The following is a 111,222-nucleotide window of genomic DNA, read 5'->3' as shown; positions in this document are numbered from 1 at the left end:
AAAAAAGAAAACGATGGATCAATAGCAAAACAGCAAGAAGCATGAAACGTTAGCACAGTGAAGAGGGAAAGTGAATGATCAGACGGATCGTGATTGTTGATGCATTTGATTAGTAGCGGAAAGGGAAAGCAAACGTTGTGCCAGGTTAGGTCAGTGGACGGATACCAGTTTTTGCACAGTCCAAGTCCCCATATCGTCACGAAAATGAAACATAATTCAAGCTTTAACGAGTGTAATTCCAAAACGCCAAATCCATTTTTAAATAGCAACCAACTACTGCAGTGCAATGCCACTGGAAAAAGTGTTTTCCTCTTCCCACTTTTTTAAACAAATGCGACATCCTTGCCCATATATCGATAAGCATGCATAACCAGAAACTACCTTTACCACACACACACACACACACACACACATACACTCACGTAATACTTTTGCAAAACAGTTTGAGCGCTTACAAACCTATCACCCTAGTCACATCGATTTGATCTAATTAACCTCTTTGCCCTATTAGTAATTGCAGTACGTACCTTGGCATATGCAACTCGTATAACGCAATGTCCCATATGTATTCGATCTTTCAACGGTGGATATATGCAAACCCCTCTTTTGCCACTTACTACATCTTCCCACTATTACCAATTCGATATACTCTGATCGCGTTTGCGCACTTACATCCTTGCTCTAATATATCTTCGTAACGTTTTGCCTTTGGAAATGCTATCCCACGGTGAGAGTGTTGTACAGCAAGCCAACTTTATCACACTATCTAAGCGTTCTTTCTTATCGCTCGTACTTGCCAATCTTGTTCCCGTTTTCTCTTTCTACCACTTCACTATCTTTCCTTCTCCTGGCAACGGCGTATGGAAATTTGTCATAAATTCTACAAACTATACATACAGATACATATATATCAAGAGCAAATTTGTGCATTTTTGTAATAGCTAATGAACATTTAGGAAACAGTTACACTGTTGTATGAAAGTGTCGTAAAGCAGATACTAAAATCACGCAAACTAAAAACTAAAGAAATGGGAAGAAAATTACCAAACAAAATAATAAAACAAAACCAGAACAAACACACGTAAACAAGAAAAGAAATCAACTGACAAGGAAAGGAATGGAAGCAAACTAGCGGTGCTGTGAGACAATGTGAGGACAATCTTTTCTGCAGGTGACCAAAAAACACACACACACACAAAACGAACAAAACCTACAAAACAATGCAACGGAATCGGTTTTCTAAGAGGGTAGGGTGGGAGGACTATTAGGAGCATAGCATTGCTTCACCTCCCACCTTCCTCGATCCAGAAGGGAACATTTCCTCAATCAAATCAAATCGAGTAGCGGAATTAGAATGGGTACAGTGGTATAAGCTGTAACTAGCTGCCAACGATGGGACGCTGTATGCAACGCACGTCACACACAAACACACTTTTGCTTGAAAGATTAGGAAACGAAGAAGGGAATACAAACATACACACTCACGAGCTGCAATAGAAACGAGGTGCAATGGAACAATCTGGAAACAATCAGTAAAGCAATTCTCATAATCAACTTCCTGTGTATAAATGCTACCAGTAGATACGCAGCGGATACTCAACCGCTGAAAATATATCCTCCCCTCCCCCACCCCCTCTCACACATACACTCAAACACAAAGAAGAAGAGCTCCCACTGCTGAAATGATTGATTAAATTGCTTCTCCTGATTCCAGTTACTTTATGTTCCACCCGATACCCGTCAGCGTTATTTGACTTTGATGCAATTTGCAGATAGTTTTGATTGTGATATACTATGAAATTTAGTACTATAAGTTTACGCTTAAGTTTGGCCTACTTTCATAATCGTGCTGATGGGCCCATCACCCTTCGTTTTTTTTTTCTGCTCCATTTTTGCGCGTATTTCTCTTTCGATTTTCACGATGCATCGCGTTAAGTTAGTACCATTCTTATTCTACCTTCTTCCATGCGTTAGCAGTAGCATTCTTCTGATTGTGCAGACACAACGCAGATGGAAATATGCATTTCGAACCGAGGACAGCGGTGAGTGTGACAAGTTTAGAAGGTATAGGAAGCTAGAATAGAACTGTGTATATGGTAACGTCTAGATAATGGAAGGTAACTAGTACACTAAATTCAATGTTTGGGACGTAAGTAGGAAATAGGACTTTTTTAAATGTAAAACAGAATATAAAGCAACACACAAACAAAACAAGTGAAAGATCTGTTCCTGAAGGTGTGCGCCGTGCCGGGTGAGCGTACTACACACGAGCCCCAAATGGCGATTAGCACACAAAATGCACGGACGCCTGCGGGCCGTTTGATGCAAGATCAGACACAAACAAACACACACCCATACTGCGTAGATAAGGTGAAGAAATTGTACTAGATTGTAAGCTAAATTATGTCAACTACCTAGGCACCGAATGTATCTCAATCATTCCCAAATTCCTTCGAGGTTCCCTGTTTTAATTCGCTCGCGTGAAAACCGCCATAAAGCACTATAAGTATAGGAGAGCAGGGCGAGATGTGACACGAGCCAAAGTGTGCCAGCAGCAACGAGATGGAGCATGGAACAGCACGCAGGGTAGTTTTTTGACACGCCTGGTACATGGGTACCGAAGGAAGCGTTGGGTATAGAAGGGTTGGGTGAAAGGGGGTATTGAAAAACACCAGTCATTTCCGTTGTACAAAACTACTAAATGATGTGATTTTCTGTTACAACCGTTTCCACACTGGCGGATGGGCCGTTGCAAAGAGTTTGGCAGGACGCGAACTATAAGCTCCACAATGTTTAGAACAGTGATGTAGGTGCCAATCGGTATCGCGCGGGAAGCTGGGGTGTGTATGGGGAGTGCTTGTAGAGGGCGGAAAATTATTTTTATTTTCTGTTTGTCTTGAGCACCGAGTCGGCAGGAGAGGCAATTGATAGATCTTCTACTAAATAAATGAAAGAATCCATTTTTCAATGTAATACTAAACGCTTGGTCGTGTTTTCTTCAAGCTAACTTACGCATTTCTAGATTCCGAAATATTTTGACTATTTTCAATCAGTTGTTAAGACGACGAAGACATATTGGGGTAAGTGTAACTCTAAAGGTGATAATGGAATAAAATGCCTTTCCTACTACCAACTAAACCCAATAAAATTATTTCTAGAAATACGAAATAATGTCTTATTTCCTCCAGTTTGTATAATACCTGTTTGGTGTTGCATTAAATTAATGCATGAGTGAGAAGCGAGTGACAAAGGTAATTTTTATAACAATATTAGTATAACACATTGCACTGATATTCAGTCGTGTTTTGACCGTCAAATAAAGCAGACGTAGCCATTCGCTTCACAGACCAACTGAATACAACAAAATAAAAAAAGATCACAACGTAGGGAAGGATCGCGCTACGAAACAGCATCCATCTTCCTAAATATCCAACTATTTCAAGAAGACTGCTACATTATGCTGAATTTCTTGCGATCCACGTAAAAAAAGTCATCTTTATCGCAACGCCTTAATGTGAACAGTTGTACGGAAATTGTACGAATCATACAGCATGCGATAGGCTGGCTTAGTTTTAAATTCTCTAAAAATTGTCTAAAAATCTCTTAAAATACATGAGTTTAATGCGCTTGGGTTAGTGTGCACGGTGGGATCGCGTACAACGTTTCCCACTCGGAGCTTTCATGCAAAAAGCATAAAAGCAGACTTGCGTGCAACACATCGTCGCAAGCTTGCAATACATGCAGATAGGGTATCAGCGTAAGTTTAGTTGTTTTGCTTCATCTCATTTACACATTGATTTTAAAATCTCTTTTAAGCCTGATCACCAATACTTCCATTAACATTTGTTTGCTTATAACAATCATTGTATTATATCATTGCATTATATAGGACACCAATCTTTTATCTTTCCTTTCGTAACGCGTGGCAATTCTGATTGTGCATTGGTGTTAATAATCGATACGATATCTGCACAAATATTTGTGGCTTGTAATCTTTTTTGTGAACATATTAGAGCGCTTTATGCGGGCTCGCGAATCACATTCAAGTACTCCATGGATCTTTTAGCATTTTGTTTATGGTTTACGGTTACTACGATTGATTAAATTAAATTACGATGATTAAATACGAAAAGCGGAAGTGAGTATTATGCCTAGGGTTTGTCAGCTAAGAATCGTATCGTCTAGTCGTGCCTAATGGGTTGCAATCAAATTAATCCTTTGTACAAAAATATTTTTAAAGTTTACCTCATAATCAAGATACGACCTCCATTAAATAACTAAAACCTCATAATCATTACTGAATATAAATTATATGCAGATTAATTTTAATGAGACATCCACAGTCTGCACATATATGAAAATTCGCCATTTTTAAAATTATTTCCACGAAGCATAAAATCTCACGAATAGTTGGTATACCTATCAAATCAATACCCCGCAAATGACAAATTAAAAAACTCATCCACATAGAATAATGTATGTACTTATTAAATTTTCTAGAACATGTACTTTACAGAATTTCGCACTACACATCGTAAGCTGTATTACTATATTCTATTATTGTATTATGTTTTATAACACTAGACACTAAAAAAGTTTCGGTCAAAAATTTCTTTTTGTAGTTTTGTTCGTCATTTTACAAAAAAATAAAATAAAAAATTGTTTTCATACTACTTTTTGAAATGTCTATTTTCAAGGTACTATCGAATTTGCGCATGCTGCTAAAATATGAAAAAATGTCAGTGGGTTCGATAAATTCTATTTTATACATTACTTCGACGAAATAGGTGAAGAATTGTAGTACACAATTAATGAGAGTGTAACCGTATGCATGTAATTGTATTACAAGAATTTTGCAGAAAAAAAAGAATCATGCCAATCAGAGCTTTAAATAGTTCGGTTAGAATAGAGCTAACGAGGCTACACGTACTTCAAATTTACAAAAAAAGTACTAACTGTCTTCATATAACAAATATTTATAGTTTTATAAAAAAAATTAAACCAAAGCAAATTAACAAATACAATTCTCAACAACGTTTTTTCGAGTTTCCGACTGCAACAAAACATTAACATCGTTGTTATGATCAATGTAAAGCTTAGTTAGTAATAGTTTATAGTCTTCTTTCATATCGGTACCTCAACCTCAAGAGGTCTATTCCTGCCATTTCTGGCTTTCTGTGACTTTATTTACCCATAGTTGGATGGTCAGTCCTCCGTATGGAGGATTGGTCCGGATGGGATTTTGGTTCGGTCCATTCATGCGAAGACCGCCGGCGCTACAATCATGCCACCGGGTAACCCTCAATAATTTATAGAGTTTTCTTTAAAACATACCATGGACTAGGATGTCTGGAATTATTATTTGAAAGTTATGTGATACGATAAATGTACATAAGGTGTAAATGTTTATCCATTATAGTTTTTCAGAACGCTTTGGTTATTGCATTTAAAGACTCATGTGTTGGTGTTCCTTGAGGTAAAATTCCCTGTTTACAGTCCCGGTAGTAACTGGCTAACAAATGCGCACAGCTTTCAGTAGATTTCTGCGTAGATCGCATGAGTAGATCCCATGCGAAACCATGCATTTATGGGCAAATAAGAAAGATTAAACTACCTTACTTTCTTATACATGACGCTTGTATTCGACGGCGAACAACAGTAGCCTCTGATTCATCGTCAGACAATGAAACTTACGTTTTCCCCATGTTTGCACGAAATTATTTCGCGACGTTACTTTTAATACGGTGCCATTTTTTCCAATTTTATAAAAACTGGTTCCAACAATAAAACATTGTAAACAATAAACATTAAACCACTTTTGCTCTAAATTTCAAGCGAAAACCCCTAATGGTTATTTTCTTAACGGCGTGTTATGTGATGCAATTTAAAGTGAGACACCTTCTTTTTTATATTACTATCCCAAAGTAACGTTCAAATTTAAACTACTTCACCAACCGATCAATTTAATACAATTGTTCAAAGTCTCGTGGGAAATTAGACTACAAACAGAAGCACAAAAAATACATTACCAACGTGATGCTTGATCTATTGCCAGACAGATCTTTGATCAATTTCAACGTTTTTAAATTGATTGATGTAAATTTGTATATTTGGCAACTGGCTGATTCAAATTGTAAGTAGTCCCTGAAAAAAATACTCTTCTAACAAATCATTCGATTTGTTTTCTCCAAACTCTCTCTCTAATTATCAATCTCTGGCAAATTTTCTGGCGCAAAACCAAAGAAAACGGACGAAGCTCGTTTTTCATTTCACACATACTCCAAACCAATGCCACTTGCTCCAACATACTCCAGCGGCCACTGGCTTGGTGACATAATCAGCCACAACCAACCAGTGCACACGCTCTCCCGAAACCGCACCGTTGTACTACTAACCTTTCACATGGGCCGACCGTTGGGCTGAATCGAACACCTATCGGCCAACAGGTTCTGCTCCGATCGCGGCCAGTTGCGAACCGAAACCGTCTCGATCAAAGTGTGCCAATAAACTCTCGCAACCTTACGGCCAGCGCACTTGCACGCCACCGGAACGTTGCACCTTTCCGCGGTGCCGAAGCCGAAGCCCGAAAACAAAACCACACAAACCGGCATGGTTGGCTGATAAAAGCGAATTGGTCGGGACGACAACAGCAACAAAAAACTAGAACATCTCACCGACGGCGACTGATGGTAACGGGGAAAATCTCTCAAGGACAATCCGCTAGGACAACGGTATGCATACATACGCACACTAATTCACAACAGCGAAACAACAATCTGCAATATGCAAGTAATTTAAGGCACAAAAAAGACTAACCTACAGCGAACTGTAACGAAGCCCAGTCCGGTTGCTCCTGTGACACAAAACTGAACGAGCTCGGTATAGGAATCGAATTGAATGGAATGGCAGCTGGTTAACATGGTTTCGTTTTCTGGATTTATTTTTTATTCGGGAGATTACTCAACCACCAACGGCAAGATTGAGCTCGTTAGCTGAAAATGGCACAAGCTGTACAAAAAATCACTGCAACAGCTGCTGATTAGCAGCTGGTTAAAGGGGACTTAACGAAAACAGACATTTGGAAGATGTCAATACATAATGAGTCAAGTATTTCTTAAGCTAAATTTTTTAAAACCTTACCTAGGATCGAGGATAAAATCCTTTCCTATAGGATCGTGAAATGAAAATAGCGTTTAGAACAGTAATATTAATATTAACAGTAAATTATTTAAAGGAAGAAATTGAAAGTCTACGATCTGACTTCCTTCACATTATAATAAATCAATCAACTTAAAATGCTTTAAAAGAGCATTAGTCAAATGTTACAAAAAATATTCTCTCTTTAGATTGCAACGACCTAATTCTGTGGAGCTGATTTATTAGACACATGCTAATTCGCGCACACGCTCGAAGGAAACGCCGGTGACATAAACTGCGGAAGATACCAACCGCACACTCTTTAAGCTGCTTTCAAAAACCACGGCACATTGTTCAATTTTCTCCCCCTGGTGCACAATTCGCACACAACATAACACCGACAGACTTTCTTCTAGGTTGGGCCTCTGCTTTCCATTTGCAAATAATATAATTACTCCCACCGATCCACCGAGCTCCCTTACCTCGCCGAGGTGACCAGAGCATTTGTTGTGAAGGTTCGTTACTGCAGACACTCGTTTGTTACGGCGTGCCTTGCGCGGGCGTGTGGGTAGCAAATCCACCTACCGTCAAGCCTGGCTGCTGTAGCCTAACCAACTCGCATAATGTTGCACTTTGCGCAGATGGCAAGAGGCGCGTACCGAGGAAAAGTCAAATAAAACACTAATCATATCGTTAGTATACATTAGCCCCACCGGGTGGGTGACGGTCCGGGGCGATCACAGTTGGCCAGTTACTTTGGCGTTCAAACAACAATGATACATCCTGACGGATGATGTCGTAACCGAAAAATGTGTTGATGCAGGCAAAATTTTTTTGGCAACGGCGAAATTCAACAAAGAGTTTCACACGATCATAGTAAGCAAGGTGACACATTATATTAGGCAGCGTTGGAGATTATTATTAGTAAAGTTTTAGCGAAGTAGTAATTTTATATCAATTTTTAACAATGCATAGTTAAAGATTTCTGCATTTGGCTTCAACTTAGGCTCTTTTTGCTCCTTTTTCAAATGTTGATTGTAAGTGTTTCACTGTTGCTATGGTGAAGAGACCAGATGCTGCCTAGCATTGTATCAGTTGAAATTAAAATATCTACTTGTACTACGTTTTTCTCTTTTTCGTAAATGAATGACGATGTTGTGTTTAACGTAACTATGGAACTTTCATCAATACCATTAACTAGTCTTGTTTCGGAATCGGAATCGGAACCTGACATTGACACCTGAAACATTTATAGCTGTAATGTGACTGCAAACGGTTTTTTATTTATTTCCATGCCTTTGTTATGTATCTTCATCTTATAAGATTAATGCAAACTACTTTCGTCTTCTGTGTGGCGCTACAACCTTGAAAGTTTTGCACTCCCTTTGGTGGCTTGCATCGATTTATATGTAGCTGGATAATCTTTCATGCATACGGAAGAAATCTCAAAAAGAATTTGGTACTGATCCTGTAGTACAAGAGACCGGTCTCGTTACATACAGCCCCCTTATTCATCATGAAGTGTTAACATCATCATCTTTCATTGCTAGACTAGACTTTAGTGTTTTTCAAACTTGCTTCGCTTTCGAAAATGGTCACAAACGCTGTAAATCTGAATGAAAAAAATCTTCTCAATAATCATTATCGTCCATCAATCAAATCATACAATGTTGTTTGACAAATACTTCAATGCGAACCACTGCTCGAATGCGGCTTTCCCATGATGCTCCGCATGCAAACAGGAAACATCTATAACGCATGACTCATGCATGCTCAGAAAGCGATCTAAGCAACAAAACGGGCAGCAACACCAGTATCGATCCATGCAGCAACAGCAAACCTGGTACGGCGAAAGAATATGATTAAACTGTCGAAGTGTTTAAGACCCTCGGTCAGTTCTAAATCAGCGCGTAATGTGTGTTGTATAACTCGCCTAACCCCACCAGCAGAACCAGTTCAGCGCGGCAAGTTCGGCTAGTTTCGGTGTGGTGATCCATTCAGTGATTAATCTCCCGACTACCGTCCGTACCATACTCGTCTACGCGGAGCGAACTGGCCTCCTCCTCGCGCGAAAGAGAAGGGATCCGGCATAATATCGTCTCTGCTGTTGGAACACACGACCTAACGGGGTCGGTACTGTTCTTTTACTACTCGCGACCGTCATGCATTTATTCGACTACGGGCAACTCCTTCGTCTAGCATTAAAACGCACCTTAACCGAAGAAATACTTAAACAGGCACTCGCAACAGACACTATAAACTCGACCATGAAGAAGGGAGCAAAAACTGGTGCGATTTTGGTGCGTTTCAGGCTGAACGACCGCTTGAGTGGATTGAGATTCGATTTTACTTTCGATTCTGGTCACAGATCGTTGAATATGGCGTGTCAAGTCCGTTTCCTCATTTGGTTACTAGGCGGTAAGAAAGAATTGTGGCACGTGGACCCAAAACGGGGTGCGTTTTTATTGCATAAATATGTGGTCCTAAGGACTTCCCATATAGCTTTATAATTTTAACTGTAACCTTGAAAGCATGTTGAAGATCGATTTAAAAATTTGGTAGTGCTCAACGTGAAGTTATTCAGCTTGAGATAGATCTCGACACTATTTATTAGCGGCATCACATAGGATTAATTATCTAACTCGTCTGGAACGGTCTTGCGAAATTATTCACAATGGAACGACATCTTGAACGATGATTTAATCATACACCTTGCATCCTTTGTAAGTGGGCAACTGTTTGCTCGGGTAAGTCAACAAACACCTCACATCCCAGACAAACATTTTCCCAGCCCCCGTCCGTCTATATAAACCGGAAATTACTACGACAATCACCAGCACCAATGCAATCTGGTCGAAACCATCACTTTGGTCTGGTAATGATTGGTATTAGTTCGCTGTTCACCAGCTGTTTACATTAGAGCGAACAAATTAGAGTCCCACTTTAGGCCAGTTATGCAATCTGCAACGATAAACAACATCGGGAGTTGATGTCGACGATAGTTCCTTCCTTATTTTTTCACCCTGCTTTGTGCAATCGATCGATGTCACTGGGATGATGTCTTGTCCGCATTATAAAGAATTAACTTACGTCTGGAAGGAACCTATTGATTGACCAGTTTATGTGAACCGGTGCCAATTAAGCACCGTTTGTATTCTCCATTTTTTTTTTTCAGATGCACTTCACACTGCGCATCACCTTTGCCGAGGTCCATCTTGGCTTGATGGATGATCCAGTTACTCGTTCCTATTATGTCACGACGCATCATCGACTCGACTGGACGCGTTGCTGAAGATGATGCTGTCTAGATGCACCCGGAGTGTGATTATGTGGCATCATTAAACACACCAGTAGGTGCAATGCTGTAAGAAAGCAAACTAGCACCTCTGTCACCCAATTATCAACAGCATTCCACTTGCAAATGGAGAACGAGTGCTGACCTAAATATGTCCAACAACCAAGAGCTCGCCGGGTTGATAGGCCGTGAGCTGGTTTGGAAAAGAAGTGCTGAAATGGAATGAAGGTTTTCAGATAAAACCAAAAGCCGGCGATACGAGCCTGATCGTGTGGAGAGAAGAGATTGGTTTGGTAAATAAAATGTAGTACAATTGTAGCGTGACATTGCGATTTGTGTGCAGTTGCGATTAATATTGGTGACTTGTAAAGCAACAGGTTGATCTTTGATGAAGCAGATATCAACCGGAGCAACTTGGCAAGTAAACGATAGCAAGAGCAAGTAATGTAATTCGTAAACAGCAAACAAAAACACGATTACAAATATTTAAAATGAAAAAGGAAAAAAAGGAAAGGAAAGGAAAGGAGAAAAAGGAAGCAAAAAGCGTTCGGGAATACAAGAAGTAATAAGAGTTATTTTTTAATGATTGACAAATCCTCTTTGTGGACTTGTAGAAACAAAAGAGTGAGAAAAATGGAGGAAATGGAGGAAACTACAACAGTACTTTGTCTAATTTAATTCAAATATTTCCATAGTGATAATACTGCGTCTTACTGTTATTTTCCATGATCACATCCAACAACGGTGGAATTTATTCCCAGAGTATCAACTTTATCAACCCTTTCAATCTAAATAGGACTGATGTGATCTTCTCTGCGACGTATCCGCCAAAGACAATGCTCATTAATACAAGCTACACCCAACGTAACGTGCACAATCGATCTTGCAGCAATAATAATGTGGCCCCAAAAATCGTACACGTAACGCGCTGGAAATGCAACGGTTAGTGTACGGTTTAGTTTTGTCTCCACCGAAAAAATTGCTCAGATCGGTAGAGAAAAAAAAAACATTAAATATGGCGGGTGTTGGCGGAACAAGCAACCACTTGGACAACTTTTCTCTGCAACCAGCAAGTCGACGGTTTGCAACCGCCTTGCGTAGTGCGTAGCAGTAGATCCAAACGAGGAGTGTTACTGCTTTCGCGTGTGCGGGCCTCTCGAGTGTGGTAAAATCGTTCACCTATATTTGAACAAAGCTTACATAATGCACATGGTTTAGGAGTATATTCTGCTAGAGAATTTTCTGCACCATTGCAGGTGCATTTCTGTACGATGGTTGCCTTCCGTGAATTGGAAGCTATAGGGACAATTTTAATGTCTTTTAAGAAATGAATTAAAACGAAGTATAACGACTCTAATTCTTTAAGCTATGAATTGAAATTTTCCACCCTATTATGGTTCTCCATCAAGTAATGATTTTCCTTTCGCTCACACTCTACATAAGTAGTGCAGCATAAGAAGATGACGAAAAAGGCTCAACCTGTAAACCGTATCACACCACACAACGACACAGCAGAGCTGTTCGGCCAGTCAATATGTTTACAGGCAAATTGGGGTCAGGTGAAGGGTATGCATTATGGTGCTGTTCGTGCACTCATAAACACTTCACTAAATTGAACACCTTTCAATGGCCAACATAACACAAACGGGGTGTTAAATTACTCGAACATCCTTAAAGGTAACAATTTATGTTTTACGAACAGCAGCTTCCATCGATAATCTAATTAATGAAAACAATTTCAATGTGGCCTATTTCCATTCGATGCTGACCAATAAAACCGAACACCCATCACGATCGGTTACATTAATCATGCCAGAATCTTGACATCGAGCTTCCGCACGTATCGTTCGTGTGCTTGGAAGTGAACAAAATACGGGTCACACGACGAGCGGTAGCAGCAGCCGCATCTAATGCATTGAATGGATTGCAACCAGTGCCATAGCATAGGCCCTCCTCGGTGTAACCGGTTCCGATGTGGTGCAGGAAAACTGATAGAATCGCTCTACATTTTCTCTTTCTTCTAGCTGATCATTAGTCGCTTTGGAGGAGAATGGGGACTTGGAAAATCATTTGCCTTGGTGCGACCAAAACATTAAAACACACACACACATAAATGGCAACAGTTTATTCAAGGAAAGAAGCGTCGAGAAATCAAGTATACATATTTATTGGGTCATAAGTCTGGTAGATGGTTCGTTTGACCCATTTGAGAAGACGATTTTTCAAGCTTCTTCGATAGACTTTCCGTTTGAACTGGAAATGACCCACAAAATAAAGTGTATTAAATGATGATTTTATTCTAAAATAAAATCCATTTGCACTATTTGGGCTGTCATTGTTATTTTATATTCGGTCGAGCACACCCGGGATAAGGGTACCATTCACTGTTTGGCGAAGGAAATAACTTCAAACGAATGTGAATTGTATGTTATGTATTAGATTAAGTTACCTTTAGTTATAAGCAGCTAGATCCACAAGACGCGCGTGGCCATTCTTTTTGAATAAAAAAATAATCAAAATTATTAAATAAAAGCCAATATGTTTTAAAAACTTGATACGATTGGTAACTTGTTTTGTACGACTTGATTTTGGTTCATATCAAGGATATAAGGATTGTTTCACAATCCAAGAAACAGCATCTCTTTTTACGTTAGGAAAAATAAAAAAAAATAATATAAACACATAAAATAAAAAAAATATTATTGTTTCTTACAAAAACATAGTTACGCACAATACAAATTTAATGTCGGCAAAACAAACAAGCTACTTTGTAGATTTTATCTAAAATTTATCTTGTTGTTATCTTTTATACACTTCTCTAAATATTTAAAAACTTTGGAACAATAGAACTTTCCATCAAAACAATAAGTTCCCTGCGATTTTTATTTTATTTAACTGCAATCCCACCACTTACAAACAGTTTCCATTTTGGGCAAGGTTCTGGCGTCCTTTCAATGTAAAGTCACCGCACTGGTTGAGGTCTGTTGCAGCGTCTTAGCAAACGAACCGCGTGCCAGAAGACGCTTGACCAAGAAAACAAGCCGTTGCGTTTGTTCGATAGACAGTCTGTCGTATTCCAACAGCGAAGTGAAATATTGTTGCAGCAACAGTCATCGAAACAGCAACCAATGATGGTCAGCGGCATTCGGCCAGCTTAGTTTTACAGTCATTCATTGCTTAGTTGTGCTGATAGTTGTGGCAGCAGTAGACAGAAACCCTGGTAGTAGTTTTAGTAGAAGCCAATTTGCTTTTGCACCAAACGGAGCTACTGTTAGTATTTGCCGCATAAAACATGCTCGTCTGCATTGGAGAACGAATGAGATGGAGCGCGCCGAAGAGTTCCCACAACGAAATCAACATATCGCCACGGGGTTAGGAAACGGCGTTCCCCTGCGTCTTGTGGATCTAGCCGCGGCACTGCCAGCAACAGCATTGGCTTGCCTTAATGAGTGGATCAATCGTGAAACAAACGCTCGAAAGCAGACGAGAGCGAGAAAGGTAGCCCTAGGAATCGAACGGGGCAACATCGGCAAGGGTGGATTGCTGCCACCATAAAATCGAACCACGGCATGATGGCGGTGACTAGCGGTAATGGAGGTGCGGGTTCGAAGAGAAACCGAAACGGAAAACCAACTGCCCCAACGTACCGGTGTGAACGGGAAAAAGAACGCATGTCTTTATTGGTAAGACTTCCACCACCCCAAACGCGACCGTTCGAATGTGGCCCAACGTGACAACGGCTGCAGATCGCTTTGGCTTCGGCTTTTTCGCGAAACCCGAACCCCGGGCGGCACCTTTCCATTTGCGGGCGAAAACCCACCAGCCGTGATCCTCGGGCCGGGGCTTCGACGCTTGCGACAGATCGCGCTGCGAGTCAGTCCCTAGTGCGCATAGTTTGTGTCAGTACGGACAGTTTTCTTCAGTCCTCCTCCACCGAGTGTGCGAGGCGCTTCTTCATCAAAACGAACCGTTTATTTATATCGAAAGTGTGTGATTACAATTGTGTTTTTTTTCTGAGTGGTGAGTTTTAGTGTTGTGATTGATATTGATCTCCTGTTTAACTCTTAAACGAAACGAGATTCGAAACACTAATTGATTCTTGTACAATAATTCACGTGATCGTTATCCACACTAAACTGTTTGTGAACTTCATATAGTTATGCTGCAAGTGACAAGTGACATGGGCAATATAAACACATAAAACCACTTTGTGACCCTGACCAAATGGTCAATTGTGGTTACAAGAAGTAGATCGAACATGTTTTTTTTTCTAAAGTATCAACGACCTAAACAGCGAGTCCTTGATCGAATTTCCTGCTTCCGTACGCGATCTATTGTTAAGTGTTTGATGGCGTTAACAAGTGATTTGTTTAACATTGTAGATCGCTTGAAATATAAAAAAAATCGTACAAAAAATACAACAAAATGTTGAGAGCAACCAAAGCTGTTAAAATTCGACTGAAAAGACTTGAATAAGCGTGTTACACAAAGCTTGAATCCGCCAACGTGGCACATTACTTAAATTGAGTTAAAGGACTGTAAGAAAACCCTGTCTTAGTTAATGTAGATACTAAAATATGCTGCTAAATGGTGACTTTTTTAACCGAGTAATTTATCTATCAAGTTATCTTATTTGCTGCTATTTAGCTCGATTGAGCACTTTAGAGATTTGTCAATATAGTTACACGTCCATACAGAGAGCATTTGCCAAAAGATCCAATTAAAATATGAAGCGGGTCAAAGTAACCCATGCAAACAATTAGCCAACGAAACAAAATCAAAAGACTTCAATGAGCGTATAGGGCAGTTCATAGTACATTACTTCAAGCCAACTGTATGTAAATAAGACTTTCCTTTAGTAACAATCGTATACAATTGTTCACATTTGTATGGCACTAACGATTTGGTTACCATTTTGCAGCGTTTGTTTTCCTGCGAGGTTTGTGCAATAGTGAGTAGTGTGTTTCCTAGAGTGTCTAGAGTGAAGCTGGTTAGCCACTGAGGATTACAAATTATCAAACAAACAATGGTAAGTCATACGTTTGTATGTTTCGTTTGTAGCATTTTAAGCAAACCTATCCTTTAAAACGTTGATCACGCCAACAATGTCTAGTGTACGAACGAAAAACTATTTGATAGTGTATATCAATAAAACACGATTAACCATACAAACCAGCGTTTGATGCTGAGAGCCAAGACAACAACAATAAGTTCTTCCATCAAACGACCAAAGCTAAAGTAAAAAAGATGGACGTTTGCTCGTTGTGCTTAGGAACAAAAAAAAACACACACACACGCACACACTCTCACATAAAGGCCTCAAACCTTGATGACAACATAAAGCCGTCCGTAGAAACCGAAAGCCATCAGCTTCGTCTGAACGTTGACGCTTAAAAGTAATGTTGGATTTGTGTGGCTCTCCCCTACCACGAGCGGGAGAGTGAAACAAAAACCCCTGATAATCAGACACCGGTTTTTGGAACGGTTGTAAATTGTTACCCCGTTTTTTTTTGCGCTGATCCGTCCGTCTTACCGTGTTCGCCTATGTTGGCAGACCACCCGGTTTCACACCGTGTTGGTGAGTAAACCATTAATTAATGCAAACTCTGCTAAAACAAACGGGGAAGTGGAACCGGAGAGTTCGTGGATCTGGTATCTGGTTTTCGAAACTTCGTAATCGAGTGAGAGTTCCTTTTTTGTTGTGCCTTACTAATTATGAGTGATGCAAAAAAAGAGATACAAAAAATACAAAACATTGTTGTATCCGAATATATACGCTATAGAGTATGATAAATTAATAGTATTTGCTTATAGACACTATCAATGGATTGTGGCGTTATCATCATTCTTCAAAATGACCTAAACAAACCGATCGGTAATGAATTCTAAATCGTAAAGCCTAATAAACTTCGAAGCGAAATGGATGACGCACGATCGTGACGATTAACCAGTCGTCCAAAGCTTCTTACCAGGTTATTCGACGCGTTCCTCAAAACTCGGACAATGCCATCCCATACATAGGTATGCAAATTTATGCTACCACTTAAACCAACGTACAGAAAACAAATTACAAACAAGCACACGAAGCTGAGCTTCGGTCAACATTTGCCAATCATCACGGCCGGCCGGGTCGTTTACTGATCGCTTCTCCATTTTTTTTCTGTCTCGTTAGTATCATTGTAATGCTTGGGCCGGTGTAGCATAAGTCAGCACCATCTCACGCCCTGGGTACCGTACCAATTGGTTGCCCTGACAAATAACTGAACGTTTTGCGTAATTATGGATTCCGTTTGTTCTGTCACCCCGTCCAACTCGTTCCAAGCCATGGCCGCAAAGCGCAAATTGTTTGTCCACCCCGGTACGTTCTGCAAGTTCTGGCGCAAACTTGGCAGACGGTGAACGCGGTGAGAAGTTACGCGGTGGTACAAGAAACCGTGCCACCGTCACCGTTATGGCAGGCTGCTCCAGCGCAGGTTGCCAGTCGTCACTGGCACCGTTTCGTGAACGTGAAAACTCTGGCCTTTCTTTGGACGCAATGGTTCTCCGACGCCAGCGAGAGCTGGTAGGGGATGGTTCTATCTCTTTTTTTTCCACTCCGTGTTTCCACTCCATCCAATTAAACCAACGGTGTTGAGTGGTGCCTAGTGAAGGTTACCAAGTATACTCCTTTTAGTTGTGTTGTATTGTTGAGCTGTGCTTTAAGTAAAAGAGACCATACAAACTTGATATCGGTCATTGTAGGCAACAATTGAACTGCAACTACAAAACAAATACAAAATCAAACCATTTCTACCATGCAAGCGAATCATTTGCAGATGACCTGCCACAAAACACACGCTGGAAAGTGGTCACCTTCCGGAGTTACAGTTACCATCGTTTTGCAGATAATTGCAGCTAATATTTTTCACAACAGTAAATACCTTGCAATTGCGTTGCTTTGTACAGCTGTCCGGTGCGCTAATCGTTGATACCGTTTGTTGGATGACTTACCCTGCAACAAGCGGTGTGCAACAGGTGTAAAGGTAACGGAAAACTGAACCTAAATGTCAAGGAAAACACAGTGACAACTTGATCGCTGACTCGGTGAAGTACATGGAGCTGTTAAAATTAACCTCTCTTGGTTGAGAGTATTCCGTCAACTGCATTTCTATGCTTGAAATTTCCATGCAGTGTAGGATTCAAATGCTACCACAATAAAACTGGCATAAACGTACGCTACTGCCTGCTAATCTTTCTTTTTTTTTGTTATTCCAACGTCTTGAAAAAGCCCTGGCAATGAATGCCAAATGAAGACGATTCAAACAAAGGCGCTTTCAAGTGATTTAAACGACCTAAAGGTGAGGAAGCCAAATTAACCAAGCAAAGGGGAACAAAATCCTCGTAAAAACGGCATCCTACCCTTACTTGGTCCCTAATTGAGATCGCCTGCAAAGAATCATTTAGCAGCAAATACAGCCGGATGCAATGGAGGGCAAAGCAATTCCACCGTTGAAGAAAACCACGGCAACTTGCTCGCACTTGGTTTGGTGTGATCCGGATTACCGTTCGTTGTTGAATGCTAATGTGTTTGAACTTTTCCGAGATTAAGCACTAACAAAAATGGTGGCTAGTGCATTTGTAGTAACGTTGGGATTGTTTCTAAGTCAATGCACCTCCCCCGAAACTCACGGCAAGATAATGCTAATGCTCTTTACCTCCTCACTGTTAAACGCTTTACTTTTCGTTTTTTTTTGCTGTTTTCGATTTTTTCAAACGGTTCCCACTGGTTTGGGAATGAATATTAGTGATACCATTTTTCATTCACTCATTCCGTTCACTTGCCATTTTGAAGTTCGTTTGGATATGCCGTTGATTTGCGGAACCCCACACCAGTGCTTCCCCCCTCGCAACTCGTCTAATGATTGTCGACGGTTTTATTTATCGCTTCCGCTGATTTCTTTTCAAGTTTGCAACACTTTATATCTCACGCCGTGGGAGATAGCTTGGTGGAAGAAAATGAGAAGACGTGGAAAAAATACACCCCGAACCACAAAACGGAACGGCCTGTGACCTTGTGGGAGAGAAACAAAATAAAACTCTTCCCATCACCGGTTGGAGGAACTGGTTTTTGGTGTAAACCCTGCAAAGTAACTGATTATCAACCTACCTATCATCTGATCGATGGAAATGGCGCAGAAGAGGTAAGAAAAAAAAATCACCTCATCCGAACCGATTCAGGGGAGTAATGTAAAACGCTTTTCTAAAGGAAGTGGATCGTCTTTTGTGTGTTGGCAAATAAACTTGCAACCCTCTACTAAAGGTCGCGTTTTCCTGTTTTTTAATTTTGGTATTTAAAACGCATACCAAAGAAAATCCTAAGTCATCCTGAAGCCATCGGCAATGGATAGAGTTTCCGACTCTTACCGATCGGAAACTTTGCACCTTGCCTAACCTTACTACCCCGTTCGCACCCGTACCCGTATATATATGTGTGTGTGTATGTGGCCTTTACTTGCGATCTGCAGCCATCCTTCCTTCGATCGGTTTGGTTCAATCGAAAGAGAAAGTAAAAGCAACCCCAAACGACTCCATCGGTACGAGATTTCCAACTCCCGCCTATACAGATTCTCGTTGCTCTACTCGAGACCACTCGAATCTCCGACCAGACCGGCAGCGTATTTATTTATTTACGAGCTTTATTTTCTCTTCCATTGCCACTGGACGTCGGGCTGCCACTTTTGCCGTTTATTTTCATAACTTTTATTTACCGCCTCGCCACGAACGGCTGTTTTCATGTGTCCGTTCCGTTCGTGTGTCTTTGAGTTGCTTTTTCTCCCTTTCCGTTTCTGTCACGTTCTCACTCTCACCCATTGGCATATTTGCAATTGTAGTCGGGGGCTGGTTTGGGTGCCGTCGGTGGTTGCAAATTTCTGTCCGCCTATTTATGCGCTGCACCAAACAGAAAGACTTCAATGCACCGAGATGAAGGAGAAACCAAACACTTCGAGTGGGTGACGTATTCTTCAGGTTGCGGTGTTGTTGGGGGTTTCTTCTGTATCTATTATTCCTTCCCAGTTGGGGCACTGGTTCGTTGGTTCGGAAATCTTTCCTCCACTTTCTTACGAATTCTCTACACATCGAACCAATCCCTATCTCATGCGCATACGTTAATTGTGATGCCTTTCGTGGGAGATAATCATGATTGAATGTTTATTATTCCGCCCGCTCGTGTATGCTGTGTTGATTTTTCCTCGTTAGGTCTGTTGACTTTTCTCTGTCTGATTTTTTGTTGTTGCTTATATTCAGCTTTCACGTGACTCACTGCATCGTTGCAGCATCTAAACATATATCTGTTCGTTGCGCTCTGTTCCGGTGCATCTGCTACGCTTTTCTAATTCCGGGTGCACCACCGAAGATGCTAAGCAAGATGCAACACCGTCGGCAAATGTTGAACGACGGTGGCAGGTTGATGTGCTTAAGAAACTTCAGAGAAACTCCGTCCCACGAGCACTTCCCCCATGCGTGCCCCGCCACGCGGCTGGGAATGGTTTGGACGGAAGTGTCTAATGAATGTTTTCTCCCTGCACGCGGCACGCATGCTTTCGATTCGATACCGGTTTTCAATCAACCTTGGAAAAACAAGATTGATCCACGAACGGCTACCTCAGCTACCGCGCTTGTATACGTGTTTGTGTGAGTGTCAGTTGTCATGGTTATTTGATGGCTCAATAATGCGTAGCAAAGCATTTGATTTTCGTTTCCCGATGGGGTTGACTAAATTCGATCGGTTATAAAAAAAAATGTTTTAATTACTTAATTATTAATTATTGAAAGAATAACATACACTCACTTAATTATTGAAAGAATAACATACACTTCAGAAGTAGTAAGAAGATAGAGAATGCCATTCTTCCACACCACTCACAATAATTAATACTTACTTAATAAACATTTCAGAATTTTTAACTGAAATATAACAAGTGGACTTGATAGGTTTGCTAGATTTAAACAAATAAAAGGGATTTAAGAACTGAAATTAATCAAAACACTACTTGTTAACTTGTTTGCAGAAATTCAGTATCTGGTTATGTTTGAGAAATTTGATAGCTTTAAATTGTTAAATATATTAAAGTACCTTGCATATCGCAACATACATTACTGTACATCTTTTATCGTAATCACTGGTGAATTTGAACTAGCGTTGGGTCTATCTGATTCAGATTCATGTATTTAAATGAATCTTTGAACAGCATGAATAATCTGCATCCTTCCCCTAAGGCCTAAAGCATGATTTTCCACTATTCTGAGTATAAATGAACCATTTGAAAATCGATTCCCGATTTGAAAGATTCTTCATTAAAGATAAATGAATCATTAAGCATAACACTTATCTGAACGGTTAACCAACTAAAGCAGTTTAATGCAGTTGTACACTGCTTATCAACCAATAATTCATGTTTTTACATTAGACGTAATGTTTTTAATTAATTGATACATTTATCTAAAAAAATATTAGAATTTTTAAAAAATGTACTTGGAAATATCAACAAACTTCTTGCTTTTTTTAATCCTCAAACATACATTAATGTCATTCCACGTTCAGTTGCACCGTCTAAATACGCCTGAATCGATAAAGAAACATGCTTTTGCAAACCATTCTTTCCTTAAGCGTAGTTTCAATCGAGCTTATCTACGGCTGGCAACTTGATCGACGTTTGGCAAGTACCATTGCATAATGCTGCTACAAACTGCAATCGTAAACTAATGCACTTTAACCAGAAATGAGTTGAGAAAGGAATCGGCAGGCGAATTTTCAACCCTGCCAAGCCTTTTCAGCCCATACTGACATACGGTCTCGTTAGATTTCAGCATCTATGACCTAATAGAACTGCCAATCGAAAGCACCAGGATGCTATTGCATACCGCTTTGCTGAAGGAAGAGTGTTTACATGTTTGAAGCTTTTAGTGCACTTTTATTCCACTCTCCACAACAGCTCACATGGAATGGGGTTGAAATTATTTTACAAGACTTTGAAAACGATTCACGACTTAGACTCTTATGCTCACTTTATGGAGCTTCAAATGAGCGAAATTATGGAGGCACCCTTTTAATACCTAAGTAATAAAGCCTGTTTTACTTAAGCTAAAAGTTGATAAGCACATGGTTTGTCGGATCTTGCTAAACAGTTCATAGTGGGTACTTTGAGCTTGCAAACGGACGAATACCGCAAAAACATTGGCGAAATAAAACACCTTCTACAGTAAAACCACGCGATCAACGTGCGTCATGAACGATAATAGCTTGGCCGTAGTTTTTACTTCTTCCTCTTCAATGACCTCAGCTTCCCCACCGGTTTTGGTTCACGCTGCCAATCACACTAATCACGTACTAGCTGCCGTGAAAAGTGAAAATGGACCCAGCAAAGATTTTGACTTCATGATCACGCCCGAAAGCTGTTGTGGGTCCGGGGCCGGACCGTTTCGAAAGCGAAACCGAACCCGATCCCCAAAAACCCTTTCCGAAAAGTGGGTTTTGAGTCCGTACGGACTTTGATTGGATAAATAAGATTGACCCCTTCAGTAAGCAATGGGGATTGTGTGTTGCTGTTTGGTCTAACACCAATGTGGCGCCCAAGGAATCGCCCGCGCTAAAGCTCGTGTGGTTCGTCGTGCTGCTCAAGCGCTAATTTAACAATAGACACAACAGACTCACGTTTCGTTGTCCTCAGCACGTTTTGCCTAGCCAACCGCTCGCACAGTGCCCTCGGACCTTACTTCGGGGGTAATAATTCATTTGTTTATTGTACTCAACACCACGTCCGCCCGCTGCGAGACGGACAGCATGAACCATTCCCAGACGCACCGCACCATGGAGTAGGCCACAATAAATGGTTGACCTCGGCAAAAGACTCCCTTCCAAATAGCTTCAACATATCGCACCGAATCGATGGAGTTTTTGTGCATGAGAGGGTGGGTTGCACAAAGTGTTGCTTGAGATTTGGAACATTCCATAGTGGCGAGAAGTTTAAAAAAATGGTCCTCAATACGCTAGCAGCCATGTTAATTACGGTCTCTTAAAACAAGCCGGCGCTGTGGAAAAAGGGTGAGACAATGTTTTGACTCCGACTGGGTGAATTAGACGTCAGTAAGACGATTTGAATACAACGTCAGACGGTAGCGGTAGATTCTCCTCGAAGCTGTATACGCTCACGTTTATCCGATTGACACTATCTACAGCATGTGCAGATTGAAATCATATTGTGTTTGATCCTAACCAAGACATGGTGCGTAAGAAGCACCCTTGTTGTTTTTGTTAAGATTGTTTTGTATTTTAATTAAATTATCTTCTCTCCATTGCATCCTCTGAATGTGAAATCTGTTGCCGCGCAAAGCTCATCTCATGGTGGCACATTTATTTATTTTTATCACACAACCCCTTGATCGTTCGATAGATCAACCGGAGACGTTGCTGAGGTGTGTCTGGTAAATGTGATGCTGTGTTACGAGACGTGAGTGCCTGCGTATGAACGTGACACATGCCGTACAATTGTCGTTCCCCGCCGAAAATGGGCAAACGGTTTGTCTCGTTTGCGTGCGTAAGGCTCATCTTGGCCATCGATGGTCATCACATTGACGTTCGTCGACGGAGGCAAAGCTGCAAATTACATAATTTTCTATGGAGCGCAAAAAACACCTATACCCATCCCATACCTGCTACTTCTTGCGATCGAATGTGCCAAGTGAGACTCGAAATTGGTGATGGAGTTTTGCGTAATTTACTACGAGTGGCTCCTCCATGCCATGCCGTGTTGTTAGGCTGCTGCTACTGCTGCTGCTGCACAAACGATGCATAAATATGGTTTGTACGATACAGTGAACCATATTGTATCTTTGTCACTTTAAAAAAAAAGCGAAACGGTTAATTGTGTGAAATTGGTTTAATTACACCATTAGCATCACATTTGCTTCAAGAACATTCTCTTTCGAGTCTTAAAAATTAAATCACGCAACAGAAAGTAATGCTGCGAAACGTTTAAATAAAGTTAAGTTATAAAGTTTTATTAAATAAACAGATATTGGGTTGGTAAATAAATGATCACTTGACAGACTTTACAAACAAAGCAATAAACTCACAATTCGCCTCACAATATGATGAGGTTCGGAAATAATTCAATTAGTAAGTTCAATTGTAAGCTTCATTTTTTACTCAAGAACAAGTAAGACATCTAAACTCTGCATTTTAAAGTGATTAGTCAAATTCGCTCACTTTCGCTGACTGCATCGCTTTCTGTCGACTCTAAAGCGTTCTTTCACCAAGTTTTCCACAAAGCAACGAGCCTTGCATCTTTTTCACTCCACAACAAAATTACCTCAACCAATTCCAATACCAGGGTGCGTGGTGCCCAGCACCGTAAAATTCGACCCAGTTTTCATCGCATAAAACTCTGTCTGCTTTTCTCACCACGCATCACGCCATGCATTGCGTTTTTATTGGGTTTCGATTTCGATCAAAAGCCCAAAACCCACCGGGCTCGTACCGGGAGCTAACTTTTACTATTTCAACAGTTACGGAATGCACACCGAGTCGAACGCCGTAAGCGCTAATCCGCATGTTTTGGGCACACTTTTCCTGCTACACTTTTTCCCAGCCCCATCGGTCGTTTTTGATGGGGAAAGATAGTGATCTATCATTTGATGGCCAGTGAAGATTCGGCGCGATTCTCGCACGATTCGCATGCCGAAAGGTGTATTAAAAACGATGAATGAGAAATTGCATTCCCGCTGCAGAAGAAATTGTTACGCTTTAACGCAGTGAACGTACTCACTGTGAATGGTTTTGGGAAAGTTTGGAGAGTTACAATTGCTAATAAAGCTCAGATTTGCATAGCTTTCTAGTCGAATCGTAGTGAAAATTGTGTATCACCGTTGCACAAATGATGCTCCAATGCGTTGGTGACTAGGTTATACGATCTGTAATTAATTATGAAAAATTCCAGCAGTGCCACTTCTGTGATCAATTTATTTGTTTCAACTAACGAAGGCCATAGATGTTTTGTCCATATTCAGCTGGTTCTAAACTAAAAACAACAATTGTCCAAATTTGCTCAAAAGCCAAAGACAATAGAGTTGCGTTGCCACTATACCAAATTTGCCAGCTATGCAAATTTACCATGCCAATGTTTGTAAACACACAGCACCAGGCGGTCGATAAATACAGAAAATCCCCCCAAATCTCCCACTCTCACACACGTACACGTATTCACTCAGCCGGAATTGATGCGCAACGCAAAGTGCGCCCGGGAAAATGTCAACCGGTTCGCACTGCTCATCCTCCAAACTCGAGGTGGAAAAACAGGTTTTCGGATTGCTATAGTGCCGGGACTACAAAAAGAAGATGGTTGAAGTTACGGTAGGTGGCTTAGGTGACTGTTTAGTGCGCACATTCAAATATCACCTCCACCGTCAAGCTAGTGAACGATGGTACAGCCGTGCCGAAAACGAAAGACATCAACGAATGTTTGGCAGAATAAGCGACGAACCTTCTTATGTCGCTTCTGTCAAACGTGCTAAACGCTTCCAAAACCGTCCCGTTGTTGTTTGTTATGGAGTTACGGTCTACACATCGTGGCACAGCGGAGTATCATAGCATCTTGTTTCCTGTTCACTAGTGTGGGCTGTTTTATGGTTTGAGATTGCGTCCCCTGTTGACCTTCTCGCGTGCTGCAGAAATGACCCTGTTGACCTGTCCTTGAGTGATACGGTCGTGCGATGGTGATTGAAAGCCATCTCAGAAACAGATTGTTGAGACGAGAAAGGAATTGCAATGTGAATACGTTTGAAATGAATACCGCAATCAGTCCGTTTACACAGTCCGTCAAAATGCTACTTGACATTCCATCCCGCGACGTCTACATAAAGGAATCACTTACATTTCTTAGATATGTAGCGTAAAAAAGCCAGGAAATAAATATTTGTATTCAATTGCAACGATCAAATTGACAGAAATAAGTCAACGGTAATTATCACATGTCCCAACTTCTCCGACAGAAAATAATCATACACTTGGATAAACGAACCTCCGCCACGGATATGGTTGTATTCCTGGGTTCATTTATTTCAAACCGTCGTTCATTAACAGCCACAACCAACCATCCAAATGCTATCATACGCTTCAGTTTCACCATCGTTTGTGCACGCGTTGATACCAATCCTTAGCTTTAATTGATCCAGATCTAATGTGATAATTATTTTGCAATTAAACTCACCATCGTTATGTTACTGTTGGTTTCCTCCCTTCTCAAGAAAGTGCACGATTACAGGCAAGATTGAGACATGTGTAAATGGGCTTGGCTGTGTCTAAAAGCAGCGTACTACCACGAACCGACCCAAGCGACAAGAATGCTGACGCTAACAAGCAGGCAAACTGCTGATCATGTCGATCGTGTCGAATAATTCACGGAAGGTTGAAGAAAAGCATTCAGCGTCACGAAGATTGTGCTGGACTGGGTGAGCCATCATACAACCTGGTCCTGCAGGTTTGTTTTGAATGGAAGATGTTGAAAAAAAGCACTAGTACAAAGGCTTCCGCATTTCGCTTAGCGGTGCAATGAAAGATCTGCCCAGTGAACAATACTTAGATGCTGGAGGGAATTTATCATTGATTATTGAAATGGTTTGTGAAGCATGGACTTGGTGTCAAGCGAGTGTTCAATATTGTTTAATGCGTGCCAAAAAGCTCTTTTAAACTGATCATAAATCAATTCCTTCATCCAATATTTTAATCTAAAACTTGTTTCTATTTTCAGGTAAGACATTACTACAATCGAACTAAATATGACGCAAATGTACTCATCATTTAAATATAGAACGTAAGTATTTATTGAAATAAACCAATTGACTCAATACTACCAAGCCATGTAGTTGTGTACCCTGACCAAGTGCTTTAGACAAAAAAAAACGCTTGTACATTCACACATCCGGAATTCGAATCCGAATATTGAACCGCATGAAACACGATACCATGAAACATATGTTGATATCAATGTTTTTTGCACACCTCATTTCCGTTCTCTTTGTTTTCCGCTCCACGCCCATAATGGACCAGAAGTGAGTGTGTACATGTTTAACATGAAACTATGCAGCGTGCCATCAAGCTGTGCACCGCAGAGTGAGGAATATGTGTAATGTCTGGGGCAAACAATAAAAACTTACCAAAAATAAAAGGTATGAAGGGACAACTTTCAGTAAATATCGACTATAAGCTGCTAACAAACGTTATATATCTGACCAGAAAACTGATCCCAATCTATTCCTCCCGGGTGGCAATCACCTCGAAAGACCGATTCCTGATTATCCATAATTTCATTCCCACGGCGTCGTCCAGGAACCGGAAGCACTGTCGATACCGGTTTGATTTATACCGTCCGATCTGGAGCTGGTACTAAACACCAACAAACGCACAAGGGAAAATAGCAAGAAGAAGCAAACAAAACATACACACCGCACACTGGGAGACTTAAATTGTTGCTCAGTAGTGTGCGATTTGGGTGCGACGAACCCGTCGTCGACGAGCAGTAGGTGTGGCGATAATAGTTGCCAATACCGTGGTGCAGATTATGAGCTGTCGTTCCATTGTTCGTGGCAAATACGTTTCGAAATGAAGCGTTTTTTTTACACTAAATCTGCTTTGAACTGATCGTGGTCTTCGTTTCATTGTCTGGTGCTTAGATCTAAAGCTGAAAACCATTTACAACGCTTAACGATCATTCTCAGGATCAGGAAGACATTATAAATCAAAACGATTGAATAAATCAAATGGTTTCATTTGAAATTAGAAAAACAACACTATTCTCTAACCTGGTTTCTGTAAATTGGTTCGATAATTTTTATAAAATGTATATTCTGACTATTTCATCTAAATGTTGATTTGTGCACCAAAAGCGAACTGATGCCTGTACATTTTACGGTTTAATAACCCAAATCACATTCGTTTTTGAGGTGATTAATAATACTTTCGAAAACAAATCTGCTACCCACAGGTGTCGGTTGCCGGATATTTGTATACGGTTTCATGTCCAAACTGTAAAATTGTCAAACCAATCAAATCGAAGAATGGACAGCATTTTTTGCTACTTTTCCCAACGATTGTCTTGCAAGTCCATCACTGAACCTTTGATCCATTACCGAAAAAAGGAGTGTCCCGAATCATACCCGCTCGTTAATCATTTCCCTGGTTCACTCGGATCGTTTCGCATCATCTAGGAATGATTTCGGAACTGTAACCATATTCCTCCAAACTGCTCCATTATGTTTCGCTCGCTGTCTCGCGACAATTTTTTCGTTACATAAGCCACACAAAAAGGGAGCTCTCGCACAGGCAGGGGTTCGACAGTGAACAGAAAGGGAAAACGGTATGACAAAACGCTTCGCACTGTTCGCGTTGTCGCTTGGACTTTTTCGCATTGCAATTATCGTTCGGTAAGCCAGCGGAAGCCGTGTTTTGTCACTTTCGATTTCCTTTTCCAACGGAACGCACCTACTCCAGGTGCTTCAGGTGACAATTGTTCCCGCAAACAATCAGTGTCCCGTTCACCCACCGTGGTGTGGATCCAGGGTGACGGTGAAAAGTAAAATTCGTGTTAGATGACTACCAGCACATATTCACACTTGTCACTATAATTCTGTTGGAAAATTGCCACACCGAGGCCAGATATGATCGAAGCGTGCAGAGGTCATTACTGCATGTTGCAGTGAGCGTTTCGATCGAAGCAGATCGCGGATTGAAAATGATCGAGAAATCGATGTCATTGAAACTGGGCGGCTCTTCACATTGATATTCACGTGCCAACTTCTAGACATGCGCACCCACAACTCACCTCAACACCGTATTGGCCTTACTTTTCACGAGCAACGCAATTTCACGACGCGTTTGTTGAGACGTGTGAATATTTCGCTACTCGTTAGTCGTACACCGAAATGAAGGAAAACAAGGTATACTAAACAACAGCGACTAAGAAGAGGGGCATAACTGAACCGTAGAAGGTCGGTGTCCCCTTCTGCCTTTGCCAGCATCTGATTGACTTGAACCGAAACGAAAGCCGCAACGTAGCGACATCGACGACGACGATGGAGTGCATAATTAACTTTCCCAAACATAGTCCAACGACCGGCCAGAGTTCGAACGGGTCCGGTTTGGTGTGCAGGTGAATCGGGTGGCCACTTGCGTGGAGACCCGGTTTGGCCACCGACCATCGGACAATTCACAATGACACAACCGGCGGGCGAACCGAAACTTTGCAGCGTTAGCCCGGCGTGTGTGCTGTCGAACGAAATTAAATCAGAATCGTGCCCGCTCAACAAACGCGGGGACGCTTTTCGAAGAAAGTGTTACTATTGGTCGACAATAATTTATTGTTGGTACGTAGGAAAGTAACCGAGTGAAACCACCAAGCTAACAAGCGGTGAGCAGCTCATAAACGTGTAGTGGATGTGAAACTGCTCAAACGACAAAGAAAATTACAAACATTTTGCAACACTTTATTGCGTCAGGCTGGTTGGGTTTATGGTCCCAAAGGAGAGTTCCCTCAAACTCAACGTGTTGTTAGAAAACGGAAGTTGTTTCTGCTTTCGTAACTTTATTATTGTAATGTGTTGATATAAACTTGCTTATCGGAAATTGAGTTGGTGTCATCATCAGGATAGTTTTTTTTTCTTCTTATAAAAATGTGTGAGAAAATGAACGAACCATCTTTTGGAGAATTTTTCACTTTTCGAGAGTTCAAATGTATTTTACATCTCTTACATATTTTGAATGGAAATTAGAATTAATGCATCTTCTCACCTTTATTCTTTAGAGCTTTTATCAGCAAACTAATGCTTCCTCTTCAATAACGTTGAGTAGAGAATAGTTTCTTTAACCTTCCCACTGTAAATGAGGATCACAATAACCTTCATCCCAGGTTAGCCTGACGAGCATGCCCTCCGAAAACCCAAAGCCATCTTTGTATTCTCCTCGGCACGGCAAAGGTCTTCTTCAAGATGAAAGGTAAAAAACAGGTAAATGCACAATGCCCCATCATTAAAGATAAAGATGCCCGCAGATATCGCACTCCCTCAAGCACGGTGCAAAAGGTCAAAAGTCATTGGTGAGTGCATTTTTCACTCTTTTAACATTCTCACGGTGCCACAATTGCCCACCGACTGGATGCCACACTTCCGGTTCATTGTATCTTGGATTCCCTTCAAGTTTGCGCTTGTATGCCCCCCATTCTTCCTGTGAAGGTTGTGCAAATGCTAGCTTTAAAGGAAACGGTCGCAACAACGGCAACAGCAGCATCATCATTTCCATTTCCACATCGTTCCGCCCGATCGAGTTCCGACGAGCGGCCCTTTTCCGAAAACGGTTCGATCGTACCCGTTGCAAAAGGTTGCTCCTCGCATGGGAAGGTGAGTGCAAGACAACCGCAGACAACCGGTCGTCGTAATTCACTTTCGCTTTCTTCTTCCATCAGCGCCAGCGCCAAAGTAGTCGCTTACCTCATTCCCACATCCCGTCGTCACAAAACCGAGCTTCGTCACGCACGGTTAGACGGGAGCGGGCGAGAGTGGAGTGTCTAACCACTTCTCTATCCCCTGTACCAAACCAGCCATCCGCCTTGCTAACCCTTAACGAGCCGCGACAAGTACTGCCCAAACAGGCACACGCTCAACCTCGTAGTTCGATCTGATCGCGTATGCGAGACAAACACGCAGGGTTCGTCACTTGCGAAAAGTTCTTTTGACGGGCGCGTTGAAGTCTTTTGATGCTCTCGCTTTGTTTGCGTTCAGGATGCTGCTCTCCTCGCTCGTAATTCCTGCCGTTCCTTCATCCTTTTAAGAAGGGGCGGATTTAGGAGAGGGACGACTTCAACGGTAACGATGTAATAAGTGACGAACCTGTCAAGCCCGCTTGCCTCCCGGACGGCTTTTGCTGCTTATACGATCGGGTGAAGATCATGTTTGGTGGTGTCGTTGCCGTTGTCTTTTCACTCCCGAGCGGTAATTAATAGCATCGCCCGACAGGAAGAAAGTGGCACCAACATGTGTCTGTGAGGGCGTACCGCGGCACGAGAGGATCGGGCACAACGGGCTGCGTAACGCAACTGGTAACGTAACCGACAACGAAACCGTGGCCATTTTTGGGATGTGTTGCGTTCGAACCGTGTGGCTTCCGAGCGGGAATGCATACCATGATCGCGCGGGGAAGGAGAAATCCATCAGCATTATGGCATCGATATTTTCATTTCTTTTCCTTTTTCCCACACGCACGCCAACCGATGGTCGGGAACGATCGTTTGGAGGGCCGGCTGCAGAGGCTGGACTTCGTGATCGATCATGATGATGGGGTATTAAATGAGAGCGAGTTTTATGCCAATTTTTCATTCTCCTTCACTCGACAATGCGATGAAGTAATAGTACCGTTTTCGGAGGAAATAATGAAGACTTTAAAGAATGAAAGTGAATCATCCAGTTGAGAGGAACAACACTTAACGTCATGGCGTATTTTCTCGTTGCAACATTGTTAAAAACTGCTTACAAGAGTATGTCTTTTGTAAAACTAAAAAACAGCTATTTGTTTACCTACATTTGTCACTACAGGACGTCATTTACTAACTCTTGCTGTACGGTATGTCATACAATGCGGACACACGTCGCAAGATCAATCGAATGCTAATTTGGACACAAATTCCTTAATCGGTGGTCCAAGGTCGTAGTAAAAGTCATCTGAAATCGTTCGAACTTTTCTCTCGTAGCAAGTCGTTTTGGAACTGAGCAGAACCACATTTGAGCATTAACTGAAGTGACGTCCTCATCTGATGTTTAACGGCAGCGAAACGCCACCGCTAGAGGAGGTCAATGAATACTTAATCATATGGCAGAGCGACCGGTATCCACGGCTAGTGGTCGAAACTCAACAGATAAAACGACGCTTTGGACGCACTCACTCGCGACACTTGAGCAACCGTTTCGTAGTCAAAACAGACACACACGTCACAAGCGAGGAATGATTGCGTTACGATTTGGTGAGGAATTTCGAAAATCTAATAACAACCTTTTGAATTGAATCATACAGATTCGCTTAGTTTGACAAAAAATTTATCGTTGCCAACAACTGTATTCATTTTAACACATTTTGTCTTATTTCACACACTCACTCATTGCTGTCGCTGGTTGTTAAATAACCTTGAAGTAATTAAAGCTACAATCAAATAATCAAACGCTTTGACAAACTGTATTTCTCATCCATCACTCACCACCAGCAGTCATGCATTTGTTAACAGAAATTTGAAAAGTACACATTCACCTCAACATTGAAACCACCCTGGTCAACACTGGTTTTTGTGTTGAAATCAAATTTTAGTGATGGTAAACACCATACCGACACGCATTATTCAAAACGACGGTGCATTGAAGTAATGACGAAGGTCAACCGATTTGAGCATTAAAAGACGCGTATCGACACTGTTTTTGTTCATTCCGCTCGCCTCGTAAAGCAAGAAGCTTACGAGATAAACAATGCGCGGTTATTGCCATTTGACGCCTGTGAGGCGTAATTAATGTTTACTAACTGTCATCGTGACAGTATTGACAGTACAGCAATAAGTAACCAGAAACAATTTTCTCAACGAATGCCGGGTTCTTGTTATTTTACGTTTTTGCTCACACACGTAAAAGGTGGTAAGTGCTTTTGAAAGGTCCTCCTGGCAGAGAGAAGAGATACTCTTCAGTTCAGTTGGAAACTGGCAGCCGGGTTCCTAAATCACTGCGTTTTGCGTGACATTCAGCCATAGAGCGGAAGCCCACACACTCGTTAATAACTCGCTCCCAGAACGGTTTGCTCTTTAATTTCCTGCCAACTTTTGGTTCGCTTGTAAGTTCTTGGCTGGTTTTAGCCACCGATCGATCTGCTACCTGGTTTGCCATTTCCGTTCTGTAACGTTCGACGTACAGTGAAATGTCGACCCGATGTGGCTGCCCGCTGCCGTGCATTTCGGTACGCTCCGTGGGGCGGAAGACCTTGTAGTCTTCCGAAAGGTCGTTCTCTGATGGCTGAAATGGGACGAGTGGTGCAAAAATTGTGCGGGACAAAAGAGCGAAACAGAGCCAGTGCACCACACCACGATAAAAGCCGCCGGGTTGCAGCAGCTGAGACTCCGGGGGGAAATCTACGCAATCAAGCCAACGTGTTGCCAAGCTTTATGGGCAATCGGTATAGGCCGGGTCGGGCGAGACCTGTTCGCTCCGACGAACCGGGCTCGTGTTAGCAAGTCCAAAGTGAATGTTTTTTTTTTGCTGCAGCCGCACCAACACTGGAAAGGTGCAGAGGGCGCAGAAACATGGGTGTAATCTGGACAGGAGAACAAAAGCGTAAAAGTTGTCCAGTTAGCAAGTGCGCAATGGTAAGCGTGGCAAATGCAAAAAATCGTGGCAGGGTGGCCTGCACAAAGCACGGAGGGGACACACACTCACAAACACACCCTCCGGGCCGTCCCTTCTCTGTTGAAGGTAAGAATGGACGTGGCTTGGTATGGAAACGCGCACGAATCGATCGCATGAGCGGGAACTGGATCACCTTGGCAGGCCCCGGATCGAAAGCAGAATGACGTGAACCAAACCCACCCTCTCCATGGGCTTTATATGTTGGATTGCTGTGAGATTGTTAAAGAACAAGGCACAAAAAACTGCTCACACAAACACACGCAGGCTAAATCAACTCATATTGTTCTTGTTCTTCGAATGGTAAGAAGTTTCCCAAAAAAAAGAACGCAAATACACAAATACCGTTCACATCGCATTCACCGAGACTGCGTGCAATTAATTTTAAACAGCTCCAGACTGCCAAAAAACGGTCTGTTTCTGTCCACACCCAGCAACGTTCTTGAAAGGTGTGCCTTGCAGAGCACTAACACGAAGTTGGCTTTAAAACATTGTGTCGGATCACGGTCTATTGCTCCGTCGACTCTCTAAATCCGTGTTTTCACAGCCAAATCTGGTACCGTTAAAAAAAAAAACAAACCAAATCACTTTGCCAACAACTAAACACACAAATACTTTGAAATACCTTTCCATGGTGGGTCTGGTCTATAGTCAACCGTAATGACCGGTTGAGCATACTAATGAACCTTCCATCAGCCCGGCACACGCGAACTGGAAGCGATCTATTTCAAGACGATGAATTGTCGATGTCACACCGTCAATGTTCAACCATGTCAAGGATTGGCCAACGACAACCAAATCTCCCGGTGATCTATCGGGGTTTAGGTGATTACAATTTTCCAGCACAGTGCCCACTAGTACCTTCAGCTCGAACAGTGACACACAGTTACACTATTAATTTACAATTATAGACGTGTGTGCACGCAGAAGTTTTGTCATCGACTTGGGCAGAAATTGCAACAAATCCCGCGTACGATGGTAGATGACCACTAGTTTCTTTCCGATCATTGCAATACTGCACAGACCTTCATGCATCGGTTCATCGTCGCTGGTGTATTAGACCTTCATCATTTTGTGTATGATTTCCGTTTCCTGACGCGCGCGTCCATTATCCGGCTTGAGACCCTTCGTATCCTGTCCGGGTGGATTTTTCCCCTCTACCAGCGCCGTCTGATAATAGTCCGCTGCATCCTGAGGCGTTTTTCGGTCATGTTCACTGCCCAACACGTACTGCACCAGATAGTCGATCAGATAGGATAGATGATGGATGAGCGCGATCGCTTTCGATACTGGAGCTGGGTTCGGATCGACTGGAGCACCATTTACCTAAAAGTTTAACCATTATTGTTCTTGTTGTCACACGTGTTGTGGGTTGATTTCGATTTGACGCTATTGCAAGCTCACCACAAGGAACAGGATTGTGAGTGCAACCATAGAGGCTTTTCCTATCATTTTGTGTCACTGTATCTTTAATCGCCCACAACTTCAAAGTCAAGAGTTTTTCTAGCCTCTCCTGAGAAGTGACGATGCCCTCATACAAGCGCCGATAAGCGTTAAATCTACACTTGTACAAACAACGAGAACATTCTTGATTTGTAGAGCAAGCTGCGTTATTTGATCTGTATGCCAGCGAGTAACCCTGAGGCAAAGCGAAAAATGCAATGTCAAGTACATGTTGGTGTGGCCATCGAACGCAATGACACCATTGTAAGGTGAGCAAGAAATGCAATCGGATGGTTAGCCATTTTCCTAGGGTGTGGTTGCTGTGTCGAATCGAAACACAAAGTAATTTATGGCATTTTTCTTTCAATCAAGTGTTCATACAAGTTTCGTTGCCACACTGATATGTAGTGATAAACACATTCACCTGAAGCTAATTACTGCACGCCTCATTACACACCAATTGCAAACTAAACGATGTGAAATGCACCAAACTCAGTGCGTGTTTGCCATTTCTTCCACCTATAAAACCGTTCACAATTTCCTTCTGAATAGTGTTGGAATGAGGAAATACTTCATTCATCAAATTTCAGGAACCCAATACGGGTGTCAAGCAATGCCAGTAATCCTGTAATTAAATAGCCCACGCAACGGTTAGGGGGTGTGTTTAACTGTGGAAAACTAACAACCATTTCCGATGACCAACGGAGAAAAGCTATGCTATTAATGGGGAAGAAAAGAAATCAGTTACCTGAACGATTTAATCCGCTTGTGTGGAAATGTTGCCTTTCTTTCTTTAAATTAAATTCCTCAAAGTAATTGCTATGGATGTGTAGTGTGTGCCAAATACTCCCTTAAATTAACAAAAAAGTTATAAATCACTTACAACGCCCTCTCATAGATGTTTGGATGTTTGTCCCTTTATCGTATGTTTGCCTGGTAAAACGAAATCATAATTCATGCTCCAGTGAACACGAGCGCACAAACACATCCTTATCTTGTTGTTGAACATGCTAGAAAAAAACCGCATTCCAATAAAGCCGAAGATGATAACATTCACAGACATGCATACAGTTTTCCACTATCATTCGTATCTCGTTTTTCCTCGGCATTGGTTTTACATACACTTCCGCGTGCTGGAATGATTTTTTCAACCGGTAGGGTTAAAGGTCCCTTTCACGCATGACTGAACAGAGAAGTCTTTTGACTTCGTCACCGTATCCTGGCCGCCTGGTTAGCCAGGAATCACATTTTTCGCATCACTGAACAGATGATCAAACGATTATCGGATTTCCCTGAGGTTCGTTTGCATTAGTTATACGGGGTAGTTAGAGATGATGGTTGTCTGTGTTGGACTTGGTGGTGTTTTGTTGGAATTTCCATACACCCCCATAGGTCCGTTCCTTTAGAACTGTGGTTTGGATCGTGTTCCAAGTCATACCCATCACCCATCAGTTATCCATGCGACCCTGCTCGAAGCGAATCCCAATGTTCCGCTTCATTAGACAATGCCATGAGAAAATTACCGAACCTTATGGCCCGCGCTAGCGACAGGAAGTGAACCGTACGCATGCGTCCTGGCCAATGGGTGACCGTGCGAGATGCCCTTCTAAAACAAACGTCCGTAAATATTGACACCTTATGGTCGTGTTTATGTGTCCTCCCACTTTTTTCATGCTCCATCTCAAAGTCGATTGTTAACACAAGTCAACAGAGAAGGTACCGTAGGCCTGCGACCTTCACAGCTTTGTTTCGAATAGAAGATCTATTTTACAGCTCCATGATTGCTAACAACTGTGACAAGTTGTGCTAAAGTCTGTAGAGCAACAACATTTCAGGATAGATCACCCAAATAAAAGCGGCTAGTGTGTTAGTTTGGTTCACCAACGACATTGTTTGAATTGCAAAAAAAAATCCTAATTTATGATGGCAAATAATAATTAATAATTATCGGATAGGACTTGGGATAGGCAAATTATAAATACTATGGTTATTTATAAATACTATGGCTGTTATTTAGTTAAAACTAAACCTAATAGGTATAGACTGATTGGAAACCATAAAAATCAATTTTAAATATAGTTCAATCTGATTTTGTACCTTTGAAAACACTAAAAAATCATTTTTTTAACGAAAAACTACAAGCATTATGTGTCTATTCAATTGCTGCTCTCCTTTACAAAACCTTTTCCAATGCATCAGCTGTTTACGGGTTGTTACACGCATGACTGAACAATGAGTCCCTCAATGAATCTTATCACAGATAACAGCGTCCTCCACTCGTACCTGTGCTCCTTGTAAAGGAAAATTCTATTTTTCACGCTTGACTGAACAAATTTCAATGGAAAGTTCCCAAATTACGGCACATCAGTGTGGAAAATAGTTCCCATTCGCGTTGGATTTCCCGCTGAAAGAAGAAAATACCCACAAAACGAGAAATAGTAGCAGCAATTATTTTATTCCATCAAACCGTTTGGGTGGTGTGGGGATTTGTTTTGCATCTTTTACGCATGACCGAACACCGAAGACCCTCGAGCGCAGTCAAGCGAGGGGAATCTGTTTGTTACCTGCACCTCGCGGATGCTTTCCTAGCACCGGAAAATTCTATCTTTCACGCTTGATTGCACCGCACTCGAAGGGAGCATCGAATTAGCGCTCCCGAGGCCATTTCCCAACTGGGAATACTCACTTCCCGGCCGACAAAAGCATCGAAATCTTTGTACTCATTCAGCTGTAGAATGCTGGACCAAATTTCGCTCCATCCCAGTGCACAATCGAATCACGGCCGTGCGAAACGGCTCCACCCGGTCTAACGGTTGACAGTTTGCACCTGCTGGTAAGGGGAAGCACTTGTCATTCGGTTCGCACACGCATGCGCCGCAACCGCACACAAACACACTGCCAGAGAAAGCGCGAGACAGCCGAACGTGATAACAACGCTGATGACGGGGAGAAATTCGTCCGCAGGCTTTGTCTGGGACCGGGAGTTCCGTTACGAATTACCTGCTGGATGGTGCCTATACCCAAACCCGGACATGCCCAACCCGGACATTGCCACGAGGGTCCAGTGCTTCGACTTGAAAGGGCTCCGGCACGATCAGATGCAACGAACCGTGAATAATTTGATTTTCACCGCACCAGGATGTCATACACTGGGGCCACTGTTGGATGGGTTGAAGTGAGACCCGGCGTCATGTACGAGCAATAAAGTATGCTCTGGGTAATGGGAGTTTTTTTTGCAGAGTGGTGGAACCACCTATCATAAGAGCATTCTGGTGTGCGTGATGTCCTTCGTATCTTCCTAAATGGCATGCGTGCCCGGCCATGGTGTCTCCAGTTTTCTGCCTCAGTGAACATTGAAGTCCCAAAATCGCTCCAATTAGTGATTATTTTTTTGTCAGTTCATTCAAGAATACATAACGGAGTACCGCGGGCTAGCTTAAAATCGCTCTAAAGTGCCTATGCTCGGATATTCCAATGCACCGGTACCATACCAGGAGCATCAAGTAGCTGACAGATCGGCACCACGCATGACTGCACAGCGGAGTCCTAGCAACGAGGATAGCAACCAACTGTCAGGCGCAACACATACACCTAAACATCCTTCGCCCTTATCAATCCTGCTGCGACATTCTGCGCTCCCGGTACACAGAAAATCACAATTTTACGCTTGATTGAACAGAAGTCCCTCTGATGGAAAAGTTAATTGAGCTGTCAGTCTCGGCACCATCCGCAACGCCCACGCGAATGGCACATGAGTTCAAAGGGATTTTTATGCTAATGAGGTTTTTCTTTCACACAGTCGCTGGAAAAACCAAAACAAACGCACCCCCGCGTGTTCAAACTGTAGACCACGTGTCGCTTTCTTTCTACGATCACCGCTAGCTCCGCGCAGTGTTGGGCTCCTGGTGAAAGGAAGCGTTTGTTTTCGCTTCACTGCACACGAATGACAGTTGTGACAGTTTTCGGTAATTGAACACGTGGATTTTCCTGCACCCGGCCTCCATTCACTAACATTCTGGTAGCCAGCTGTAACATAATCGTTGCGGTGCGCACGCGCTCCACTGTTGTGGTAGGTCAGTGATAGGCAACCCTCCATTGCCGGGTACGTCTAAAGGGCCAGTTTGCTACAGGTCGGTGTGGAATAACTTTCACCAGCTGTTAAGTCACAGGCGTATAGGGTGTGGGAAGCCCTTTTTCAATCGCGTACCTGTTAGAGGAACTGCTGATGCTGATGAAACATGTTTCTTCTGCTTTGACACCTTTCCAAATGTGGAGATAGCAGCCTTACTACCTTTTAAAGGCACATGCCCAACGGAACACCATCCCATCTTCCCGATGCTGTGTATTTTTCCCTCGAGCAACTAATGGTTAATAAATATTAAAATAGCTTGAAACAATGATTTATTACACAAACGCTCGTTCCTCTAACACCACAAACGGTTAGCTGCTCCTAATGCTACATCCAAAAGGTGTCCAACAACCTGAGCTTCCAGTCGTCACAGTCACGCAAAACCATTAACTGTTGGTGGTCCGTTTCAGATGGAACCCTTGCGGCTGCACGGTGCTTACATTAGGAAAAGCGTGCATCCACTGCAACCCCATACATCAGTAGCAGTTCCATTCCATTAGTGGCACTTCCTTTGTGGCGCCTCCGGTGCTGGCAAGTCTGAATGTTGCGTTGATTCCCTGCTGCAAGCAATCATCCCCCATTTCAGGGGATAAAGCCCTGGATGAAGTGATTTCACTTTTCCATCTCTTCGTCGTGCCACCCCCGAAGATCCAACACCTGAGAATGGTCATTTCGTTGGCGGGAGTTTCTTCACCCTTTTTTGATCGCATGGGCAATGCTGGGAATGTAACGTCATATCGTCGTGCAGCTTCCCATGCTAACGCACCATCGCACCATGCCTGATAACTGCCATCGATAATAATAGTCGAACTCGTGAGTCGTGAGAATGATCCACACGCAATGCTGCCAGCACTATGGAATGGAGTGTCATATGCTAATGAGTGCATGCTGAAATGTCTATTGCGTAAAAGGCAGTTCTCTTTGGAAGATGTTGCTTTGACTGGTTAAGAATTATTAGATGGCAAATTGATGATGTTGATGGTGATTTAAGTATATTAAGGGCCAATCAATTCCAGCAATAATTATAAAGTTTGAGAGCAAAACTTTAGCTTTTCTTAAGGAAAACTCCAAATTTCTTTGTATTTGTTATAAATTCTATACAATCTGATTTATATAATACTGCAATAACCATATCACTTGTCTCCTGTTGTATAAATATTGTTTCCACAATATTTATCCGCAAATGACATAAAATGAACACTTACCTAGTATCTTTTCATAAAGGACTATATTTGAACATACACATTGAGCATAACTTGACATTGTTAAATATTTGGAAAGCTATTACCATGCATTAACTTCAAATATTTGTTTTGTAAAATGGCAAACGCACAACCATCTTAGAATTTTGTTCAAAATTCAACAGATCAAAAAGCTAACAAAAAGGTAGACATGACAGTAATTTACGCGCCTACAGGTGGGAGATAAATGAAAATTATAACCTTGAGCTAATTTACACAGTGTCAGAACAAACCACCCTTGTACACTAACAGCAACTTGTCGACGTACTGATTGAATAAACTCCATTTAGGTAATTACCCAAACGACAGATGCAAAACAATCAAACCGATCCGTTCTCAACTGCTTTTTGCCTGCTGTGGGTGTGCTTTACCTTTCACTGAATAAATTGCACTATTTGTTAGGGTGTGTGTATTAGATTAACAAATCACCAACTGATCTAAAGCTTAGGTTATTGTAAATCTACAAACATTCCCAACCACAAGACGAACCACGAGCATTCCACCAAACGGAGTCTGCATTGTGTGATAATATGGCACACGGTCTGTGATTTGTAGTGAATCGGACAGTTTGGCGATTGCTACGAGCTTGGGCCCGTTTCCCTGCTTCGCAGCCATACCGTAACTTCATGCGAAAAGGGGAAAGGGATAGCGAACGGGGAAGGTGGATGGGGGGAGTTTTGCAGCTAACCTCAAATGGACACGCTACATAACCCTCGGCGGCTGGTCCGCGGTCTCCTGCTTAACGTCAGCGGTGCTGCAGTGTTGCTCTGCCTGCAAGTCTGCGAATGTAACACCGTATCACTTATGTAACCGTTGTCCAAAAAAAAAAAGACTTCTTTTTCGGTTAGCTGTTTTGGGGACAGAGGTTTGCGGATCATCAGATCAGATCCGACCTTTTCTGCTTGCAGCTGCAGTTTTATAATTTATAGCCAATATTTGTGATGACGAAGAAACCACATGCAGATGATGTTATATTCGACCGATCGTACTGTTCTTGTTCTAAATCTACTCGACCAGCGACAGATGTTCCAAACAACAAAACTTCATGCAGCTGCAGATGTTGTCTGGGAAACCGTCTCACACTGAATGCTATGCCATGTTTCCCAGCTGTGGTTAACTGAGTTCCGCTGATGATTCGTAACCAATCGCCAACGGTCGAGTCGCTGATGCTGAATGCCGTTTATGACTCGTCTGGTAGACCCAATTGCGGTCAAGTACATACTGATTGGAGGCTGCTAACTGAAGCTCAATCTTAGATAAATCGTTTGCCTCCAAACTTGAACTTAGCATACAGCCTATAGCAACACACCTTGCCAGAGAAAGTCCTATTTGGGTATGCCGAAAAAAACGGGCGACTATCAAAATCTGGCACCTAATTTATCGCCTCCAACAGAAGCGTTGGGGATAAACACAGTAATGGGGACAAGTTTGCAAGTGCTGATGGTGCTACGCAGCGTCGGCGGCGCGCTAACGTATGTTTATTACCACCTCGACATTTTGCTGTGGCATTTGATGTATGTTTCTAAACATTCTCGACGGTGACGGTGTGACAAAAGGCCAAACGGATTAGGGCGAAGAAGCTGCATCCATATTTTGAAAAGGTTTGTTGCAAAGAGAGCTAATCCCGTAACGTTTGGTAGAAGGATAGGTTCGTCGTCAACCGAAAAGATACCGCTCACAACGTCAGCACATATGCACGGTAGCCTCGACCACGTTCACGGATCATCGCAATCGCTTGCATCGCTCAAAATCTTATCGTGAGCACGATCGCAATCATAATCACCCCTACCACGCGCTTCCCCCGAATCTATTAATCAACTCGACCCAATTATCTGCTGCACCATTAGCGTTTCACTGGTGGCTTCAACGGTGCTGCTGCTCGCCGGCAGATCGCTAAGCGCGCCGATTGTGTATGCTGGCGGCATCATTTGCAACATCAACGTCGTGATGCCTTACCTTCAGCGTGGTGCTTTTGAGAATGGGCGAATCGATTGTGTTTTTTAACCCGGGGTCCGATCGAGACGACTCGATCCTCGGTTGCAGTGTAGCTCTTGAGCAGTTGAAGCAGTTGCGTTTTTTTTTTCATGCGAACGATCGTTCTCTCATTCTCACCAATTTGCAGACCATTTTGCGGTGAACTTGACGGAGTCCACTGATTATCTAACGGACGAAGCAAACCGTAAAGATCCACTAGACCGATTAGATAACCGCTATTAAGTGTGTTTCTGTATCGTTCCCGATACTGAGAATCTAGATTTGATGGCAAACAATAGAAACTAAATGGTTTCAAAGCCATTGGTTAATCAGTTTTATGTTTTTCCCCCTGCTAAGTGTACTCTTCTCTAGTGATACCTCTGTTTCTAAACAGCGTAAATGTCGACATCGAAATATACCAGTTGCGTACGAAGGAGGTGCTGAATGGTTTCACCGTGAACTGTGCGGGTGTGTGAAACATTTCGACAAACTGTTAGTTACCATATTGAACATCACACATTAAACGCGGGTTACCATAGCATGTAGCACTGCGCGACCGACTGCCAACTGATGTATGCTTTTCCTCTCTTGGTCCACTTACAGTTAACACCTCGGATACTAAGAATAGCGATAGTGCTATGCATCCTCATCGCGATCTTCTCCCAAGCGACAGACAGCGCGCAAAGTAAGTACAGCATCTTGACATTTATGTATGTATGCAAGGTGGTATTTATCACACAAAAACTAGGGACAAATAAATCATTGTCATGAATTGCTTCAGACCTCAATACCATCAAATGCCACGAACTTTTTACTTGTTTTATGTAAGCTTTTGCTAATGGTTATTATAAATGTCGCATACTCTTATCTGTCTGTATTATGTGCTCTATTGCTCTATTGTAGCAAAGCGAAGAATACGGCGGCCAACGAACCTTAAGTCATCCGTAGCAAAGCCAGAAGATAATCAAATCCCACCGAAAAAAGCACAAGATCGATCGGATCAAGCGCCCGCCTCAGCAACGAATCGATTCCGTGTGCGCACGAAAACACGTGGCTCCGTGGCGGCCGGTGCTGCTGGTACTGCCGTTGTAGCTGGTGCCGCTACTTCCGCACTGGTTTCAAAGAAAGCCCAGATCGACAGTGATGGCTACAAGGTAAGACCAATTCCACCCTGAGCTGTTTATCATCCCAGCAAGCATTAGACATAACCTCTGCTTTTCCTTCAAATAGATCGTTTGCTACTACACCAACTGGTCGCAGTACCGTACCAAGCTCGGTAAGTTCGTCCCGGAGGACATCCCGGCCGATCTCTGCACCCACATCATTTTCGCCTTCGGTTGGCTGAAAAAGGGCAAGCTGAGCTCGTTCGAAAGCAACGATGAAACGAAGGATGGCAAGACGGGCCTGTACGAGCGCATGATGACACTCAAGAAGGCAAACCCCAAGCTGAAGGTTCTGCTCGCCATCGGTGGCTGGTCGTTCGGTACGCAAAAGTTCAAGGAAATGTCAGCCACACGGTATGCTCGCCAGACCTTCATCTATTCGGCCATTCCCTTCCTGCGCCAGCGTGGCTTCGATGGGCTCGACATGGATTGGGAGTACCCGAAGGGTGGTGACGATAAGAAGAACTTTGTGCTGTTGCTTAAGGAGCTGAAGGAAGCGTTTGATGCTGAGTCGCAAGAAATTCGCCAACCACGATTGCTACTGACGGCGGCCGTCCCAGTGGGTCCGGATAATGTGCGCGGTGGATACGACGTACCGGCTGTGGCCAGCTATCTCGACTTCATTAACCTGATGGCGTACGATTTCCACGGCAAATGGGAACGGGAGACTGGACATAATGCGCCGCTGTACTCGCCCTCGTCCGATAGTGAGTGGCGTAAGCAACTTTCGGTAGACTACGCCGCTAACCTGTGGGTGAAGTTGGGTGCACCGAAGGAGAAGCTCGTCATCGGAATGCCCACTTACGGACGATCGTTCACACTGTCAAACACGGAACGCTACAAGGTGAACTCTCCTGCTAGCGGTGGTGGTAAGGCTGGCGAATACACGAAGGAGTCCGGATTCTTGGCGTACTACGAAATCTGCGAGATGTTGCTGAATGGTGCGGTGTACATTTGGGATGATGAGATGAAGGTACCGTACATGGTGGACGGCGATCAGTGGGTTGGGTTCGACGATGAGCGTGCAATCCGTAACAAGATGACCTGGATCAAGACGAACGGATTCGGTGGTGCTATGGTGTGGACGGTCGATATGGACGATTTCTCCGGCACGGTTTGTGGCGGAAACGTCAAGTACCCTCTGATCGGGGCAATGCGGGAAGAGCTGCGCGGTGTAAGCCGTGGAAAGGACGCGAAGGATGTCGATTGGTCGTCGGTGGCCGCTACCATCGTCGAGAAGGTAAGATATCTGCGCATCACTTTGACAACCTTCATCCCCCCGAGATAACATATGAATTGCCTTGCAGGAAGTGGAAAAGCCGGCTCCAATTAAAATCTCCGTTTCGGAACTACTTGCCAAGGTGCAGAAACCTCAGAAAAAGATCATCAAACAGGGTCTTGCAACGGTGGAAAAGAACTGTGCGTATCTTCTTCATTTTTCCCTAGAATTCCCTGCAATTCAATTTATTTCCCTTTGCAGCACGACCAGCCCAAGTGTTCTGTTACTTGACGAGCTGGTCTGTGAAGCGCCCGGGAGCCGGAAAGTTCGAACCGAAGGACGTTGACGCTAGCCTCTGTACGCACATCGTTTACGCGTTCGCCACACTCAAGGACCACAAGCTGACGGAAGCCAACGAGAACGATCCGGACATGTACGATGAGGTGATTGCACTGCGCGAAAAGAACCCCGACCTACAGATTCTGCTCGCCATCGGTGGATGGGCGTTCGGTTCTACCCCCTTCAAGGAGCTCACTTCCAACGTGTTCCGCATGAACCAGTTCGTGTATGAAGCGATCGAATTCCTGCGCGAGTACCAGTTCAACGGACTCGACGTCGACTGGGAGTATCCCCGTGGTGCTGACGATCGCAAGGCTTACGTTGATCTGCTGCGTGAACTCCGCGTTGCGTTCGAGGGTGAAGCAAAGACGTCTGGACAACCTCGTCTACTGCTGACCGCTGCAGTTCCCGCCTCCTTTGAAGCGATCGCCGCCGGGTATGATGTACCGGAGATTTCGAAGTACCTCGACTTCATCAACGTAATGACGTACGATTTCCATGGACAGTGGGAACGTCAGGTCGGTCACAATTCGCCTCTCTTCCCGCTGGATTCGGCCTCCAACTATCAGAAGAAGCTGACGGTGGATTACAGTGCGCGCGAATGGGTGAAACAGGGTGCACCCAAGGAAAAGCTACTGATCGGTATGCCCACGTACGGTCGATCGTTTACGCTCGTCAACCAGACGCAGTTCGATATTGGTGCTCCCGCTTCCGGCGGTGGTTTACCGGGCAAGTTCACCAATGAGGCCGGTTTTCTGAGCTACTACGAAATCTGTGCCTTCCTCGGAGTGGACAACACGACGCTTGTGTGGGACTCGGAGCAACAGGTGCCATTCGCTTACCGTAAGGATCAGTGGGTCGGTTTTGACGATGAGCGATCTCTCAAGACGAAGGTAATGAAGCGTGGGACGTGAGGTTGAAGATGAATGTATTGGAATGGAATTGATATGACTTTTAACGGTTCCCACGTTTTGCAGATGGAATGGCTCAAGGAGGAAGGTTTCGGCGGTATCATGGTGTGGTCGATCGATATGGATGACTTCTCGGGTCGCTGTGGAAGCGGAAAATACCCACTGTTGAACGTACTCACCAGTGAGCTGAAGGACTACAAGGTGCAGCTGGAATATGATGGCCCGTACGAATCCTACGGTCCACGTGGTGCCTACACGACTAAGGATCGTAAGTATAGCTGCAGCACGGGGAGGAAGTGTTAAAGAATGTCTTTTTCACAAACACTTTAATGCCTCTTTAGCCAACGAAGTGACCTGCGCAGAGGAGGATGGCCACATCAGCTATCACCCGGATAAGGCCGACTGTACGCACTACTTCATGTGTGAGGGAGAACGCAAACACCACATGCCATGCCCGGCCAACTTGGTCTTCAATCCGAACGAGAACGTTTGCGATTGGCCAGAAAATGTCGAAGGTTGTCAGCATCACACGCAGTCGCCGGCGGCTTAAGGAGTCGAGCCACAAGAAGGCGCGGTACCAGTGTTTTCCGCAAGGCGAATATCGTGAGCCATTTTACAATCTGTCTTCTATACGCGTCCTGTTTTCTATTCTTTTCTGCTCTATACTGCCTCAGACCTTACTGCCGTGTTGTTAGTGTTACTATTGATAGATACAACAAAATACTCTGCACTGCCAGTACACAAACGAAAAAGGAATCAGGAAACATCTTTCCCCGTAGTGTACTTCTGGATCGATTTTGACACGACAGTATGGCATTAGAAGCGACTCGCGAAGCCTTGGAGCCACTGTTTGTAAATATATTATATCGTATGCCACATGTCCCCTTTTCTTCACGCTTTCATGCAAAATTGTGCACATGCAAACCGGAGAATTTCCTTCAACATACAACATTGCTCTCGATGTATGCTGAACAGCATCGTCGGGAGGGACCTTACGGTCAACCTTCTTATTCCCTGCCTACAGATCGGACATGCACGGAGGTGCCGAAAAAGAGAAAATATATCATTTATTTATATGAAACCTTCTTCCTTCTTGCAAACAAACAAATCCCGTTGGCGGTTAGTCTTCACGGACAAGACTATGAACCGGTAAGGGGGTTTGATGAATATGTTTGCGGTCTACTCTTTAACTTTGCTCTTGTTCTAAACATTTAAACGATGCTATTTATGAAAAAAGAGATAAAGCTTAACGACGGTGGCTGAAGATGCACTACTAATGCATAAAGGCATAAGCCTCCCTCTGGGCCAACCATGCTCACGCTCACGCCTTTGACAGCGATCACGCTAATAGTTTCGAATGTCGCTTACCGAACTACACAAATCAAACAGAGGAACAGAGGAGATTTATTTTGTACACCTTTTTTCAACCGTGCGCTATAGGAATAGGCACAGCAGCTAAAAACCGATTGACACCTCCGAAGATTGTTTGCTTGTTTTTTTTTTAACACCAGTAATATCTGTAAATGTCGTTTTTGATAGATGTATAAAAACTGTGATAATTAAGTGTATATAAAAAAGGAGCCAGCGAATGCTAAACCAGTGTGAGGAAATTATGAATGGAAAATGGTGAATGGGAGGGAGCGGAAAGTTGGGAAGCCGAATGAAAGGAAAGCACATCGAGCGCCTCAATAACAACAGAAAATGAACACAAGAAAGTAAAAAGAATTTGAGACAACAAGCAAACAGCACAGAACAAATGGAGCATAAAAGAAAGCGAGAAAAAAAGGACAAAGTAACAACAAGCAAGAAAAACGAAACAACTAACAGCACAAGCGAGAGTAGGAGCTTACTTCTAAGCAAAAGAAGTTGAGTGCACGAATGAAGAAAAGCAGGAACTGTTTAAGCTAAACAGATAGCTCATTTTCTGTTTATGAGAAGATGACAAGTAAGCTGGTAAGGAGAACGGAATTTGCACGATCGTATAGCTAAAACAATGCGAAACGGAGACAAAATAGCCTCATCGTTACACTGCAACGGAAAGACGACGTATTAGTATTTTCCTCTCTTTTAACGGTGAGTGGTGAAAATGTGCAATTACATCCAGCCAGTACCAGTACAATGCGATGGATTTAAAAAAAAATGGAACGATTGTTATTTAAAACAAATGAAAAGCCAGAGCTAAACCTGAACATCACCGATAGAGTGGCGTAGTTTCCGTGCCGAGTGTAAGCGATCGAGAAGCGTATAAAAACAGCTGCGACAACAGCTTTATTTTTAATGTAAAGAAAAATATGTTAAATGTACTTTTTTGATGAATAAATCACTTACTAGTATAAACATGGGGACAATTCAGTATTTTACATAACAAAGATACAAGACACGAGACAAGAGTAAATTCTTTTCATATCTATACGATTAATTATATTATGACTCATCTTAAACCTATAACACATTTCATACAGTCCTTTCAGTGATACCTTCTATTACTGTGCGAACTTCTACGACTAGATGCGGACCGGTAGTGACTCGGTCCGACTGCACTACGACCATATCCCCAGGACGTAGGTTCATAGTGAGCTGGACCCGATTCAAACTCCTCGAATCCGAATGAACTCATGCTGCCGGTTTCTTTCGCCAGCAAGTAATGGGGCGGTGGTGTCGGTTGCGGATACAGAGCTTCCTCCGAGTTTAGCGCGAATGTCGGTGGTCTATTCTCAGCCTCGGGGAAATCTACCGGTGGGCTGGCTGGCGGCACGGGTGGAATGAATGCATCCGGTGGTGGCGTTACTGAGGGATACATCTCGTAGTTTTTATCGGGCGGACCGAACGATTCGTACAGCACCGGACCAACTTCTGCCGTCGGTGGTTCGAACTCATCGCGTAGCGGGCGCGGAGTTGGCTGGAACGGTTTAGTCATGTAGAGACGGGCAATTTCCGCCTCTTTGATCTGTCGACTAACGATCTGGTTGAAGGTGAATATGTCGGCTGGGTGGCGAGGTGGATATTCGGGCCAGTCCTCTATTTCGTTGTCAGAGAACGGATGTACACCGTGCCCGCCGTAGTATTCGCTGCTGTCACCGGGGCTGTCATCGTACGTACTATGCTCAACAGGCTCATCGTAAGCGGGGTAATGTTTCGAGTTATCGTATTGGTCATGAGGATGATAGTGGCTGGACGAATAGGATGGATCATACGAGGAGGAATATGATCGATAGGAGGAAACCGTCGGTGCCGGAACTCGGTGATAGGTTGCTGGTGGAGGCGGTGGCGGGGGTGGAGGTTGATGATAGGTTGGTGGAGGATGGTAGAAGTTAAAGTCGTAGCTGTCAAATTCGCAACCGGAGTAGCTCGGTTTGTCGAAGCTTCTCGATGATTCAATGCGCCTCGGTGGAGGATCCACGGTGATCATGGGTGGAGATGGACGAACAAAGTGTGATGGTGGTGGGGGTGGTGGTGGTGGAGGGGGTTGTGATGGTGGAGAAAATGAGTGAATTTTAGGAGGTTCCTGTTTTGGTTGCGGTGGAGGTCTTTTCGGACCGATCGGAGCACCATCGTACAGATTCGGTGGAGGAGTTAATGGATGCTCCGGGAAGGGCGTCACTGGCGGAGATAACGGTTGGGATGGCGGTGGTGGTGGAGGTGCCGAAGGTGTCTGTTGGGGGGATGGTGGTTGAGTATCCTGTGGTGGTTCCATCGGCTCCGGCCTTGGTTCCGAAGCAGGTGGTTGAGCTGATTTCCCCCTTGGTTCTACCGGGTACGATGCTGGATATGCAGGTCCATTATGTTGTGGCGCAGGTTTCTGATGATGGTGCTGGAAAGGCTTTCGGAAAGGATGTTTTTTGGGAAGCTTTTGACGGTTTGTCCACACGGCTACATCCATAGGTACATGTGCTGGGTTTGGACGTTTGTCGGGCATTGCCGCACGGTATCCTTCCTGCTCATCATACCCTCCATAATGTTCTCCACCTTCATGGCCCTCGTGACAGGATGATTCAGGAATTTTTCCCTTCTACAAAAAAAACAAGAAAATTTTTAATAAAATGCAGGGAATGGAAAACATGATATGACAACTCACAATCACCACGTGGAACTTCATGTGCTTGTCATGGAGCTTCTTGTGCTTTTTGTGCTTATGCTTCTTCTCCTTGTGCTTCTTATCTTTGCAGCATATAAACTGTTTTCCTCCATGTCCGTGTCCCTCATCATGTCCGTACCCTTCACCATCATAATGTCCATCATACCCTCCTTCATCGTGTTCGGCATGCTTTTCATAGCACGACATCGAATGACAAAAACGTGGCTCTCGCACATAGCTTTCTTCCGGTCCATTGAAGTCACATTGTACATCCATCTGTTCACATAGCCGCCGCACTTGCATGGTGCAGTTTTGATCTACAGTATCAAAAAGATGAACAGCACGTTAGATACCACTTCTGAACTGCATTACTTACAACAAAGTGTACCTCCTGCACTATCTGGTGGAAAGTCACAGCTGCACTGGCATAAGTTCTCGCTCACCAACAACCCCCGACATTGGCACTCCCCGCAAAGACCCTGGCAAAGATCCTCTGGCGTAAAGGAACCGGGCCCGCTGAGTTCCATGAACTCTTGTCCTACCGTACTCTCATCCGCACCGACGATCTGAAGATGCCCCACAAAAAGGCAACCCACCAAACACCAAAACACAAACGCGCCGGCCATATTTCGGAACTCCATGGCACGGTTCTGATAAGCCCGAATGCCCGTCGGTCCGTATTTAACGAGAATCAAAGCGTTGCTCACCGCGCCGGATCCAATTACTGCACATCTGCAGACCTCATCTTCGGCCTTGTCCCTTTGTTTGGGAAAGGGCTGGAATGTTTCCAAGCATCTGGGATCAGGGCGCCGGGTCATATGGTCAGCTGCGTCAGCGTTAGCCGTCGCAGAAATGATTTCAAGCTGTTCTGGGGCGTGCAATGGCATCACAGCTGACAACTGCATTTTGGTACAATCTTTAACCTTTTGGCGACACCATCCCAAGGTGACTCCCCTTTTGCGTCGACAAACAATGTGGCGCTCTACGGCGTTGGAAGTTTGTCCATACAAGAAAAACAAAAACATGGCAGATAAAAATGAAACTGCACGCAACATTCCAACGGTGGGTGTTTACGTCCAGTAGGAAAGTCACGCATTGAACGCAGAATTATCCGTGGGGCAGATAGCGTTGCAAAATTAGCATGAGAACACGCACAAGAGCTGTTGAAGATTTGATGACAAATTTTATTTCTTTATTCAGCAGTTGTTTTGTTGAAACATCAATTAACTGAGCATACGATGAGCCATAATCAAAAAATAAATAAAATGATAAAAACAAATCTGATTAATTGTTAATTGATCTATAAAGACTAGACGCTGCGACTATAGGTTACGTGATTAAATTAAGTCTAGTAAGGCAGTTATGATCCAGTTGATCTTCCAGCCTAGCAATAGCAGAACCAACTAAAACCATGAAGATAGACAAAAGAAAGCAAGATTTCAAATTATTTTTAGAGTATTTTCTCTTATATTTTTCGTTTTGCAATGAATGTTGTTTCGTTGGACCATGTGAAAAAAACAGAACGTCGAAGCACAAAATAAAATAAAAACAGATAAAGTTAACGGAAACTATGAGAGTCTATCTATAAAACGTAAAATCTTGGGTGTTAAGAAATGTCCTTTTTTTTAAATATCCTATATGTTTGATTATTCTCTGTAACATAACGAGTCACTCAGAATAGTTCCTATCGTTATTTTTATCTCTTAGTCATCTCCTAAACCAAACCTAAACTTTTTCATACCATCCACAAATCAAGCAATTTTTCGATGCACTCATATTACAGGAACTATTAGAGGGCTAGAAGAATGTGGATAATGATAGAATCAGCTCTCATACCCATTTCAAATAGGGTTTTGTCAGTATTGTATAAAAAGCGGAAGCGTTCTCTTGTTGGAGAATCGCCTTGTTATAGCTTTAAGCACAGGTTGATCACTGTGCAACCTCAATTTTGGTCTTATTATTATGCAATGACTGACAGTAACACTGAAATTACCGGATGTCAAATGTTTCGGAAGCTTAAGATTTTGCTATATTACTACACACTAATATCGATAAGATAAAATTGAACGTCATTTGTTTTAATTCATTGTTTAGCAGATGATGTACGGGAAATAAGCAATAACTGGCCTAGAAATGAAAACTACAAAACAACAAATGCATTTACAAGCTACGCTATTATGTTAAATCACTGTTTATTTGTAATAATTTTCCTATTATTTTCAGTACGCATTTGAACAGCATTGCGGTTTGTGTTCCATGCGGCAGATGCACCTCGTCCCATTCGCGCCCTCAGGGAAGCCACTTGCCGTATATCGCGTGCAAATCTAGCTCCCGTGCGAGTCAAAATCAGAATATCGTTGTCTATGCCAGATCTCAGCTCATTCTTCCGAATGGCTGACAAACAGTTCGTCGCTAGAAAATGTCAGATTCACGTTTACTGGAATGATTATTGCTTATCTTTGTATTTTGAGTTACTCGATACTCACTTTCCTTGTTGTCGGCAGTACAAGAACAAATGCACTTCTCCCCAAGATAGATTCCTTTACAGCCACAGTGTTCACAGGCAGTTTCACACGGTACACCGCGGATGAATTGATTACCATGAAGTTGAAGACCATCTAGCGATCGATGAAGCATCGATCGATCAACATCACCAATCGATCGAGCTTCTACGAATCCAGCCAAGATCAGGAGGGTGAGACAGTACAGCAGAATGGTTGACCAACGGAAGGGCCACACGTTGCTAACAATCTTATAGGTGTATCGATTTGATGCCATGGCCGCCATTGCAGAACGTGACTTGTGGTGATAAAAGCAGACCGGCTACGAATGTACATCTTTCTCACAATCTGCGGCGTCTTTATTGAAACTTCACTCGGCGGAGACCTTGACCGGTGACTTCCGGGATGGTACAAATGGCGCACTTTTCCAAGGGAGTTCTCACTTTTGAAAAACACGCCAATAAACGTAACGCGAGCGCCAAGTTGTTTATTTCTCTACTTTGCTGACACTTAACCCACCTCGGTAGCTTTTCCTTTTGCTTGTAACGTCAGCATATATATCCTAAACCAAGAACAAGCGCCACATGGCGCCCTAGGTACCATATAAACGATTCACCAGCACAATATCAACGGAGAACCCATAGTTCATCAAGCACTGACAGAACGACCAAGTCACGCATTCAGAACCTTCAAGATCATGGGTCGACGAGTGGTCACATCGCTGCTCCTGCTTTTGTTGCAGCTGGGGCTTTTTGCTCTTGTACTTCCAACGGCAATCATCGCTTACGAACTCACACTGGAAGGCGAACTGGAAATCGGCATCAAGGATTGGTCGTGCAAATCGTACTGCAATAACTGTAACTGCACAGCCAATTTCGTCCCGGATGAGAACTTATGTCTTTGCTACTGTCAGAATCCGGCAGAAAGTGAGTATTGGGAGTCACTGGCACATTCCCCGCTCAAGTTTTTGATCTAATTGTTTTTTTTTCCACAGAAACACGATGCTTCCAGTTCGTGCGTGAAACGAACAACATTTTGGGCATCGAGTACGACCTGCAGGTGATGGATGCTGACGCCACTCCTAGCGTTATCGCCATGCAGCGCACTAAACGAAACACAGACCGATTGACTCGAATAGCGCAACGGAAGGAGCGTTTTCAAGCTCGCCGAAGTAATAGAATTTCACGTAAAAAATGGGTAAGAATTAGCTCCTAATTTAATGTATAAAAGTGTTCTTCTGCTAAATCAATCAATGTATTACAGCGCACAACAACCGAGGCTGCAAAGGCTTAAACCGCGACTTCATTGAATATGCAGGAAACTTCCTTAATGTAAGCTTAACCATTGACACCTTTACTGTTAAATAAATAAAATCAGACATTGAACAGCGATTTGCAAAACTTAAAGCGCTATGCTCTTGCGAATAAAGCAGTTCAAGTTGACAAAAATGCAATCAGAGGCCTCGACGTCGACGTAGGCGTGGTTCTCTATGATGACCTCGAAAACCAATAATACCTGAAATTAATACCATAACAACCAAGCAATAAGCGCCTCAACGGCTTTTCCGCTTAAGGACTCGAAAATGCTTGATCCGCCACTGGTTGCAAGAATTCAATAGTTTACGCACATTGAGCAATAAGTAGTGGAATATATGAAAATATTCCAGATTAACGATTCCGAACACTTTGTATCGAAATGAGTTTGGAACTCAAGTTTGAAACAAAATATTTGAAACCCTTCAGCTCAGATACACGGTTCCAACACGGAATGGTGCATGGAGTGCAGAGGTCTTGCATCAGGTTTGCGATTCACACATTCCTCGGTAACTCCGTATCGATCGATTGTTATTTTTTACGTGTTTTAATTCCTCAACACACTTTTCTAACTGTCATCACCGAACTTAAGCTTCATTTTCACTTCTGCTTAAGATCTTCACTTCAATATGAATTCAGATCGATTACTTCTTATCCCAATACAAGAGATCTACAGAGCCTTACGAAGCTTAAACTTAGTATTGGTAAGATTTTCAGTATACATAGTACAGAGAGCTTTTAGTAATTATTTATTATATGCCGAGGTACGAGGCACACTCAAATAAAAAATATATACATTATTTCTCATCAAATATTACATCAAATATCAATTCTACAATCAATTCATCAAATATAGCATCACGTCAATTGTTAATAATTGTTCATTGCAATAAATTGGCCTTAGATAAATCGACATTAAATTATTGCTGTAAATGCATGAACGAAACGTCGAATAGATTTATTGTATTAATTTTTTTTTCAAAATTATCATGCAAAATTATAAAACCAAAATAGCTGTAAAATAAGAGAATAAATTTCGAATTTTCATTGCTCACAAACAGAAAAAGCGTGTAGTCCTTGCCCCACGCTTCAAAAGCGAAACATAAACTAACCGCCGAAACAAACATTAAATTTTCGCTTCTTTTAATTTCATTTACGCTATACGTCCACCTGCCGTCAAAATGGGTATGCATATGTGCAAAAACAATCGTGAAAAACGCTAGAGACATGTTGTTTTCTCAAACAACAACGCGTAGTAGGATGTTGCGTTTGTGTCCTGCTCGTAAACATGACAAAGTTAGCCGGTTCTGGCCCACCCGTGAGGACGGTATGGCTACCGTTCACTAGAGGTCAGCCAAACAACCTTCATAGAGCGGTTCGTACTTTCTTTAAAGCCCAGCTAACTAGCGCTGGCGCACCGAGTAAATGTGCCTCGCTCAGCGAAATCGACTCCATTTCACTACCGGAGACGGAACTGAAACAGTCAGCAAAGTGACACCACCAAGTCAGCGGCTTTCACAGCTTAAGGAACGATGTGTTCGCACCTTGGGAGAAAGTGCCTATTGGCTTTCTCCATCGGTAGGTGAAAATCGCCCCGCTCAGCAGTGCTACTAACGAACCGTGATCCTCATATTTTGCCCCTTTTCTTGTCTCCAGCACTGATTATCTGCAGTGCACAAGCTGGTGAAGACGATGAACACCAAAATTGCAACATTAAACCACACGTGATCAGCTGTGATAAGAATAGTGAGTATCAGCTTCCAAAGTGACCTTTTTACTCCGTTCAACAATGTATCTCCTTCCAGAGCTTAAGTACAGCGTAGTGGTGAATGATCCCGATGGTGATAAGCTCGTTTTCAATCATAGCGTCGAACGGATACCGGCCACAAAACCAACCAAGCGATACCGCACCAGAAAACCCGGAATGAAACATGTGGAACGAGTGGGCATTTTCCTCAACCCGGCAGAAAACCGAGCATTGTTGAGGGAGAAACTTGCATTGATGATCGCGAAGAAACGCAACAAGGTGCAACGAGAACGCAATCGTATCGCGAGCAAAGCTGCCGCGCCGTAAATGAATTACACGAAAAAGTTAATCTTATTTATGATAAAGAATGTATCTGTCAACACGCATTTCTATTTTTATTTTTTCAAAGTCAGTGTGTTTTTGATACATTTCAATAAAACTCATTTACCCTATGGTCAGTAATATGCGTTGCAGAAAGATGTTTAAATTCTAGTAGAGTTTCCAGAATGTCTTCAAATAGTATAAAATATAGTGAAGAATCTTTACAAACTGCGATCTAATGAAGATTTCTAACCCACACCGAGAGTGTCATTTAATAGAGTATTCTTGATACATTTCGTAGTTGTGTAACACGTTCATCTATTCTTCATACACATTAGTGTTTTGTGAATCTGATTCTGTAACAAGAAACGGAATGAGTCTTTGAACTGTTTTGTGTTTTTAAAACATCAAGCACTAGTGTGATATTGTATTTTTTACACATGACGATCATTGGAGCATTTCTGCCGTATTCACTGTTAAAGTTTGGCAAGCGATTTGCTCATGTGCTATAAAAATAGCAGAAAATAGTGCGCATTTAGTTAGTTCGTTACTACTGAGACTGTGAACAGCGAGATTTACCTCAAGCAGTGTCTACAGATGTGTCTGACAGAAACAAAACAAGAGCCCTACGATCTTCTGGCCTGATCTAGTTTCCCTGGCTCCTTGGGTCCCTGGCCTGAAACAGCCCAAAGAGGTACAATATTTCAGCATATATAAAGTAAAACAACAGGCAGGCTGTTGAGTGGTGTAAAGCATACGGTGCGAATACACGATGTAGACGATAAATTATATAAATGATTAATGATATGATATAAATGATACCAAATGCTCACTTGATGACTGAATTTTATTGCCTGAAAGTTTCATAGACCTTTAGCTGATATACTACCCTCCACTCGCTGTCTACTTTTACAGCTTCCGTGCCACGAGATCAGACGTCAGGAAGCTCAGGTAAGTTAATGTGTTAGTCTGCTTCTCGATGTGACTGATGCACCTTCCTTGCTCTACACTATGTGCCCTTCCGATCCTTACGATCCCGTGTTCTTCTTCATATTCCTACTCGTCGCACGCGTCATGACTCAAACGATCCCTTAATTTTTGGCCTTCGTCATTTCTATGTCTTTTCTTACCTCTATGGCTGCTCCTTTTCTATGTCTTCCTTTCATTTCCGTCTTTCTTCTTTTAACTCCCTTTCCTAATGTTCAGTTTGGTGTTGCTTTCTTTGTTCCTTTTTCCTGTGAATTGTTCTTAGTTAGGATTAATCTAGTTTGTAAGATGGCATATAATTTTACTTTAAGTCTTGTTGTATAGCCCGTTGAGGCAAACAATAAATAAATGACATTAAATTACATTTCATTGACAGTTTTACAAGAATCAGTTGGCTAACTAATTTACTACAGCGGTTCAACCGTGATGCAACTTGATTTGAAATAACCATTAGTATTTTGACAATAAACACAGCTTATGCTACTTCCCGTTTATGATGGAGCGGTTATAATCCCATTAAGCAGCAGGAGTCATGGCAGCAAGGTAAATTACTTAAATTAAACCATTGAAGATTCTGTATTGCTGGTCGGGTAAATCTTCGTTGGATCAATTCTGTTCTATTGGACCAACCTTCAGTAAATTGCATCCAAGGTACTGAATTGAACTCAAGAATTGAACGAACCACTGAAGAGCAAAACGTATTTAAGCACATTGGTTCTTCAAAATCTTTGTTATTCCTAGTAATAAATACTAACATTGACCTTGTCTATTGACCACTGTTAAATAGTGGTCATGAAACGAAATTTTTTAATCAAGTATTGTTCCAAGGTGTAACTAGTGACATTATTAGCGATGGTCGCCAAGGGTATGTATGTATTGTATTGAACACATTTTACGATTAAAGCTAACCATAGTGTATTTATCGATGCATCGTTTAATAAGATTGAAATGACTTAAAACTAATTTGAATTAATTAGATTATTATTCTTCCATCAATTATATTTTGTATAGCTTCATGATTTTATGTATCAGTATCGGTTATTTATCTTTGATTATTATTAGCAAATATTTAGGATCACTAGCTGGAATTAAAAGAGAAAAAACTTCGAGCAGGAACCAACAATTGTACAGCCTCAACAGACTCCGGTGGACTAGTCATGTCATTATACCGGTTATGACACCGGACGACCCATCCAATAATGTTTTCTTCAGCTGCCTTCATGGACGGATATGGGATAGTAGAATCAAAAATGGGGGGAGAGATTATTTTTATCTCGAAACTTACCATTTATCGGCGTGTTCAAAGCACCCCAAATCCATTTAACCACGTTCAACGTCACCACATGTGAATATAAAACACCGGTACAAAGAAAGCGCTTGTCTCTTGCTAGGCCCTGTCGGGTGCACATCATGTCAGCTTCGGAATGTTGCCACCATGTACGAACGTTTTTACAACGCCCAAATGAGAACGGTTAAAGCTGCTAGTGTGTTGTTCTCCTTTGCAACCTTGACTCTATTCAGCTGTGCATATTTTTAGTAGGTTGCACTTGGTGGAAAAGTTTAAGTTGGTCAAAACAAAAAATAAACCTTCTACCCAGTAAGTACCCTCGGTTTGCAAGTCTAAACATTCCAAGTGTCAACGGTGATAAGTTCCGCGGAAAAACGACACACCGAACGTGAGGAAATGGTACCGGTCGGTCATTTAGTCCACAGCCAACGAACGAACACAATGCAGCCACAGCGACAGCGATTGTTTCTCGTACTAGTCGGAACGACTGTGCTACTTTTAGTGTCAGTACATGTGGACGGTAAGTAATGACCGTGAAAGTTCTTAAATCCTCCATTGAAGGGATATCACTAATCATGCTATTCTGTACTTTGCAGTGGTCACATCGGCATCCATTTATGCGCCCGATTTCAACGACAGCAGTGCACACTTCCTCGATCAACAGCGGTCTTGCCGTGATCTGTGCAGCTTCTGTCCAACGTGCAATGGGTTCTACTGTGGTGAAGAGTGTATCTGTGAATGTAGTCAGGATCCGTCTGAACGTAAGCAATCAGCCATTCGTTCTAGAGTATGGTTTGAACACATATTCTCATTTCTTCCCGTTTAGACGCCAAATGTATTGATCTAATTAAGGCCAACAGTGAACAGCTCGGACTGGTGTACGACCTATTTATCCAGCTGCCACAGAAACGATCCACGCGGGCACGGTTCGGACGGCGAGCAAATCAACCGGTAGCGAAAGACACCCCTGGAAGAGTTGGATTTCATAAGATCTTGTTCTCCAACTTTGCCTCCAAACGTGTCACGACTGAAGATCCGACGCATCTCACCAGCACGATGACGGAAAATGTCACGAGTGAAAGTGTCGTGTCTGTGACACGGCCAACCATGGAAAAGTCTGAAGTTGTAGATCTTTCTTACACGAATAGAACGTAAAACAGTTGGTAAGCGATGTGTTAAGGAAGAACTCATGAAAATGTAAAATATTGTAGGATAAAATGCAGTTGAATATGGACTGCTAACTTTAAGCATGTTATGCTCCCTAGTGTTATGATTAATTTTTATATTTAAGAAATAAAAATCTGCAATTATTAGCACACAAATACAAAAAAGGAATAATGTCTACTATCTCTTCGCGTTCGTTGTGATTTATCCTCGGAATGCTTTATGTAAAATGAAATTATTTTAATATGTTAATGTTAATTTAATACCTTACAACTGTTGTTAAACTTTCATGAACATAATTTTTAATAGTTACTAAAAAGCTACAGTTATATCACTGGCACCCGTAGCGATCAGCACCTGTCCATAAAGAACAAATACTGTGCTGTGCGTATTCTTCTGCTGTAGCTTAATAATATAATAGAATTCATGTAATAGACTCTAATAAAAAAAAGGTCGACAAAGTTAAAATTTTCCCAACGACACGTCCAATTCCGTCCCGATAACATTCTAACAACAAGCCGGAAGAATTGCAACCCTAGTGATACCCAACAGATTAATAACCATACGGCTACTCGGAAGCACGTTTTAGATTACACGTATTAACAGGTATAAAATGAGCCTGATGATACAAGTTCTAGCTCGTTTCTGGTTAACCAACGGGGTACATAGAAAGGAGAGATGGGTTTAAATCGTACATTACTTACCTTTTCGCTTGTAACGGTGCTTTGGTTCAACGCCGGGTGTGGACTACCGACCAAAAGTGCAACGGACGACACAGATACTGCCACTAATGCAGAGGATGATTACAATCCGCAATGTCTACCTTTGGACTACTTCGAAAAAGGTGATTAATTTTGAAATTTTATAAACTCTCCGTTCTATCATGACTTTCCTTTTGCGGTAGGTCAATCCGAGGAAACAAGAGTAAAGCGTGACGGTGATGCAGTTCTAGCGGATGCAACATCGACAAACAACGAAGCAGATGAAGTGGTTGCACAGCCGGGCTTCGTTGTGCCAGCCAGAAGACGGCGGCCCTGTTTGGGCAGACGTAGAAACTTTACGAAAGATTGTGGTCCACTGGCAAGGGTAAGTAACGATTGTGAGCGTAGTATCGCTGTGAATGGTACTAATAAATGCTAATACTACTTTCTAGGCGTACAAAGTAAAGAATTTTGTAATGGCACCTCCACCACCGATGCGGAGGAAGATTAAACCAGGCAAACCGGGCATTTAAAAAAATACCACAATGGAATAAAATTTAATTTTCTCTTTCACTTTCATAGTGTTATAAAATACATGCAATCACAATTTAGGCTAACGAGTTTTTTTTTCATTTATTGCCCTGTTTTTAAACATCCTGCGCTGTTTTTTTTGCGCTAGCTCATATACCTCACTTGCCTGTGTTACTTATCGACGTTTTCCTTTGCCCTTCTTTTGCGAATGTCCTGCACTGGAGGACGCAGCGGCCTGCGATTGTTCGGGTGCTTTCGTTTGTCTACTTTTCAACATCGGAATGGTCTTACCTAGATGCATCAGTAAACTGTCCCTTGAGGCATATTCCGAGTTTAACGGTGTACCATCGTCACTACGTAGCTGTACACGAATTCGGCCTCGACATTGCAGTTCCTAAAAGAAGAATATATTTTTTTATCGGTTCATATCGGCCTTTTTCGTTTACCCGGACATACCCTGCTACGTTCTCGTGGATACTGTTTCAACTCCACCAGCACGTTCATGTTCAATGCCTGCAGTACATCTCGTATTTCCTGCGGTGATGGATCATCCACGCAGCACTGTTTCGGGATTCGGCGACCTTCCTGTCTTGTTTTCTTACGATTGATGTACGCAGGATAGATGCAAACCCATCGCTCGCGGTCACTGTGCTTCTTGTCGGGTGACCAAGGTGCTAGGGGCGGTGGGCCAGCCATCCGCGAACCTCCAGGGTGCCCGGGATGTGCGTGCATCGCTGCCATTGCGATATTTCGTAGGTTGAATGGAACCAATTGGAGAATATTTCGGAAAACCTGGCGCGAATACGATCGTTCTCACGTTTACGTTCAAGAAAAACAACATTCGAAAACACTTCCCCTGACACGTCGTCGTCAATGTGTTTAATTTTGTCAGCGCACGTTACTGAAGGCATGCTCAATGACAACAAACCTCCCTTCAGAAAGGGCTAGCTGAAAGTGAGTTTTTAGAAATTCCCAGTGCATTCGCTGCGTCGATTACATTGTTGTGATAAATCAACGAAATAATAATGATACCGATTTAAACATCACGGTTTTGTACATCAATTCGCCATAAACTTAAAATTAAATTTTTGAAATTCTTCAATTGAGTCTTCAACTGGATGATATAGATACATCAGTGACAGTACTACTGTCAAATCAATATGGCTGTTAATCAAAACAAACATTTGTTCAGGTGTTTCGTACAAGTATTATCTAAACTTTCTGAAAATGCCTATTGTACAAACGAAGTAAAGCTTATCAAACATAATAAACTATTGCTAAGTATGTTTATGCGTAAGTGAAATTAGTATTTTGCATTCAGGATTGCAGCACAATCAGTGAGTAAGTTTGAGTAGAACAAATATCGACCCGATCGGAAGAGAAAAAAAACTAAATTATCTCCATTGCGGACTACTGCAGACCGCTGGGAAGGATTCGCTCGGTATGCGAACGGAGTGCGCAGAGTGTGCAGCAGTTATCGATCGGAGAAACTCTAGTAGCGTGATTTTAAACTGGTACAGCACCTAGTATCGGAAGCAGCACCTTGGCGTGTGGAGGTCGATCGTAAAAAAAGCGTTTGCACGCGTACAATTACAGACCCTTGTTGTGTGTGGTATCCTTGAGATCAACAATGTCGTCGTTCAATATGAATGAATTCAACGAAATTCTGGACAAGTGCCGTGATAAATCATCTCAAAAAGAACAGGATGAGGTGAATGTGACTTTCGATTTGGCTTTTGGCGTTGAATGCCCCTTTCCCGTAAAAACAAACGGCTAATATGTTCTTTGTTTTCTGTGTTTATCATCAGACATTGCTGCAACCGTTCTCATACATCCAACAAATTCCTGGCAAGCAGGTTCGCTCGAAACTAGCGCTAGCAATAAACCATTGGCTATCCATTCCCAACGACAAACTGGCCGCGATAAGTGAGATAGTCCAAATGCTACACAATTCTAGTCTGCTGTAAGTATCGTTCATCATGCTGACTCATATCCATACGTTGCTTGTTCGTGCCTCGGGGGAGAAATGTTTACGCCACTAAAGTGCGGTTGATGAAGACCAGCACCGTCAGCATGTTGTTTGTTTATGTTGAAGCAAATGGCACCCTACCTCACCGCATGCTTCACAGTTACGCTGCACAACCATACTAATATACTGTGTCTTGTATCTGGCCACCCCGTCTAATCCACTCCCCACCCAATCCCAACTGTCTCTCCGTTCGATGTTTTCTCGATGTTCTATTTCCAGCATCGACGATATCGAAGACAATTCTATCCTCCGCAGAGGTATCCCGGTGGCACACAAAATTTACGGCGTTGCGAGCACCATCAATGCGGCCAATTATGTCCTATTTTTGGCACTGGAGAAGGTACAGCAGCTCGGTCATCCGGACGCGACCCTCGTATATACGGAGCAGTTGCTGGAGCTGCACCGGGGCCAGGGTATGGAAATCTATTGGCGCGACAATTTTGCCTGTCCCACCGAGTCCGAATACAAGCAGATGACAATTCGTAAGACGGGCGGACTGTTCATGCTTGCCATCCGGCTGATGCAGCTTTTCAGTGACAATCGGACCGATTTCAACAAACTAACGGCAATCCTAGGGCTGTACTTCCAAATACGGGATGATTATTGCAACCTTAGCATGAAGGAATATTCGGAAAACAAAAGCTACTGTGAGGATTTAACGGAGGGAAAATTCAGCTTCCCGATCATTCACGCGGTACAGACGCAAAAGTACGATAAGCAAGTTCTACGTGAGTATTAGGTGCCGGTGGTGGAAAAGTTTGGAATCTTGCCAAGCACTCTCTGCCGACGGTGGTGGTGATCGTGGCTGTTAATTTCCTGAAACGAATAATTTATTCCGTTCCCTTTCCCTGGGTCTGTCGCATACAGATATTTTACGCCAACGAACGCGCGATGTTGAGGTCAAGAGGTATTGCATTTCGTTGCTGGAAAAGTTGGGCAGTTTTCAGTACACTCGTGACGTACTTGACGCACTCGACAAAGAGGCTCGCAAAGAGGTAAGGGAAGAATGTGGAATGCAATATGTGCCGGGGCACAATTTAAAAAACCAGAGCAAACAAAATGGTAACCCGCATCACTAATATTTCAATATCGATTTGCAGGTGAAAAGTCTTGGACCAAATCCAATTATGGAAGCACTACTAAACGATTTGCTTAGTTGGAAACAACTCGCCGACATTGGGGACGATGAAACGAAGCAATCGTAAGCGTGCAGCGGTGGAACAATTTTCCCACATTTTCGTATCACGATATGCGTTATTACGTTGTTCTAGCGGAAAGGGATAAACATATTCGACTTAAGCAAATCAAAACAGAACCAGATTCGATATTAGCGTACACTACGCTTACGGGTTGAGGATTTCAGTGTGAGCGACAATAATTAGGAGTTGAGGTTATTATTTTTATTTCCATTTGGTGATTATTCATCAACACGTTTGCTTATCGTGCAAATCCGGTGCAACTGATGATGTGCTGTGTCGCAACAATATTAGAAGCACAACGGAAGAGTTTGTTTCTGTTAGCAAATTCGTAAACGCATGTTATTATGTATGTTGGTGTAGCTTTTTCATAATTCAAGAACCTACACTGTGTAGTATATTACGAGCCATGCCTATAGCTTTAGAATGATATTGCTCTAAATCTAACCATAACTTGATATCGAATGAATGCGTTAGGAAGTGTATTGCCAAACAATGTTTCTTTCCTCGCAATGCAATGATCCATGTTTCTTTCTAGACGTGCTGAACATATAAGTTTATTTCGTTTTATAATGGTCAGCTGTCGCAGCAAAGGGGCACCTGTGTACTGTAAACAGACGAGCGGCGACGGCACGGTCAGCACATGGTTTATACTATTAGTTTATTTTGATTATGGCTGGTTTTTGTTTTATTTAAGTTCCATACAAAGATTTCGTTTGTTTGTGTGTGTGTTTTTGCACAACTGTAGAAGAGCCAGAGAGGATATACGAAGAATAGAAGGCTTCTATAGCAAGAATTTAGTAAAGCTTCCGTGTGATTACCTGCTACCTGCAAATCGTTCAGCTGTTACGCTATTACGCTCAATGATGCTAACTACGTGTGTTCCAACGAAATGTATTTAATTGAACGAAACATTGCTGTCAACTTAAGAACAAATGAAGATTAGGTTAACACAAAAGCGCTAAATGGATTGCACTCCTTTAGTTTAAGGCATTTAATTGCAACTGTTCGTAAACGTTCGTAGATTTAAAACAAATCATCCTAAATATCTGCACCGGTGTGTGCAACCAGTAAAGTCTTCCGGAAGAATCGTTACTCTTCGTATACAGTTGAATAGAATTATCTTTTTTTTTAAAGCTCACGCGGTAAAAGATGAGAACAAAACAAAATGACACACAAAAAAGCATTACGCAGCAGAATAGTGGAATCTTTCCTTCGCCTGTACCTTCTATTTGCTAGAAGGAAGAAAAACCCCCTACACATGCTTGGCTTAAAAAAAACTACAGCTCAAACTCCTATGATCCTATGAGCGATACTAGTCGCATGCGTGTCCGTAACAACGAAAGTGATTGACAATAAGTACGCCCGTATGTGCGTGCGTTTTTGTGAAAGAAGAAATTTAAACATTACAAAATCTTTGCTAAACTTTTGCCTCCGCCATGCCATATGAACGAGCCTAGAAGCCCGACGTATTATAACGAGGGCGGGTGTTTTCCAATCCCGTGCTACGAGCATATCTCAATAACCTCTACAATCGTACAATTAAAAATACATATTTAAATAATGCACTCATTCTCCCATAACTGGTTTGCAGTTAAGCTTTTTTGGTATTTTAATTCACATATTCAATCTTTTCCTCTATGTCGTCTTTTTCACTTCTTTCGTCTCCATCAAACTTGTTATATTGTTATATTGCTTTAACGCTTAACTTGTTTCTTTCATTATCTCGGTAATATTTGTCTACAATTGCGGGAGAATTCCGCATTAACCTTTCTCGATGTACTAGCGTAAACTGCTTGTCCCTTAATGTTATTGTTTCATTTTACACCACTTTTACTCTAGTTGCATTCTACGACATTCACATTACTATCACTTTTAACCTTTCCGGAAGCGTTCAATCGTGTTCTTCGAGCTGCTTTTGACTAGGGTTTAATTTTGTATGGTTTGAACCGATTCACACGTGGTCTCCAATTAGTTTCAAATTCACTGTTACACAAATTGACAGTATTCCTATCCTATTATATAGAGTTTCAAAAGTTGCAGAAAATAATTTTTATTTCTTTTGAGGGTGAATAGTGCAAGACAATATTCAAATTCTAGCTAAATCAGACAATTTACTGCCGTAACTTACTCACTACTAGTTCCGGATCGGCTGTAGTGCGTTCAAAACGAGCTCAGAAACTAAAAAAAAAACAATCTCCAAAAAGATAGCCAGAAATGTTTGAAAGTTTCTTTTCGTGGCTGATAGAGCGTTGATGTAGAACGAAACGAATAAATCCAAAAAAACATATCGCTTCATTCGCTTGGTGTGATGTGAGTTAATGCTTGTAGAACCGTACAAGATTGTAGAAAGAAACACCTCCCCGGTTTCTATCACTCGGTAATCATATTCTGAAAGTCGTTCAGCGAACCGTAAGTTTCCGGATCTTCCTGCCGGTGGACGATCTGCGGTGGTCTTGGTAGTGCGAGCGGAACGGGCAACAGCTCCGGCATCACGGAATGATGCGTTATCAGTGCCCTTAGGGAGGTAAACTCTTTCGTAAAGCCCTGTAACGAGGAGATTAAACCAACGCGTTAATTGAGCCAAACCGTCGGATCGGTATGATTGCACATTAGGAAAAACCACCTATACGCACCTTTATTTTGTACCCCCGTATCGTCCTTAGAATTAGATAGTGTGCCACCTTCGGTGCCGGTGGCGGTACACGTAGCGACAGTGCAAAGCATCCTGGTTTGGTGGTGCTTTGGCGCACAAGGAATGCACCGGGGGTTTGGCGCGACAGGACTTCGAGCGAAATTTCGCGTGGTATGCCCGCCTGGAACCAGGGGGCTCCTTTCAGTTCGTGCTGTTCCTTCAGGCTGAGACTATCGTTCCGCAGCGGGACAGCCGGTGGGTAGAGCAGGGTTGTTGCCGTATGATTGTATCGAGGGCCACCAGCATCGAGCAGAACGCTCGTACCAGCTGCTAGGGATGGTCCGGATGAAAGTGGACTTCGAATGGTACTACTTCCAGCGATCATCGTTGTTGCTGTCGTGGCGGTGGCGGTAGATCCGGGCAGCTTGCTGGTAAACACAGTCGTGGAGAGTGTCGTTTCGGCCGTATCCGCACATATACCTTCGTTTACGTACCCATCCGAGATGGTCTGTGACGAGCTGGACGAGCTCGATGGAGACGATGAGCTATGGACGAGCGGTCTGCTATCTTCAGCCGTTCGTAGAATACCCATCGTAAGTCGTTTCACCTAAAATTACAACAATCTCTCTTCACAATCATACGCTAATGGAATTGAACAATTTAAATCCTGCCTTACCAGAGGTGGCTTTTCGGTTAGTTTGCGGCAGGTATTCAATTCCGTCGGTGAGTTTTCCTCCTCGGAACTATTGGTTGTCCGCGGCACATCCAGCAAATTATTGGTGGTACGGTGGAAAAACACGGTCGTCCCTACGCTACCGCCCGTGCCTCCCGTTCCGCTGCAGATGGTGGCCTTGGCCGTGCGGGAGGTGGGAGTGCTGGTCGATAATGGTGTGGCCGTTCCCATGCCCCCCATCAGCCGGGGTAGATTGTTTGGTGTCGTTTCGATCTGGTTACTATTGATGGCGGTACAGTTCATATTGTGGGTTCGCACTCACATCACATCACCTGCAGCATGATAACGATTGATGAGTTGGTACAAACTGTAAGTAATATAAGAAGGGAAAATGCTTCAATATCTTCATTGTAGTTTACACGGGGTAATTGGAGCTCATCTACCAAGAAAGATAAACTTCGTCTCTAAATAAACAAGCATAATGAAAAGTTCTAAAATCGAAAATGAATACTAAAACATTTGGTGCCAGGAAATATACGTAGAGTCCGAACCACAAGACATTCACGACTTGGCGATTTAAACAGGAAGGTCCAGAATTTTTAGCTTTGCTTAAGACGGAAATTCAACCGGTTCTTGGAGACTTAGTAAGACGTCGTAGAAACATCGGACGAAATGAAGTAAGAAATAGTCCCATTTTCACATACATTGCTTAAATAATGCATTTAAAAGTTTATCGAAAAGCATATTCTTTCTATGTTCTATCATATTCCAGACTACTTGAAGAGAAAAATCTTGCAGAAAACCAAACTCCTCTTATCAAACAACCTTACAACCAAGGCACATTTTCACAATTGATTAATTTAGCACGATTGGCTTCTAGTATCGCGATCCGCGTGTCACTGGTCATTTGCTGAAATGTGAACCTTCCTGCCTAATGACCTCCCATGGCAAGAGCCACGCATTAGTGGGTAACGCTTCCGCTTTTTCGCAAAACCGGTAAGCGAAAGGAAGGAACTACTTTGCACCGTCTCGAGACAGGCTTGCGGTAGATCGATTCATCAATCATAATTATCAACGCAAACTGGAAAAACGAAGCCAATGACTCTTGACACTGTGCGCACACAAAACAAAACACACAATCGAATGGACACACTGGGTTGAGATTTGGCAGCAAACGGATGGATATGGTTTTCACGTGCACTCTTACGTACCTTCGTGCCCGATTAGTGATTGTGCCATTTAGTGACAGGCGGAAGACAGGGAATTTTCTTCGTGCACCGGATTCCGGGGGGCGTTTTGGGGTTGAAGGGGGGATAAATAGCCACCCCGTTCCCATTAGTCCGTCATAATGAAAGGGGATAGCAGGTTGGAAATGGATCTTTCAGGAACTAACCGAATGCACGACTGGGAGCTAGCCAGCTAGTTCATTAGCCGCTGACTGAATCACTTAGCTGTGGGCTAATATAAATGACTTCAAACGACCATATCTGTGGTGTGTCAGCTCTTCAAGGGCACTCACGTTAATTGGATTAATGCTTCACTGGTAGATGAAAAGCTTGAGATGATTTACACGTCTAGTTTTTGTATAGTGAAATAGGAAAATTTGTAAACGTATAACCTTATTGAAATATTAATTTCATTTAAGCTTTGTAAGCTTTAAATTAATTAAACTTCACTGCATTGTTATTGTAAATGCAATCGCTTCGATCAATCAACGAAGCATAAACCAATAGAGATTTTTTTCATATATTCGTTATTTATTCGTTTTCCATTTCGATTGCACTTGCTTCGTTGTATACATTGTGCATTTGTCGAATGTTTTAAGACGTTTGTTCAGATCTCCAAGAGGCACCGAAACAATTGTATTTCTCTGGAAGCCATATTGCCAATTAAATACCAATCAGCTATTCGCCACGCTACGAATCAAACTCCAATTGATTTCAAGCATTGTAAGGCTCTCGATACGATGAAAGCCGACGTTTAGTTGCCTTTTTTTTGCATCCCCTTTCTTTTCCCAAAATCAGCGATATCAAACGAAGACGAAAGTCCGTGTCCGACAAACGTGTCAGATTCCCCAAGTGCACGGCTCTTCAATGTGCCCCCGGGCGTTAATGGTATTAATTTATTCGCTTCCCGTTTTGCGAATATCTGGTGCAGAATTCATTACTTAGCGAAAGTGTTTTCCAAGCTGCGACCAGCGCAGAGAAAAGTGCAGCGAGGTGAAACGCCACACGAAGGCGCACAAGTCCTTGATATGCAGAAGATGCCACCATAGCCCGTCTAATGTTGGTAAGCTCTCCTTTTATGTGCAAACCATTGGACACGATGGTGTCATTAATTAAAATGAAACAATGGGGTGAAAATTCGCACACCACAAGCTGGCCAGACAACGTTGCGGTGCGGTGGATTGTTATCCTTGCAAGCCATCTCGCTCGTTAAAGAATGCACTTCGGTTCAAACAGTGTAAACATTGCAACAACTTTAGCAACTGGCAAGTTTTAATTTTAATTCGTTGATTATTTGACTAATTGATGGTGGCGGAGTGTGCGCATTTGGCAAAAAACTACAACGCACCGAAAAGCTGCCACAGGGTGACATCCGAATGCTGCACAATGGAAGGGATGTAAAATAAATCGAGCACCGGACAAATTGAATCATGTAGCTAATTGCGGTATTAGCTAAACTTGTTGGTCCAACCACTTTTGGGACGCTTTTATTCATTTGCCTTTGCTGAAGGATGCTGTAAAGTGGATGGGTGTATTGGTTGCATCCAGTTTCCAGTCAAGACCAACACTGAAAAGAAAAGAAAAGAAAGAAGTCCAACACAATTTTCTGAATCTTCACCTACTTTACCACGAATGGACATGGGTGCTGGGAATGGAAGATGACCCCACTGGGTTGGATGGAAACTAATTTAAAGTTTCTTTAGTTTTGGAGTGGATGTACACTTTCCTCCGTACTCTGTCGTCTTTGCTTTACCTCTCTGTAATAGTCACCTAACCGGGCATCGGTAAACCCGGTAAGCTAGGAATTCTCCCGGGAGCGTTTTGCTTTTGTACCACGCTGGCACCGGTTGTTTTCGGTATCCCTTTAACCGACGACCGGCACACTAGTAGTAGCAGCAACAAAATTGCACTTGCTGCAAAAGTTGGAATGTTCTGATGCACCGATGATTCAATTGGTAATACGTAAAGAGCCCAACTATAAGAGCTTCCTTCCGGAAGCAGTGTACTCGAGCGGTAAGATGCGGAAGACTCTTTAGAGATATCAAATTAATTTGATAATAAATTTCCTCCCAACCAGTACCGGCTCTTCGGTTGCCTTGGAAACGTTTTGTCAACCTTCCCTACCGTCAGACGCTCGTGAAATGTTCAATGCCCAGAGGATGCTTCTGCAGTACACACGTTCAATCACTGGGGAGCTTGTTTTCCGTGCGAAAAGAAAAGCCCAAACGAGAAGAATGCTCCCTGGGAACAGTGTTCCACCGGTGCAAGAAAACATCGTATCCTCGCGCACCTTCCGGTGTCCGGTGGAACATATTTGACACGTCCTGTTTTTACCTTCCGCTTCGGAACAAGCTAAACGACTAACCGTCCGACAAAGTGCTTCAACAACTCGGGCGACTCCATTGTGCTTGTGTCATGGTGGGTGGAAAAGCACCACCAGCGGGAAATGGGAGGGGAGGAGGGAGGGTCGACACTGCTGGTTCAGCATTTGTTCGAGCATTTGTTTCCCTCTGACCTACTGGCCATATTTTCGCAACACCGAATCGGAATCATGTAATGGATGTAACATGCAGACATTCTTCGATTGTCTATTTTTTTCACTTTGCTTTTCGGATCCTAGCTCCTGGTCCAGGTTCCAGCTGACGCTTTAGCGTGACAATGCAACATTCGAACTCATCCGCACCGGATGCAAACACTAGGGGTTGAATAATTTTGCATAATAAATGCATTCTGTTTGCATGTTTTGAACGAGTCTGAGCTGAGCCGAAGAAAGGATACATGATATTGTGAGTCGTCGATGGTAACGCCGTACGGCTGATGGAATTAAAAACGATATTTTTCAGATTTAAAATGTAATTGCTGCTCACTAGGAAACGGTACGGTATGGTACGAAAAGAAAATAATTTAATTTGTTCCGATTATGGAAAGGAACCAGTACAATTAATTAAACCATTCCTCGATGAGATACAAAAATCGTTACCTCAATCGCATTTCTTTGATCATGGTTTCAACTTCAATAGAGCATGGACAACAGAACCAATTCACATTAAATAACCAATCGGGCTTTAGTTTCTGTTGTTAAGCAAGAGAATTTGTTGTTAACAAACGAAAAAGGTAATGATGTTGTTCAACATCAACAGTGTTCGTTCTTGAGTCTTAAAGCGTATCATGAGCGCAGTATTATCATCATCAGTATAACATATTTATGTAATATCCTTTAAAAGGCATTTGATTAGCGTATGTATTAAAAAGTACAAATTTTAGAGGTCATTCCAAAAATTCCCTTGCCAAGAGAAGTCAGTACTGTATCGAGCTTTATTTCTAATCTATTTTGCAGAACTAAAATTTTACAACGTTATCACTTTAAAAAAACAGTAAAGCTACTGCTTTTGAGATTTTTGTTCAAAAGGTAAGCATTACAATGAAGTGGTTTACATGGCTAGTCAATTCTTATGTATACAATATGGACGACTTTTCTTCTTTTATGTCTTCTCCTATTAAGGTTTATAACATCACCGAAGAGTACAGCAGAATCTAAAGATGGAGATCGAAGGCAAACTCCTTGTGCTCTCTCTCTCTGGAGGTAAAAACACTATTAAAATGGTCAATTATAACGTATTATCGAATGCCATCAACCCCCCTAATGGTACTAAGCAGAAGCGATAAACAACATTTTTTTGAGTAAACCTCAATCAAAATGAATTAAATTCAATAACTTCTCAACAAAACGTTTGAGAGCCAATTCTACGAAACTATTTTTTTTTTATCTAAGATGAGTCTGGCTAAGTTGATGAATAACCGCCCGTTACGACTTCGACGCATTTTTCCTGAATGCTTATTAAATATAAGATTCAAGTGAACTTTTTTGCATACAAATATCTTTTTTTATTTAGTTTTTCTTCCATCGTCATTCGAAATATATCCACTTTTAATGCTTTTCAAATGCTTTAATACAAGTTAATTTTACATAGGGTAAAGTAATACAATTCAAGCGCGGCTACAATGACGAACTCTTTGAGCTGCTTACGAGCGAGCTTACTGTCGTACAGCGGATTAGAATCGTCAGGCTCTGGGGGGCTAGCCACGTCTTGAGAATGACACCGCACGACCCAACCCGTAAAGTCCTTTTAAGTCGTCCACATGAACAAAAAGGCGTGGTAGGCGCAAATATAGATGGACTGATGGCAATGATGCGTCCTCCAGAAAGGCCGAGTTAATGGATTGGCAGACAAAGGTGCTCGAAAGTTAGCGGTTTAGAGGACTCCTGCAGCAGGCCAAGACCACGAAGCGGTTATAGCGCCGGATAAGTACGTAAGTAAAGTAATACAATTTTATGCTTCGTTCTCAAGTTGGTAAGGCGCATTGATGATTTCCGTAAACGTCAAAGTTTAGAGCGCTTTCGGTGAGTGCTTGTCTTATTCAGAAAATAAATTGAAAAGTACAACAAAAGGAAAAAAAAGTCTTTGCAGCTGCCAAATATTTATAAAATTAAATTATATTAACTTTAATTTTAGATGTAATGTGATTGTATCCCAATCTTTAGGTAATCAAAACGTAGTTTATTTATTTTGTTTTCATTGTAGCATCCAGGAAATTGTAGTGGAGACATCATGCTTTGGAGTGTTAGGCACACCACAATAAAGGCACTGAACGAACCAACACGTAATAAAACATTGGTATGTCCACTAGAAAGTTCGCGAAACAGAAAGATGGTTTACCGTTTGTATAGTCCTTGATGAGGATATACAAATAGTTTTGTCGGAGTTGCTCACTTTTTTAACAAGTTCAAATTTCTTCAATGTTGAAATTAAACCTTTTGGCAGAAATGTTTGACTGTTATGAACAAAAGTGTACATTCATCTCAATTCTATCATGCAGATTGTTTAACTCTCTTTTCGACAGGGTTCATTATTGTCCATCACGTACTAATTAAGTACATTTACATTCCTGTCATTAATGTCAATAGTACATCACCGAGAATTGATTACAACAGAAATGCATACCAACGCACGTGATATATCTGACACTGCTTATAATATATTCACTGAGCTTGCCATCAAATGTTTTTTTTTATCCACTCAACAGACGAAACAAAGGGCTAACCATTGCTACATTTCCCATTTTTGACGCGGACTCACACACTCTCTCGGCGTATATAGATGCATGAATATACGTATAAACCAAATACAAATATTACTCACAAACCGATTTGATCCAACGAACTACTCGAACCCATACGTAAAAGTAAACATCGACGCAACCGGTTAAGCTATGGCCGCGTGCTCAGCGAAATTGATTGCAATCCTGGTACGTGATTTATCTACCGATAGGCTGGTTTCAATGTTTCAACCATCGTTTGTGTTTCATTTCCGACCGTTGGTTTGTTTCAAATATATCTTTTCCAATTTCTGTGTTTTACTATTTGCAATCCGTGCCCTATACTTGATCACATCAATGAAAACATCACCCTCAGCCCGAGCGCATAACTCATGTTTTACCTCATCACACGGTTCAAGAGCAGCAGAACATGAGGCGTGGTAAACGGAAGCCGCTGGACGTGTGTGTTGGTGGGGTGGTCAATCGGATGGAAAAACCAATTCACCGAAACACATTCCACATTTGCCCGAATATCCATCCAGTTACGCATTATTGATTCAATTCAAATATTTTTATGCGTGCCCTTCCCTTTCCTTCTTTCGTGGTCGATCTGTAACTGCTCAGCCCGGCTGATGATATGTGGTGCACCTGACAATCGTGCGGGATCGCATAAGACTGCGTGCGTGCGTGGTTTGAAATCATTCACCAGATGAACAAACCATTCGTGTTCCCTCTCTGTCTTTCCTCTGTCGAACAACACACATCGTTGTTGGGATGATACTTTGGGAAGTTTCGTAGAGCGCAACACGTGATGGAATCTGGACAACAGGCACGTTCGCCCTGTTTGTTCAACCGGATTCAGCATCGTTTGCTGTGGGTCATTCCGTTTGTTTGTTTTCTCACCTCCTACCAATCGCCGATGGATGGATACTTCCGACCCAGAGATCGATTAGAACACGAGGAATTTTTCGAAACCCGTTGTGTTTCACATTTGATTGAGAAGGTCCTTAATATGTTATTAGCTACAACAGATACGGCGAAGCACTACAGCCTCAATTAAGCTTGGATGTAACTGATGGTTTTTAACTAAACGATTTTAAATTTTCTGTTTAGGTAATATTCTATTAAGTGCCCAAATTTAAGACCACTCCACCTATGAATCTGGCTTAAAGAGCATTTTCCTTTCCTCAAATTAATTTTTGTCTTTCCTCACGGAACCGAATTCGAAACACGCCTTAACATGCTATGTTCACGCTATGCCCTAACAGAACAAGGTCAAAATCTTCTTAGATCAATGACATCCATTGACCAATGATCAACGAGACAACTAATCGTTAATGAACTTGTGACGATGGCCTATAGTTGAGGATCTTGCAAGGGCTTCTAATGGATACTGAAGAGTTTATTAAGTTACTGGTAAAAGGGTTAAATATTTTTTGTGGCAGAAGTTAAAAAAATCCTCTATCAACCGAAGTCATTCTGTAGGTGTTGAGAGCATTTTATGTAGTTTCCTCATATGTTCGTTAACATCACCCCGTGTCTAGTCAACCGACTGACAAAGTTACTATTGAGATGGATGTGATACTAAATATTGTAGACGGAGGCAGACACTATTCCATATTTTTGCTCTTTCTATATTAAAAAATCCATTAAAAAATTACCATTTGGGCATGTTTTGTGGCAACTATTCTCATACGGTTATTCGTTAAAGAAGCATGCCGTGTAGAGCTCACCTATTTAAATTAAAAAATACACATAGTACAAAAGATACTGTTTAAAGTTACCCCGATTTCACTCATTTTTTCGACACTTTATTGAACCATTTCGATTGAATCGGAGCACCAATGAATATGTATCGAGTACCCACCAAAAGACGGACTAAGCTCACTGTATCACACCAGCTGAAGTTTGCATCCATAACCACCAGCGAAACCTGTAGCGCACGTATCGGAATTAAAAGGAGTTACTAGCTACAGAGAGTACACGCCAACACCATCCTTCCCGTTTTGCTTCCCGTACTCCTTCCACGCCAAGACCGCGGCAATGATTTATATCCAAATAAACACGTACCCAAACAGACGGTTTCCTCGATTCCGGGTCGTACGTGCGTGTATATTGCCCGCATGGTATTTCCTTGCTGCTCTCGCACTTTCGCTTGCTTCCCCGCCAGTCAGCAGTTTTCCAAAATCGTTCGGTAGTATATTTCGGTATTTTATTGATCCTCCTCACGCCGAGGTAAGCCGTGCAGTATACCTACGCCAGCAACTCCGGTGGCCTTCTATGGGATCAATCTGTTAGCATATCCACCACCGACCGTATCGTTGCCGCGCTTACTAACGGCCGATGAGTTACGTTCTGGCGAGTCCCGTACGCACTCTTCTCCAGGGAACAGTTCATTACCATCCGCTTGGTCGGTTGTTTTTTTGGGTGGCGGTAGCTGTTTTGTTCGTGTTTAGAATTCAATGCCCTTTGGCCATCGATCTGGCACCGTTCGGTCGGGTGAGATCGTCCCCAGAAGCGGCCCGGACAATACCCAAACGGCATGCGTATCTAATGAAAAACGCACGATGCCCAGATTAGGTGTGAGAGTAGCACATGGTACGGCCATTCCCATGTTTTTTTTTTATGACTATCAGCAAGAACCAAACAGAAGGAAGGCAGTAGCGTATTACTATTGTTAAGGTTCCGGGCCATCTTATTGGCGTGAAGTTCCGGTGAAGTTTTTCACCTGGTCGACGCGTGTGTCGAGACCGAAACGGTTCTTCCCGTTTGCTGTTTGCTGTTTTAATTCGTTTTATAGTTTGTTTGCGACTTCCCGAGCGTTTTTACACGGTTTTGGAAGACGAACTCATTAAACCGTTTGCCTGACACGGTGAAGTTATGAACTATTGTTTCCAGCTCATGGATTTTATTTTTAGCATTTGTCAAAATATATTCGGTTTTCGGCTTGCATCGCATGCCTAGAGAGAATAACAATTCGTGTCACACGTTAAAAAAAACCCGAAAAAAGAACATTTTATCTGTTTTGCGATGTTGTACAGTTAATTGTAATTAGAAATGTAAATTTTTGATACTGTTTTCATTTACGAATAAAGTTTCTTACTCTTCATAGCCACTTCTACTTCCTCTTCTAGTTTGTTTACTACCAAATATGAAATTTATATATTTAGTTAAAAAATAGACTATTTAGTGTTTACTATTTAATTTTTTACTGACATTTACCGTTAACTTATGCCTATGTTAATCAAAATACTCTATGTGTACCTTACATAACGCATAATGTTCTACCCAAAGCAGTACACCAGCAAGAAAAATTTAATTTAAAAATCTTTGATTGTGCAACTGCATCTCTTCTTAGTGCAGCAAAAAACCAATCACCATTTCATTCCGAATTGCTGCACTTGTGCTGACAGTTTAATTTTACACATTCCACGCCACAACTCAACACCGGACCGAATAGCACAGCCACACAAAATCGTTTTCCAACCCGACCAGAGTGGGGCGGGAATTTTAGTACAAGTGCAATAAATGACCTGTCGGGCAAAACCGTGAATGACGATGCCCAAATCACTCAACGGGTGCGTTTCTAATGTTTGCTACTGCTGGTTCCGATGCTGTTGGTGCTGCGCCGGCTGCTCCTGCTAGCCGAGGTTTCAAATCGAAATACGAAAAATCGAGAGCTACAAAACTATTGCCACACGTGAGTACTAACCCTCACCCAGCTTTTGCGGTCCGGGGTGGCATGTGAGTACTTTACGTTCAAGAGGCAGCGAGCTGCTCCACTGCCAACATCAAGCGAGCAAAACAATAACATGGCCTCTGGTAGTCGGGTTTCGGAACAAAGAAACAAAACATGGATAAAAAAAATAGTCCAAAACACCAATCGAAATGGAAACAGATGCCCAAACACGACCACTGTGCCTGAAGTATGCACCATTTATGAGAAATTGTTGAATGCAAGTGTTGCAGCACCAGCCGTCCCGACGTGCGGTTCATATTGATTCCCCAACTTGGCCCCATTGTGGGAAACAACTCCATTCAAAAAGTACAAAATTGCCACCCCAACCGAACAGTATCGGGATGAAAATCAAACTACCTTCGACAACCAAGTCTCGCAATTGACTTCCCGGGTTTAGTTTTTTTTTTTTTGGAGAATCAAGAAACCGTTCGTTATCACACCGTCTGCCAAACTGATGAAATTCTGTTACCATTCAACTACTGCTGTAGTTCATTGAAACCGTGCAGGATAGGGTTGATCCAAATGAAAAGTCGACCAAAAAATGGAGTTTTTCAGATAAAACCGTTATAACTAATGAATTGAGATTGTGAAACTTAAAACAAAACGATCATCAATGGATGTTCCAGCTATCGTACGAATGGCTCGGAACTAAATTGCTTCCGGTGTGAATTGCTGGGACGATCTGTTGCTTTCCGCTTGGTTTTGAGGACATTCGGCTGTTTTTCCACGCTTAGATCGACTTTCTTTCAAAAATCACGATTTGTTTGATTTTATTTGTTTATTATAATGTCTAACTAGTGTCAATACACTAGGTAGAAATGGTACTAATTTCGGTAAAGTTTACATTATTTAATTTCAAACTTTAAACCTTACTTTAATGCACCACTTATTCACATCGAAATCTGTAAAATTTTATATAAACGCTATCCATTACCTTGCTTTAAAAATATTAAAGCTTCAGCACGATAAATTGTTTAACATCATTGCATGCGGTAACCGCAAAACAATCGAAAAAAATGCCACAATCGTTTAGAATCGGTACATGTGTCCTTCCTGCGTCAAATGCTCGATCGCATTAGGTTGCATTCGAGCATTGCGATGGCATACCAGCAATCCAAACAAGATGGGTTGACGGTGTATACATAGATTAGCCTTCAAATGGCCGCAGGTTCCATAAGGCGAGACTAATACTCATATAAGGTGTTTTGCATGCTCCATGCATGCCAGCAACACGCGGCAAGCGTCGAGTTAAGCGCTTTAAACGCTCAACAATCCGGCAACGTTCCGGCCGATACCACGGCTACGTGTGGCTCGAAGGTGAGAAGAACGGTATGAAGCAAAAATAAAACTACCATCTGACACGTTAAAGCCAGTTAGTACAGTTGCCAGAATGTGGACACCTTACTGCCATGCCTTCTGTCGGGTCAGTGCATTGGTTGTTCTATATACAGTTTTCCACCTAGCATTTAGCGTTAGCAGCTAAACAAATGTCTTAAAATAATGTTTTTCGTTTGTCGTGTAGGCGTGTGTTCGCGTTTTCCTCCCGTTTGGAGTTTATTTAAAAGATGGAGACAAATGCTTTTGAAGACTTGCGTTTTACATGTTATGAATAACAAATAAGTCGTCTCAATATAGTCAACGGGTATTTTATTTATGAAATTTAAGTTTTCTATCAAGAATTCAAGAATCCCAGATGCTTTGAGGCAGGGATAAAGACCAATAAGATTCTCCATATGGTAAAAATAAGTCAAATAAGCCAGTACGTTAATTACCTATAAGCTAGAAGTTCTTCGCTTTAAAAACTAAGTTTCATAATAATGTTATGCTATACATATTTTTTGCAAGTTTAGTTTTTGAAACAGACGATGTATTTTAAACTTTTCCAAGATTTGCACACCTTGTGCTCCAGACGTACCCATAACAATTCACCCAATAACCCCACCGTACCCAGCATCCATCCCATGACTATCAGCACCCAAACGCACACAAGATCATCGAAATGAAAAACGACCTCTCCAATAAGATTCCCCATCGGTTCCATTTCACGAACGAGCTTACGATTCATGAGCTCTAGCCGATGCATCCAGATGCCGCTTTGGAAATAACGCTCGTAGAACTCGGCAAACGTTTCATAGAAGGGTGAGTGCGTTGATAGCTGAAGCGTCAATAGCTTTTCCAGCGCCATATCTCGTAGAACGTACTGCTGGTACCCGTGTTGATTCTTTCCAATCACCACGCGCAGGTAAGCCATATAGCAGTATGTCGCCGTGCAGTATTCGTTGAACATTAGTTCGCCACGTTCACGGTAGATTGCATCAGCTTGCCGGACGTTGATCAGTTTCCCTGGCAAAGCTTCAGCAATCAGTGGAGCTCGAACACCAGGAATGGCAACTTTGAAATCTGACTTGATCAGCTCGCTCACTGTTTCCGGTCTATCGAAGTACTTCGAAATGGACATCAGCGAGACGATCTTGGCGTTGTATGCCTCGGAGAGAAAGAATATCAGGACGGCAACCGAAAACGATACCGCACGGGACGGGAAAGGCTGCCGGTGGGGTGTCATGGCGGTGAAGAATATCTGCTCCAGCAGGTTGCGCTGGAACAAGTGAGGGAAAAATCGTCCCAGCAGACGGCAGGCAACGATCACCACTCCCAGTACCAGCCAAATACCGAACGAGAAGGGTTTCAATAGATGGCGTAGAAAATCTCGCTCCGTATGGAAGGGACATAGTAGGCAGTAGCCGCCACGTTCCTTGAACGAAATGTCGTGCATGTAGTGCGGTCTAAAGTCAGAGTAAGCAAAGGTCACATCGAACTCAGAACGACCGTCTAGAGGGGTCCGTAAGCTTCTCACCATGCGCACAGTGCCGTTGAGCTTGCGCACGATCAGATTGTACAGATACTCCATCAGCAGTCCTGCGGTGCGGTTGCCCGTGAGCTCAAAGATGTACGGAAATTCGTACAATCCAAAGGCGAGAAACTCGAAGCCCTGTAGGTTTGCCAGCTTGTACGGATAGTATCGTCCGGGGTTTGAGGAGTTGTGATCGTGTACGTCGAACAGGTGCAATTGCTTGGTGAATGGATTTTCAGTGTACAGCTTGTCCACTTTCAGTTCCCCAGCGGGTGCCGAGTGTTCCATCGGCAGAGCTACGTAGTTCAGCACTCCGAGCTTGAAGAAGAAACTTGCGAGTTCGGTGCGGTTGCAGCCGATGTCTACAATTACGATGAATTTTGCCGATTTTACATAACACTCGTGTGTATCCAAACGATGGAAACCGAGTGCGGATGGGAACTGCAAGAAATTAGTAACTGTAGGAACAAAGTTAGGTGTTATTACAATGACATACCTTCTCTCCGTACCCACTGGCATCCATCAGCACTAGTGATGCTTCCTTTTGCGCGTACATGAACACTGTTCGTTCCTGATGGGCTAATGTGATGGGATAGTTGGATGCTAAACCCTGCACTAACTGACGGATCATATCGTCCAAATTGGTTCGGGTTTGATATTTCCGGAGCTGCACGAAACAAACCTCCAAACCTTCAGCACGGTTAGTATGTTCGAAATGAGCAATATCAGAAACAACGTCCAATATACTAGCACATTGAGAAGATTTCAGTAATGCTAATAGAAAGCTAACGAAACGTATGATCATACTGTGATTCGGGAGCTGTTTATAAGAGATAGAATGGTGGAAAAAGTAAACAGTTTGGTCAGTGTATAACGTTTAAGAGCGCAGCTTGCAGCCCATTTAATCAGTAAAATGTAATTTAAAGTCCAATTTTGGCCTGGCTCACCAGCACACATATCTATCGGTAAGTGAGAACATTGCCTTTCATACCCTAAAAGCATTACAAAATAATCAACAATCTTCAATTGTGTTAATTCTTTTTGTTTTCAGCTTACAAAAAGCGAGACGCTCGGACAGCTTACTATCTAGTCGTAACATGAAACCCATCAGCCAACAATCGCTTTCCGGAGTTTTCCGAAACATTTTTCTGCTGCACGCTTACCTGGGCAGCGCACAATCTACACTGGTAGAAATGGTGGATGCAATAGCTACGTTCGATAACACTAGCGGTACGTATGGAACAAACGTTTGCATATTTACCACCAGCAACTCTTCGCTTCCAACAATTGCTCCTCTCCTAATTCCGACTTTGCTGGCAAAGTATCCAACGACATTTTTGAAGATGAACGATTACGTCTACGTTGAGTCCGCGAACCTGGCGACTTTAGTGCTGCTGGATCTAACGGGCTACCGTTACGAGGTGTGTTTCATGTGTTACATTTATTGCACGGAATAAAACAAAAAGATAATCCCCTTGGGGACCGTTTTCTCTACGAACAGTTTCCTTTTCGCTTCATACAAAAGCGCCTTAGCCAACATCCATGCTACAGGAAATCGGCCAAATTTGTCATTCTGATGGGTGCCACCAGCTTTCAGCGAAAGGAAACGGCGGTAGCGTATATGGAAAAGTTCTCGATCCTGAACTATATACTCATACCGGTGACTAATTCATCGAGTTCGTTGACGGTGTACACTAAGCATCAGTTCACCGATCAGGAGTACTACTTTCGTTCGGACGATCGACCAGTGCAACAATTCTTCCCCGACAAACTACGCAACATTAATGGCTACAAGTTCCAGATGCACGGTATCACCGCCTATCCCTATATGGTGTTCGACGACGAGGGATATGTTTACGGTTTGGTGCCAAATTTTTTGAAGATAGTAATCCGAGAACGATGTAACGGTACGAGTTCCTTGACAGAGAACTCAAAACTACGTGCTGCACTGGACGGATATTTCAACATTGAAGAAGAACGTTTGAGCTATCAACATACGTTATACTTCCGGGAAGAGTCGGGCATTCACATCGTTTGTCCAGTTCGGACGGTGCGCGATTTCCTGCGTCATCTGTTGAAACCGTTTTCGATTGGGATTTGGCTCATTCTCGCCGGCCTGTTCGCTTTCTGCCGTGTCGTACAGATCCTGTTTCCGGACCTGTACCGATACGATTTGATCGCACTCACCTTTTTCGGTGGTGGTGGTATCGAGTATCAGCAACCATTTACGTTCCGTGTTATCACGCTGACACTCGCGGTGCTGGTATTCTTCCTGTCGGAAGCATACAATACCAAAATTATCTCGCTAATGTCGTTGGCAAAATTTTACGAACAACCGCAAACGATCGATGAGCTACGTAATTCAGATTTTCGAATTCTCTCGTCCCGTGCCGGCACCGAATTTTTGGGTCCTATATCGAACAACTTTTTGTCGTACCCTGCAACACTGCGTGCGGAACGGCGGCTTGGGTTTCGGGTGCTCGAACATTACTGCTCAATGATGCACCTGGGAAACGCGTGGATAGCCGTATCGCAGGCGATGAATAATCTTTACGTTGGGCTGTACATCGTGGAAGAACCACTGCTAATCAACAAAAATCTCATCCAGCTCGCCCAGCACTCACCATTTTTCGATCTGTTTGTAAAGATATTCGGATTGTTGAATGATAGCGGTGTGTGGACTTACATGTTAACACAGTCAAAGGCGATGCTGTATGAAAGTATAGAGGAAGCACCATTTCAGGAGGTCATTTTCTTTTTCAATGATTTATACTGTGTGTGGATACTGATCGTTGTTGGATGGTTGATCAGTACCGTGTGTTTTGTGGGCGAAATCGTCATAGCAAAGTTTAGGCAACGGAAATTAAGACGCGCTAAAAGGTTCCTTAATGTAGCTCGAAAATATCGCTTTGTAAAAGCTTGGTATAATCCACACTGAAAGAGTAAATGTGACTACAACACGTTGCTATAAAAATTCAAGCTGGCTTTGTTGCTTTAAACATAACTGCTGACAAATGGAAAAATAAAATATTTAAAACAATTTATAACTTAAGTTTATCGTTTTAAAAGGGTGCAAACCTGGAGCATATCATAAATGACGTGCCATCTTGAATACATCTAATCCTCTATTATGTTAGAGTGAATTTCTTCAATATATTTTAAATGATCTTTTTCTGATCTGAGCGTCAACGCCATCACTCCATCTCAATTTGCGCCTACCACCTCCTCTGTCCATGTGGACTAAAAAACTAAAAAAACTTTACAGGATGAATAGTCCAGTGTCATTTTCAAGACATGACCAGCCAACCGGAACCTGGCTTAATCTGCTGTACGATATTGAGTTCGCCGTACAGCTCGTCATTGTAGCATTTGCTTGATTGACTTTCCACACATACTGGGACAAACATCCTTCTGACCATCATCCTCTCGAACGCTAAGAGGTTTTCGTTACTTTTGGACAAAGTCCATATCTCAAAGGCGTATGTGAGTACTGGAGCTATATAAGTTCTATATAAGCCCAGTTTCGTTCGTCGCGACAGATGTTTTGAGTGGAGAAGTTTCCTCAGACTGCAGCACGTCCGGTTGACTTTTGACCCAAGATAGGTGAAATTTTAGACGACTTCGAAAGTGCGCTCAACCTATCATCATGTCACCTCTGCGTGAATTAGGATTTGTTAGCAGGGCCTCTGGTGGTGCCACCATCAACTTGGTTTTCGCCTCGTTAATCTCCAACCCGAGGTTTTCTGTCGACTGCTCAATCCTTTGATAAGCATCCGCTACGTAGGTGAGTCGTAAACCAATGATGCCTATGTCATCAGCGTATGCCAGGATCTGGATTGACGTATGGCCCTCTGGAAGATGGCCCTCTCTAGTGCTAGGTTGAAGAGTAGACAAGCTAGCCCATCTCATTGGCACTGACCTTTGGTGGTAGCTAAGGGCTCTTAGAGATTTCCATCCACCATCACCTGGTATTTCACATTGGGCGTTGTCATTCGTGTCAATGTCGTAAAGGCTGCCCTGTCGTATGCAAACTTGAAGTCGGTTTAGCAATGGAAGTAGAGAGAGTATTTATCATTTATTGCATAATTTTGTTATGAATCAAATTATTTCTTCACGACATGTTAATATTATTAAACAGATAAATAATTCATGAAGTAACATATGAAGCTTCAATTTAAATGACCTGAAAAGTTTAGCTTTCATTCAATATGATTTTGGTTGCAACTGTTTCAAGAACTTAAAATTGCTAACCAAAATGATTAGAAAGTCAGCGTTAGCATTTGTATTACATTGGTTATATTTCACAACATTGTACATAGATACAAATGGTTACATCTCGAATGAATGTAACCTTTCCCCAGTTATTGCTAAGCTTGTAAAAATACAGCGCCATCGATACTTGCCAAATGTCTATGCTGAAATGTGTATTGTTACTACTAACGTCTCTACAATGAGTAAAAGTCATCCCAACGTGGTGTCTATGCTGATTTCCCAGCATCCTACCATATTTGCAATCGAAAACCATGTCGATAATACGCTGGGAAAGAAATATGCTAATGTAGTTTTGTTGGATGCTACAGGGTGGAATAAGGTGATCACACTTACGAAAAACTTCTTTTTTAAAAAGCGGAATATAACAGAAACCCCTTGCATTTCAGTTTCCAGTTCTTCGGTTCAAGAAACAGTTCAGTGATAACCCATGTCACTACATCGAAGCTCGCTTCATCGTTCTCGTGACACGATCGTGTTTCCTTGAAGATCGTTCCTCAATAGTACAGTTTTTCGATGACCAAGGTATAGTAAACTACGCCATTGTACCAATGCCATCGAGTGCTCTTGAACGAGTGGATAACATCAGCATCTACACTGAAAACCGATTCTCCAAGGAGCAGATCTTCGTGCAGCTGGATGATCTTGACAACATGCATCGCTTGTTCCCGAACAAACTCACTAACCTTCATCGTTATCATATCCACATTGGAGTAATTCCTGATTTCCCGTACATCATAATATCTACTGATGGTCATGTTGGTGGCTTAATTAGCCATTTCTTCTACGACGTAGGAAGGAAAGTACTCAACATGTCGTACACGTTCATTCACCAGCTATCCATTGAGGAAGATCATGAGGCCAATTTTAATATGGCAAGTTTTCGATTACATTTCCAACACGAGGTCGATTTGCGTGAAATGGGAGGAGCGTGTATGCTCTGTCCAGTAAATACCGGAAGGGATTTTCTCACACATTTGCTTAAGCCTTTCTCGTTTGGTATTTGGATCGTGCTAGGTGGTATTTTCATAGTCTGTGTAATTGTTCGTCGCCTCTATCCTAACATTTTCCGCTATGATCTTATTCTTGTCACGTTCTTTGGAGGAGGAGGCACCGAGTATTATCAAACGTTTACGTTCCGAATGGCCCTCCTCACGCTTGCAATGCTGTTGTTTTTCTTTTCGGAGGCATATATCTCCAAGATCATTTCACTGATGTCATTGTCCAAGTTCTACGAAAGACCGGAAACGATGGCCGAGTTTCGCCAGTCGGATTACCGCATCGTGATGTCGAAACAACATAGTGCATTGATGGGAGATCTGAGGTCAAAGGTGCTTAGTTCGCGGGAAACCAATCGAGCCAATCGAATGCTCGGTGTACGAATACATCGCTACTACTGTGTAATTATGACCTGTGGTGACGCCTGGTTGGTTGCATTATCGGAGTTTCAGGCTGAGTCCTTTCCGATGTACGTGCTTCGCGAAAAGGCCGTAGAGGCTACGCAACGGATGCAGTTTGCTACGAATTCACCAATCGTCGGAACGATGCGGCGCTATTTCGGTATGTACTGTGACACCGGATTATGGGCGCGACAGAAAGATCGACATAATCACATTCTTCTAGTACTGGCACAGATCAAGGAAACATTTTCGGAAGTGATATTTTACTACGATGATCTGCTCTGCGTTTGGATCTTGGTGGTGGTCGGATGGTTAATCAGTTTGACTGTATTTATCGGAGAACTAGGTTGGTTCCGAGTAAGTAAAAGAAAATTTAGATAAACAAGCGCTAAATTTAATACGCATTTCAAGTTCAGTACTGTTAAATTTTTTTCAAAGCGTGCTCTTAGTTTCAGCTTCAATTTTATTAAATATATCTCCAGAAATTATTCATCAACTTATGTGCACCTCAATTATCAAGAACAAATAATAAGGTCGTGCAGCCTTGACGTTCTCTAAAAATAAAAAAAATCTACTAGAGAAAGATTAATATATAACAAAACCCCTAATTTATCATGCATGAAATTATTTTAATGGATGTACGGCTCGGTCGTTCGTTAGTGAATTAAATAAGTAATTTGAATTAAGTGTTACATTGGAAATGTATTTCAATATGCGCATTTTTCACATCATTAAAACAAAGAACTATCAACAACGGCTGTATAACATAAAGCTGGAAAATTCATTATTATTCAGTTCAACTTATTCCATTGACACTAACAGCTAGTCAGAACTAAAGGGCTTAGTATATTTACGGTAAAAGAAAATGTTGAGCGTTACTCTGTTTCAAGCAATATACTTGCTAAATTTTACATTTGAAGAACTTTCTCCAGTATCGAATAAATGTAACCTTTCGCCAACAATTGACAAAATCGTACAACTACAACGTCACCGATACCTGCCAAATGCTACCGCAGAAGTTTGCATCGTTACCACAAACATCTCAACATTGAGTGAGAGTCATCCCAGCGTGATGTCTATGCTGATTTCACAGCATCCTGTGAAATTTGCAACTGATCGACCTATTAATAGCAATAGAAAGCTTAAATACGCGAATGTAGTGCTGCTGGATGTCACGGGTTGGCATCAGGTAAGCTTTCTCAATCATCCCATAGCATCCAGAATATACATTATGGACGCATCTTGTATTCCAGTTTCCAGTTCTTCATTTCACGAAACAGTTCAGTAATAACCCATGTCACTCCATCGATGCTCGCTTCATCGTTCTCGTGACACGATCGTGTTTCCTTGAAGATCGTTCCACAATAGTACAGTTTTTCGATGACCAAGGTATAGTAAACTACGCCATTGTACCAATGCCATCGAGTGCTCATGAACGAGTGGATAACATCAGCATCTACACTGAAAACCGATTCTCCAAGGAGCAGATCTTCGTGCAGCTGGATGATCTCGACAACATGCACCGCCTGTTCCCGAACAAACTCATCAACCTGTACGGTTATCCTAACCGTGTAGGGGTCCTTCGCAACGATTTTCCATATATTGTTATACACGACAAAGACAAAAATGAAGTTGGTGAAGAAGAAGGTGATAACGTTATCCTAGGTACCGTAAAAATATTCTTCAGGGATATAGGCAGAATGATGCTGCACTTAAATTACACATTTTTTCAACAAACAACTGACCAGTACAATGCTGACGTTTACTTCGACCTTTCTTCAGAGCGTGAACATTTCCAGCACGTGCTTGCGTTTCGAGAAATGGGTGGTATGTGCTTGATATGTCCGGCGAAAACAAACAGATATTTCATACCATATCTGCTGAAACCATTCTCACTCGGAGTATGGATTTTTTTGGGTGGAGTATTTGTAATTTGTAACCTCTTGCAATGTCTTTTTCCTACCATTTTTCGACACGATCTTATTCTTCAAACAATCTTTGGAGACATAGGCATCAGAAACAGCCACACTTTCTCGACCAGATCAGTTGCTTTCACTCTTATGCTGCTGTCATTCTTCTTTACTAGATCGTACAACAGCAGAATCATATCGTTGATGTCTCTAGGAAAATTCCACCAACAACCAAACACGATTGCCGAGTTCAAGCGGTCCGATTACAAGTTTTTTGTGCTTACAAATGACCAATCCAAACATCTTGATGTTGAACTGAGATCCAAGCTACTGGATGCAGAAGAATGGGAACTGTTGAAGACAAAATACGGCCTGCAAATTTATCATCACTACTGCTCAGTGCAAGTTTGTGGTGATGCTAAGGTGTACTCTTCTGTGTTGTCACAAACGCAGTCTCATCCGGTATTTATGGTAAAAGAAAAGATCATACCAGCACTACACATACTTCAGTTTGCCGAAAAATCTCCACTCTTCGGTACGATGAAGCATTTTTTTGGACTTTACAATGAAAGGGGCTTATGGAAGTACACGATGGACAGGCACGACAAAATGGTTAAAAAGCCATTCGAACCGGAGAACGATATTTTCGAAATTGTGTTCAACTTTGAAGATCTAATGAGCGTGTGGTTGTTGTTAGTTGCAGGATGGTTGGTCAGTATGGTTATATTTTTTTGTGAAGTTTATTTCCAATAGAAATGCAAATGATCTAAAAACACAACATACATCTATTAATCCAACGTGAACATACGTTTAAAACCTACTGCTACATTTTACTCCTTAAAGTTAATGTTGCTTATATATAAAAAATACAAAATTTCTTATAATTGTGTGCTTCACAAATTTGCTTTGATAAACTGTTTTTATTTTTCAACGCAATTTAAACGGCCATTTGAATCTAGTACACTGGTATCAAAAGCGGATTCGGTATAATAGATGAAACGCCACCGTAGAAAATCGCAATCATCAAATTCGTGAACAAACATAATTTTATGTTTAATAACTTTAAAACATCCAAGAATTGATTTAATTTTCAAGTTGAAATATTCAAAAACTTCAAACAAATACCAAAAACCCAATAACCTTAAGGTGACGGTTTTTCCACACATTTTTCATTAAACATTACGTCGTATATTACTTATAGGCACCAACATTTTTTCCCTACGGCATCATTTCTGATACAACAATTGCAGAGAAGAATTCGAAGTTAAATCCCGGGGAGCCAGTACTAAATGAATTTTGTAAAGAATATAGCTTTTCAATCTGTGTGTCATGTGATATAAAAGATAATCGCTCTTACGAACTTTTATTTACTACGCTAAGCACGCTAAGCACAATCCTGGTTCAATCTTTATAGCCGTCTATCATATGACTAATGCATACATCCATAATAAATGCAACTCTAAACGCTTATTTCTTCATCTTTAATTTGATGAAATACCGAAAACTTCTAACTTTCCTCCATAAAATTGTAATTATATAAATCATACCGCAATTATTTTCATCTCGTCAAAATATAAGAAAAATATAACTACATTTAGCTGGCTCTGTAAGAAAAACACGAAAAAAATCATTTTACCGTTTCAGTACTAGTCTATTTTCGAACCAAACAAATGTGCTGAAGCATGGCAAAGTTGTTTATAAACCTATTACTTATCATATATTGGCTATACATGTCAGACTTTGCCATGTGTAGCTTAGCTCCGATTTCTACACAATACAACCTTTCGCCAACCATCGACAAAATCGTACAACTACAACGTCACCGATACCTGCCAAATGCTACCGCAGAAGTTTGCATCGTTACCACAAACATCTCAACATTGAGCGAGAGTCATCCCAGCGTGATGTCTATGCTGATTTCACAGCATCCTGTGAAATTTGCAACCGAGCGACCTATGAATAGCAATAGAAAGCTTAAATACGCGAATGTAGTGCTGCTGGATGTCACGGGTTGGCAACAGGTAAGCTTTCTGAATCATCCCATAGCATCCAGAATATACATTATGGACGCATCTTGTATTCCAGTTTCCAGTTCTTCATTTCACGAAACAGTTCAGTAATAACCCATGTCACTCCATCGATGCTCGCTTCATCGTTCTCGTGACACGATCGTGTTTCCTTGAAGATCGTTCCTCAATAGTACAGTTTTTCGATGACCAAGGTATAGTAAACTACGCCATTGTACCAATGCCATCGAGTGCTCTTGAACGAGTGGATAACATCAGCATCTACACTGAAAACCGATTCTCCAAGGAGCAGATCTTCGTGCAGCTAGATGATCTCGACAACATGCACCGCCTGTTCCCGGACAAACTCATCAACCTGTACGGCTATCACATTCGCATTGGGGTTAAGCGAGATGATTTTCCATATATCATGATGTGGCAGGACCATACATTATTTAATGGAATTTTATGGATTATGTTTCGGGATATCGGTATTACCAGTTTGAATTTAACATTTTCTTTCACTCACCAATCCACTGAACATTACAATGCTGACGTTTATTATGACATTATATTTCAGCGTGAGCATTTTCAGCACGATTTTGCTTTCCCTGACATGGGGGGAATGTGTTTATCGTGTCCAGTAAAACATAGTAAATTTGTCGTGCCACATTTTCTTACACCGTTCTCACTTGGTGCTTGGATTTTTCTGGGAGGAGTTTTGGTAGTTTGCTGCATCTTGCGACTACTCTTTCCCTTCATTTTCCGATACGATCCGATTCTACAGACGCTCTTTGGAGTCATCGGCAACGAATACAACCAAGCATTCCCGGCCCGAGCACTGCTGTTTGGGCTATCTTGGTTATCATTCTTTTTTTCTAAAGTCTACAACAGCAGAATCTTGGCACTCATGTCCCTGGGATCATTCTCTAAACGACCGAACACGATTGCCGAGTTTATGCAGTCAGATTATATGATGGTGATACACAAAGAACACCTTTTGAAGTTCGCTTTGGATGATTTCATTCCCAAAATGCTTGATCTAGAGGAATTTGAACGATTACGGGGAGAAATGGGCGTGAAATACCACTACAATTACTGCTCTCTGCAACTTTGCGGAGAGGCTTTGTTACTAACAACTGTTGCGTTTAGAGGTCTTTACCACGATTTTTTCACCATCAAAGAACGTGTCATTCCTTATCCAAAAACATTACAGTTTGCTGAAAATTCGCCTGTAGTAACAGTGATATCCCGCTACCTCGGATTATTTTATGAAACTGGACTATGGGATTACAATTTTGAAAAACATATGAAATTTCTAGCTACGAAACCAGAGCCGAAGACTGTGCTGTACGGCGTTGTTTTCTCTTTCGATGATCTAATGAGTGTGTGGATCTTGCTTGGAGTTGGTTTGTTGATCAGTACCATTTTGTTTGTTGGAGAACTATTGAGCAAAAAGCGATCGTGATTTCATGAATATTTTTCTTTTCATACAACGTTTTTTATTCGATACATACTAATCTGTATTATTTCAAAATTTATCTTAACAAGATTTTTAGTATTCTGGATTATTCTTATTGATGAGTCTTTGATGATTACTCGGTATAGTTACACGATACAAATCTTTAATTACAAATCCTACCCATTCCATAACATAGAGTATCAATAAAAACAGACTCGCTTGTGTTTCGTGTTCAAACGATACAAAAAATTATGAGTATGTTTACCTTTTTCTGACTATTGAGATCAAACATCCTTCCTTCATTATAGCTGAAATTCTAAGCGGTTGTCAAAAGATTGCAAGCTTAAGATTTGTGTTGTCCACCAAAGTTGGCTAATCTTTTCTGCTCAAAACGAGTTGCCATCTCTGCTCGAATTCACCAACACATGCAAGAAAAGATTTGTAGAGTGTAAAAAAACGAGCAAGATTTGTATCGTGTGAAATTACCTATTGAATAATTGATGGCAAGGTTTATTTTTTGTTCAAGTAGGATGTTCTGGCCGTATTGTTTATAGTTAATGCTATCTTACACTGTGGTATAATTTACATCACTATGTATACATTTTCTTCTCGAATGAGCTAAAAGACACATACAAATATCCGTCTGCGTAACTGCGTAACATTCCGTCATCCAGTAGAGTAGACTTTTATCCAACCAGGGTCTGAAACGTAGTTAGTAATGATGGTGTGTCGTCCCTGTTGCTTGTTTCGTTTTCTTCTTCCATGTTTGCTGTTTCGGCTACATTTTGACGGATCGTTCTGGCAGTACACTTTCGGTCGACCTTGTTTTATCGTAAACAAAATTTACAGGCATCAAACTACTTTAAAAACTGCACTACACGACCTGACGCGCTTATAACGATCGAATAACCAAAACGCGAGATACGTTCGTGTCTGGAAGTTTCCAGATCAGTTTCCACGATCACAAGATACACAAATTATTACACAAATTATTACAATAATTACATTAATACCTGAATAAGCGATTATTATTTGATTAATAATACCATCGTGATACTACTAATCTCCTACCTTGCAATCCAAACGTTGCGTTTTACGAAATCACAGCATTAATTTTTGAACATCTATATTCTACACTGCTCATCGACTCTACAAACAGAAGGTCTAAGTGCCATTGAGCTCAGTTGGTTTACTTCAATCCAGCACTTTACACCGTTGTAACGATGTTCAGGGCACTGTATGTTGTCTTGTTCTGCTTTTGTATTCCTGACTTTGCCATGTGTAGCTTAGCTCCGATTTCTACACAATACAACCTTTCGCCAACCATCGACAAAATCGTACAACTACAACGTCACCGATACCTGCCAAATGCTACCGCAGAGGTTTGCATCGTTACCACAAACATCTCAACATTGAGTGAGAGTCATCCCAGCGTGATGTCTATGCTGATTTCACAGCATCCTGTGAAATTTGCAACCGATCGACCTATCAATAGCAATAGAAAGCTTAAATACGCGAATGTAGTGCTGCTGGATGTCACGGGTTGGCAACAAGTAAGCTTTCTCTATCATCCTATAGCATCCAGAATATACATTATGGACGCATCTTGTATTCCAGTTTCCAGTTCTTCATTTCACGAAACAGTTCAGTAATAATCCATGTCACTTCATCGATGCTCGCTTCATCGTTCTCGTGACACGATCGTGTTTCCTTGAAGATCGTTCCTCAATAGTACAGTTTTTCGATGACCAAGGTATAGTAAACTACGCCATTGTACCAATGCCATCGAGTGCTCATGAACGAGTGGATAACATCAGCATCTACACTGAAAACCGATTTTCCAAGGAGCAGATCTTCGTGCAGCTGGATGATCTCGACAACATGCGTCTCCTTTTCCCGAACAAACTCATCAACCTGTACGGCTATCACATTCGCATTGGAGTTAAGCAAAACGATGTGCCGTACATGGTGATATGGCAAAATCCATCTGAATTTCTCGGCACATTAAATCATATATTCAAAATAATTGATAAAAATGTTCTCAATTTAACGTACACTTTCTTCCAACAAACTTCGGAACATTACGATGGTGACGCTTACTACGGGATTGCCTTCCAGCGAGACCATTTCCAGCACGAGGTAGCTTTCCCTGACATGGATGGGATGTGTCTATTGTGTCCAGAGCATCAGGAGAAATACTTCATTCCACATCTCTTTAAACCGTTTTCACTCGGTGCTTGGATTTTCCTGGGAGGAGTTTTGGTAGTTTGCTGCATCTTGCGACTACTCTTTCCCTTCATTTTCCGATACGATCCGATTCTACAGACGCTCTTTGGAGTCATCGGCAACGAATACAACCAAGCATTCCCGGCCCGAGCACTGCTGTTTGGGCTATCTTGGTTATCATTTTTCTTCTCCAGAACTTACACAAGCAAGATCATGGCACTCATGTCCCTAGGACGATTCTATAAAAGACCAAACACGATTGCCGATTTTATGCAGTCGGATTATATGATGGTGATATACAAAGAACAACGTGCACAGTTCCCTCTGGATGATTTCCTTCCCAAAATACTCGACCAGCATGAGTTCGAACAGTTAAGGGGAAAACTTGGCGTTAATTACCGCCTGGAATACTGCTCTCTAGAGCCTCGTGGACTTGCATATTGGCTAACAGTGCGGTATGTTCACCAGTTCAACAAAGATTTTTTCGTTATCAAAGAAAGCATTGTTCCATATCCACGTACGTTGCAGTTTGCTAAAAATTCACCTATCGTTACAGTGATATCCCGCTACCTCGGATTATTTTATGAAACTGGACTATGGAACTACATTTACGAAAGACATTTGGCTATACTAGAAATGGTACCAGAATCTAAGAATACTCTTTCGCAAGTGGTTTTCTCTTTTGATGATCTAATGATTGTATGGATCTTGCTAGGAGTTGGTTTGTTGATCAGTACCGTTTTGTTTGTTGGAGAACTGTTGAGTAAAAAAAGAAAGTGATTGAAAGTATCTTATACTTTCCGTATCGCATTAGTTATACGCGCCTTGCATCTTTCAATTGGCTTAATTGGCTTTTTTAATATCTTTGATCATTAATTTAGTTTAAAATTATTCCGCTACTATTGATTAAAACCAAAACTATAAGCATAACGCTAAGTAAATTTCTGAATGAACTCGACGTTAGGTAAGATCCAGCAAGTCTGGTATCATTGCATTGCATTTACTTCCTGATACATGATGCCGAAACGTTCCACACCCGCTGTTGATGAACCAACGGTCAATTTAACTGACAGCAGCCCGAGCCAACCCAGACTAAGGATTCGCCGATAGATGGCGCTAAAACATATCGCGATCGGTGAACACGAGAATCCCTGATCGCCAGGGTAATGACCGAGTGGTCTTGGTGGAAAGTACTTGATTGGCAAAAGGTACTCTATCAACAACATCGAGACTACCGACGTGATTTTTTAGCTTCGTTTAATAAAGATAGTTTGTTAAAATACCCGACCGTCTTTTCTTCAACTTAAGATTCGGGTGACAAGAGTCGGTTGCTGCGGTGGCAACACCCGCCTCAAATCAAGTCCTAATAGATCATAATCTCGAATGTAATTAACTAGGCTCAAGAAATGCATAACCGATCATTCAGAAGAAATGTATTTGATATCATCCAACTACAAGTCTAGTCTAGATAGGGTCTATTTTCAAAATTAACTTTCCTAACCATTTGTTTTATCGACACAACAACTTGAAGCGGTCTAGAGGCCTGCCATTTCTGGATTTCTGTGACATTTTATTTACCAGTAGCTGGATAGTCAGTTCTGCGTACGGCACTAACCAAACATACTAAGCATACACCACTAAAATTACATTAGTATTAGTATTTACAACTAAAACTCATAATCCTCGAGCAGTTAAGAATTACCAAAAGCTTAAAGCTAGGGTAGTGTAGTGTAGGGTAGTTATATAGGTCCCTTCGTCTATCCACCCTCTGTTTAAGACATGGGAACGTCCTTTCACTAACTTGGCTGTACAAATAATTGTTTTCCACGTTATTCTTATGAAGTGTACCAACCACAAACAAAAATAGCTTACATTACCTAATTTTGAAGTATTTGTAGTCATATGCATTATGTTCCAGTTGCCAGGAACAAAAACGCGGGTATACGTAGATCAACACACACGACTCAGGCGGGAGGAGAAAAAAGTTCACCGCACCAAGAAACAACTCAGTGAGGAACGGCGAGTGTAGGAACTTCAAGAAATTCGAGTGCATTACGAACCAGAAAGAAAGTTTTACCAAGAGGTAGCAGGTCACCAAAACAACTTCAGACCTAAGGTGATCTAATCTGACAAGGCTACAAGATCGTCTTGTCCCATTCGTAGAAAAAGTAGTTGGAGACTATCAGAGGGGATTCCGAAACGGAAAATCAACCACTGACCAGATCTTCACTATGTGGCAGATCTTGGAAAAGATGACAGAGCAGCAGCTGCACTCCTTCCATCTCTTCTTCGACTTCGAGGCCGCATACGACAGCACCGCCAGGGTAAAATTTAACTACGCAATGAGCTCTTTTGGAATCCCGGCCAAGCTTACCAGACTAGTACGAACGACAAAAACTAACGTCACATGCCAGGTGATGGTGGAAAGAAAACTCTCAGAGCCCTTACCACCAAAGGTCTGCGCCAAAGAGATGGGTAAGGTTGTCTACTCTTCAACCTAGCACTAGAGAGGGCCATCCCCAACTCGGAGGTGAAAACTTCGGCGACTATCTTCTATAATTCAATCCAGACCCTGGCATACGTTGATGACATAGACATCATTGGTTTACGGCTCTCCTACGTAGCGGATGCTTACCAAAGGATTGAGCAGGCGGCAGAAAACCTTGGGTTGGAGATTAACGAGGCAAAAACCAAGCTGATGGTGGCACTGCCATTGGGCCTGCTAACACATCCTATGAGCACATTTATGAGCTGTACGACGAATTTACTGTCGTACAGCGGATCAGATCCGCTAGGTTCCGGTAGGCTGGTTCCGTCATGAGAATGACCGGACGACTCATCCCGTAAAGTACTTTTAGATCATCCAAATGGACAGAGGAAGCGTGGTAGGCCCAAATTCAGATGGAGTGATGGCGTTACGATGGCAGGATATGCCCGACCTAGAAGTAGTTACTATTTATACGAGTCAAGAAACTCGTACGCGATAACAGAATAGTCCTCAACATCGAACCACCGTGGCTTGTGGGTATCTACACCAAGTATCCAGAGGCGGATCATCTATACAGTGGAAAAAGTAACCACGGGATGCCCCGAGCATAGAGGACTAACGGCCCGAAGTAGTGCCGCTGTGAACTCCGTCGTCACGGAGGGCCCAGAAGAATAGAAGTCAGTCGTACCTCCGCCTTACCGTCAGTGGGTCTTTCCGCTTGGGGCTTTCAAGGAACTTAGTACACAACTGCAAGTATTAGCTGATTGTTAATATTTAAAAACAAATGGAGAATACAAAGCTGATAAGCAAACCCAGCATTTTATTAAACTTTTGTTATTGTTACATGATCACAATATGAGCATACGTGAGATAACCATACGGAACAAACGCCACGTGGTTCATACTTTTGTAAGCTAATAGCTACTCTCAGTTATTGCTTTCGCTGACTGTTTAATATTCCATGAATTATGAAAATATACTGAATGCGACTATCATATTATCTCCGATGTAAAATGTTGATTTCTACGAAGTCATGGCATTAATTTTTGAACATTTATATTCTACACTGCTCATCGACTCTACAAACAGAAGGTCTAAGTGCGATTGAGCTCAGTTGGTTTACTTCAATCCAGCACTTTACACCGTTGTAACGATGTTCAGGGCACTGTATGTTGTCTTGTTCTGCTTTTGTATTCCTGACTTTGCCATGTGTAGCTTAGCTCCGATTTCTACACAATACAACCTTTCGCCAACCATCGACAAAATCGTACAACTACAACGTCACCGATACCTGCCAAATGCTACCGCAGAAGTTTGCATCGTTACCACAAACATCTCAACATTGAGCGAGAGTCATCCCAGCGTGATGTCTATGCTGATTTCACAGCATCCTGTGAAATTTGCAACCGATCGACCTATGAATAGCAATAGAAAGCTTAAGTACGCGAATGTAGTGCTGCTGGATGTCACGGGTTGGCAACAGGTAAGCTTTCTGAATCATCCCATAGCATCCAGAATATACATTATGGACGCATCTTGTATTCCAGTTTCCAGTTCTTCATTTCACGAAACAGTTCAGTAATAACCCATGTCACTCCATCGATGCTCGCTTCATCGTTCTCGTGACACGATCGTGTTTCCTTGAAGATCGTTCCACAATAGTACAGTTTTTCGATGACCAAGGTATAGTAAACTACGCCATTGTACCAATGCCATCGAGTGCTCATGAACGAGTGGATAACATCAGCATCTACACTGAAAACCGATTCTCCAAGGAGCAGATCTTCGTGCAGCTGGATGATCTCGACAACATGCACAGCCTGTTCCCGGACAAACTCATCAACCTGTACGGCTATCACATTCGCATTGGAGTTAAGCAAAACGATGTGCCGTACATGGTGATATGGAAAGACACGAATGACTATCTTGGCTTGTTAAATGATATATTCAAAATAATTGGTAAAAATGTTCTCAATTTAACGTACACTTTCTTCCAACAAACTTCGGAACATTACGATGGTGACGCTTACTACGGGATTGCCTTCCAGCGAGACCATTTCCAGCACGAGGTAGCTTTCCGAGACATGGATGGGATGTGTCTTTTGTGTCCAGAGCATCAGGAGAAATACTTCATTCCACATCTCTTTAAACCGTTTTCACTCGGTGCTTGGATTTTCCTGGGAGGAGTTTTGGTAGTTTGCTGCATCTTGCGACTACTCTTTCCCTTTATTTTCCGATACGATCCGATTCTACAGACGCTCTTTGGAGTCATCGGCAACGAATACAACCAAGCATTCCCGGCCCGAGCACTGCTGTTTGGGCTATCTTGGTTATCATTTTTCTTCTCCAGATCTTACACAAGCAAGATCATGGCACTCATGTCCCTAGGACGATTCTATAAAAGACCAAACACGATTGCCGATTTTATGCAGTCGGATTATATGATGGTGATACAAAAAATACAACGTGCACAGTTCCCTCTGGATGATTTCCTTCCCAAAATACTCGACCAGCATGAGTTCGAACAGTTAAGGGGAAAACTTGGCGTTAATTACCGCCTGGAATACTGCTCTCTAGAGCCTCGTGGACTTGCATATTGGCTAACAGTGCGGTATGTTCACCAGTTCAACAAAGATTTTTTCGTTATCAAAGAAAGCATTGTTCCATATCCACGTACGTTGCAGTTTGCTAAAAATTCACCTATCGTTACAGTGATATCCCGCTACCTCGGATTATTTTATGAAACTGGTCTTTGGTACTACATTTACGAACGACAATTGGCAATACTAGAAATGGTACCAGAATCTAAGAATACTCTTTCGCAAGTGGTTTTCTCTTTTGATGATCTAATGATTGTGTGGATCTTGCTAGGAGTTGGTTTGTTGATCAGTACCGTTTTGTTTGTTGGAGAACTGTTGAGTAAAAAAAGAAAGTGATTGAAAGTATCTTATACTTTCCGTATCGCATTAGTTATACGCGCCTTGCATCTTTCAATTGGCTTAATTGGCTTTTTTAATATCTTTGATCATTAATTTAGTTTAAAATTATTCCGCTACTATTGATTAAAACCAAAACTATAAGCATAACGCTAAGTAAATTTCTGAATGAACTCGACGTTAGGTAAGATCCAGCAAGTCTGGTATCATTGCATTGCATTTACTTCCTGATACATGATGCCGAAACGTTCCACACCCGCTGTTGATGAACCAACGGTCAATTTAACTGACAGCAGCCCGAGCCAACCCAGACTAAGGATTCGCCGATAGATGGCGCTAAAACATATCGCGATCGGTGAACACGAGAATCCCTGATCGCCAGGGTAATGACCGAGTGGTCTTGGTGGAAAGTACTTGATTGGCAAAAGGTACTCTATCAACAACATCGAGACTACCGACGTGATTTTTTAGCTTCGTTTAATAAAGATAGTTTGTTAAAATACCCGACCGTCTTTTCTTCAACTTAAGATTCGGGTGACAAGAGTCGGTTGCTGCGGTGGCAACACCCGCCTCAAATCAAGTCCTAATAGATCATAATCTCGAATGTAATTAACTAGGCTCAAGAAATGCATAACCGATCATTCAGAAGAAATGTATTTGATATCATCCAACTACAAGTCTAGTCTAGATAGGGTCTATTTTCAAAATTAACTTTCCTAACCATTTGTTTTATCGACACAACAACTTGAAGCGGTCTAGAGGCCTGCCATTTCTGGATTTCTGTGACATTTTATTTACCAGTAGCTGGATAGTCAGTTCTGCGTACGGCACTAACCAAACATACTAAGCATACACCACTAAAATTACATTAGTATTAGTATTTACAACTAAAACTCATAATCCTCGAGCAGTTAAGAATTACCAAAAGCTTAAAGCTAGGGTAGTGTAGTGTAGGGTAGTTATATAGGTCCCTTCGTCTATCCACCCTCTGTTTAAGACATGGGAACGTCCTTTCACTAACTTGGCTGTACAAATAATTGTTTTCCACGTTATTCTTATGAAGTGTACCAACCACAAACAAAAATAGCTTACATTACCTAATTTTGAAGTATTTGTAGTCATATGCATTATGTTCCAGTTGCCAGGAACAAAAACGCGGGTATACGTAGATCAACACACACGACTCAGGCGGGAGGAGAAAAAAGTTCACCGCACCAAGAAACAACTCAGTGAGGAACGGCGAGTGTAGGAACTTCAAGAAATTCGAGTGCATTACGAACCAGAAAGAAAGTTTTACCAAGAGGTAGCAGGTCACCAAAACAACTTCAGACCTAAGGTGATCTAATCTGACAAGGCTACAAGATCGTCTTGTCCCATTCGTAGAAAAAGTAGTTGGAGACTATCAGAGGGGATTCCGAAACGGAAAATCAACCACTGACCAGATCTTCACTATGTGGCAGATCTTGGAAAAGATGACAGAGCAGCAGCTGCACTCCTTCCATCTCTTCTTCGACTTCGAGGCCGCATACGACAGCACCGCCAGGGTAAAATTTAACTACGCAATGAGCTCTTTTGGAATCCCGGCCAAGCTTACCAGACTAGTACGAACGACAAAAACCAACGTCACATGCCAGGTGATGGAGGAAAGAAAACTCTCAGAGCCCTTACCACCAAAGGTCTGCGCCAAGGAGATGGGTTAGGTTGTCTACTCTTCAACCTAGCACTAGAGAGGGCCATCCCCAACTCGGAGGTGAAAACTTCGGCGACTATCTTCTATAATTCAATCCAGACCCTGGCATACGTTGATGACATAGACATCATTGGTTTACGGCTCTCCTACGTAGCGGATGCTTACCAAAGGATTGAGCAGGCGGCAGAAAACCTTGGGTTGGAGATTAACGAGGCAAAAACCAAGCTGATGGTGGCACTGCCATCGGGCCTGCTAACACATCCTATGAGCACATTTATGAGCTGTACGACGAATTTACTGTCGTACAGCGGATCAGATCCGCTAGGTTCCGGTAGGCTGGTTCCGTCATGAGAATGACCGGACGACTCATCCCGTAAAGTACTTTTAGATCATCCAAATGGACAGAGGAAGCGTGGTAGGCCCAAATTCAGATGGAGTGATGGCGTTACGATGGCAGGATATGCCCGACCTAGAAGTAGTTACTATTTATACGAGTCAAGAAACTCGTACGCGATAACAGAATAGTCCTCAACATCGAACCACCGTGGCTTGTGGGTATCTACACCAAGTATCCAGAGGCGGATCATCTATACAGTGGAAAAAGTAACTACGGGATGCCCCGAGCATAGAGGACTAACGGCCCGAAGTAGTGCCGCTGTGAACTCCGTCGTCACGGAGGGCCCAGAAGAATAGAAGTCAGTCGTACCTCCGCCTTACCGTCAGTGGGTCTTTCCGCTTGGGGCTTTCAAGGAACTTAGTACACAACTGCAAGTATTAGCTGATTGTTAATATTTAAAAACAAATGGAGAATACAAAGCTGATAAGCAAACCCAGCATTTTATTAAACTTTTGTTATTGTTACATGATCACAATATGAGCATACGTGAGATAACCATACGGAACAAACGCCACGTGGTTCATACTTTTGTAAGCTAATAGCTACTCTCAGTTATTGCTTTCGCTGACTGTTTAATATTCCATGAATTATGAAAATATACTGAATGCGACTATCATATTATCTCCGATGTAAAACGTTGATTTCTACGAAGTCATGGCATTAATTTTTGAACATTTATATTCTACACTGCTCATCGACTCTACAAACAGAAGGTCTAAGTGCGATTGAGCTCAGTTGGTTTACTTCAATCCAGCACTTTACACCGTTGTAACGATGTTCAGGGCACTGTATGTTGTCTTGTTCTGCTTTTGTATTCCTGACTTTGCCATGTGTAGCTTAGCTCCGATTTCTACACAATACAACCTTTCGCCAACCATCGACAAAATCGTACAACTACAACGTCACCGATACCTGCCAAATGCTACCGCAGAAGTTTGCATCGTTACCACAAACATCTCAACATTGAGTGAGAGTCATCCCAGCGTGATGTCTATGCTGATTTCACAGCATCCTGTGAAATTTGCAACCGATCGACCTATCAATAGCAATAGAAAGCTTAAATACGCGAATGTAGTGCTGCTGGATGTCACGGGTTGGCAACAAGTAAGCTTTCTCTATCATCCCATAGCAACCAGAATATACATTATGGACGCATCTTGTATTCCAGTTTCCAGTTCTTCATTTCACGAAACAGTTCAGTAATAACCCATGTCACTCCATCGATGCTCGCTTCATCGTTCTCGTGACACGATCGTGTTTCCTTGAAGATCGTTCTACAATAGTACAGTTTTTCGATGACCAAGGTATAGTAAACTACGCCATTGTACCAATGCCATCGAGTGCTCATGAACGAATGGATAACATCAGCATCTACACTGAAAACCGATTCTCCAAGGAGCAGATCTTCGTGCAGCTGGATGATCTCGACAACATGCGTCTCCTTTTCCCGGACAAACTCATCAACCTGTACGGCTATCACATTCGCATTGGAGTTAAGCAAAACGATTTTCCTTACATGGTGATATGGAAAATTCAGGGTTTCTTTTATGGCACGTTAAATCATATATTCACAACAATTGGCAACGATGTCCTCAATTTAACGTACACTTTCTTCCAACAAGATTCGGAACATTACGATGGTGACGCTTACTACGGCATTACCTTCCAGCGAGATCATTTCCAGCACGAGGTAGCTTTCCGAGATATGGATGGGATGTGTATTTTGTGTCCAGTCCAGCAGGAGAAATATTTCTTTCCACATCTCTTTAAACCGTTTTCTCTAGGTGCTTGGATTTTCCTGGGAGGAGTTTTGGTAGTTTGCTGCATCTTGCGACTACTCTTTCCCTCCATTTTCCGATACGATCCGATTCTACAGACGCTCTTTGGAGTCATCGGCAACGAATACAACCAAGCATTCCCGGCCCGAGCACTGCTGTTTGGGCTATCTTGGTTATCATTTTTCTTCTCCAGAACTTACACAAGCAGGATCTTGGCACTCATGTCCCTAGGACGATTCGATAAAAGACCAAACACGATTGCCGAGTTTATGCAGTCGGATTATATGATGGCGATACATAAAGAAGAACGGGCACAGTTCCCTCTGGATGATTTCCTTTCCAAAATACTCGACCAGCATGAGTTCGAACAATTAAGGGGAAAACTTGGCATGAACTTTCGCCTTGAATACTGCACTGTAGAGCCTTGTGGCCTTGCATATTGGCTAACAGTGAGGGATATTCACCAGTTCAACAAAGATTTTTTCGTTATCAAAGAAAGCATTGTTCCATATCCACGTACGTTGCAGTTTGCTAAAAAATCACCTATCGTTACAGTGATATCCCGCTACCTCGGATTATTTTATGAAACTGGACTTTGGAACAAGAATTTTCAAAAACAAATGGATTTATTAGAAACGGTACCAGAATCTAAGAATACTCTTTCGCAAGTGGTTTTCTCATTCGATGATCTAACGAGTGTGTGGATCTTGCTTGGAGTTGGTTTGTTGATCAGTACCGTTTTGTTTGTTGGTGAACTGTTAAGCAAGAAACGAGCATGATTTGCAGTCTCCATACCATTGGAAGCTGAATTGTCACTAAATATGTAATAATTATAGTTTTTCATTGCCTTGTATGAAAGAAGAAACTCTTTTTGTTCATTGTTATAAGTCATCTTAAATAAACTGAGGCGTCACATCATGAATGTGGATTTAAACGAAGAACTCCGTCGCGGTGAGTTTATTTGAAGTTGTATGAAGTAATGCTGCAACAATTTCAGTAAGCCTTGCTTTATTATACAAATATATTCGCTGTGGTACACTTTGGTCGTTGCGAGCTTTCATAATGGTAGCATTTTTAAGCGTTAGATTTACAGTAACATGGTGTTGAAGTGGAAAAAATCACTGTCTAAAATTCACATGGATACATTAATGTAAAAACAAGATTTTTATGAACATGTTTGCTCTTTTAATAACCTCATGAGCATAAGGGCGCTGCTGGGAGCAGACTTGTTGATCGTTAAATGTTAAGCATGTTGAGAATATATTTCAATTGCTCCTGAAGCTTGGATATTATGTCTACTACTACACCGATTATGTTACACCATTTTTACACTAATCATCATAGACATATTCGTGTAGTTTCAATAACAATAGTTAATAAATCTCTTTGTTGCATGTGTTTTTCGCCTAAGCTCCAACGACTAACATAATGCACTTACCGCGGAGAGCAATATTTCATTGAAAAATAAAAACAAAAATTCTTAGAATAGAAACAGAACTATGTCTACTGCTTGGTCGTCCTTAACAGAATTGGTTCTGTAGACGGTGTAAAAATTATGTTTTATTATTCTCGCTGTTCTAGTGCCTCGCTTCGCTCGTAAATTATCCACCACTTGCTGGTGCCATTTTTGTAGGGCGTTTTCTTCCGAAAATGCTTGACCATAACATCAAACCAACCGCAAAGCGGTACATCGATCGGCGTTGTACACGGTTCAGTTTACATCAATCAATCAATCAATTGGCGAAGAAAGGGAACCATTTTCAAGGAGACGAATGGTGCCCCCTCTGAAATGACTACTTCTTTATGTCCTTCTACTTTCGCTGATCCAGTCCTTTTGTCCTGTCCTTTCGAATGCAGCAATTCGTGCACAACAATTTGTGGATGATTAACAGTGCAAAATGACCATAAACGTGCCGGTATGACGACGCTTTGGTGAGTGGAATGAAAATTAATACACGATTTCACTCGTACGTGGTTATTAATCACGCTCACGCAGTCGGTGTACCGTGTCTTTGGACGATTCTTGAGAAGATAAGAACGTACCAGACGAACGATTTTGCTCGTGCAGCAGTTTTCCGCTGCACGATACGTTTCGCTTTTTCCAGAGACGGTGGTCGAGTTGCGGTCCAACTGACGGGAGACATCTTTCTTATGTGGCAAACATCAAACATCATAAATCACAATTTGTCTCACATTTCGGGGAGCGAACAGAGTTGTACTCATTGTTGTTGGTGAGAGTGGTGGAGAAGGTTCCGGCGACATCGAGTGGAAACAGCAATTTTCCATCGTGCGAGAAAATGAAAGTACAACCTATGCAAACTGTCCTGCACCATCGATCCCAAACGCAATGGGTAAAGCGACGTCGTGCCTTGGAAGAAATTTTCTCATCAATCTTTGGCCAGCTTGGTCACGATGGTATCGTTAGCGGTATATCCGATAGGTAAATGTGAGGCCACCAGCACAGAAGTATGGAGCATCATGAAATTGTCTTTGAGGCTATTAGGCGTTTTATTAGATCATGGTAATTGGATAACTGGGTCAAAATGCTTTGCAGAGCAGCAGGCCCATCATCAGCACATGTAGCAAACAAGCTGGGCACAACGGTATAAAACGTTTACCGATAGTCGGTACGACGGAGGAAAGATATGTCTAATTACTCAAGCATGTCCTTAAAACTTTCTAATGCATTTGATAAAATCTAAGGTTATAGAGAGTAGAATGAAATGCTTCCCTGCAATAATTCAATTGAAGCAGGATGATGTATCAAATGTTAATATATAACGCCTAAAGGTTTATTTCGGTATTGTGGAAAATAAAGGACAGCTGCGCGCTGTATTGTTAAGCTCCATTCCACAGCAAATGGCAATAACAAAGCACGGATCATACCAAACCACTGTTGAACGTATACCACCGGGTGCTGTCAGCGAAAAGTTCATGAATAAATGTAGTCGATGGAGATGATCCGCACCCGAAACATTACAATTAACTACCCTTGAACGTTGGACCAGATTTGCACGAATGTTCCACTTTCCGGCCAGGTAGTCGCGATTAAGAAGAATGCCTTCCGTAAGGACTCCTAACCCTTATGCTTGGCGTTACACTTTTACCTTTTGGGCACTGTTTTGCGGAACCATCCAAAAAAGGTGTCGACAAGAAGGAACAAGACGAAACTCACTCGTCCGGGTGAAGATAAATTCACTTTTAACGAGCATCATTTTTTCTCTCTCCTTTAACACCACCTCTGATGGGATATTAATTATTTCGCACACAATACACACGCCACCGATAAGGACCGCTATTCGCATGTTCGTAGGATTGCTGGTTGGCCGCTTTTGGGGACGTGAGGCGGTGTGGATGAAGCTCATTGTCAAAACACTTCACCCGCTTAGCAAACGTCCATTGGAGACTCCGTTTAAGGAATGTTTGGGTTTTGGGCTTTTGTCCTCGGGCCGTGTGAGTAAATCGGAAATGTGTGCATGTGTGACGGTTTGGCTACTGACGATGGGAAATGTTTAGCAACCGACCATCCCATTCACCCATGAAACCTTTCTTTCCTATAGAATAGACCCGGCGCTGGGGTTGCCATTGTGCGATCTGCCATGTTTCTGTGCGGTGTTGTAACGAAGCAAAACGGCACCATGTCAACGTGTGACAGGATCCCGGTTCTAACGGGACTCGGAATTAATCCGATCGCACCGGACAGTATGCTTGAAACAAGCGGTTCAACAATCTGGCGGAGGTCGCGAAAGGTCCGACATGACCACTTCAGACAGGGTATAGTGTTATTTTCCCACCCGAAGCATACCACAATCCAATTATCGGTTCATGTTCTATAACATGTGAGACATATTTTACTCACGAATTGTTCACTTCTTGACATCGCGCTCTGCTTCCGGTGCCTCTTAAAGTTGGAACGTTGGCATCTTTCACCAAATCGTCGTCGACAATCGGTGCAATTTAGGAAACAGAACCACGAGAACCAAGAGAAAGAACGAGGTGTCCAAAACATTGAGCCCAAGTGCCCTCAATTCAGCTCTCAACACAATCTGTTTACGGTACGTAACGAAAAACATGTTCTAAGAATCGTTCCTAAACCCAACTTCGGCCAACCTCTTCCAAAGGAGTATGGCTCCTTTAAGGACTGAATCTCTTTCCATCGATTAACCCTGACCCAAAACTGGAAGATTGGGTACGTAGAGCCCCTGGGATGAAGTGACGCACAACCGTGAATAATGATCCTATTTGACTAGGACAAACAATACTCAAGATAACAACCGGTGAATAAATGTGTGGGAAAAGGGCCCCGTCATGGTGTTGTGAATGGAGAACACCTTGAAAACGGATGTAGCAAGTTGAGCTAATGATTTCCTCCGATGACGGAGAGTCAAAGTTGTCCCGTATTCTTTTCTACTAAAGTATTACGTCGAGAACAGAAAAGAGGGTTCTTTATTAGTAGAACTACTTAGCATTAGTAGAATAACTGAAACACCTTTTAAATGGTAGTATTTATATTGGCAAACATTTAAATATACTACCACGAGAGTAAAATACTTAGCACAATTGGTCTCCAGCATACCTGCACAATAATACATAATAATTCAGATCAGGTTAATTAAATTTTATACAGAACAATTTTGATCACCTCATATCATGCATTGGATCAACTAGTACAATTAAAAACAGGTATAGCGATCCAGGTTACAGCCACGATCGAGACGATACGTTCAATATGATATAAGTGACGAATTTAATGTGTAGCAGCAAATAATGTTTGTGAAGGCATACATTTCTTTAATTAGCATCGCTGCTAAGTTGAAAAATAATTAATTGAAACATTAATCCATCATTTTATAAAAAAAAACTATATCAAACAGGAAACGCAATAACATCTTTGGCAACATTTGGCAGATAAAAATGAAATCCTACAACCCGGCACATGAGATCATCATTCATTACCGATCAGTTGTCGGGGGTAGAATTATTTATGCTAACGTATCGTCCAGTTTTTTTTAAGAGCTTTGAGTGCCCCCCTACCCAATGAGGCTGAAATGTCTGCGAAGGCTCCAATAAGGGAATCTCATTACGAGGAGTTTTTCTAGTATTTTAACGATCATCTGATCATATGAAACATGAAGAAAACCCTGTAATTCTATAGACAGAGGCGAAACGAAGCTTAAACTGGTGGTTAAAATAAAATCCTGTTATTTGTACAAATTATCCAACGAACGTCATACAAAAAAAGTAAAAAATTATAAAAAATAATAATAAAACGAATTATTTTCATTATCCATAAGATCATCAATTAAGTCGCATATCATTTCTTTTTAATAGCATATCTTTTTAGTATCATTTAAACACCACGTTTTAACAATGAGACAAAGTATATTGACAAACTTCTCTGCAGGACGGAACAAGAGATGTTTAAAATGATGAGCAATCAGTAAGAACAACTTTTCTTTCAAGTTTTCTTCAAATACTCTCTTATTATTATTATTATTTTAGTATAGGGTATATCCTTTATGTTATGTCAAATCTCCGTTAGTCTGTTTTTAAGCTTCCAGTCTACTAACCAAGTAGAAGAAGGAAAACTGCTAATCGAACTAAACTGCAGCGCCAAACAAGGATGGTGAAAGCAATTTTTTCTCTAAATTTAAATGATTTTGTTGAAAAAAAAAAATGAAATGTTTTAAATGATTTTCACACCTCCAATCCTTCGAATGTTTGTTCACCCTTTTCTGTGGGTAATCTAAAGTCTCACGGATGAACGCACCTACCTAGGTAGGAAGGCTTACTCTCGACAGAAAAGAAACTTATTCAACAATTGCAATTGTCCAGTGCAGAGGCAAAATAGCTTCACCACCCTAATGCCGCTGGGCAAAAATAACATTCCACCAAACGGGTGATGGAACTTCTTATGTTAAAGCGCCGCCGGCACATTACCTTAGCTCGACTCGTGGTTCCTCATTAACGATAATACCATCGTGAAGTGATGTTGATGTGTGGTTGTTCGGGGTTTGGCTTTTAGTAACGAAAGACAGACCCGGCAGGGAGAAAGTAATTAAAAGCAACATGACGACGACACGCGATGCGGAGGGAAAATGTTAAAAGTAAATTAAATCTAGCCACCCTAATTGGACAGGACCGGTGCCCAATTACCGACCGGCAGCATCGCAGCGATCACGGTGGGTGGCCATTGGACAATTTCATTTATCTTTCGACAGTTTTGCAATCGTTTACATCAAACGATGCTTGTTTTTTACGGCGAAGTTTAATTAAAATGTCGTTTTTATTGGTTCGATCTACATGATGCATAAGCACATTAGGTATGAAGAATAATATGGGCACATCATATTATAGCTAAATGAGATTTTTTATGGAAAATGTTTACGTGCTGTAAAATTGTTTGAATAAACTAACCAAAACTAGTCCAGTTTTAAGACTCGTTAAGGCGAACATTAGTGAGCTAATTTCAAACTGTTACCTTCTTGATCCAGCTAGCCTTCCAAATTCCCACACAAACCGATTCGATACAGATCCAAAGCAATATGATTTGTTCCCATGCCGTACCTCTAGCACATTCTGCCTGAATGCTGAGATGAAAAGATTTTGGCTAGCGTTCGTTACACCGGATTACATGTTAGTAAAGCCTCATCATCATCCCCACGTCTGTGGATTAACAGCTTCATCTTCAAAACGTTTAAATTATGATGCTTCCCTTCGGGGATATGTTTATTACGCTCCAGCTTTGTTCCAGTGTGTTATACGAATGCGAGGGCAGAGCGGAGATTAGGAATTAAAATTAGTTAAGCTCAGTGAGCGTTAATGATGGAGAGCAAATAGAAGATTGATCTAGCGATTGTATTAGGAGAGCATTGTTGGATGTTTTTGGCACAAGAAAAATGTAGTCATGTGTAAAAAATCCCACACAATTAACGAGTATCAGATCATACTCAGTGTAACTACACGTGAAAGGAACAGTCTAATCGTTGCTAACGCAGGCTCGAAGCATTTTAACGAAAATAAAAATAACAAAGATTAGACAGTGTAGAAAACATTGCAAAGGGTTAGTCACATTGTGCTGTTGTCCTCAAAATCACTCAACTGTCTACGAGAGTGCCTCAAACGCACGCTTTTGGCTCTTCGGCTGCATGACTTCCACAGTGGTTACGACTTCCTGCATGGCTAAGCAACGCATCCAACAGCACTAAACTGTTGCCCCTCCCCCACCAGTTCCTTCACAAGTGCCCGAATGCCCTCTGCTTTGAGTGGTTTGGTGTCCTAAAGTCTCCGCACCACAAACCATCGTCATTCGATATGCTCGAGCAGCACCCGACCACGGTAACAATAAGCACCTCACGAACGCACAACTCCAGCACAATGGCGTACCGACAGAACACGATCATGATGACAGTTTTCCGCTGCCTTCCGTTACGAAACGGAGCCCAACGGGATGCCTTGGAAAACGGAGGAAAGATGAATGCGTCTCGAGTGTTCGGTTTCAGTTGTGCACGAGACATCGAGCGTACGGAGACCACAGTGCCGCCCGGTAATCCTGTGGCCAAGTGAGTGTGATTCCTTCCATCAAAAATCCGACGCAAAAAAGTGTTATCCAAAACCCGAACGACGCTACTTCCTTTCGTGAAGTTGCAACACAACTGTGTGTTCTGTGTGGGCGAATCGATGTGTGAGTGTTTCTTTTTTTGTGTGCATTTTTGCGGCGTAATGAGATACCGAGCGTGGGGTACATTGTTGGCTAGTTTGGTCGGATTCCTGCTCATGCTGGACATGCCCGATCGGATTGCAGCCGACCTGATGGGTGACATCCAGCAAGGGTTGAAAACGACCGGCAAGCTGTTCGGCATCAACACGATTGCCGATGTGGCCGATCTGGTGGCGAAGGGGTTTGCGACACGTCGCGGTTCCCAGGAAACGGAGCGACCAGCGCAAGCCACCGAAAACGTCGGTGTCGCAGACGGGTTACTCACTCAAGCACCATCCATGATGACCATTATGATGAAACTGCTCGGACTGGATGGTAGCCAGCTGGGCGCAATGCTCGTCAACGGTATCGTGTTCCTGGCGCACATTGTAAGATCCTCGACCCTGTACCAAACTAACTCAAGGGGAAAAACCATGTAATATTAACTCTAACTTCCCCCGGTCCTGCACAGATAGGGACAAATTTGGGAGCATTTCGGTCACCCGCCCTCGATGTGTCATCTTCCACCTTCCCAACCGATCCACCACTGACGGGTGAAACACAACCAACCCAAGCGAACGAGAGTCAAAAGCCGGGCTCTACCCCACTGGAATGGTTGCTGCGCAATCCCTCGAAACGTTTCCGTGTGCTGCTGGATCAGGTGCAGAATACCGATCTAGCCGAGCGTTTGGATCGCGAAATGGACCAGCTCGACCGCTATGCCCCCGAGGACACGGACTGCATCCGGTTGCTGATGTGTAAGGTGAAACCCTTCATCTGGAAGATGCAAAATGTCGTTCGCGACCAGATACTGGTGAAGACCGATGGCCAGCAGCAACCCTCCAACGAACAGTCGAAACAGTCCGCATTCGCTCCTAACGGTGAAGAGATCCTGAAGGGCATTCATGCCAATTTACCCTCGGAGGAGGAATTCCAGCGGCAGAGTAAAGCTTGTGAGCAACAGTTTCGTCACTGTCGGCGGCTGCCAGAGTAAAACAATCCTCAGGCAGCTTTGAATGGTGTTGGGCGAGGGCAGCAGATGACGTCGCATGTTGGTGGAGAGCGTTACACGTACCTTTGGAAATTTGTTACGCTATGGTGGATTGTTAGATATGGTTGAAAGACATGTACAATGGATGAATTAATGCTTAAGGTGCACAGCAATGCGTAATGCTCGGAGGCCGTTGGGGTTATTGTGCGGTGCTGTAAAAGTGGAAAACATGTGCAATGATTGTGTAAAAAAAAAAGCGAATTTAGATTTTAAGCTCAAGCATACAAAGTAAAAACAATAGCAACGATCAGTGCTATCAGGAGCTTCATAATTTAATCTTCTGTATCATAAGTTTGCAACAAACAAAGCAGCTACCAATAAACTTTTCATAATTATGATCAATGTTTTTTCACAATTTTTTATGTTTAAGGAAGCATAATGGTTTGACTTTGATCTTTGATCTGCGATCCTATGTAAAATTCTATGCATTCAATTTGGTAATGAAATATTACTTTTCCCATATTTTTTTATAATTTCTCAACGTATATACTTGTCGTATTACTGTCTTGTCTTGTGTGTCATATATTGTT

The 111,222-nt window shown here is 42.2% G+C and overlaps 15 protein-coding genes across 15 annotated transcripts; 11 read left to right on the top strand and 4 right to left on the bottom strand.

Moving 5' to 3' along the window:
- Positions 1-33,943: 33,943 nt before the first annotated feature.
- LOC128714670 (uncharacterized) lies at positions 33,944-34,339 on the bottom strand. The gene is made up of 2 exons (XM_053809546.1): positions 34,292-34,339; positions 33,944-34,213 (listed from the first exon to the last, which is right to left on the bottom strand). The coding sequence occupies exons 1-2, from the start codon at positions 34,337-34,339 to the stop codon at positions 33,944-33,946; spliced, it is 318 nt and encodes a 105-aa protein (XP_053665521.1).
- A 6,777-nt stretch (positions 34,340-41,116) lies between these two features.
- Positions 41,117-45,856, top strand: LOC128712745 (probable chitinase 10). The gene is made up of 9 exons (XM_053807619.1): positions 41,117-41,172; positions 42,069-42,144; positions 42,278-42,359; positions 42,578-42,828; positions 42,905-44,077; positions 44,145-44,256; positions 44,318-45,288; positions 45,373-45,574; positions 45,648-45,856. The coding sequence occupies exons 1-9, from the start codon at positions 41,117-41,119 to the stop codon at positions 45,854-45,856; spliced, it is 3,132 nt and encodes a 1,043-aa protein (XP_053663594.1).
- Positions 45,857-47,773: 1,917 nt separating this feature from the next.
- On the bottom strand, positions 47,774-50,022 carry LOC128715357 (uncharacterized). The gene is made up of 3 exons (XM_053810239.1): positions 49,770-50,022; positions 49,382-49,698; positions 47,774-49,315 (listed from the first exon to the last, which is right to left on the bottom strand). The coding sequence occupies exons 1-3, from the start codon at positions 50,020-50,022 to the stop codon at positions 47,774-47,776; spliced, it is 2,112 nt and encodes a 703-aa protein (XP_053666214.1).
- A 2,557-nt stretch (positions 50,023-52,579) lies between these two features.
- On the top strand, positions 52,580-53,097 carry LOC128712744 (uncharacterized). Its single transcript, XM_053807618.1, has 2 exons — positions 52,580-52,808; positions 52,877-53,097. The coding sequence occupies exons 1-2, from the start codon at positions 52,580-52,582 to the stop codon at positions 53,095-53,097; spliced, it is 450 nt and encodes a 149-aa protein (XP_053663593.1).
- A 4,882-nt stretch (positions 53,098-57,979) lies between these two features.
- On the top strand, positions 57,980-58,693 carry LOC128712743 (uncharacterized). The gene is made up of 3 exons (XM_053807617.1): positions 57,980-58,058; positions 58,135-58,299; positions 58,365-58,693. Exons 1-3 carry the CDS (start codon positions 57,980-57,982, stop codon positions 58,691-58,693), a joined length of 573 nt encoding a protein of 190 aa, XP_053663592.1.
- Positions 58,694-59,380: 687 nt separating this feature from the next.
- On the top strand, positions 59,381-59,936 carry LOC128712741 (uncharacterized). The gene is made up of 3 exons (XM_053807616.1): positions 59,381-59,546; positions 59,607-59,788; positions 59,856-59,936. The coding sequence occupies exons 1-3, from the start codon at positions 59,381-59,383 to the stop codon at positions 59,934-59,936; spliced, it is 429 nt and encodes a 142-aa protein (XP_053663591.1).
- Positions 59,937-60,109: 173 nt separating this feature from the next.
- On the bottom strand, positions 60,110-60,675 carry LOC128713666 (signal recognition particle 19 kDa protein). Its single transcript, XM_053808529.1, has 2 exons — positions 60,391-60,675; positions 60,110-60,328 (listed from the first exon to the last, which is right to left on the bottom strand). The coding sequence occupies exons 1-2, from the start codon at positions 60,673-60,675 to the stop codon at positions 60,110-60,112; spliced, it is 504 nt and encodes a 167-aa protein (XP_053664504.1).
- An 889-nt stretch (positions 60,676-61,564) lies between these two features.
- On the top strand, positions 61,565-63,168 carry LOC128712740 (terpene synthase). The gene is made up of 5 exons (XM_053807615.1): positions 61,565-61,645; positions 61,743-61,897; positions 62,183-62,691; positions 62,831-62,958; positions 63,064-63,168. Exons 1-5 carry the CDS (start codon positions 61,565-61,567, stop codon positions 63,166-63,168), a joined length of 978 nt encoding a protein of 325 aa, XP_053663590.1.
- A 2,364-nt stretch (positions 63,169-65,532) lies between these two features.
- LOC128713665 (EGFR adapter protein-like) lies at positions 65,533-66,770 on the bottom strand. The gene is made up of 3 exons (XM_053808528.1): positions 66,471-66,770; positions 65,796-66,401; positions 65,533-65,706 (listed from the first exon to the last, which is right to left on the bottom strand). The coding sequence occupies exons 1-3, from the start codon at positions 66,768-66,770 to the stop codon at positions 65,533-65,535; spliced, it is 1,080 nt and encodes a 359-aa protein (XP_053664503.1).
- Positions 66,771-80,477: 13,707 nt separating this feature from the next.
- Positions 80,478-82,318, top strand: LOC128712739 (uncharacterized). The gene is made up of 2 exons (XM_053807614.1): positions 80,478-80,801; positions 80,882-82,318. Exons 1-2 carry the CDS (start codon positions 80,478-80,480, stop codon positions 82,316-82,318), a joined length of 1,761 nt encoding a protein of 586 aa, XP_053663589.1.
- A 6,888-nt stretch (positions 82,319-89,206) lies between these two features.
- LOC128712738 (uncharacterized) lies at positions 89,207-90,433 on the top strand. Its single transcript, XM_053807613.1, has one exon. It carries the CDS (start codon positions 89,207-89,209, stop codon positions 90,431-90,433), a length of 1,227 nt encoding a protein of 408 aa, XP_053663588.1.
- Positions 90,434-92,206: 1,773 nt separating this feature from the next.
- On the top strand, positions 92,207-93,433 carry LOC128715327 (uncharacterized). Its single transcript, XM_053810210.1, has one exon. The coding sequence runs from the start codon at positions 92,207-92,209 to the stop codon at positions 93,431-93,433; it is 1,227 nt and encodes a 408-aa protein (XP_053666185.1).
- A 3,417-nt stretch (positions 93,434-96,850) lies between these two features.
- Positions 96,851-98,077, top strand: LOC128715164 (uncharacterized). Its single transcript, XM_053810046.1, has one exon. The coding sequence runs from the start codon at positions 96,851-96,853 to the stop codon at positions 98,075-98,077; it is 1,227 nt and encodes a 408-aa protein (XP_053666021.1).
- A 3,417-nt stretch (positions 98,078-101,494) lies between these two features.
- On the top strand, positions 101,495-102,721 carry LOC128712737 (uncharacterized). Its single transcript, XM_053807612.1, has one exon. It carries the CDS (start codon positions 101,495-101,497, stop codon positions 102,719-102,721), a length of 1,227 nt encoding a protein of 408 aa, XP_053663587.1.
- Positions 102,722-109,664: 6,943 nt separating this feature from the next.
- On the top strand, positions 109,665-110,635 carry LOC128714338 (uncharacterized). Its single transcript, XM_053809214.1, has 2 exons — positions 109,665-110,030; positions 110,114-110,635. Exons 1-2 carry the CDS (start codon positions 109,665-109,667, stop codon positions 110,633-110,635), a joined length of 888 nt encoding a protein of 295 aa, XP_053665189.1.
- Positions 110,636-111,222: the final 587 nt, after the last annotated feature.

This window comes from Anopheles marshallii, chromosome 3 (genome assembly GCF_943734725.1).
Source record: "Anopheles marshallii chromosome 3, idAnoMarsDA_429_01, whole genome shotgun sequence".
NCBI classification, from domain to species: Eukaryota; Metazoa; Arthropoda; class Insecta; order Diptera; family Culicidae; genus Anopheles; species Anopheles marshallii.
This window is presented reverse-complemented; position numbering and strand designations above follow the sequence as displayed.

Coding starts and splice junctions, on each gene's coding strand:
- LOC128715357 (XM_053810239.1), bottom strand. CDS start 50,022: ATGGAGTTCCGAAATATGGCCGGCGCGTTTGTGTTTTGGTGTTTGGTG. Junction 49,699..49,769: donor TCCACCAGATAGTGCAGGAG/GTACACTTTGTT, acceptor TTGATACTGTAG/ATCAAAACTGCACCATGCAA. Junction 49,316..49,381: donor TGAAGTTCCACGTGGTGATT/GTGAGTTGTCAT, acceptor TTTTTTTTGTAG/AAGGGAAAAATTCCTGAATC.
- LOC128712744 (XM_053807618.1), top strand. CDS start 52,580: ATGGGTCGACGAGTGGTCACATCGCTGCTCCTGCTTTTGTTGCAGCTG. Junction 52,809..52,876: donor CTGTCAGAATCCGGCAGAAA/GTGAGTATTGGG, acceptor TTTTTTCCACAG/AAACACGATGCTTCCAGTTC.
- LOC128715164 (XM_053810046.1), top strand. CDS start 96,851: ATGCCATCGAGTGCTCATGAACGAGTGGATAACATCAGCATCTACACT.
- LOC128712745 (XM_053807619.1), top strand. CDS start 41,117: ATGGGGACAAGTTTGCAAGTGCTGATGGTGCTACGCAGCGTCGGCGGC. Junction 44,257..44,317: donor TGCAACGGTGGAAAAGAACT/GTGCGTATCTTC, acceptor TTCCCTTTGCAG/CACGACCAGCCCAAGTGTTC. Junction 45,575..45,647: donor TGCCTACACGACTAAGGATC/GTAAGTATAGCT, acceptor ATGCCTCTTTAG/CCAACGAAGTGACCTGCGCA.
- LOC128712739 (XM_053807614.1), top strand. CDS start 80,478: ATGAAACCCATCAGCCAACAATCGCTTTCCGGAGTTTTCCGAAACATT. Junction 80,802..80,881: donor TAACGGGCTACCGTTACGAG/GTGTGTTTCATG, acceptor CTCTACGAACAG/TTTCCTTTTCGCTTCATACA.
- LOC128712741 (XM_053807616.1), top strand. CDS start 59,381: ATGGGTTTAAATCGTACATTACTTACCTTTTCGCTTGTAACGGTGCTT. Junction 59,547..59,606: donor TTTGGACTACTTCGAAAAAG/GTGATTAATTTT, acceptor CTTTTGCGGTAG/GTCAATCCGAGGAAACAAGA. Junction 59,789..59,855: donor ATTGTGGTCCACTGGCAAGG/GTAAGTAACGAT, acceptor ACTACTTTCTAG/GCGTACAAAGTAAAGAATTT.
- LOC128712738 (XM_053807613.1), top strand. CDS start 89,207: ATGCCATCGAGTGCTCTTGAACGAGTGGATAACATCAGCATCTACACT.
- LOC128713665 (XM_053808528.1), bottom strand. CDS start 66,770: ATGAACTGTACCGCCATCAATAGTAACCAGATCGAAACGACACCAAAC. Junction 66,402..66,470: donor TAACCGAAAAGCCACCTCTG/GTAAGGCAGGAT, acceptor TTGTAATTTTAG/GTGAAACGACTTACGATGGG. Junction 65,707..65,795: donor TACGGGGGTACAAAATAAAG/GTGCGTATAGGT, acceptor TCCTCGTTACAG/GGCTTTACGAAAGAGTTTAC.
- LOC128712737 (XM_053807612.1), top strand. CDS start 101,495: ATGCCATCGAGTGCTCATGAACGAATGGATAACATCAGCATCTACACT.
- LOC128712743 (XM_053807617.1), top strand. CDS start 57,980: ATGCAGCCACAGCGACAGCGATTGTTTCTCGTACTAGTCGGAACGACT. Junction 58,059..58,134: donor AGTGTCAGTACATGTGGACG/GTAAGTAATGAC, acceptor TGTACTTTGCAG/TGGTCACATCGGCATCCATT. Junction 58,300..58,364: donor TAGTCAGGATCCGTCTGAAC/GTAAGCAATCAG, acceptor CTTCCCGTTTAG/ACGCCAAATGTATTGATCTA.
- LOC128714338 (XM_053809214.1), top strand. CDS start 109,665: ATGAGATACCGAGCGTGGGGTACATTGTTGGCTAGTTTGGTCGGATTC. Junction 110,031..110,113: donor TCGTGTTCCTGGCGCACATT/GTAAGATCCTCG, acceptor GGTCCTGCACAG/ATAGGGACAAATTTGGGAGC.
- LOC128714670 (XM_053809546.1), bottom strand. CDS start 34,339: ATGATAGGAAAAGCCTCTATGGTTGCACTCACAATCCTGTTCCTTGTG. Junction 34,214..34,291: donor TCACAATCCTGTTCCTTGTG/GTGAGCTTGCAA, acceptor TTAAACTTTTAG/GTAAATGGTGCTCCAGTCGA.
- LOC128715327 (XM_053810210.1), top strand. CDS start 92,207: ATGCCATCGAGTGCTCATGAACGAGTGGATAACATCAGCATCTACACT.
- LOC128713666 (XM_053808529.1), bottom strand. CDS start 60,675: ATGGCAGCGATGCACGCACATCCCGGGCACCCTGGAGGTTCGCGGATG. Junction 60,329..60,390: donor ATCCACGAGAACGTAGCAGG/GTATGTCCGGGT, acceptor TTCTTCTTTTAG/GAACTGCAATGTCGAGGCCG.
- LOC128712740 (XM_053807615.1), top strand. CDS start 61,565: ATGTCGTCGTTCAATATGAATGAATTCAACGAAATTCTGGACAAGTGC. Junction 61,646..61,742: donor CTCAAAAAGAACAGGATGAG/GTGAATGTGACT, acceptor GTTTATCATCAG/ACATTGCTGCAACCGTTCTC. Junction 62,692..62,830: donor GTACGATAAGCAAGTTCTAC/GTGAGTATTAGG, acceptor TGTCGCATACAG/ATATTTTACGCCAACGAACG.